The 144,179-nt window shown below is 39.8% G+C and overlaps 3 protein-coding genes across 6 annotated transcripts; 1 reads left to right on the top strand and 2 right to left on the bottom strand.

Annotated features, from left to right (window-relative positions):
• The first annotated feature begins 30,744 nt into the window (after positions 1-30,744).
• SLC44A3 (solute carrier family 44 member 3) lies at positions 30,745-71,463 on the top strand. 4 transcript variants are annotated; one of them, XM_032192536.1, is made up of 16 exons: positions 30,749-30,775; positions 30,928-31,035; positions 33,487-33,629; positions 34,237-34,373; positions 35,748-35,841; positions 37,316-37,485; positions 38,058-38,147; positions 38,784-38,908; positions 40,429-40,615; positions 48,914-49,079; positions 54,960-55,116; positions 57,665-57,748; positions 67,042-67,179; positions 67,689-67,925; positions 69,746-69,838; positions 70,901-71,463. In XM_032192536.1, the coding sequence occupies exons 1-16, from the start codon at positions 30,749-30,751 to the stop codon at positions 70,904-70,906; spliced, it is 1,962 nt and encodes a 653-aa protein (XP_032048427.1). In that variant the 3' UTR covers positions 70,907-71,463. The 4 variants fall into 4 exon arrangements, with proteins under 4 accessions (XP_032048429.1, XP_032048427.1, XP_032048426.1 ...); XM_032192535.1 differs by having other exon boundaries at positions 69,746-71,463; XM_032192537.1 differs by lacking the exons at positions 30,749-30,775; positions 30,928-31,035 and adding an exon at positions 31,139-31,627 and having other exon boundaries at positions 69,746-71,463.
• Positions 71,464-74,936: 3,473 nt separating this feature from the next.
• CNN3 (calponin 3) lies at positions 74,937-97,466 on the bottom strand. The gene is made up of 7 exons (XM_032192282.1): positions 97,320-97,466; positions 80,520-80,641; positions 80,029-80,095; positions 78,430-78,567; positions 77,439-77,555; positions 76,537-76,683; positions 74,937-76,046 (listed from the first exon to the last, which is right to left on the bottom strand). Exons 1-7 carry the CDS (start codon positions 97,374-97,376, stop codon positions 75,699-75,701), a joined length of 996 nt encoding a protein of 331 aa, XP_032048173.1. The 5' UTR covers positions 97,377-97,466; the 3' UTR covers positions 74,937-75,698.
• Positions 97,467-111,578: 14,112 nt separating this feature from the next.
• On the bottom strand, positions 111,579-132,988 carry ALG14 (ALG14 UDP-N-acetylglucosaminyltransferase subunit). Its single transcript, XM_032192283.1, has 4 exons — positions 132,844-132,988; positions 131,547-131,698; positions 126,587-126,709; positions 111,579-111,965 (listed from the first exon to the last, which is right to left on the bottom strand). The coding sequence occupies exons 1-4, from the start codon at positions 132,986-132,988 to the stop codon at positions 111,735-111,737; spliced, it is 651 nt and encodes a 216-aa protein (XP_032048174.1). The 3' UTR covers positions 111,579-111,734.
• Positions 132,989-144,179: the final 11,191 nt, after the last annotated feature.

The raw sequence follows: 144,179 nt of genomic DNA, 5'->3' as shown, positions 1-144,179 counted from the left end.
TAGTTGTTACCATGAAGAGATGAAGGCAATGTTTAACATCTCTCGTGTTCTTCTGTACCAGGTGTGTATATTAGTAGAATGGTTGATGTTGAGATGTTGTTCTACATGTGCTATATAAACAGGAAATAAAACAGTATTTGCTCTGAAGAACTTACTGTCTGAGCAGACAAGCTAGAGAGAGCTTCAGCAGAGGGGGAAGAACAAAGTATGTGGGAGAGGAAGCAGTAAGGCAGCTCATGAATGCTAAGAAGCAGGGATAAAATGCTACTCAGAAAAGAGAAAAAGAGAGAGAATCAGGGAGAAGGAGAAATACTGAATGCTCCACTTAAACTATACTGAAGTCTAAAAACTGAAACCATCATCTTTCATCTCATTTTCCTATGTGTTGCAGTGGGAACAACATCTCCTTTCTGCACAGTCTCATCTATTCAGCTTTTTGCAGCTCAGGCATCTTATGTGAATGAAGCCACCACACTGAAGTCTTAGTGTTAGCTGATATACTTAGGTATTATAGTAAAGCAAATAATGTAGAAATTATATAGATAGTCTAGGAAGAGATGAACCTATGTATACAGATAAAATAGAAAAACAAATTCAGCTATCCATCAGTTATTCCCAATGAAATGTTACCATGATCTTTCAACCTATTTCATACTTTAGACCTGGACGAAGCAGCATTTCAGCAGAACTGAAAAATGTAACACATGGCAGCTTGTTGAAGCTAGAAATTCATGTTGTTTTTTGGCTAAATACTTATATGAGACTTAATGCAGATTCCATGCATAATTTAGATTGGATATTAGGAAGAACTTCTTTACCAAAAGGGCTGTTAGGCATTGGAATAGGCTGCCCAGGGAAGTGGTTGAGTCGAGTCACCACCCCTGGAGGTCTTTAAAAGACATTTACATGTAGAGCTTAGTAATATTGTTTAGTGGAGGACTGGTTAGTATTAGGTCAGAGGTTGGACTAGATGATCTTGGAGGTCTCTGCCAAGATGATTCTCTGATTTCCTTGATTGCATGCAGTAATGTAAGCAAGCTAGAAGTAAGATTTTGATTTTACTTTCACTGTCAGGTAACCTTGGGGCTTGAAGCTCCAAGCAAGGAGTGTAACAAAAATATCTTACAGCAGTATGGTTGATGTGATATACCTTAGAAGTACAAACTCTGTGAAAGTATTTTATTTTTTTTATCCTCAGTATTGTATCTGTACTTACTAATACAGATAAGATCTACAGCCCGTGCATCTTTGTTTCTTCAAACAGGGATCATTTGCCTGGAGTTTGAAGGCCCTCTTTACTGACATCATATGGCTTCTTCTGACTAGAACATGAAACAGGAAGCAGAATTTAGCTTTACCCTTAGGAACCTGTGACTGAGACGTCACTCTGTTTATTCTCTAAATCTTTATTACTTTAATTAAATGAAAAGGTAAAGATTCGAGAAGCTCTCACAAAGAAGCAGTCTAACCAATGTCACTGGTTGCTTATTGCGTAACATATCTGTTTAAAACCCCACATCACTTAATCCCCACCAGGCTTTTCTTCCTTGTACATCTGCAGGTTTTGGATTACTTAACTTTTTAGTTCATACAGTTCAGGCCAAAAAAATCTCAGAATAATTTGTGTGAGGCCAAAGCAGTGCGATACCTTATAAGGCATTTCATACCAGTTCCAACATGTCTCAGAAAGCATCTGTGCGTACAGAGAGTGCTTTCCACTACTCATCGTAGTACGTGAGTCAGGTCTGTGATGCCTAGGGAGAGGAGTTAAGAAATTGAAATGGATTTAAGGGGAATAAAAACTATCTTCTGAAAATTGAATTATTTCTCTGTCACTCTGAAGATCATTTAACTGGTATCTTGCATATTATTTCATTTGTAGCAAAAAATACCAAGCCCCATAAAATTCCAACTGGTTTAAACATTAGCAAAACCTGCTCAGGAAAATATATTTTTTTTTATTTTTTATTAAAAAAAAAAAAAAAGAAGTTTGCCTTAAACTGAGGTTTTTGTTTAAATAAACTGAAAACCATAAATGTTTAGATTTATAATGAAATTTGGTTTAGGCACCCAAAACTGCAATGTGACTGACCTTTAGATTTTCTGCTTTTAGCTTTCAGGAAAGCCATTGGTTAAATTTTATAGCTTATGGGTAGGTTAATTCTTCTTCCCCCTCACTTGTGTTGCTTGAGGGGGGGCCTGGACAATTACATGCATGAGAATCAAATAGGTTAATTTAAAATAATAAAACAAATAAAATATAAGCATCCTATGCCCTTCAGGTGTTTCTAACTCATCATTTCATTCAGCCTTTACTGTGGGGTCAGCTGCACAGTTCAGACCTTAATGAATACTTCCTCAAAATATGTGGAGAATTTGGGACTGGAATTTAGGTTTGGGCCCCTTTCAAATTCCCAGTTCTTCATAAAAGAGAGGAAGGAGTCATGCACCTCATGGTGAAAGGAAAATTTGGGGATTGAAATAAATCTCTGAAGTTGCTGTTAGTCTTTTCCCGGTGACTTCTTCAATGAGTTTTAGACCAGACCTCCTCTTTGAGTTTCCTTAAGGTTTTCTGGTAAAAGCCCAATATAACAGAAGCATGATATCATCGATGGCATGCTGAGAATAATGAACAAAACATAGGGGTAGAAAAGACTCCTTCCTGCTGTTTTAAGAACTGTTCCCAGCAGAAACCTTGGGAAGCTGACATCACTCTCAGGCTGCTTTCTGAGGAGCTGAGTAACAATTGCCAACAGATTTTTGCAATAAAGAATACATGTGGCAAGTCCAAGAAGGCGGACTACAACATGGACCAAAACTTTGATTAGTAATTGTTACCAGCTCCTCCCGCACCAACCCCTAGCAGCTAAAGTTTTTTGTGGAAGCTGAGGGCAGCAATTCCAAATATTCTTTTCTGAGGAAACTATTCCATGTACCTGATTTTGTTTTTGTAAATTTTAACAAACGCTGTTTCATCCATACATGCGTCCAAGCTCTTGTTTTCCCCTTAAGAGAAATCTTCCTGTGAAGGGAGCTGATGAATGCTTTTTTGGAAAAAAAAATAAAAAATAAAAACTAGTAGGAGTGGGACTATTTATAGCTTTAGTGACTAAGCATGTAGACTGCAGGAAGGAGACTGAAAGCAGCGCACATCTGTAGGCCATCAGATCACACAAATCCTCACCACAAAAAAGAGCTGCTTTTACAATGATCATATGCTACTTCTTTTCAGAAAAGAACATTATGTTATTAGGATACTATTCTCATAGGAAGTTTTGTCTTTCTGGCAGCACAGAGTTTAGGGACATGAGCTTGAAAGAAGTTTTAGAACTTAAATGATTTGTCTATATTCTTAAAGTAGAGCACAAACCAATGTCAGGTTTATACCTTGCATAATGGCTCTAAAATCAATAGATGTCACAGCTCTTAACGTATGTCTATTAAAGATGACCCGTTAAATATATGAATAGTCTAAATAATGGATGGTTTTAGTTTCATGGCATTGGAAGAGGACATGGAATGTGAGATTCCTGTTCCTTTCCATTCATCTGACTACGTTTTGTTTTTTTGTTGTTGTTGTTTGTTTGTTTTTTTATAGCTTTTTAGTTGTAGTTGGATCTTCCAGGTCTTATTTTGAGTAGTCCAATGGTACAGATTCTGTAAGATATAGATTTTTTCTTTCATTTGTGAATGGGGCCTCATAAAAAGGTGATAAGTAGGGCGGCTCACCAATTTTCTACTAAGCAGATTTTCACTAGAAAACTGTAATTTGTTTAAACAAATATTTGGCAAAGAATATCTCTGTACTGAGTGGTTCCTTATACCACGCAGTACCTTCTTACAAAGACCTGTCTGCTGCCTTTCCAATTCACTCGACTTACTGCTACAGAGCTCCAGTTTTCAGGGGTTCACATCTGGAGACCAGCTGCTACATAATTTGTTTCAGGGTTGGAGATTGCTAGACTGCCAAGAAAGGTATTAATGGTCTGAAGTGCCAAGCAAGAACTTTCTCCTGAAGATGTGGTTCTAAGGCTTTCCATGTGACTAACAGACAAAATTTCTGTTTGTCATGCTTTCATGTGAGGATGAAAGACTACAGCCAATCTTGCAGTCTAGTTTGCTCCATCTTAAAAGCAGCATACACTCCCCAGTATTTCTTTTGAGTATCGTGTTTTTCTTTGTTTCACTGAAGTGGCATCAATGTCCATAAAGTGGTGATGTTTAGCCCTCTCAAAATTTGGAGGGAAAGACAGGTGTCTTTCCATTTAATTTCTTTTATTTATTTATTTTTTGAATGATTAATTGAGTAGATGATGTTCAAATCCTATCTATAATCAGGAAAATGTATTAGACAATTTATATTTGAGGGTAAAAGTTGTGCTTTTATTCTACTCCATGCCCATAGTTCCATTTAAACAGTTAGATAGTCTTGTGACCATACGTGGGCGGTTTTCCTGTGTCTCAACCTCAAATGAGTTGAGGATGAGAGTTCTGTTATTCTGAAAGATTAAGAGCTTTAGAGGATAAAATATAAAAGCTACTCCCTAAACAAATGACATTCCACTTTCTTTCTTTTGACATGACAAAAATGCAAAAAAAAAATAAATCAAAATTTCACTATTATGTGAAAACTCACTGTTAAGCTCTTTTATGCTTTCATGAGTAAACATGTTGAATTCTTCAGGGTTATATCTGGTAGTTCAAAATGGATCAGTCAGTCTGAGAAGAAATTACGTTTTTCTAGATTAAAAAACCAAACACAACAGCAACAAAAAACTCCTTTTGCTCCATTCAGTTTACTGTAGTGTTGTCTTCTTTATAAAAATAAACAAACAGGGAAAATATATTTTTTCCACATTGGTTTTCTTAGTTGCTTGAAATTGCATTTATTTTTACCAGGACCGTGCTTCTCAGTTTTCAGTGTTTTTCTTTATTCACTCTAGTTAACATGTCATGTCAAATGTGACTGCTTTTTCAACAGTTACAAACGAATTAGGGGCTTGTCTTCTCTGTTCAGGTTTCTAAAACTACAGTGGGAGAAATTCAGACACCCCAGTGTCATCCTGAAAATGTACAAGGTATGTTTTCTCCAGATACCTGGATCAGACAATATTAGAAATACCCTAGATGGTAGACCCCAACAGCAGGATGATTACTGCACTAACCAAGCTGAATTATAAATAACTGCTGCTTAATTATATCACTTTCAGTCTTCTAATTATATTTTATTCTTGGACTTGCTTCACATTTTCTTTATATTTAGACAATACAAAATTTTTGTCTAAAACTGACAGAATCATAGAATTTCTAGGTTGGAAGAGACCTCAAGATCATCGAGTCCAACCTCTGACCTAACACCAACAGTCCCCACTAAACAGAACAAAACAGACAAAACAGAACATTTCATTTAGATGTCAATTTTACTCAAGTTCAGTGAGCAGTGATGGGGGGTAATTTAATGTATTTCCAGGATTCACGTCACTGGAATTACCAGTATTTATACACTTAAACTTCTTCAAGATGACAGCATCTTCATCTGAAATAGAAAACTGATAATGCCTGACTGCTGTCTGTATTTTGTGCTGTATCATGTATTCACTTCATAGAATTCAAGTTCATTTAGCAGATAGTATCAATCCAATTCTGTTTAAGTGTTTACTTGCTTTTTGGCTTGATCCTGTTTCTCTGTTAACTGTGTGATTCTTTTTCCCTGCATTTATGCAAGGCTATTACAAGTTACTATAACATAAAGAGAAAAGACTTGAATAGAGCAGGGAATGGATTTCACGGAACTGCATGGAACTACTGTAACAGATATAAGAAAGCACTGGGAAAATTGGTGTTTTTTTCCTGCAAGGTTTCTTTCTTATGTAAATTCAGTCTATTTCTAAAAACAAACAAACAAAGAAACAAAAAAAAACCAACAACACCCTCTAAGAACAGTTGTACTTAGTATGATGTTGTGCTGGTAGTACTTTTTAACAGATGTTTGTGACACCCTTCTTTAGTTGAGTAGCTTAGTGACTGTTGGACTTGGGAGCTTTAGTAGTGAGATTCTGTTTTGACTTTTTAACTCTTCATTTAAAACATAATTATAAACAGGGAGACGAGCTAATGAGGGATTCTCGTGCCTCATGACAGAGCTGCTGTTGATATGAACTCCATATCCACAATGACTACAGTTGATTTCAAAAGACTTTTTCCAAGCTCTGTTTTTTTCCCATATCATCATGCATTACATGATGAGTGACTCTGAGCAGATATGGAAATTCCAGAAATTGCCCCACTTCCAACAGATGAGCCACACTTAGAGCACGTGCAAGTACAGGAGAGAAGCAAAAGATGAAAAAGAGCTTCAATTGTTTGGGAAATAGTTGGGTAGTCTGGAACTATCCACAGACAGCAAGAATGTAGCTAATAATTTAGTAACACGTAGAGTTTTTTATCTGCAAAAGTAAATTTTCAGTTCAGGACTGAATTACTGTTTAAGCTATGCAGCTAGAAAAGTCCTTATTAAAAAGATAACATTTAATTCCCACACCCCTTCCTTTATCAACATTCCTGTAATGCTCTCAAAAAAAAAAAAAAAAAAGTATTAATAATTAAAGTTGAGTCACATGGTATATTATTAAAAGAGCCACCAGTCAGGTGTTATACAGTGAGATGTAGGCATGTAATTGTAGTAAAATTCCTGCATTTTTTCACAGAGCAAAGCAACACGATGGAGTTTGAATTTTAGCATGGATATGAGCCAGCAATGTGGTCAGGTGGCCAAGAAGGCCAACAGCATCCTGGCTTGTATAAGAAACAGTGTGGCCAGCAGGTCTAGGGAAGTGATTGTCCCCCTGTACTTGGCTCTGGTGAGGCTGCACCTTGAGTACTGTGTTCAGTTTTGGGCCCCTCGCTGCAAGAAGGACATCAAGGCGCTCGAGCGAGTCCAGAGAAGGGTGACAAAGCTGGTGAGGGGTCTGGAGAACAAGTCTTACAAGGAGCAGCTGAGGGAGCTGGAGTTGTTCAGCCTGGAGAAAAGGAGGCTCAAGGGCGACCTTATTGCTCTCTACAGGTACCTTAAAGGAGGCTGTAGTGAGGTGGGAGTTGGTCAATTCTCCCATGTGCCTGGTGACAGGGCGAGGGGGAATGGGCTAAAGTTGCGCCAGTGGAGGTTTAGGTTGGATCTTAGGAAGAACTTCTTTACTGAGAGGGTTGTTAGGCATTGGAATAGGCTGCCCAGGGAAGTGGTTGAGTCACCATCCCTGGAGGTCTTTAAAAGACGTTTAGATGTAGAGCTTAGTGATAGGGTTTAGTGGAGGACTTGTTAGTGTTAGGTCAGAGGTTGGACTCAGTGATCTTGGAGGTCTCTTCCAACCTAGATGATTCTGTGCTAATTTTGTGTCTCAAATGGGAAGGCAGAAAAGGCTAGAAGTGAGAGAGTTTCCTTGTGACTTCTTCCTTTGAGGGGTTGAAAAGGGCCTCTACTTTCTATAATCCGTTTTGCAATGTGAGGTACACAATCTTTTGCCATAAGCCCTCCAGAATCTTTGAGCAGCTCTACGAGATAGATAATCTTAAAACTAAGTTTAAATGATGTGAGCTTGGATATCTATAACACAGATTTTTTTTTTTTTTATACTAGACTGTATTCATTTCTTTCTCATTGCATGAAATGATGTAGAAGTTTTTATGATTCATATCATTATTTAGCAGTATGCAAGACTGAATGAAAGTGTACAACCTTAAGCAAAGGCATGCAGAAGTTTCATGCAGATACTGTTTCTGGCATGTGTGCACCATTCCAAGCAAAATATAGTCATAGAACCTAATTCTCATGTGTATCCTTTGGGATAAGGAATAAAAGTTCACAGTGTAGCAGTGAACTCCGCAGCCTGTTCAACAGAGCTGACTGATAAATTGAAAAGCAACAGAACACCAAGAAAAACACAAGAAATTAACTATCTTTTACCTGCAGCAAATCAATCACGTGTGTATCTTTAAAGAGGTAAGTACGATTTCATTTTTATTTTTTTAATCAGTGAGTTTGTACTGACTCGGTTACAAAAACATAGCAAAGCAGTGACTAATTATGTCAGCCACTGAGTAGCAACCTAAATCCCACAGGAGTAATAACACCGTTCAGAAGCACCCATTTACAGAGTACAGGCTTGGGTGCTATGCATTTGGCAGATACGCAGGCCTCCACTGTGCTACACTGCACTCTGCTTTTCTGCTCCTCGTAAACCAGCTAATGGGGTTGTTGAATGGATCACTAAAACTATCCCCCAAAATACCCTCCATTGCTTAATAATAGGCAAAGGGGATTCTAGTGAAAAATTTACCACACCTGAATGAGGGTTTTATCTTTTCTTAATTACTGATGACAGGCAGCTTAATTTTTCAGGCTTCACCTCACATGTTTTGTCTATTCATGCCTGCCTTGATGTTTAACCAAGTTGACAGGGAGACTCCTGGGCAGTTTGCATGTTCTGCAAGAGCTCTGCCAGGGAGGTGGTTGGCAGAGTTTACCACAGTGTATTACCTGCCTGGAAACCAGAGCAGCTTCTAGAATTGTATTGAAACTCTGTGTAAGTAGGAGACTGAACCTGTCAGGGCCCAGGACGTGCAGCAAGACTGAGTTCTGGGGCTCACGCTGTTTGCCAGTGTTGTGCCAGGTGTGGTTCTGTAACACCATGTTTCCTTAAGCCTCCAGCTGTTTTGTTAATCCAAGACATTAAATAAGCATTAGATTTGGTTGCTGCTTTTATTACCAGTGACAAAAGAGGAACAAATAGACTCTCTGATCATATTATTGGAAGAGGTCCAGTATTTTTCAGGGCCTTCTATACAGCCATTCAAATGGTGGAAAGCCCAAAGAAGTATTCTCTCTTTTCAGGTGCTTTCAATCCTGACCCGCCACTGTGTTGGGGATTATTATCCCCAGGAAACTTCAGTATAAGGAAGCTGGTCAAACATCTGCTGAACAGCACGTACAAAACACAGGGCTCTCTGACCATGGACAAAATCTGTCTTGATACAGGAGAATGTCAGCCAGCTGCAGAGGGTTTGTGGGAGCAGCCCCCTTCCCAAGATATGTCACCAGAACTTCTTTACTACACTGTACTCCAAGGCTTTAAGTTCCTTTGGGCTACAGACATCTCCCTGCTGTCTCAGCATTGTTTTCAGCACGATACTGGCTAATGATCAACAAGTGAGGGTCAGAAAAAGGACAGTATTTTTCCATTAAATGTTCCAAGACTGGAGTGAGGCCCATGCATCCCAGTCGTAGGCTGATATTACTAGGTACCGCAATTGCTGGGTAACTGTTAACACCATACATGTTTTCCTATGCACAGGCTAGAAATATACATCATCATAGGCAACTCACATACACTCGCAGAAGTGACAAGCAGCATTATTTGGTGCATCTTACCTAGTCCCTGAAGTACACAATGAGACACCATACCAAGGGATAGCCTCTGCTCTTGTCACCTCCTGTTTACAGGATAAAAAATGAAAATACCTCATGTTTTCTTCATTGGTGTGCGTCATTCAAGTGCTAACAAGTACTCATGTTGGTTGCCAACATAAAGGATAACCTCAGCCCAACTGCACCAACAAAGGCTGAACATTTGGGTTTGCCCTCTACAAGGTGCATCCCACTCCCAGCTCTCAGCTGGTACTCAAGTTCTGCTTTCAAGTCATTCTTCTTCAGTTATGTTGCCTCTTGTGCCTGAAATACAAACAGCTGGTAGTACCAAGGTCTTTCTCGAGGATACAGCCAAGTTGGTTTAGTTCACCTTGCTTCACGTCACCTTTGCAATGTGCCTTAGTTTTCAGTCTTCATATATATACAAATCTGTGAACTATTAAGGTACTGCTCAAGGTTGGATTTCTTAGTTTCAAGTTCACCACCAGTAATTGTTCTTACTTAGGCCAGCGTTATCTGAATTGACTGCATAAAGAGATTTGCTCCACTGCCTTGCACCTCATGCTCACTGTGTGGCATGCCCCAGAGGGATGGGAATCTACGTGGGTGGCTTTCATCCCTTTCTCAGTTACTGGTCTCAAACATATTTGCAGTGGCTTCTGAGTTAACGGCACTCCATTCTTAGGAGGACTTCCCTATTTCCTGCAGTGTCTCCCAGCACCATGACTGGGACTTCGGCTCTCATGGGTTCACAGGCAGAACAGAAACTGCTGTCAGTTCTCTCCCTGGAATTGCTGTTTTGATAAGTGCAGTGTTATGCAAGGCGTTGCGATCATTGCTAACAGGACTGGTTTTTCCGTAGTTTCTGTTGGACTTGTTGGTAGTTATTAGTGGGTTTTAATAATTATTCATAGGCTTTGTTATTAATGGTTGCACTTTTTGCTTCACCAGAATCTGTCAGAGTTGTTTTTGCTGCTCCTTCCCCTTTACCACATCTTCTGGACCCATGTTTTCCCATGGCTGTATTGTTCATGTTTGCCATTGCACACAGGTAACCCAGCCCAAGTGATGTTTGTCACAGCTCCCACAGAACAGCTCTCTGACTTTATTGCTAGTCAAACTAAAAGGAACTAAAAGTGATTCTGCCCACTGCATGACTTTTTTTTTGGATCTCTTTAGACATCTGCACCCTTTAGCCAATCTGAGGTCTAATAAGAAGGGAACAGTTCCTCTATATCCACCTCTTCTTGCACACTTCCTGGTACAACTGAAGGAGGCCCTCCCTGAGCACTGAGGCCTTAGCTGGCTCCTGGCAGTGCCTGTGCTGCTCCTGTCTCACCAGGCTTTGCTTTCCTGCACCCGAAGAGATCCCACATGTCCTGCTGCAGCCCTTACAGTTTCAGTGCAAGAGTTAACTTCTCAGCTGCAGGAGAAATATTTTGAAATCTCAGTTCTTGACCTATGTAGGAGAGGACATCTCTGTATAAACCTCTGCTCATTAAAAACAGAGCTCCCATATATGCAATAAAGGCATATAAACCATAAAGTCGGGTGACTAGTGCTAAGGAAAAGAAGATTGCTGTCCATATGAATCTATAACAGCAGTCTGATATAACAGTTCCAACGATCAAAAAAGGGATTATTCTGTTCTAAAATAGGGCTGGCTTTGTATACAAACTTTTAATTAGACAATGATCACTTGTGAGCAAAAAATAATAATAAATAAATAAAGGATTTTTATTCAGAATAAAAATTGGTTTCTTCACTGAAAGGGTTGTGAGGCACTGGAACAGGCTGCCCAGGGAAGTGGTGGAGTCACCATCCCTGGAAGTCTTCAAAAGACGTTTAGATGTAGAGCTTAGGGATATGGTTTAGTGGAGGGCTGTTAGCGTTAGGTTGGAGGTTGGACTCGATGACCTTGAGGTCTCTTCCAACCTAGAAAATTCTGTGATTCTGTGATTCTGTGATTTACATGATGATCGGTCTTGTATTAGTATTTGCAAATGTCCAAATAATTGTAATATAGAAATATCATAGAATCCATAGTTATCTCTCAAGAAAAGTAGAAAATGCTAAGGAAAAGCTTGGTTTTGATCCTTAAATTACAACATACAATGACACCAGAGCTGCATGCATATCCAAACTATCATCTGAAATATAAAGAGGCCCTAGTAAGTTTGCAGTTATTTTAATTGGTTTCATTAATTCACTTGTCACTTGTATCAGTTTCTGTCACATGATGTGTGTAGCTGACTATATGTTCAGAGCAATACACCAATTATACAAGCTCACATAGACCTACTGAATGTAATTGGCATTTCTTGTTCTTAACAGCTAGTTTTCAGTTTTCCCAGGATATTATTACCTCCTCCTTGTGGAGTGGTTTGGCCATGATTTCTAATTGCATGAGTCAGATGTTCTTCCTTTTCCACAGCCTCCCACTTTTATACCAATCTTTTCCAGATTTATAAAGCAGAGAAGTATAAAACATTTGAGAACTGAGAGATGTGATGAAAAATGCTACATTTTAAAACTAATAATATTTTAATCACTGAAAATGAATTATATAGTCTGTGAATCAAAAGTGTGCAATTACCAAAATAAAACAGATATTTTTTGGTACCAAGGGATTTTCTTTCAGTAGAATATGACTTTTAATTTAAGAAACTTTCCAGCCACTTTCTTGGCATATATTTTCATTCACAGATGTGACAATTTTTTTTTCTGTTCCCTAGGACACAAAATTTGAGTTCATAAAAAAAAAAAAAAAGCTAATGATTCCCCAGCATCAACTAGATACACTTGAGGATCCAGCAATGAAGCCAGCTGAACATAATTTTGTTTTCCCACACTGTTAAAAGGAAAAACTTGATGACATACAAATTATTATTGTAGAATGTGTTTTCATGAATACAAGTACAAAGTGTCTGGTTAAAAGCTGAACAAAGCAATTTAATTTCTTCTTTGGATAGCTAAAAAGGCCAGTCCTTCAGCTTTTTATTTTCTTCTTCACTAAGTTGTCTTAACCATTGTTGGCTCAGCCATTCAAGGGTAGACCCTGGAATGTGCTGATGCCAGGTATATTGCAAACAGAAACCAGGTAAATAATGAGGAGTGCAGTAGTAGAAACTATTTTGAGAAATAAAGGTTTTGATATCCAATGATATTTTTTTCAACTTCTTAAAATGCTCTGTTCAAATACAGATTTAGGAGTAGGTAGATGGACTGTTAAACTCCACTGCTGAAAAAAACATGTTCTGGCTCCTCACCTCTTATACTTATGTCTGTTCTGATAAGCCTTCATTGACTTCTGCTAACATTTTTCCATCAATGTAGAGTACAACAGGATTTTTCTTAGACTGTGAGGTTTACTTTTAACACAATTTCCTCCTTTTTCTTGTCCTCTCTACTTCTGACTCTACTGCTTCTGAGAAAAAAAAAAATCTTCATTCAGAAAATAAAAAAGCTGTAGCTAGCACTGGAGAGAGTGATACTGACTCAGGAAGCCAAGCCCCACCAACAGGCTGCTGGTGGTTTTTATTCTCAAAATAAATAAATGTGCTGGAAATGAACAAAGACAGATGTTTTGTTAAAGTCAGATGTATGTCTGAAATCTTTCCAACTGCAAAAGAACTTTGCTCCTAATGTCTGATTCTCATGAAAATAGATCTCTGTTGGAGACCACCTACTCCAGCAGTCCGTTCCAAGACCCTGCAAGGAGACATTAGATAATGAATTTCTGGTTCTGCCAGAGTATTTGGAAATGATCAACACAAACAAAAAACAAAATCTATTGAAAACATTACAAAATACAGAAAGATCTCTCTTTCTATTTCTTTATTTGGAAACATGTAGGAAGCAGCCTGCTAGCACTCTCTTTGTATGTAGTCTGTCCTAATGATGGTAGGTGCAATACAAGTCCAAGCCAAAGGACTTCTTCCAATTGAAGTCCAAGCCCAGGCAAGCTAAGAGCCTGATCTGTCCTAGATCTTGTAGTCCAGATATCCACATGGCTTAAGATAGTCTTGCTATGCATGTTTCTGATAAGGCACTTCATGTGAAAACAAGTCACGGAGAGGACCACAGAACAGTACAGCAACCTGTATCATCTGATGCTGCTGCAAGGTGCTGCGGGATGAATAGTGGCAGATGAGCTGAGCAGGAATAGCTGTGTCCGTCCATGCTGCTAATAAGATTGTGCTTAGGGAGAAGGCACTTGAGTAGTCCCTTTCTAATGCTATCAAATTCACCCAGAGCACAGACTCATGTTCAGAGAGACCGGATACACCTTTTAGTCCAAATATAAACTCACACTTAAGTTTAAAATACTGTATAAGCAGAATTATCAAACAGTAGTCTGAACTCATGGATAAATGTTTATGTCTAATAGATACCACACTCTAGGAGAAGTCAGTTTAATTCCCACCAACAAATTGAATGTGCAAAATGTCTGCCTGTAATGTTGGCCAAACTGAACACGTCATAGTTGCTCTCTAATTTAGTGTTCAGTGTCTTATTCTTTGCATATTGTGAGCACTGAAAGCACTATATTATTTCCCAATCATGAATTTTCTTCCTGTGTTAAACTTAAAACTGCCTGCATGTTTGATCCAAGCCGGATTTTAATCAAGTTTCCAAAGGTGAAAATCTTGTTCATCACAATTTTGTTTTAGTTGCACCAACTCAGACCAAATTTTCACATGCTACAAAGGAGAATTAAAGAGTCTTCTAAACAAGAGGCTTAAGACTTCTGAACAGCATCAAAACCAAAAGCACTGGCATTCCCTGAGAAATATTGTGCTTCGGTTGTTTCCACCACAGGTATAAGAAATCAGAAACGATTTGGGGAAGATAATCACTTCTCACGAAGTCACCATCATAATTTTCAAATCTTGGTAGGTTCAAAGACTTCAAAGATACGGTTAAATGTCTTTAAAACTAATGAAAGTACTCTTTCATTATAATAGTGTGCGGTATGAGACAGAAGACAATTCTGTATGAGACAGACAATTCTTTCTCTACTACCGGACTCACTAACAAGGAGTGCATTGTACTTACATTTCGAGGTGTTTTGGACAAAGCAAACCATCTGAGGAATGCTATAAAAGGAAGCTGGAGGTCTTGGTGATACCATCTTTCATTCTCAGATGGGAAAACTGGGTCACAGAGAGGTAACTGTCTTGGCCAAAGCCACCTGCAAACCTTAGCTCTCAGGTGTTAAATCTTCAGTTCTGCTGAGAGCTATGGTACATCTGTTTATATTGATGAATGTATGTATCTTTGCATGTTAGCTTTGCTGAAATGTAGTTGTGAGAACCACAATCTTTTCTTACAGTGGTAAAATGACTGACTGTAAAAATGCATCAAAGACGGTGGCATAATGTGATGTGCACAATCAGCAAAACATTTGGGTCAGTGGAGAAAAGTCTATGGCAAATGGATTGAAATCAACAAATATAAGTTGATGTTGAGAACAGATGAAGTTTCTCTCAAAACAAATATATTCCATCCATTTAAGAGACAGTGGCTAAAGGCTATATGACTTTAAAAGGTGATCTATTAAAATAGAAAAGGGTATTCTCTTTTTGTCACAGCTGAACATACCCCAACTCCTTGTTGTGGTTTAATATTCCAGCAGGGCATTGTAGCTTCATTGTAGCTTCTGATAAACTTTAGAGAATTAACTTCATATTTTTATATACCTACCTGCCATTTCTAGGGTGTTTAGAGGTTATATACTCAATAACATACTACCATAGCTTCCACATTTCAATGTGTGTTTCTGGACACCTTTGGAAATCATGGAAATGTTTAACCAGCAAAACAAGTAAGATCTGGAAGATCACCTCAGTGTGCAGGTTCTTATTGTTACAATAAGATCCATTTCTGAGGTCAACAAACTATAAACCCTCCTTTCTAATGTCCCAAAGACAACAGTCTTAGTCACGTCAATATTTATTCACAAACCTGTGTGAATAGATTTTAAGATCCAAATTTTCAGCTTACTGTGCTTTATCAACTTTAACGGGAATTTTGGTCTCACAAGGAACGCAGAACTAACACAGTAAATAAGCTTTCAGCAAAGTCTTGTTACCAGTAGGCCTTAAACTATAAAACTTGTCTGTAATGCAGGTTGGTTATACTGTTTTTTCTGTTTAAGAAGCTATATTTAGGTGATAGAACATTTGAACAGCAACATTCAGAAATACAACACTTTGTCATGTATGTGGCAGTATTTCCATATGCATACATAAATATGTATGTCACATATATACTTATATATAAATATACATGTACATAGGTGGCACCACACAGGGAAAAAAAAAAAAAAAAAAGCTTGGTTTATGTTATACTTCTCCTTTCTAAAGTCAGAGTACTGCTCAGTGCTAAGGAATGTTGCAGTTCTATTCATAGCAATTTCTGACACAGCATTTAGCATGACCATACAGAGACATAGAGACACAACAAGCAAAATTACTGGAAAACAGTCGTATTCTTATTAAGCACCAATAAAGCTAATAGAAAGCACAACTGCCACAGACATTATGCAACATGAAGTAGTAAGACCTTCTGTTTGTAGAGGATGTGGTCTGAAAGAATAGCAAATAGTCTGCAACAGTCAGAGCAGGTTTTTTTTTTAAGGGTTAGTATTACTCAGCAAGTTTCTTATACATGAGTCAACCCTTTTCAGTTCTCTGGAGATTCGGATGTTCAGTTTTAGCTGGCTGCAGGGTGTATATCATTCATATTTCTTTTTTAAACTGAATAGTTTTCAGAAAAAAAAAAAAAAAAAAAAAAAAAAAAGGAAAACAATAATAACAACAAGACAGTAATGTGAACTATTTCACTTCTGAAGTTTATAATAATTTAGAAACCAGAAATGTGATTTCTCCCATGGTGGAGCTGGCAGTAAAGATTCTTTCCTGCCAAGTATCTGGAGAAGGAGAGAATGGTAAATTGTTCATTAGCTTTGCTGCAAAGAAAAACGTAGTGTCAGGCTATGGTCCATTGCCTTGGACAATGACACACCAATGCCAGTTCTTGACCCCTCAGAAATGTTGTTGTGTCTTGACACAGATGACTTATGAGAGCAACCCATTTTTTTGCCAAGTTTTTCCAGCAAGGATTCAGGGACAGAGCACATTGCCACTTGCTCCATGTGATTTTTTTCCTTCCCCTTCCTTTTTATTATTTTACCAGGGCACGCAGCCAAGGTCTGGGCATTTTGTCATTTCATAACCGCTCAGCTGTGCTGCTGCTATTTTCTCACCACACCCAGGTCCCCATCTGTGCCTGTCCCAGCCCAGCTCATTAGCATCCGCTGGGCCCGGCCTGGCAGCACTCCCCCAAGACCTGAGCCTCTGCAGATGCCCGTACGTCAGACGCGCTGCCGGGGGCTGTCTTCTCTGAAGCTGTGCCAGGGACTCGCTGTTTTCCTGGCCCATCCTGGTGGCCCTCCTCAGCCCCAAGCCCATACTGTGTGCCTGTCCCACATCTGAAGCGGTGCCATGAGCTGCACCTCCTCATTATGCTCTAGGTTCATTCTCATGGTCCTCCCTTGCCCCGGGTGTCCCTCCTTCATGCTTGCCTTGCCCCTGGAACCCTGCCCTGATAGCTGCCTTCTCACCACACCTGCTTCCCATCTTCCTCCCAGCCCCAAAGCCTTATTCCTCCATGTCTTCTCAGCCTCCAGAGCAGTGCTGGGGCTGCAGCTCCTCGTTGCTGCCCTGCCTGTCCTGCCACCTCTCTCAGCCCAGGCCCCGAACCTCCGTGGTGGCGCCACGCCTCACCCCAGCACTCCAGACTCTGTGTCTCCTGTCAGTTTGGCCCTTGATGGATAAATACAACTTCTCAGAAGCTAACATTGCTTTCACCCAGTTCCTCAATCCTCACTTCCCTTAATGTGTTCAGAGAACAACGTTCTGCTAATGGCAAAGCAGATAATGACTGTGATCGTTACTGTGTATGACTGAAAGGGGCTCCATCTGATGGTTGTTATTCCATTTTTTCCATCACACCACCTCCTCCCTCTGAGACGTCTTCTCTGACGGATTAAGCTAGCTAAGGCAATCAATCAATTTTAAGACATTGAAGGCTCTATGCATATCATAATAATATAAATATTTTGTATTTACTGCTCATCATCGTTCATTACGTTGTTACTTCTGACAGCATGATTTTTCCCAAGGAGTAAACACTTGTGTTAAATTGAACAAGGCTGGACTTAGTATGTGTAAATGAAGGAGAGTTAACGACATCTCATGTTTTCAGTTTTCTGGCTTTACTTTGTTTTGTTTTAGTTTTAAGCCACAAACACTGAAGATTGTTGGGGAAAGCTATTTCCTAAAGAATATAGATTGGGGATGGTTGTTAAGTAAATATTTTTATTGTGCTTAAAAACCTAGAAGATACTGCATAGCTTTTTACTGCATTATTTACAGTCTTACAGCTCAATTCACTTAAGACATTCTTACACTATTTCCTAAATCACTCAACAAATAACTAGCAGAGGGAGATAGATGATTACTGACAATTTGGGGAATGAAACAGTATCATAACAGTAAATAGAAAAACAGGAATAAAATACATGTTACTAGGGTAATTCTAGGGACCATGAGTAATCTGCAGGGGAATGACAGAACAATATTTTTGCTATAAAAGAGATACCCTGGGAAAGTGCTGAAAGCCTGATCCCCCTTGCCTCAGTCAAAAGTGGTCCTGGCTAAACTTTAGAGAAAAGTGCCGGGTTTCTGGTGAAGAAGTAAGGGACTATTTCACCAGTTAATTTTTTTGCTTCTGAGATTCCCATGACAAAATTGATACCAGACGTGGACCATATTACATGTGTTTCTTTGAGACAGCAGGGTTTCCTCCCGCCTACTCATGTAGGCATCCTCTTAAAGCCTCAGAGCAGATCAAGTAACAGGGCAAGTTCATTTTATGCAGTTTGTGAAGCATACATTCAGCTAGAGTCCAAGGTTACCAGACTTTGGACCAGACCCTACATTTTAAAAGCACTGTGGCTTGGGGCAGATGGAGCATAAGTAATCTGCTTCAGACAAGAGAGGCAAAATGAAGTTCTGGAACATATTCTGGAGTCCCTTCTCTGTCTCTGAAGGTCTCCTGCAGCAGGGAATACAACCATCTGTGTATTGTGCTCCATCATCACATGGATGAGCAGAGAATTGAGCCTAGAATGGTATTTGCAGCCTTTTCTAATAGGGTCTAATCAGGTTGCATAGAGGAAATGCCATTATGGATTCCACAATTATTTGGTATTTCCATGGGGAGATAAATCAGTAACATTCTTATTGTCTAGGTAAGCACAATGTTATTGCTTTACAGCACTACATTTTAGCTGTTCTAAGCACATTAATGAAACATACAAAGGATATAAATGTATTGGGATCTGGGGGCTAGTGGCGGCTGTGAACAGCCTATGTTTGCTAGGAAGCACTCACACAACTGCCAGCCAGATGGTGCATGTGTGAGGGGGACAGGGGAACAGTCCTTTTGCAGTCATTTTGCAGATGACCTACTGATGGCTTGCAGACCTGCTGTGTCCCTGAATCACAGGCTGGTTTCTGCCAGCCCAGATTTCAACCTGAAGTACAGGCATACACACAAAGTTTATTTTTACTAGACTTTACTGAGGATATTTTTCCACTCCACATTTTATTAAAGCCATTTTCAGTCAACTGTAACTCTTCTAAAGATTCCAGCCTGGCAGTTCCAGAACCATTTTATGTCTACACAACAGGCTGTAACAACAGGGCTAGCACACATTAGCCCACCTGATGAGCCTAGCCTCATCTGACAGGGCTCTGAATAGGGGTGAGTCAGCCTCTATTACCAATTATTCTGTTATCCACATCTCATGTTTTCTCTTTCCCAAACTTGGTGTAATTGGATAAAAACATTAACACAAAATACAAAAGGATTTTATTAGAAACAAAGAAAGCCATTGAAGAATGGATGGCATTGGTAAATAACAGCATACCTAAATCAAAGTTCCTGAATCAATATACACAATCCCCAGAGTATTTGTGACATTCTGACAAAGGTGTTTCCATCCCCGTAGAAGTTCGGGCATGAGATGTGATAGCTACAGAATCAATGTTTTGAAACATCAGGAAGGACAGCAAATATTATCAGTGTATCCTCCTCCACATCAGTTGTTTTGTTTTCTATATTCCACCAAATTTGCTTTATCAGTCAGTATTAAAATGCTCCTTCACTGATCCCTAGAGGGAAGGAAGTAAGATTTACACATGAGGATTTCCAAATGATAAAAATTTGCAACAAACATGTATGAGCAATAATAGAATTTCCTATTCAGTTACCTGGAAGTATTACGGATACTTCCAGAAATCTGAAGTGTTCTAGAGTGCCAAAGTGCTTTGTGTGTCATGGAAAAGCCTAATGAGCAAGCTGCAACAGGAAAGGTATGACTAGTAGTTTGATTTACAAACATATTAACAGGAGAGCTGTAAACATATGGTACAAGGGAATGAAGATTCCTGGTCCACACAGGTAGCTTATGATGTTTGGAAAATAAGTATCTTCATGCTTTTAATTTTAAACAAAAGCTTCAGGGCACTCCGCAGTAATAAGACACGAACCATAGAGTACAGCTCGCTAATATGCATTAAAAACTTCCAGCTCACAGATCTGACTAGATGCCATTTAACAGGCTACATCCATGACACACATTGTTTTCAATGGCTAAAGCCCTGTTTATCTTGGACTCCATCTCTTGGTTTATAACCCTCTTTAAGAAGTCTGATAAATAATACAGACCACACATGCTATAATTCTTTGGGTTAGAGCTGTTGTCCTTTCAGATCATCACATACACATACAATATATACTTCTCTGGGACTATGTAGTAGTGAGAATGGAAGTTGCACTGTTCTGTGGAAAGCTGTCACATGAAACTATCTTCTTTCTTTTTTTTTTTTTTTTTTTTGAGTGATTTTCAAAAAAAAATAAATTCAAGGAAATCAGGCTCTCACTATGACTCCCACAGATGTGAATGTTGAAACCTCTTTGCAGATAGTTGATTCCTCTGGGGAATATATCACAGCTGAATGTTTTTATTCAGATTACATTATCTTGAATAAATATATTTGGTTTTGATGCCTCTTTTCCTGGTACAAAATCAAATATTTTGTTGGTGGTGCTGGTGGTAGTTTTTGTTTGTTTGTTTGTTTGGTTTTGTTGTTTTTGTTTTGTTTTTAATATATCATCTCGGAGTAAGAAAACTGAGGTACACTGGCCACTATTTTTAGAATTTCAACAGTCTTGTTACATGAATAATACCAATGTTATAACTTAGTTGTGATATGCATATTTTTCTGCTTTTACTCTTTGTTGTATTTACATTCATCCATAACAGACCATACTCAGGTTAATAGAATAAACAAAATCATTTGTGGCAAAGATTGCTTACTTCTTGTACGTAGATAGATATGAGGGTGCTTTACAAGAGCAGGAAAACACCACAGCTCGCAGTTTACCAAGGAGCAGGGCTGAGGCAAGCAGAAGTAGATACTTGTTCAACAGCAGTTAGTGAGGTGAGGAAGAACTGAGGAACTCACTGAAGGTCAGATCTCTGCGTATAACCCCAAGCCTATGCAATTTTTTTTGCTGCAAGAATGAGCAAGCAAGTGACTACAAACAAATAATCATATGGGAGCATACTGTGAGTTCAGCTTGGTGCTATGTCCTGGTGTGCTTCAAATACTCTGCTTTCAGCAGTAGTACCAAGACCACTAACTGGCCTACAGACTTGAATGGTTTCAGAGGAAAGCCACAAACAGCAGGATTGCCTCTAACTCTCTTACCATAGTTACATGCACAGAATAAAATCAGATTTTAAATCCCTGTTTGCTGTGGCATGTTACTTTCTGAGCCAAGTGTTGACGGACAACGGGATTACTTTTAGCTGCATAACTGACTATGTAAATATAGAAATTTGAAACAAAGTTCATAGGTCAGCAGGGTGAAGAGTGGCAACTCATATGAATAAGCCTTCGCATGATTAGCCCATAGATGTTAGTTTTGTCTGATCCCCCTTACTGGTAGACAGGAAGGATCATGGGAATTCCCAGACACATGCACATCCTTTGTGTTTTATAAGCTTTACTAAACAGTTAGCATTATCAGTAACATTATGTTGTGCAAACATGTTACGTGAACAGGAAACTGTATTATACTGTCATTGCTCAGACCATTTCAAATTTTAGTCACTAGAAAGATGGTCAACATCCTCTTTTCAAAAAATATCTTTCCATTATTAAACATGCAGTGATTGCTGCAAAATGTTGTTTCCTCAAATAGCTGACCAAAGAAGATATTTTTACCTCCCATCAAGTATGTTTGTATCACACATTACCTAATAGTTTACTCCACTGTAATGATACACAGTTACTAAAAATAACATAAAATAAAATAAAATAAAATAAAATAAAATAAAATAAAATAAAATAAAATAAAATAAAATAAAATAAAATAAAAGCTCTTGTAGGAACAGCTCTTAAAATGATAACTGCTTTACTGCATGAAAATGAAAAAAGTACAGTAGCTATCCCATAACTTTCCTGATGATGAAATAGATTAGGGATACTGTTATTCTGTTGTTGAATCACAACAGCTTGGAACACTCTTAGGTTTAACTGTACATGATGAAAATAAATCAATATTGCAACAATATCTAAACATTTATATACATTTTTCTTCACATAGGTCTCCAAGTCTACTACAAAAATAATACTGTATCTCATTTTAGCTAACACTACAGAAGCACTTTACAAAATAATACTGCTGATGAGCTTCATCAGGATTCTGTGATAAGCATTATGACCATGGCAAATTAGTTGTTATTACAGAAACAGTTTTATTACTTGAAAGGAAATCTCACAAGTCTCTCTTATGTATTTCTTAAACCTAATCTGAGATATGGAACATAATGAACTTCAGAAGCAATACTACAAAATAACTAAATATTGGTTTTACTGCTATCATAGAAAAATGGTTTCTTCTTTCACTTTAAACAATCAATGGAAACATTTCCGCAAAGTGCTTAAAAGTTAAATGAAACTATATATTGATACCTTAAGCAGCAAGAGGCAAATGGATGGAGCCCTGAAGAATATAGCTGACCGATGACATGGAGCTGCCAAGCTCCTGTTTTTTAGCATCCAGCTGCTCTAACTAGCTGAACTTCATGAATATATGCCAGATAGGATGTTACAAGACAAGAGTCTGACATACACCATATAATGATATATTGTAGATATTTTTGATAACAGGGAAAATTAAAATGTCATGGAGAAGACTAGGTTTCAGGGTTCTTTTCTCTGAAACAGTAGCATATAATCACTCATTAATAGAGTTGGAATTATTTCTCCAGCTATACAACATTTAATTGGGATTTGCAGAACTGGGCCATAGTTCCCAGCAAATATTTCAGCTATTGGACTCATCCTGAAAGCAGCTGCACCTATAAGGATGACTACATAACTTTTGTGAGTTAGAGCCTGTCATCTGAGAGAGTTTCTCATCAGTGGCCCTGGTGATGATTCAGTACAACTTTAGTGAAGATGAATAAACTGTATACGTAATTCATGCCATCAACATTCTGTAGAACTATAGCTGACTGCTAGTCATGGCAGCCTTCTGCTCACTGTTGATTTTCTTTTCATGAGTAATTAAGGTGAAACTTTAATTGAGCAGGTAATTTATGAGAAGTCCTATTAAAATGTGTCTCTATAAAACCTTGAAGGTAAAATAGAGGTAGCATAAGTCAGATAAAAACCAGACATCTTGTTGGCCATTATCTGACTTCCTATGACTACTTGCATATATATATTTTTTTAAATTTGATGTTCAATCATCCGTGTCTATAAAGTAGATTGTCAGTTCTTTGAAAGGCGAATACATTGCCAGTGAGCAAATAGTTACCTTTCCTCCTGCCGTTCACATGCTGAGCAAAGCAGGATGTTTAGCATTCTCTTTTCAAGTAAGGAAGATGCCATGTCTTTGAGTGCACTGTGGTGGAATTTTGATTCTCATTAATTTTTATAAAAGTATACAGAAGTGTGTCATTACACATGAAGAGCTTTATGCCGGGAATTCCTCACTACTGTAACGATTATTCCTATGTATAGTAATGGCAGTAAGAGACCAGACATATGCGAAGAATACAATGAAGTCTACAAAGTGGCCCAGTAACTGGAGTAGATTTTCTGCTGGCTGCCTGTGTTGTGGTTGGGAGCATTAGGCCGGGTAAGTTTGAAAGGACTGGATGATCTAATGTCTTCTCAGTATAAAAGCTGTTATTTGTAAGAATAAAAAAAAACAGAAACTATATGCTGCTGTCTAAGACTCTCTATACTGTGAAAAGTTTAGTTTTAAAAAGACAACTGTAAAAATACAGATAGAATTGTACATGCTTTTAAAACCATACAACAAATGTCTAGACACAATAAAGCCATGGCATTACTCTTAATTAGTCACTAAAGGAACCAGTGGGAAGTAGTTCCAGAAAGTCCAAAATTAAAATCAACAACAAAATTGCACTTAGACTACTTAGATGATACTGTAAACAAAGTGATGTGTTGTGTATGCGTTTGCCATCTGGAATTCATAATCCTTCCTCTGCTGAAAGCGAAGACCAGGGCTGGCAAAGCTGCCCGAGAGTGACATCCTGTGGGGAAATCTGCCACAGCAGCAGCTCCTTACCTTGTGCAGAAGCAGCACTTCTGAAAGGGTCTAACGTAAAGCCTACAGACCAAGTTGTCTGTCGGGATTCAGTAGGATTACTTTTCACTGGCAAACGTTCAATAGCTGAATCCACCTCATTAAAATAAATTGAGCTTACAAGAACTGAACTATCACTGAAGGATCTTGGGCTGGCACAAAAGACTTCCCTCTAGTCCTCATAATGAATATGTTACTTGATAAAAACCATGCTGCCCTGGGCTCCACCCAATTAATGAAAAGCTCTCATTCTTTTTACTCAGATCTAGACCTGACTGTATCAGTCACAGAAAGCTCTACAGGCTCCACATGGGCTGACTGATGCCTTTTTCTAGCTAACTGCCTGTTTGGCTTGGGTTTATCCCAGATATTCGCTGTTTCCCTTGCTGCTCTCTAGTGTGCCTTCTGTCCTTCCTTCCATTTACATAATTTACAGAACAAACCAGTCTTCTCCAGCCTTACAAAAACAGATCTTTACTGCTCCTTCAGGATTTTAATTTCTCTGAAACTCAGCCAATTCTGTTTCCTGTCATTTGCTGTGTGTTGCGAAGAGCAATACATGTACTTCTTTGTTCTTTGTATTGATGCACGCGGATGTACTGGCATGTCTACTCTTTGGGATGGAGAGGGACAACAACAGTCCCAAATAGCAGATATACTTCCAAATCAAGCTCATTCCTTTTATGGCACCCATGCTATTTACCACTCAGCCCATTTAGTAAGTACATTGTAATTGTGACATTCCACAAAGGCACAACTCTAGTGCCGTTTCTTGTCTGGGCTTGTGTATAAAGACCATGCAATCCTGAAGCACTGATCCTCTTGCACTGTTCTAAGACCTTGAAATGACTCAGCTCTGAAGTTTATTATCAGCTTCAGCTCAGCAAGCACACTCAAAACTTTGCTAGGGTCAGATTGTACTCTAGCTTGTGTATTGACAAGGCTGAAAAGGCTCTTTGTGGAGATCTCTGCTTGCTCATGTGGAAACTGGAACAAACTAACTTTGTGGTGTTATACTCCTTTCTTGAATGATTCATGCAACTGATAAATCACAGGAGGGGTCGTCTTTAGTGGTAGCAAGCTAAAGCTAATATAGCTGGGCTATAGGAGATGTACACTCTGTTCTTCTAAATCCCTGTGCAATTGACACAATAATTGATATTCTGAAATAGAAATAGAGCCACTTGATGCCCCGGAAACACCCATGAGAAGATGGGATTGATATTAATTGCAAGCTGGGAATAAAAGAGGACTTGGCTTATTGACTGACTATTTGTGTGTTATATTTGAATGACTTTTAAGGCTGAGATGTGAAACATCTCAAAAAAACACATCAAATGACTAGAAAAAATAGTATTCTATCTTTTGTGCATTTTCATTCATGATGATCTGGATAATGTAGAGTAGTTTGTTTCCCAGCCATAAGCATATTCTTTTATAGCTTTATCAGGTGGGACTTTGCAGCTGAGCAAACAGAAAAGCTAACACGGAGAATCATAAAGACACTACTTCGAATCATCAAAAGGATTGGATACCCTAGATACATAGGACAGATCTCTGCCAGCTGATCCAGTGGAGGAACTGACAGCAGTAGCAGGCTGATCAGAGCCTCGGGAGGGCAATCTGACTTGTTAGGCAGGCCAGAGTGCAACAGGACACTTCCAAGGGAGCTTTGCGGATGTTTGCTGAGAGCAGAGGAAAGGTGATACTTTGGCTGTGAAAGGGAGTGGTGTTAGCAGACCCAGATTCTTTTACTCATTCCCCACAGTCTTAATCTTTTACGCACTTTCAGGATTTGTGCTATTGCTTGCTTAATCCCCACATTGTTTTCATGCTTCTCAGACCTACCCTTTTCTTCCCTGGCCAGTTGTACTCTTCCCTAAAACAGTGCTGACCTGTCTTTGCTCTCTGTGTCTTTCTTTGTCCCATCTTCACCTCACTTTTCCAGCTGTCTCCCTCCTGGCTTTCAGACTCATTCACATCCACTCCTACCCCTTTCTCCAATCCTGCATGATGTCCCTCTGATGGCCCTCTGTCGGCCTCATCTCTCTGGCTGTCATTCCCCTGCTATCACTGTCTCCCGTTTTGCTCTAAGACTTATTTCTGGTGCCTTTGCTGAGCCACTTCTGGCTGTCAGTCAGTCACAGCTACTGTGGCTCAACAGAGGCACAATGACCCATTGTGTAGGGCTATATGTTAGGTGCTTTAATGAGCCCTTCTGACACTGACCTTTTGAATCCTCTGATCCCTTGCAGAGAGCTCCTAGGCCTTGCTTTCCTTATTCACCAAGGTATTCCTTATCATCTGCAAGAAGCTGTTTGGCAAAAACAATCACTGCGTTTGTTTTTCTTTACATTCATCTCAGCATTTTTCTTTCACTACTGTACCTGGACACCATCAAGACAGTCACTGAGACACAAAAAAAGTGTTTGTATGTGGCAGGTTAGAAGCACATTTCGGGGTAGTCTAAACAGTGTCAAGCAGACTCAGGAATATACCATGCAGACACAGTCTTCAGACTCCTTAGCTTCTTTGTGAAACTTAGCAAGTTGACTGAGCCTACAGTGTGATTTATCAAAGTAATTTAGGCAAACGCATATGATGTTTCTCAGACATGAGAAGAAACAGAAAGAACTTCTTGTTCAGCAAATCTCTGATCCAAAACATGTGTAAGAATTTCTTTACTAATACCAAAAAAAAGGTGTTGCATTTATTTACTACAGATATTATAATGTCTGCTTTTCTACTTTCATTCTTAGAAATGACTGAATAGTTTGGGTTGAAATTGTCCAAAAATTTTTAGCACCTGCCATGAGAAATTTCAGGCTGAATGGTTCGAGTAAGGCAAGGTCATAAACAACAGGTTTTAGAGTAGAAATTGTCAAAAAAACTAACAGCCTCAACATAATAGGTGGCACTATGTTTCTGGGTGTTTCAGTTCAGGATATTCCAAGTAACATAGCTACATCTGGAGAATAGTGCCTACTTGCAAAACTACTGTACATAAGCAAGATTATTTGAGAGTAATGGAAACTGTGCCCAGCTGCACCTTCTCTAATTAGGCAGAAAATATTTGCTTTTAGATTGACTTTCTCAGTTGCTGTGTCCTGCTATTAAAGTAATTGGTCTCTGTTTCTTTTCTGACCCAGAAGGGGATACAGATAGGGGTAGTCATCTCACTTAACCAGTCTAGCAAGGAACTGCCATGCTCTCATTCAAAACCTTCTCCCAACCCACATTCCTGCCCCAGTTTTAACCAGGTAAGTTTCCTGGTAAGAAAGAGGAGCTGTGAATGCTGTCCTGGCAGCACCAGGACTCATTCTCTGTGAATAACCACCATGCTCATAAGTAATAACAAGAACCTTGTGATTAAAGCAGAGGCTTGGAGTCAGGAAGCTTGAGTTTTTCTTCTAAATGTATTCTGAGTGACTTTGTGAATCGAAAACAGAGGACAGAGTCCATGAGTTCCTGGTTACAGCAGAATGTATGAAGCATTAGGCTTTGAAGTAGCTTTTGTCTTTGCAGGGAGCAGTGCATCCTCCAGAGAGCAGTGAAAACTCCTAGAAGAATGCAGACACATATCATACTAATCTCCCAGGAAAGTGGCTGTAGTTGGATAAAAGACTTAAACGTAGCATATTATAGAAGTCGGTGTCTTGTGCATGTGGCCCAGGGGATGGAAACCAAAGGCTCCAAGTTAAGCTTCTCATCAGAGGGCACAAGTCAGTGTACACCTCTGTAGCCAAGTCATTAGTGCTCTCAGAAAAGGAACAGTACTGGAATCCAGTACTCTTTTTTTTTTTTTTTTTTTTTTTTTTTTTTTTTTTATCTTGTTTCTACTTGGGTTAAAGTGGATCAGTGCCACATATTATCAATTCTAAAAATCCCCATTCCCCATTAAGTGCTGAAACTACCGAGCTGCAGAACCAGGCTCTTTCCAGTCCTCTAAAACTCAACTTTTCTCTGTCTATAGAAACGTTCACTCTAAAGAGATACAGGGAATTATTTGCCTCAGGTAACATACAGACCAGAAAAAGACCCAGAACAGAGCCCAGTCCCTTACTGCTCCAGTGCCAGCCATTCAGCTGTTACAAAAGCAAGAAACCTTTGCAGCTGCCAGTACAAATTCTGCAGGCTTCACCCCATCTGGTGTTCAGGGCAGGCACGTGGCAGTGAGAACATGCTCTGAAGCGAGCTCCTGTGCTGAGGGGTGCCAGCCCTCGAGTTCTGGCTGCATTCAGCTGTGAGGCACCTCAGGGCCTGTGCAAGGTGAGGCGCTGGCAGCCACCACCCCAAAGCTCATTATGGGTACCTGAAAACAGTAGGGCAGAAACTTCAAAGTCATTAGTGGACCCAGTCCATTTGGGCACTGGCAGGATTGGACAAATAACAAGAAAAATATTTCATTATTACACTTTGGATGTGGATTTTTAAACCCTTATAAAATCTGAGCCTTGATTAGGGGTATCCTCTTCAATTGTAACATGAAAATCCTCATTTGTTATTATTTACTGTAGTCTGCATAAAGCCCTTCGCACAAGTCCGGAATGCTGTCCTGTAACTCTAAGCAAGGAGCAGAGCACCACCTGGTGACATGACACAGAATTACCCACCTGCTACTACTAAATGCAATAAAGGTTTGATTCGGGCATGTTTAAAATCCAGGAAAAACAAAACAGAACAACAACAAAAACACTATTAAATTAAAATATTGTTTTGTTTTGTTTTGTTTTAAATCCCGTTCTAATCCTGAACTATTTGCTATCGAATATAAGATAACTTTCCCATACTGATTGAAAGAATACACTAATTCTGATGCTGTTTGGTAAAAGCAGACCTTACACTTGATTCTGGTAGTTTTCCATGAACTTCATCTGCCTGGAATCTGAATTTTTTAAAAACACTTGCTCTTCTTTCTGCTTTGCTTTATTCACAATAAGAATGTAATGCAAAGCTTAAGGAGAATCATTCAGAAAGAGGCAAATCAACAATGAAAGCTAGTATTAGCAAGCCAGCAGTTCTAGTAGTTCTAGAAGTTCTAGCCTTCATCCTTGGCATTGTTCTTTCAGAATGATTTTTCTCAATCAGACAAGGAGGTTACTCCTTCTGTCCAAGTTACAAGTTATTAATAATTTTGGTTATTTTTCTTGATATAATCAAAATACTTAATTTCTCTTACAGAAAAAAAAAAAAAAAAGAGCATCACATGAAATGTCACATTGGTATTTTGATGGAAGATGACTTCTTTTTTCATGTATTTTTAGAGTACAGTACAGCAAAGTGAAGGAAAAGTTATTTGTCTATTTAGGTTCTACAGACACAAAATTACTTGTGCAAGATGTATTAAATCTTAAAACTTCATTCTAAGTTTCCTACATTATGAAGACTCTACAAACTGATGAATCATGAACATTAAAAGGTACAATGCTGATAAAGACAGCTGTGAGTTGCCTGGAAATTAAAAGGTTTAGAAAACCCTTTTTAAAACAGTTTTTAAGTTTTTAGCAACCCTATCTGTCATGTTTGGTCTGAACCACTTGTGCAGGGGGTTAAACATAAGGCAGAATTGTGCTGAGCCCTATTAAATCAGTGGAAAAAGTTAATTTAAGAAACTGCACGGGTTAACTTTTTTATTATTAATAATTTATTTATATTTATTTTCTTCTCTTTGAAAAATGTATTTATTTTCAGTTAGCATTGAAAAAGCCTGAAATGCTCTGGGACAGAGACTCATATTCTCTCTCTCTCTTTTCTCTCTCTCTCTCTCTCTCTTGTTAAATCTGAGTTTCTGGTATTGTCAATTTACTTGTATCTGTGCTAGTTTGTCACCAGTATTTCATTCTGCATGTGAATTTGAACACTGAGGTAAATTCTTTCTTCTAAGCAAAGCCAGTCTTGTGCTCTCCATCCTGTGCAAGACAGACCAACTCTTCAATGGCTTTTCACAACAGCTTCAATATAATTCTGTTTTATTGCAGTTGCTGATTTTGTATTGCTGAAAAAGCACATTATTCCATTGACTGTCAAGGTAGAGAACAATAATGCACTTTATCTTTTTGATTTTGTAATATTAGCTTTCTCTACTTTATTGATTTGAACACCTATCTAAAAAGACAGCAGGGACGGCACTGCACGGGAAAGGGCTGGCTGCAGCCGGGTGGTGGTTTCTGCATTCACTGGCCATTCCACTCACAGGTGCTGATCTAACTCGGGGTGGTTATTTCTGTGCATGCTAAATTCATGTGCACATCCCTCAGAGGCATGTGCGATCTACAGTGCCAGTGTAATGTAACTGTACAAACATACAGAAAGAGACAACACAAAGCCCCAGCGCAAGCTGGCCGGGCCCCATGGCGGTCTGCATTGCGGCAAGGCCGCCGGGACGGCGGCTGACCCGGCGAGGGGAGGGAAAATGCCCTTTCCCCGGCGGCAGGAGGAGCCACCGCGGTGCCGCTGCCCGGCCGGGCGCTCCTCCCGGCAGGGCCCGGCCCTCGGCCCCGGTGGTGCCCCCGAGCGGCCCGGCCCGGCCCGGCCCGGCCCGAGGGAGGGAGGCAGGGAGGGAGCATGGCGCGGCCTGGGGGCCGGCGGCAGGTGAGCCGGGGGCTGGTACCGTGGGGCGGGCGAGCTGCCAGGCTCGCGAGGGCAGAGAGCTGCCAGGTGTCGGGCATTTTAGGTGCTTTCGGAGGATCTCAGGCGTTGGGAGCTTGTTTCCTGATTTCACAGTCGGCTTTCTTTCATTTTAGGATTCTGGAGAATGCGTTGCTGAACTAAGGGAATGGAGACCGGTCGTTTACAGAAAGTGCACGGACCCTCTGTGGCTGCTCCTTTTCTTCCTTTTCTGGGCCGGTTCGGTAAGCGTGCCCTGCCCGGGGGCAGCCCAGCCCCGCAGCACGGGGCCGGGGCCGGGGCTGGGGCACTGCTACCCCGGGGGGCTCCTGCACCGCGCCGCCTGCCCGCACCTTCGGGTCCTGCCCCTGCGCTCCGTGTCCCGGGACTGTGCAGGGCTGGGATACTCGGAGTCTGCTTTCTGTAAGCTCATCAGGCTCCCACTGGACTCTTGTTTCTACTTATTTCACTCTCTGCACCTTTTTGTCCTGCAACATGTCTCTCTTGGTCTGTCAGCTGGGTTTCTGCCCTGTGCCTGGAACAGCACACCAGCTTTGGGGAGCACGCTTTGTCTTTCTTAAGCATGAGTGTTTTTTCACGACGTTTCTGAGGCTACTGAGGAATGAATACACTATTAAATCAGTTTTAGATTCAATTCCTAATAACTGCTTTAATGGAAGCTCATGCAGAAGAGCATATACACATCTTGAGCGCTGCATAAGCTGAAGCAGAACTTTGTGATCAGGGTGGTTGGTGGGTTTGTTTGTTTAGATGTGCTGTCCTATGCTTGGCGCTTCGATCAGTGTAAGGCATGCTAAATATTAAACCTGTCAAACGGTGAGGATTTAGGATTTTTGTTTGTTTTCTCTGCTACTATTCTTAGTGTTCAATTTCTGTAAAATACTTTTGTTTAATCTTATTTTTAAAAGACTTGAGAAAAAAAAAAAAGGTAATACTGATTTATTCACATAGTGGGGAAAAAAAAAAATCACGCTATTGGCTCTGTGGAAACGCGTATCACTGACATGTAGAGAATGACACACCCCTCCAGCAGTCATGCAGCTGTCTATTGCTTAACAATATTTATGGCTTGTATGCAAGTCTGTACCTTAAAAAAATAATAATTCATGTGCACACAGTGCTTGCTGCACTGATGGCAATGGTCCTGTAATTTCTATCTTTAGAAGGTTTACCACATTTTTATTTTTTTTAAAAGCATATTTCAGTGTCAGCTCTTTTTTTTCTTTTTTCTCCTGAAAAACAAAACAAACAAACAAAAAACAAACAGGTATTTGCTTTGTAAAGAAACTGGATCTGAAAATAACTTGTTACTGTAACAAGCATCACACACACAAGTAGTATGCCAACTTTAATTATGGAGTCTCTACAAAGTTCTCCATGTTAAGACAACAGTAACGTGAGCATAATTTAAATAGTGTTATTTAAATAGTTACAGTGCAAACACATAAGCACAAATGAGACTACACTGAGAACTAAGGAGGCACATTTACTTGTTTGTGTATGAGACTCAGTTTCTGCCCAGATACCATCTTTAGTCATGAGTGTTAAAAGTAGAATAACAAAGGCACTAAACCTTAACTAATAAAGCAGTTGTGCTGGGTCTGATATGTGTGTGTGCCATCTCTCCCCAGCACAGCTGATACTCAGCTACTCTATGCAAAGAAGCAGTGGTTAATGAGGGACAGAGAAGACTTGCTGCTGCCAACAATTTGTATGCAGCCATAGAGCCAACTGTTTTGTCCTTTATATATGCGAAATGTATTTTACGCCCCATGGGACAGAGGAGATGATTAAATCACCAAGTTCCTCAGCTGGAAAGCTGTAAATAAGCTGTTGGGTAAAATGCCCAACACTTCAGCTTCACAGAATTACTGCTTCTCGGTACTTGGAAAGGTTCTCTTCAAAGGGCATTTTGGCCCTCATGGGGTACACGAGCAGGGTATATGCTGCATTCCTAGGCAGAGCATCTTATGTTGACGAAGTGTTACTGCTACTCAGGTAGCAGAGGTGCTTAGCTGCCCCTGAGGTATCCTGGGAGCTGACCTGCAGCGCTGGGGCTGTGGTGATGCAACAGAGCATCCAAAAGCTCGGCGCAGTGACACCTGAGTTCACTATGTAGTTCTCTTGAGGTTTTTCGCGTGTGGTAAAGAATGCACCTTCCTGAAATTTAAGATAACCTGAATTTTAATTATTCTTTGTTTTTAAAATACACTTCAATAGCAGCTGCAATGTCTCAACATTTCAGCAGATGTTAGTGCCCAGGTGTGTCTTGAAGGGCACTCTGAAATATGTAGCAGTGGCTACATATGGAAAATTACCACCTGAGTGACCTTGCCCAGGGACACACAGGAACTTTGGCAGAGGCAGGATTTAGCACCTTACTACTTCTTCCAATCATTTTAATCTGAGGTCCTATCTTTCTTTGTCTGTGATGTTCTGCTAAATAAATTCGCATACTGTCTTCGCTTTCTGCAAGATAAAGGAAGGGTCTAAGGAGACAACAGGGCTTAACTTGTCCATATGACTTGGTCTGGCCTTGTTCAGAGGGCTGAATTTTAGATTTAACTGTTTGCCTTCACAAGACAATAATGCATGTGTTAAAAGAAATACTTATTGAATGGGAGGGAAGGGCTATCATAGCATGATTTCATATGAAAAAAAAAATGTTTTAATAGATGTTTATAACTGGCTATGCTGTGATGGCTGGTGCGGCAGAAAGACTTGTGCTTGGATATGACAGCTTTGGGAACATATGTGGTAGGAAGAACACTCCTGTAAAAGGGGCACCCCTTTCTGGACAGGACATGACTAATAAAAAGTAAGTACGTCAGATACTGTTTAAATAAATCTAATGTTTAAGAAGGGAGCATAACTTCATACGATATATATCATCTAGTTGTCAATCATTTTCATACATATATAAATACATGCTTAACTTTAAAAGCAAATAAGATATAAGAATTGTGCAAAATGGTAAGGGAAGCTAAAAATTTAAGATGGAATTTGAAAAGGTACTACATCGTTATGCTTTATGCTGATTTTTTCTTAGATAGGGTCTTAAATAGGACTTCAGACAGACCAGCAATCATTCTACACAGACAAGTGTTTGAATTTATGGAAGTTTAAAAAAAGCTGAAGTTGCCAGTCATTCTGTCGACTACTGTGTAAGAGAACGCTTGTAGAGCGACACCCACCCTGGAAGTTCCTGATTCCATTTAAGAACCTAAAATGAAATGTAAAGATATAGCATATTCGCAAGTTGCTTCTTAACTTTAGCCTGCAAACTCCGTTTTTTTTTCATTGTATGTGGAAAAAGTTTCATCTGCTTTGTAGCACTTTAAAAAGATGGAAAGAAGACTCAGAATTTAAACCTATGAAAACCAGAAAGCTTGTTTTTTGAAATGAGGATCTTTTTGTCTTTCTAGGTATGTGTTCTTTCTGAATTCATGCAGCCTGGAAATGCAAAGCCTCAAAATCAGTTCAGTTTCCTTGTGCGTGTCTAGTTGTCCACAAGAGCAGCTCAACTCTTTGGAAGACCTCCAGAGTTTTGCAAGGAACAATGGTGTGCAACAGGGAACATGAGTATCTAATGTATCTGTAGAACAGTTGAGAAGATTTCACTTTATTATTCTTCTGTTTGCTACCCTAGGGAGTCATTTCTTACCATTAATTTCCTGAGCAGTCCATGGCAACAGAAAATAAAACCTCGTCTCTGCTTTATTTCAGAGCCATAGTTTCTAGGATTGTTACAGGTCACTTTTGCAAATTTAAAAGCTGTTGATTCATTCCTGCACGATGCTGAGATTATCCAGCAGAAAACTGGCTGCTGAGAATGAACTAAATTGGTTTGTTGGGGATGCCTGTATGTGAACAGAGCTTACATGCTATTTGAGAAACTTGCCTAAGTGGTTCTTTTAAATTTGGTTAAAACCATGATGGAATTATTAATTCTAGATATACATAGGCAGTGTTGCCTTTTTTGACATCAGAGCCCCAAATATGCTATTTTACCTAGACTTTTTTTTTTTTAATTTTTCTACTGTTCAAAATGAATATGATGTCAGAAGTAGCTATTGTGCAAAAGAGGCAGCTCCAGTTTATTCATTTCCAACATGTAAGTAAAGTAACCTGTGGCCCGTCCCTTATGCCACAGTGTATGCATGAACTGCGGACCATACAGATACTAGTGGCTATTTTTATTGGAGGTCAGAATTCCATTCTTTTTGGTTTTGTTGATTTTTTTGGCAAGGGTTTCTGTTTAAATTGACAACATTTGTTTTAATTTCATTTTGGGATATTTTGTCATCATTTGGTTATGTACAGAAAGCTGTGAACACCTGTGATACTGTGTAAGTAATTTCAATGTAACTGAATAAAATGGCATGAAATTCCATCCACATGCTAAAACTGCTTGCATATTCATCTCAAGGGAGAGGGCAGTGTTGCATTTTGAATGGCTTGAATACAACCAGCATTTCTATCCTAGAAGCATTATATAATGGAGCAGAGTACCTGGCACTATTTAGGCAGAGTCAAGAAAATATTAAGCTTCTGGATAGATGTATATTCTGTTCTAAATTATGAGGGACCTGGTTCTATTGTAGCTTGTGTCAATTTAGGCTTTTCTGTTGTCTAAAGGAGCAAGAGTTTAAAGCTGAAGTACTGTACTATGGAACAAACAGTGTGCCTGTGCTCAAGGAAGATCTGTAAACGGTAATTGAAGTTAAGTGTAGAAGAAGACAAAAGATCCTGTAGAGGTTGCTGTAGATTTACCCATTAATTCTAATGGGTAACTAATTCTAATCTACATTCCTACAAGAATATCAGTGATGAATATGACCTGCTAAGGGATTAAAGCAGAAGTGCGAACAAAACTTAATGTATTTTTTTCCAAAATTATAACTAATATTAAGCTACCATTTCTCTTATTTCTTAGGTTCTTGTCTTTGTGTTTACAACCTGAACGTTTCCAGCTACACACTAAATCCAAAGGCAGCTGAGTTGTGTCCCACACTGCCAGTTCCACCAAGGTAAGGATTAATGGGTACTTTACAACACATTTGAGTCCAAGCAGCTTCTTAAGGGTTCTTAGTTCCTCACATTTTGTAGCTGACATGATGCTTTACAATCAGAATTTTGTTGCTGTGTGTGCCTGTGAACTCGCCCGTGTCATGTCCCACAGAATGAACAAGGACTGCATTCTCATCATCCCTCCACCCTTTAGAGATGCTTCCTCTCCAGCTCAGGGTCAGAACGCTCCTCATGAGGAGCAGCTTATCTCCTGCACAGACTCCCTCAATGCCAAGGAAGAGGAGCTGTGCTCTCAGACCTGGCTTGTTACCCTGAACCCAGAAATATTCTGTCAGAATCATTTCATAGCCACCTGGCTTGAACCGCAGGTCTGTGGATGTCAGCATCTAACATTCTGCAGCATGTAAAAAGTACAGATGTCAGTTTAGTTGTATTGTTTAATTTGTTACAAATTAGTGAGTCAAAATCCTTAAACCCATGATTTTCAATTCCGCTGTCATGAAGATACAGCAAAGAATTGGAATCTCCATGTCTGCGGAGCAAAGTCCTCTACTGCTCTGAACAAGAGAAAATAGAAGGGGGGAAAAAAACACAGAAGAGAGCAGGAGACATATAAAAGCATTATACAGTGGATCAAAGAAAGACATGTAAACTGATGAAAAATATGGTGTATTTTACTTATTTCTTTGACATTTTAAGCCTTTCTTTATTTGGCAAGGAACTTACCATATACATCTCACACAGTAACATTTCACAGTAGCAGCAAAGCTAGTCAGAGAGACCTCTCCTTTTTAGGTAGGGATGTCTCTTTGTTGTAGTGTGGTCTTGCCAAAATAGGATGATAAATTCAATAAGCTGGCTCTGAGAGCCAGATAATTTCATATGTAAATATTAGGTGGTGGTAATTGTACATTACAAACATTGTTTTGGAGCAGCTTTGAGAATACTTAAATATCCTCAAAATGATGCAAAATGTTCTTGGTCTAGAATTATCTACAACAACATAGTTTACAGCCATGCTAGCAGGAGTTTAGGTTTCCCATAAACACATGGGAGCAAAGCAGACAAAGCCAGATTAGAAACAGGATAGGAGCTACATGCTGATGGTGATTGAGATAGTAATTCTCCAGGTTGGTCCTGAATGGATGTTCTAGCACAGCAACACAGGTATGGTGCTGCCAAGAGTTTATTTTGCAGATGGAGCATAGAAGTACTGTCTGGCCACTTGTAACAGACCACTGCCATGCCCATTGTCCTGTTGTGTCAGACTCTGTGTGTAAGGTTTTGTCCCAGGCAGGGAGGAAAACTGGTAGGTTGCAGATTGTCTGAATGCTGCTGCAAAAGTGTATTGAGGCTGCTGGAAGGGCACTGCAGAGGGCTTGAAAGGGAGCCGTGGAATAGATTGCTGTGAGTTTGAAACTGTTTGTCCAGTAATGAAAACATTTTTCATCATCTTTTTTTTTAACCTTCCAGTAAATCTTTTCCATTATTTAATCGGTGTGTTCCACAACATCCTGAATGCTATTCCAAATATGCATCTGTCTTAATAAGTATGGTTAATGAAATGGATGTTTTTCACCGAATTCTGAGTGGAATATTGGCAGGAAGAGATACTGTGATAGGACTGAGTGTCCTTGCACTAGGTAAGGTTACAAATAAAAAATGAGGTTATAAATAAAAAGTGAATAATATTCAATTAGAAAGTGAGGTTTAAAATGTTTCTATGACCTTTATAGTTTTTTATTTAAAAGTACTGACCTTTTTTACATTTTCTGGGCAGAAATGTTTTCAAGGAAGAGTTTTTGTTCCTTATCAGGAGGCATAGACTGGTGAAATTCAGTGCTAGCAAATACCAGATTCTGTGTTCCTAGATATGATCATATACCTTTTTTCATGGGACTAAGAAATTGTTGATAAAAAGAACAATAACATTAGCTTTAACATTTTGATTTTTACTTTAGTCTTTATATATAATATTATTGAATAGCCAGTTATTCCCAAGGTGAAATATTTGAGTTATAAACTCTTTACTAGAAAGTTATAGATAACTGTTTTAAATGTTTAAAAGGTCACCAACTTCAGTACATGCTGTTGCTTTTGAGACCACCCTTGCAAAGTAAAAGCCCAAATTCTACAAGAACCTTAAACTTAACTATAATATAAATAAGAGTTAAATAGTTGGTAACACTAATAATAAACTTTGTGTATTTTTCAGCTTTCTGTTTTATAGTGGTTTTAACCTTCAGATTCATTCGGACACTTCTGGTCCATACTTTGATTGCGCTGGTTGTATTTGGGTTGTTATGTAAGTATATTTACCTTTTAGTGTATGCGTAGTTAAAGCACTCATCTCACTGAACTGAAGGAGGGACAGCTGAACAAACAGCTGTCCCTTTTCTCCATGGCCCTCCTCTGTAACCTTAAGCTTACCCCAGCCATTTCCAAACTGAGTCCTGCTTGCCTTGGGATGCCAACATCTGGCTGTGTTGTTCCAGCTGCTAAGTGTCGGGGTGATGATAAGATTGAGTTATTTATAGATGCCTGGAAATGACATTTCTTTTGGCAGATGAGTGCAGTTACGAAAATGCTGCTGTTTCACAGAAAGTTTAGTGAAATTTTATATCGCCTGCTTTGGAAAGGGAAAACTGTAGGAATGTGTCCAGCTAATGCTTGTCATTCCATAACAGTTAGCTTCTTATTTCCTCAACAAAATTATATGGCTGAGTTTTAGCCTAGCTCCTTCTTCTGGGTTTGTACCTCAGACTAACAGACCATGATGTGAATTTTCTTTGTGATCATGGATACTGTACCTCTCATACATGACAGCTCCTGAGCGGAGCTGGGTATAGGCAGAAGGGTGAGAAGTTCAGGAGGGAGGTGGGACGCTGCATGCTGCAGCCTGGGGAGCACTGCCCACCTTCACACTGCTTGTTTGCTGCAGTTGTCTCAGGTGTCCTCTGGTGGCTCTATTATGACTACAGAAATGATCCCAGCACTGAACTGGAAACACAAAAGGAGAACGTAAAATTTCTACTTGGATATGCTATCTTCTCTACAATAATTACAGTAAGTAGTAGTTTACAGTAAGCAGTGATGGAGGCTGTAACTAAAAAAATTGAACTACAGGGGTTCTGCAGCAATAAGAACAATTCCTCATCCATTTCAAATTTGAAAAGGAGAATCAATGATGAGATCTGCTTACACTCGTTTAAACAGTTTTATATCTTCACTGTGAATTTCATTTTTCATCGCAGGGCTGTGTCACACTTGTATAAGCAGCATTAGCACCAATTTTGTAGAAATGCAGGAGTTATGTTCCATCCCCATTCTTCTGTGCATCAGCTAGTTGGAGAACCATGGCAAATGAACAGAGTGGCTCTGGCTCCTCATGAACGAGATCTGTGCCCACCGTGGCAGAAGTAGAGGGGGGTGGCTCTTTCAGGCAATGAAAGGGGTAGGTGAAGCACAAGCAGCAGTGTGTAGGCCTCAAGTTACAGTGTTAAGTTCTGCTTTTCTCTCACTGACCTTGTTTTCCAACAGAAAACCTGACTTTTGCCTTCAACTTTTAAAGACTTTTTTTTCACTCTGATGTTGCAGTGTTAGTCATTGTTCAATACAAGCGTACCATTTGTACTTGATGAGACATTTGTCAAAATGTTTGTATTTTTGTTTTCTTAAAGCAGATCCATAGACTAGAATTCACTGGATATGAACAGTCTAAGAGTTTATAGCGAAAATATAAATGTTACAGATCAGATTTTTTTCATATCCTCTGTAAGTTACAAACTTACCTATTAACTTCTGTTGATAATAAAAGGATAAGAAAAGGTCTATTTGTATACAACTGACTTTCATTCATAGGACAGTGGGAGCGTCTGCTGCAGATTGCTCTTCTCTCATGACTGGTGGCATCTTTGTAGAACAGGCAAGAAAACTGGTGAAGCAATTGCCACTGGTTGCATTAATTATTTTATGAATTCCAGCCTGCCTTTTAAATGTTGTTCATAGTTCCTTGTCAAATACAAAAAACTTGTGAAGTGTGGTGTTTACACCTTGTTGTTGTTTTTTGAATTTGTTTTTGTACTTTGGGAAAACTGAATTATTTAAGTGGAGGTTTCATCTTCTGTCTGCTTTGCTTCAGTGTATACAGAGCTCTTACATCAATTTAGTTTCGCTACTGTTACTTTCTGCAGAAAAGGACTGGACCTCCTACCATTGTGAATGGTGGCAAGCTGACTTGAGTAGGAAGGAAATTTACATGTTCATTACATACAGAGTATCTGAAAGTGTAGCATGAAACATACATTTATGTTTGTTGCTGTAAAGCAAAACAGACTGTTTCCATTGGGTGAACTGCAGTTTTTTGATTCTTATTTTGTTTTAAAGCAGCAATAGTAATATTTCATAGATCTAATTTCATGAAACTAATGATTTTAATTCACAGACTCCTTGATAATATAGGCAACATCTTAGAAAGCATTTCCAGTGCAGTGTTTATGGAATATAAATTTCACATGTGACAACTTCTCCTACTTTTCTTAAGGAAAGAAAAAAAAGTAATATTTTTGTTTTATTTTTTGTAACAGATTGTTCTGCTTTCCCTTATACTTGTGCTAAGAAAGAAGCTTCAGTTCACTGTCCAACTCTTCCAGATTGTTGGTAAAATGATAAGCAGAATCCCTTTCCTCCTTTTCCAACCACTTTGGACCTTTCTGATTCTGATTGTCTATTGGATATTCTGGGTTGCTGTGCTACTAAGCTTAGGAACTGCAGGTAAGTATATGCTTTCCATGTTTTTGATGAATGTTATCTGCTTCCTAAGTTCAGTTCTTAAATATGTGACCTTCTGCTGTTAGTATGCAAAATATGGGCTAGCAATGTTATTTAGCCATTTTACTCTTTTTTTTTTTTTTTAACTCTTGCTGCAGTCTTTGACATTGCTATATTTCTGTGAGTCAGCACTACAGGAGAAATGTTTTTTGCTCCTAGATGTGGGCTTTAGGTTTGTTCTTTCTCAGTTACTTAATTTATGAATAGATGGTGGTAGATATGTATATGCTTGATGTATTTAAATGAGGAAAGTAACATTCTCATTTCGTAACTGCATTAAAAGTTGTCTTCTCTCTCCTGTTAATCTCCTGTGACTATAAACAATGTCCAGATCTCGTGGAGGCAGCACATTGTTTTAGGGCAGTACTTTATCGACAACTGCTGTAATTATTTAGATTGGTACAATAGTACTTGGATCGATTCAGAGGCTCTTGCAATTGTAGAGGAGGTGCTCTGTAGAGAAAGTCAATCATACTGTGAAAGATCTGTAAGAAGAACGGATTATGATTATGGAAATGGTATTACTGAGGGACATTCTGCTATAAGATTTGTCACTGATTGAATCATAGCTAACTTGGATGCTGTCCCTTGGCACAGCATCACTGTCTGAGGGAGGGGAAGGTTATCCTTTTGTGAAACCACCTGAAGGAAGGATGCTAAGCTGGTCATGTATAGCTCTGGGAATAACTCTTCATGCAAATATCAGCTTTTGTCCACAGGAAGCATGATGATTTGAGTGTTGAATTTTTTTGTTTGTTTTTCATTTTGAATTTCTATAGTGACTGCTAGGAGTCAGATGTTGTCCTGTGGGTTGGAGTTTGTACAGAATTGATGCAGGCAGACAGCTGTTTGTCATGGAAGCTTTAGTTATTCTTGTGTGTTTTGTTGTTGTTTGTTTGTTTGTTTTCCTGAATCTTTGCGGTCCTTTGTGTGTGGAGAAGCAAATGCAGCCAAGCTCTTTTAACGCTTATGTTTTATTTTGTTATGTGCTTCCACCACTTTTTGAGCCTGTGGCTGTAGTAACTCCTCTGCACAGGCTTGCAGATCCCTCCAAGGCCAGAAAAGCCTCCAACTTTTCTGTAGCTGAGCCCATTTGCCAAAACTGGCAGTATTCCCCACCTCTGTGGGTCAGGCACCTCACTCGTCTCCCATGACAACTGCTTCCATCTCAGTCTCACCCTCTTAAATCTGGCAATGTACAAAACCCACTTCACCTGCAACATGAGACACCCTCTGTCTGAGTCTATACTGGTATCGTGCATCAGCCAGCCACTGCTTAGGCTAGACCGGGATCTATTTCCCTCCATTTTTCCTTGGAGAGTTATGCAGGTTTGCAAGGATCTCTCTGTTTCAGCTACCATTTTCCCACTAGCTCATGTCCATCAGAAATTGCTGCTTGAAGCACTGTCTGCCTGATGATGGTCTGACCTAGCAAGGCCAGATGTCCAGCCTGCAGTCTCTTTGTGAGTGGTTCCTGCCTAACTAAATAGTCAGACAAATTCACTTTGCTTTAAGGGTCATGGATATTTCTTTTCCATGCTCCTCTGATTTGGGTTTTCCGATTACAGAGGCAGTATTGTGTGCTAGACATACCTTTGAGTGTTAGCTTTTCTGTAGTCTTCATCCCATTTTTGCACATATCAGTTAGGTGGCAGTAATTTTCAAACAGTCCTTGTTGGGGTACCTTTTCACTGGTTCAGACCAGTCCTTTGAGCATCTCCTGGGCTATCAACCAACTGCTCATTTCATGCACCTGCTTGGATCAGAAGCAATTTAAGATAAACATTAACTATAGTAAAAATAGCAGCAGGTAAATAAAAGGAATGATAACACACAGATTTGCTAAATATATAATTAACAAGAACTATTAGAAAAAATACTACATTTTTGATTTTTATCTGAGCTGACACATTACTCACAAGAATATTCATTGGTACTCTTAATAAGCACACGTAGGGATGTGAAGCTTGCCCTTGTTAAATCTAAATTTAGAAAATGCCAGCCGAGTCTGTCATATTGAAAAGCTTTTGGAAATGCAGAAATCATTAAAAGAGTAGAAATATTTTAGCTTATATGACAGAAACAGCTTGATGATAAGTGCCGGGTGGGGAATTAGTCAGATACTTCCCGGAGGCTTTTACAGATTTGCAGGAAAATAGTGAGTTGCACATTATATCTGAGAGCAAATTCCACATGTATTCACAGGGAAATAAAAAACAGTGAAAACTGACTTTGAGAGACTTTTTATGATTTTTCCATGTTGTGCCATTTTCCCATATTGGTTACGTTCTTTGTTTTCTGCTAGACATTTCCATTCAGCTTTTTTTTTTCCTGCCATAGTGGAGAGCAGAATTCAAATGGCTTGTGACTTGCTCTAACATTCATAGTGCAGCAGACATCTCTTGGCTCAGAGGTATTTTACTTTTTTTTTTTTTTCCCTAGCATAATAGGAACGCTAGTGCTCCAAGATACAAATGGCAGTATGGAAGGCAGCATAATCTTGCTGCATAGTAGAGCAATGTTGAAATTTCTAGCATGCTTTCAGTTTTGAAAGAATTGATTTCTTGCAGATATTCTTGCATAAGAAAGGGAGGTCATTTCCAGGCACTTAACTATCAATATATTGCTCATGTAGGGAGTCTAGTAAAACATAAGTTATAACTGAAATCTTCTGCCAGGATATTTGTAGTGTAGGTGGCAATCCTTGTATGAGTTTTCTACTAATAGATAGTATGTTAATACTTAGAAGGGAATGTGTATCTGATAAAGGATCTGTAACAATTCTAAGTTACAGCCTAAGCATGAATGCAGGTAGCAAAATGCACTCTATGAATAGTTTCATTCATTTACCTGATTAAAACTTGAATCCATTGGTTTTATCATTTGTTTGCAAGTATGCTTTTTATTACGATGTCTGTGTTAAATGGTGGCTGTTGTTACCCAACAGATGTAAACTGAGTTTTTGGCAAAGTCCTGGGGCTGAGGTGTTTATATGTAAATAACATGTAAATGACCTGCAGCAGCCTCAGTGCCCACTAGGTGCCGATAAAGTAATGTAGGAAAGGTTTATTTCTGGATCTACTCAGTTGTTTACAGCTGCTCTGATTACAGAATAACTCCTCCTGAGAGGAGCTCGAAGACAACAAAGGCAGTTTTAGCCTTTTAATGATCTGGAGAGGTAATAAAGGATTGTTTTTATCTGGCTCACAGATCAAGGGGTTTTGATGAGGTGACACAGAAGGTCAGTGTCAGCAAGAAGTATGATAGTTGTTCCAGTCCCATACTCTACCCAGTAAACCACATCTTAGATTTCTTTTGTAGCTCAAAACGAGGATAATAATCTCTAGGCTAGATTTGATATTGAGAAAATTCCTTCAAACTTTATTTAAAATTTTCAACCCAAATATGAGTCCTCAAAATGCTGACTGTTAAAGCAGATCACAGTAAGGTAGCTGGTTGCGTTGGTGTTTTAGAATGGCTAGAAATTAAACATCCCATAAATATATATATACATATATGTATATACTGTACTGTTTGGCTAATAATACATTGGCAGACCAGCTTTGTATTTTGTACTTGTTTTCTTTAATCACCCTGTAGATGGAAGACATTTCTTTTGTGTTTTTTTTTTTTTTTTTTTTTTTTTTTTTTTTTAATTCTGGGGACTTTTTGCAACAGCTCACAGATCTTTTCTGAAGATCTCCCAGGATCTGCTCTCTTTGAACAATTTGTTTTCTCTGTTGACAAATAGCTGCCTAGCCAGACTACATAAAATATAGGTGGTTATGTCTTGTTTATGACATTTTGACTTTTTTTCTCACACGTGTATTTTCTGGATCTATATCTTAGACGGAAATACATTAAGAAAGCTGAGAAACTGAAACGTTTATAAAGACACGAGTCTTTTGTATAATACAGAGATGGGCAAATGAAATTGACTTGCTACTGTGCTGCACCTGTTCTTAACATTTTTCTTGGATCTTCACTAGTTATATAATATTTATAGTGTCTCTGCATCTTACAGCTCTGGAGCACTGGATTCTCGCTTGAGCTGTGATGCACCTGATCTTTATGTGAGCACACAGGCACCTTATTTACGTCCTCTCCAAAAGTTAGCGTTACTCTGAGAAGAGACTAACTTCTTGGGAGCTATAGGAACCTATAGATGCCCTTGGAAAGGTACTTATGCACATGACTGGCTTGAAAAACGTTGATAATCCTATTAAAATCAGTGGGACTACTTATGCATTTTAAGGTAGGCACCTGCTTAAGTACCTCAGCAATTCAGAGTCCGTAAGAGCAGCAGAGAGCAAGTGAATTCCAGACCTAGAGATCTAGGAGAAATGCCAGGCTCCACGAGACTTGAGACAGCGCAAACAGTGGCACCAGTTAGAACCATTAGCCGGGTAGGAATGGAATTCAGCTGTGCTTTGGAAAAGCTGATATGTCTTAGGGTTATTGAGTCTTACTGTTTGTGAATTTGTGTGGTGTTTCATTGCAGAACTTAAGTGGCTGTCTGGCACAGCAAAACATGTCTTTCAGCTTTCTAGCGTGCGGGAGCTGTGAAGTCCAGGTGGCATTAATACTATGTATGTAATGCAGGATGAGAAGGCAGCGTGAGATTTTCCTGTAGTGGAGGTGCATCCTACAAGCAAGAGCAGTTGAACTGCTATATAAAGTTGTTCAGTAGCTAAACCAACAATAAAAACCTATTGCTTGCAGGGTCCTTGACATTCCAATTACCGTTGTCTAGCTTTGCTGTAAATACCACTACATGGAAAAATACATAAATAAAATTACACAATAAATTCTGTTGGAGGACGCATGAAGATTCAGTGCATGCTGCCAGAACCTTTCCTCACTTAGCAGTGGGAAGTGCACATTGTATTTTCATGTTAACAGGAACTGATAAACAGGCTCTCGGTATTTTCTGGGCAGTGGTTCTTTGTTCTGATATGCAATTACTAAACTAGACTTCCCAGGAATTTTCATCCCTTTAAAACAGCCTGCTGCTTCAGGCATCAGCAAAAACTTGCAGCAGCTGCTGCTGAACAAGTCTTAGAGTACCAGAGTGTAGCTGGTGATGCTGCCTGTGCACGCTGCCTTCCCTGTCATTGCACTGCTGCGCTGGCTGGTACAACAGCACGGCACGGCATCACACTGCAGTCAGTGCACAGCCAGGTGGAGGAACTGTTCCGAATCCTGCTGCAAACACTTGTGATTGTTTGCATTGTTAACAGCACTGCTTTGAAGTATTTGCAGCAGATAAACATTTGTACTGATCAGAGGTTTTCAGATTTGGTGATTCAGCTGGAGGACTCTAGTTCCGTAAGCTCTTTACTATTGACTTATTAGCCTTACCACTAGGAATGTATATATAGTACACCAGAAGGATTCATTTTCAGCAGACTCTGCTGTGAGAATGTAGTTGGAGGAAAAATGCTCTGCTGACAAATTAAAACTGTATTTCAAGGCTTTGTTGAGAAAGTTTAGCTTATGTGAACAGTAAGAAGAAAGTGGAGTGATGAGGAAAAAGGCATATACTTTTCTCATAAGCATATCTAGGGTAGCATTACAGTTTATATGTGCTGCTAGGACTGACATGAGAAACAGCATTGTGTGGAATTCTGTTGACAACATTGTATATGCACAGTAGGCCCAGCATACAGGGTATCAGTCAGGCACAGATATTTACATTGGTAAACAGATTTTTGTGAGGCAACAAAACCTGTGCAGCAGGGTACAGTGCTGTACATGCAGCCGTGTGTGAGGTTGGCCAGGAAACAAAACCATTGCTGTTGTTACTGCAGGTGGTTATTTTAGTAGGCTGGAAAAAAGCAAAAGGAATTAGTTTACAATGCAGATATTTGCCAATCCTCATGACAAAGCTAGAGAAGCAAAACCAGAAATGTGCCTTTTTTTTGAAAAAGAAATGTTCAGGTAGATTGTATGCTGGAAAACATGGTTAATTCTGCTACCAAACGGCATTATGTCTTTGCATAGAAATGGGGAGGTGGTAGACCTTCTATTTTATTGACCTATCATTTGCACAAATTCCTCAGAAAAGGCTATAGGCTATGGTTAATGAGCATATCTGGGGGAAATTAGTTGGGTGTGCTGCAGGAAACTGGCAGTCTAGAGCCCCTGGAAGAAGCAAGGGTGATGAACCCCGCCTTGGATTCAGAACAAGGAGGGAAGATATAGCACATAGCTTGTTTTAATGTGCCAAAGTAGATGAGTCTATTCTCAAAAAAGCTAAAAAGGATAAATAACTTTTGTATCCAAACTTAAAAACAAGGAGTCAGGGAATGGGGAAGAATGGCTGAGAGTTTGTGAAAAGGGATCTGAGATAAGAGTAATATCTTTTTTACAACAGCAAGCATCTTGCATTTCACAGACTTAAAATGCATTTGAATATAATGGAAGCAGCAGTATTTCTGGGAATGATCAGCCTTACAGCATTGCAAAGAGTTTAACTGTTTAGTTAAAATTGATAACCTTTCAGAAAACAAAATATTTAAAAAAAAAAGTAAAATTCTGTGTTTGCACTTCAGCAAAGGTTGCCTTGCTGAACAAGCCTGATACCTACAGTACCTACAAACACCTCCTTGAGGCCAGTTGTGTTGCGTTGATGCATGCGAGTCTTGATTACAAGAGTGCTGAGAACAAGATTGGCTCAACTGTGGGAAGAATGCTTAGTTTGTAGGCTATAAATCTATTCATAGTCTTGTTCTTTTTTCCATGCCTTTCAATAGCAAATAGTTCTTCTATGAGCATCTAAGAGAGATGAGTTTCTTGTAGTGCTAATGTTGTAGGAGTAAAATAATTCAATTTTTAAAATACAGACACATATTTAAGCTAACCACATAGTAACGATTATGCACCTGTGTAGTGATTTTTGGTCCTTTCAAAGCACTTCAAAATAATTTTGCAGTGCTGCTATGGGGTGGATTAATATTTTTCATAATTTACAGGCAAATGGACTTCGGTTGTGAAGGCTTGTAAAGCTTGTCTAAACCTGATAGCTGAAAACAAATCTTTATTGTTTCTGCTCCTTGCTATTCTTAAGTATGAACTCTGTTGTTGTAGAAAATAGGACAGAATTAAGTGAACCACTTCATAGCTTACTATCTGTGGTATTTTTGAACTTGCAGATGGTGCACATTAGTGCTGGCATTAGAATGCTGCTCCAGCAGTAAAAGACAATTCTCTCTCTTCTTTCGAGCAGTTGGAGTAAGAAACCACTCACCTCCAGAGATCATTTTATTCTGTGATCATGTATATCTTGAAGGTTAATGAAGTAAAGGCTTGGTAAAATAAAAAGAAAAAAAGCAAAATCAAAACATTAAAAAAACAACCATGGGTTATGGACCTAGAGACCTTTCACTAGGAATGAATGTTCTGATACAGTTATTCTGTGACTAGACTTCAAAGTGAAGTGTCATAAATCGGATTGTATAGGGAAAGGTCTGATTGCTAAGTTGCCTGAGTTATTCCTACCTTTTGAGTATGGAATGAATTCTTTGTTATTAATGGAAGTGGAGAGAATTTTATTTAGCTTGCATAAGTGCATTTTTCAATGTTCCTCAATGTAGTAGTCACACTGGAGCGCTTACTACGATACAGATGTCTGCATTATTATTGGCACTGGGTTTGGAGAGGCTTTCCTTATATGCCTGTATTTTGCACAAAGATTGCAGAGTATAGAGAATGTAAACTGAGTTGCTGTTGTTCTAATTAGTAGTAGTCATTAAAATAGTAATTTTGTTTTGTTGCAGTGTTATACATCCTTAATATTTCTACGCACTTTTTCTCTTTTGCTCCTTATAGAGAAAATCTAAAACATTTCATAACTATGAGTTAATTTCAAATTCGATTGAAGAAAACAAAGATATTTTTAGGATGCTTCTGAAGCGTTTCATTACTCAATATTTTAGTAATGTTTTCATAGAAATCTTTACTGATCTGTATTTCTCCTCTTGACTTTATTGGCAGCTGTGCTTTAGACCAAATTAAAACCCAAACTTTACTTTTTGCAAGGTTGTACTTTTCAAAATTCTATTTCAATTACAAAATTTTGGCTTTTTGGTTTTGTTGGAGTGGGTAGAAATAAATATTACTTGAACTTATTTTTTATGTTTTTTATTTCATTGAACAAGTGTTAAGAAAAAGGTTACATACATACTTGCTTGTTCTTCTCTAATGAATTGTATTAATACGGTGATACAATCCCAATCCCAGGTACCGCAAAAACCACTTCAGAAGGACAAGTAGAATACCGAGCTCTGTCTGGAATTTGCTACATGGCATGGTACCATTTTGTTGGCCTTATCTGGACTAGTGAATTCATTCTTGCCTGTCAGCAAATGACAATTGCTGGGGCAGTGGTTACTTGCTACTTCAACAGGTAAGTGCTGAATTGCCTCCTTATAGTTCTGGGGATTTGCTAGCATTTACTTTCAGTCTCTTTCTAGGTAAGGTAGTCTCAAATGAACTGCAGTTTATGCCAGTATTTTGGAATCCCGTTTAATATAAAATTGTGTTACTTGTTGCAAGATCTTGATTTTACAGTGTGAGTGATCTTAATATGACTCACCCCCTACCACTTGAGTTAATGGGCCAAAATGAGCCATGATACAAGCCAAGAGAACATTGTTGACTCTGATGAAATTGCCATTCATAGGGCACAAGGCTGCATTTGACCCTTTTCCAGGAGACTGGAAGCTCCAAATAGGGATGTAATATATAGCTCTGCCATAATTTTATGTATTCATTGGCCATTTGACCTCTTCCGAAGTGTTCATCCCTGCTCTGAGTTTCCAGTTCTGACTGTGTAAGTGCCTAGTCTGCTCCACTTTTTTTGTTCTGTGCAGATATTTTCAGTTAACTGTGAATGCTTTAACAGCCTGTTAAGAACTTCGAGATGTAAAGAAAATTCCTTGAATTTTATACTATAGTGAAAGGTAAAGGTGGAGGAAAAATTCCCACTTATCATGATTTGTACTGCTTTTTACATTTAAAATATTTTAAGATGAAATTAAACTGGTTTCATGCACCTGTGCGGTGCTACCCTGTCACTGTGAGGGAGATTTAAATCCCACAATTGCTGGGCTTTTTTTTTTTTTTTTTTTTGACAATGGGAAGAGTAGTATCTGGAAAGCATTTTTCTTCATAAATATTTCATGAGCTTTCTTCCATTCATTGCTCTGTTCCTCCACTCCCAGCAATGAGGGTTTCCATGTGTGAAAAACTCAAGTGTGGCAGGAGAGGGCCCAGAGCGCTTCAGCCAAAGCAGCTTGGGACAACTGGGACTGGGGACCAGGGAAGGGAGACTTTGGGCTTCACCAACACCTAGATAGCAGGTTTCTGTTGATGCTCTTTAGAACATATCCCTGGATGTTTCAGTTCCAGAGAAAAGCCTCTTTCCAAAAGGTTTCCAAATGGTTTCTACTGTGCCCAGCAGAGATATCAGTACAGGGCCTGCATGCAGGAGTGCTCCAGCTGTAGCAGCAAAGCTGGAAGGTGTAACAGTCAGTGGTCATTCTTGTTTTAAGCAATGTTTAGTCATCCCATTCAGAAGGCCAGGGCAGGGCACTGTTTAACATGTACATTACGAATTCTGTGCTATGATCCGCTACACAGCCGACAGCCATTCCACAGAATGGGTGCTAGTAAGGGTGCTGACAAAACCTAAAATGCTGGTTTTCAAAAGGTTAAGACCTGCTGAGTGACACTGCTACTTTACATCCTGTGAAAGGACCTGATAAGGAAGGAGCTCATAGTTCAAGTCATCTCCTTTTTCCCTATTGAGGCTCTGAGTGCAAGTAACTAGCATGTCTGTGGTTCCCTGGTAGCTGGCTGCTCTTTTCTCCTAAGCAAATTTTATGTTCTTCAAGCTTTAGCAGTTGAATTAGCTTTGGCAGCTGAGTGCTGAGGCACTAAGTGTTCATTTAGGTTGTTTGCTTGGGAAAGCACAGGAAAGAAAATAAGTTTTGCTGCCTTTTACTGTTTCGCATGCTGCAGTGCATATTTGAACAATACACCATCTAAATCCCCAAGGTAAAGACACTGTCCATATCTTCATGCAGAGCAGGGAAGCAGCTGTAAAAGCTGTTGTGTGGTGACTTCTGCTGCTCTGTCAGGGTCTTCCGCTTTCCAGCTATTTTCTACTGCTGCAGGAACTGGCTGTGGAGGACAGAAGGTTCCTGCACCCACTTGTATTGAAATCATTTTTGTACTGCTACTTTTGAGCCCTCCTTTTGCTTGCCAGGTTAAACATACTGTTTTTGAGTGACTTGTGCTTGGAAAAGGAAATGCAGGTTTGGTGTGGTGGTGACCCCTCTTCCTGGTCTTTAGGCTGTCAGCACAGACCTGCAGAGAGCAGGGAAGGGACAGGGAGAGGATGGTGAGCTACAAGAGCAGTCGCACTGCCGAGGGCAGGGGTTATCTCAAGCTGTTCCAGAAATTCAGGGCTTGCCTGCTATGTGTTTTTAATGTATTCCCTGGGGCAGCATCACAAAGGCATGTCACAAGAGTTTGTTTATGATACCTCGCAGAGATGCTTTCTTCTTGGCTTCTGAGTGCTCCGAGGAAATGGCATGGCCTTTCCGTGCGGAAATCTCCTTCCACAGCACATGCAGCCATGTGCTGTGCGACCGGCAGCCATGCCAGGTTTCTGAGCAGGGAGGGCAGGGTGGATCTTTTAGCTGGGTCAGCGTTACAGGTAGTGTACGTTTGACCTGTAGTACCACCACCACAAACTAATTTTGCCTTCTTTGGTTTTAGATGAAACATGAATTTGTGAAATAATGTATTAATTCAATAAAATAGATTGAATGGTTACTTTTTATGACTCGTGAAGAAGGCTCAGTCTAAATATATATATATATATTCTTTGTTATTATTGCTGTCCTACATGAGGGTTTATTTTCACTTTGGTGTGCTTAGGGGTTATTCATGTATTTGCCTTTTTGATTAGATGAGCTTTTTCCTTTCCCTGCAGTTAAAGGAGGGTGGTATGCTAACTCGACCTGTGTCACAGGGATCGCAGTCCTGTCCATGTTTGAGCTTATCCAATAACTAAATCTTGTATGTATGTCACTGCAGAGTGTTGATGATCAGGAAGTATTTGCAGGACTGGAGTTTTCCACCTGACTCTAAGATGCTCAGCACCACGAACTTCCAGTACGAGACTCAGTAAGAGGTGAAATACATCTCCCAGTAAACAAAGCTTTATGGATTTACAATCGAGATTTGCACCAAAGTCATTGAGACATGAGCTAGGACTAAATTTGTAAAGGACTCCTCTTCCCTTTTCCAAGAGATCTGTAGCATTTATGAGCATCCTTTACCCTACTGACCTACCTCATGAAAAGGGTTATCAGCGTGCATGTAGTCAAACCTGTCCCTGTGATGCTGAGACCGGCTAAAAGGGCAATTTGAAGTACACTCTGAGAGCTTTCTGTTAGCCTGATAATGTCTCTTCTGTTACAAATCTTGAAATTCTTAGTACTTCTTTAAAAGCTGGAATTCATATTTACCTGGAGAATATATGATTCGTTCGTTAATACTTCTGAAGTATTTTACAGTAAATCTCTATTTAGGCACTCTTTGAAAAAGGTGAGGCAGGATTAAGAAAACTATAAGCACAGTTCTGAAAAGGAGAAGTGTTTTTGTTTGTTTGTTTGTTTTTTCTTTTAAATACGCAAGTGAGTCTAGGTGGCATTTTTTCATCACACAGAAAAAGTGGTTTTAAAATTAAAGATGAGATGTTTGTGTGATCATTCAATCCAAGGAACTTAGTGTTAAGAAAGGTATCAAATATCACAGAGCTCATAAGAAAATAGACAGTTGGCAGCACTTGAAAAAATAAAGTGATTAAAAGATGATGTAGTATTGAGGACGATTCACAGGATTTTGGAATGATAGTGTTCTGTATGAATCAAGCAATCCCTTGGTGACATAACATGGGAATACTGAAGAGGAAAATCAAGCTGTGGCCCTAATCAGTCCTGTAACCAGTCCTATCAGGAATCTTCCTGTTTTCCCCTGATACCTTGCATATGTTGGGGCACTGCATCCATGCCATGAGTCTGCATGCACAGATTCACTGAACAATACAAACTTTCCACAAAACCTTATGCATGTGGCTGACTGCATGCTTCTACTAAAGTTGTTTCAGGATTGCAGGCATAATGTAAAAAGTGGGATGAAACTTCATCCTTGAGGGTACTTGGGTGTAGATGGATAATTGAGCCAGTCTTGAACTTGATTAGTCACAAGTATAACCTGTTGTTGTATTTGGCTAGCTATTGCCCTATGTTTCCTTCCCTGAGCCAGAATTATAAGGAAAAAGTTTGTTCTTTTTCCAATCTGTTTGGAAGCAAAGCAAGAAACTTTGTCAGACTCTGTTCTTGTGAGAATTCCAATGCTAGGAAAAGAAGATGTGGAAGAGCTTCCAAATGTGTAGGAATTTATCTAAACTTCAAATTCTGAGATTTTTGCTCATTAATCAGACCTGTTAAAAGTAGGAAAACCGTTCTTTATTCTTCTCCATGCTAGCAAGTAAATTATCAAGTAAACTTTATCCTTTTTTATTTCACAGCCTTGGTTGCCTTTTAACTTGCAGAAACTTAATTTTTATATTCTGAGATTTGACTGAGGCTGTTATGTGTAGGACAGTGTAAAAGGGAAAAGGCAACACTAGTGCTATCTGAATAGAGTAACTTCTCTATATTGAGATGTATGTGTTTCCAACATGGAAACCTGATAACTTGGAAAAAAAAAAAAAAAAAGACTTATTATAAAATTTCAGTATCCCCAAGCAGTTCCTCTAGTTTTGAGACCAAAAATAATAAATGCAGCAATTGCATTGCTGGAATTTCCTATTTAAAATAATGTGGTATATTCACATACTTAAATATAACTGCAGTTAGTGTTTTGAATGAACTGCAGTGATACCTTCAGGATTATTGCAGAACTGTGATACACATCGTAAAGCAGTGTATATGAAGACTTAATTAAAAAATATTTATAAAACAAAAATGTATTTGTAGATATTTAGCCCCAACCAGTCACTCTCTCTTATCACTTCCTTTTTATTTTTTACCTTCTTCTGCAAACTATTAATTTTTCAGGGTAACAGATGTTTTGAAGGAATCACTTATGAAAATAGGACATCGTATTTATGAAGTCTGATCTTTACTTACCCACTGTTTCTGTTGCTTGAGTAACTTTTTCAGGGTTGGGCCTATTGCATACAGTTGCATTATAGATGGATAGTTTGTGACTCTTAATCATTGGTGTTTTTTTTGTTGTTGTTGTTTCTTTTTGAACCCTCCAAAATATTTTTTTAGGTATTTATAGTGTTAATCTGATTGATTTTTTTTTTCTTACAGTGTTTGAAGAGGGGTTGGGGAATGGCTTTAAATTTGTTTCCTGGATTTCATATAAATTCTTGAGAGCTGTGTCATACTATTCTCTGTAAATGATTGACATTAAACTGAACTCTATAAAGGAAGCAAGGAAATAAAACCTGTATTTGGGATTCTTAGGCCAGTCGTATGAGGTTAACTTTTTGTCTTTCCATTTGAAATTTGGGAAATACATTATTTCCCCAGAACGACACAGATTGCAGAGGAATTACAAGATTTTTAGGCCAAATTATAATGTTAAACATACAACTTGAAATTCCTTTCTTGTGTGTTCTTCCATTTTAAAACAAAACCTGTTCAGTGAGAAATAAAAAGCTTTAATTATCTGAACAAAATTTAAAACAAAATTCAGTCAAGTTGCAACAGTAACTAAATCTCAGTTTTGCACAAGAGATCTTGTTATATTTGTTCTGTTGTTAGCTTTATCACTAAAGCAGAAATAGTGAATTCATTCCTTCAGACTAAAATCTTGCAGAAAAGACAGTCAAATAAAAGACTGAGAGGATAAAAGCGACAGAAATGGGAGGGAGATGTTTGAGGAAGTATTCTCAGATGTTGTTCACTTCTGTTCTTTTCCATAGAATTTTTTTCTAGATATTTTTTCCATTACTGAATATATCAAAATAGTCATTGCTTAAGAATTAAACAAATCTAATAAAAGTTGTAAACTTGGCTACTTTGCTTTGGACTAAGGTGAACATTCAGATGAAGTCAGAAGGAAAATTGGAGTAGTTTTAAGTGTGAAAGGGTATACCAGCTTAAATGCTTAAATCTCCAAATACTAAATTGATACTATGCATATCTCCTTAAATAACAGTTTCCAAAACATTTTAAAATGTTATTTTTCTTTCTAGAAACAAAAATAGCCCACCACGTCACCCAGTCCTGTCTTCCATTTCAATTATTTTCTGCTATCATCTAGGAACTGTTGTAAAAGGCTCATTTTTAATTACTATACTGAGAATACCAAGGATTGTTGTCTTGCACCTTTTTAATATCCTAAAACAAAAGGTAAGTATATAATTCTGTAACACATAAAAGTAGTAGTTAAATGGTGAGGTTCGAGAAAAATATTGTGAAGAATATACTTTGTTTAAAATGGATGACATAATGTGAATTTTTATTTTATCCCATTTTCTTCATGAAGAAGGCCTTTTTCAAGTGCTTCCATTTTTTTCTCTCAACTCAGATATTTATATGAGGAGAAAATGCTAACATAAAAACCACCTTTATTTAGTTTTTGTTTGTAAATGTTTTTATGGCAGATAAAGGAAAAATACAGATTTGGCAGAAGGCTTTATTTAGAATTTTCACATCATAGATTAAAAAAAATAAAGTAAGAATTATATTGTTTAGTAAAAAATACCTTTTACAGAAAAGATTTCACATGTTTTATGATATGTGTTTATGGAAAGAATATGTGAAATAAGAACTATTCCAGAGATTTATACAGGAGCCAAACCACATCTATTAAGGTATATAAAAATACGGCTAGGCTGTTGTGGTTGTTGCTTGCATTCTTTCTGTCTTTCATGCATCTCTGCATCTCTTACCTTCTGCTGACAACATACCAGTGTGGTTAGCTCTGGCACTTCGGCAAGGAGAGAGTGAGCTCTCGTGACTGTACAGCTCTGACTTCAGAGGTAGATTTAGACAAAGTTTTTAAATGTAGGTCTTAGAATTCATCTCTTTTACTCCAGAACAAATGCCTCGACCGTGAAGCGTGTTATATATAGTTTTGACGGTATAGTTTTGAGCATCCCTAGTACCTCCGAGATGTATGTGGGTATACTTTGAGAATGCTCAGATAAAAAAGCCCTTCGTAATACAATGCTCAAGAGATGTAGAAGTGACTGGGTTACCATCGCTTTCATATGAAAGCATATGATGGTTATAAAACATGGTGATTTGGGTCAATTAAGAATTTTGTTTAAAGGTGGTAGGTGGGTTGTGTTGTGCTAGAAAGAAGACAGAGTATTGCCTGAATCTAGAGGAAGCAGAATCAGTGGACTTGTTGGGCATGCTTGTTTGTAATCTGAATACTTGTAGAAATACCTCGGAAAGAAATATTACTTTTTTCTTTTTTTCAATAGTAGCATGCTTTAAACTCCTTTTGGTCCAGCTGCCAAGCATCTAGCTAGGATGTGACATGTCCCATTGCCATAACTGCTCCTAAAGAAGCTATGAAGTGCTCAGTCCACAAAAGGATGCCCCACAAAGTAACTTTGCTCCTTCCCATGGCAGGAGGGAGGGGCTGTGGCCCCTTTCCATCAAAGCTCTCTCAGTAGAGGGCAGGAGAAGTACTAAAGAGGGAGAAGAGGTGCTGCATTCTTGTAGAGCTCACCCAGATTTGTCACCTTTGCAAAATAAGCTCCTGTTTTCTGAGAAGAGGAGAAGTCAGGGGTTTGCAAGCTTTGCAGGTAAATTCACTGGTGTTTCCTACACAGCGGTCTTCAACTGCAATCTCCTTTCTGCTATTCTGCTTGAAGTCCCTTACTCTGTTTTGAATAAACAGTGCTTAATGAGATTAACACAGTTGTAGTAAAATCATCTCTCCAGCAAAGCATGGTGGGATTAAAGTATTTCTCTGCTGTCAGGAGTTTGTATGTACACTCACCATTGTAAAGGAATTATTCATGGAATATTTTCAAGAACTTGGGGGAAAAAAGTTGGGAGGCCCGTGGTTTCAACATAACTCCATGGTAGCTGTGGGACCTGAGTATTTCATACAGTAACTGGAAGATCTCTGCTTTCCAAAACAAAAGAAAAGCATTCTAGCCTCTGGAAAAATAAGGTTAAAAAGACTCAAATATCACTGAACTGAAATTCCTTTTGCTGAGAAAAACAAGCATTTAAAATTGGAAGGCTACCAGGGTTACCAAGATATCTTTTTCTTGTCTTGTTTGATAAAATCTTTGGTGATGAAGAGTTCTGAGCTCTTGGTGGGGCTGTGGGGGGTAGAACAAACACTGAGTTTCCTTCTCTGTTTTTAGTATGAAATTAATAGAGATCAGTGGTCTGCGGTCTGTTCTAGAAAAAAAGTATTTTCCTCATGTCTTGGAAAGTGATTGTATGCTCTGGATCAACACAAACACATAAGTCCTGCCCATTTTTTAATTTTTGACCATTAGGATACTGCTCATTTCAGAACCGTGAAAGTTTTTTGATAAATGACAAAAGAAGTTTAAAACAAAAAGTAAAAAACAAACAAACAACAAACTCTACTCCCTAAACACTGCATAGTACTGTAAGGGTTACTGACTTGCCTGCCTGTTTTGTTCTCCGTGCAGCTGTTAGCTCACAAAGCTGCTTACAGCATTTATTTTCTTTCCTGGAGAAGTATCTTCCATCTACAGGAAGAAAAAAAATATGCTCAGCTCATCAGTCATTAATACTGTAGGGTCTGAATTAAAAACAAGTCCTATAATCCAAAAGGAAGCATGTGCTGCCGAAGTGAATACTGTTAGAAGAGTCGGTCACCTGTAAAGCATGCTTTTCTAAAATGGCAGTTTTGAGTTTAATTCTGTGTCCAATAACCAAACATTTCATTTTATTGCAGGAGAGTGCATGTGCAAAGTGCCTGTTGAAATGCTGTTCCTGCTGGCTGTGGTGCCAGGAAGGTTGCTTAAGTTACTTTAACCAGGTACGCTCTGTCATCTCCGCCACTCAACCATCTGCACACCTAGTTTAGAAACCATGTGTGTATGCTAGCTCCATTTAGCATGACTAAAGCAATATCCAGTGCATACAAGTCAAAGCTACCTGCTGGCTAGCTAAACAAATAAAAAATTCTTCAAGTGTAGGTAGAGATTGTTGCAAAGAAACAGGGAGTTGACAAAAATGCAAGGTAACCGAGTATAAATTTTAGAGAACTTATTAATACAGCTTGAGATGACCCTTTCAGAGGGCCACTTGCTATTTCTGAAGGTAAGAGGACAACATCTTGTTAAGTTGTGCCAGAGAGACAACTGAAATGTCCAGGTAGAAGGAAGAAATTAAGTGAGAAACAGACCTGGAGATGCGTCATTAAACTAGATACAGTATTTTCCACTTGAAAGTCCTTGTTAAAGAAAACTGAAGTCTTGGCTGATTTCCATTATCAAAATATCTGGGAATATAATCCATGATCAAAAAGCCAGATGATATAATGCTCTGCATTTGAAGGACTTCTTTGTTTTGTTAGCAGTTTTGTTTCAAAAGTGCTTTTATTGGAAATGAATGACTTATGACATGCAGCAGGTTTTCTGATACTCTTTCCTTTCTGATCCTTTTCTCCAGATTTATGAATATTTCTCCAAGTTCTATGTACATCATTGTAAATAGTTAATTCTTCTCTTTGTCAGTCCCCTTTTGTTATCTCTGGTGGCTGTGATATTATTAATGTGACAAGGAATCAGATGTTCTTGCTGATTCATAACTCTAACTATTGCTTTCTTTGTTCTCATTGCTAAGAGCAGCAGTGAAGTAAACAAGACAATGCTGATAAAGGGTCAGATTTCTCATTCTAAAGTAGTTGCATAAATAAAGCTTAATCCTGGACAACTATGAAAAGAACATTTTTCACTGAGTTCACCTTAGATTAAATACTTGTGCGGTAAAATCTCTGGTTCTAGCCGATGAATTTTCCAGACTTAATTTTTTAGTTAGTTCTTATGGTCACTGACTCGGCGAGGAATCTTAGAGTTCGTTTTAACTCCAGGCTTCCCGTTTGTAGTCACCCTTTCCCTTTGGCTTCCTGCCTTTCAAAGAGATAGCCAGCATCACAGTGTTTACTTTCTCCAGCTGTTGTATGGTATGTGTTTGCTAAAAGGAGAATTAATTACAGTAATGTACTTTCTTTTGTTTCAGAAGGCTGTATTGTATCTCTTGTTCCCTTAAAAGATTTCCTGTTTCCTAATCTATTGTAGGCAAATTTATTTCTATACAAGTTGTGTTTTTTAGCCTAGTGATCTTAGTATTGTGTTTGCTGCTAGATAATTGTCTGTTTGAACGTCAGTTTAGCAAAGATGATGGTGCTACACAAGCTTCAAATCTGGGGCAGTTTGGGAGACAGAGAACAAAAGCAAGAACATTCCGTAAGATTTTGATAGAAATTTTATCTGTCTGAAAGGGTAATGTTCTCAGATTATGGCATTTCATAGGGCAATTAATGTTTTTTTTTCTATAAAGAATATATTCAAGGCTATTAAAAATAAAAGTGTTGACTAAGATTGCAAGTATTTGTGGAAAAAAATAACTAGTTTTAAGAAGCTTAACATACAGTTTGATTAACTCAAGTGTTGAATTTAAGAGTGCTCACTGAGATCAGTGAAAGTTGGGTACAGCCTTGAAATTTCACATTGCTGTTAAACATGGACTCAAGCGTTGGACTTTAGGGACTTTTAAAAAGTTGCTTTTACATATGCATATGTATCTAACATTTTGAATGTATTTTTAAGTTTAGATTTTGATTTTTCTATGAGTTGAAATTATAGAAATGCGGAACAGCTGTTACAAAAGTCAGTCCAAAGCTCATTAACATTCCTTACTGTGCTTTTGCCTTTTATCCCACTATTACATTCACCATTGTAATAATCATATAATTACCTGGAAACTTAAAAAACCTTCCCCATCACTTCTGCATTATTTTCTTCAACCTGTTGTTGTATTGCTTAGATATTTTAAATCCTTTCTTGCTCTTTCATTCACTAGTATAATCAGATTAAGCAGAGCACCTTGTTTTCTCTCTGGGAAACTTGCAGATGATAAATAGGTGTTGGAGGAAGTAACATTGGTGATAGTGTGTGAGCTTCTTTCTTCCCATGCAGTGTGAACCAAGTGCCCTGTTACGTTGCCAATGGGCTGATGTGCTGTCTTTCAGGAGGGGTATAACACTAACTTTGATTGTTGTGTGTATTCCTGAAGAGATTCCTTCTCTCCTTGGTCAGCTAAATTGTGTTCAGCTCTCTTGCAATTTAAGTTGAACAGGGCCAAAAAGGTACCCTGTCATCTTCCTGTCATGACAGATGCTGCACTTGATGCTGACAGTTCCTGTATTTCCAGTGGCGGTCGTTGCAGGAGGAATAATGTAAACCAGTATCCTGTTCAGATTGCAATGTGGATAATTACATTCTGCCTTCCTAAATTTCTTTTGGATATGCAACTGGATCCTGTGCTAAACTGTGGTGTAGTGTTGCTATGTGCTGTTAAACAGTTCACTCCTTAAGCTGTTCCATTTCAGTCATGGGCAAAGTGATTCATGTGTGTGTATAATCCATTAGTAACAATTGTAAAGCACTCTGGGTTCTATCTGGATGAAAAGTGCTTTGTGAATATAAAGTCATTATCCTTACTTGACAGTTCTGTTTGCCAACACTTGTCAGAATTACCACAGATTTTTCATCTTCTGGCTCTGATAGTTTCAGTATGTTCCAGATAAACATATCCAATCATCTCAAGTAAAATCTGGGAGATTGAAATTTCTCTTCCATAAAAAGAGTATACTGTTTTCTTTATGTGGTCTGGGAGCTACAAGGTCTGTCTGTCTCCTGCTCTCTTAAATTGTTATGGCAAAATCTTAACTTTTGATACATCAAAGCAGTCACTTTTTTTCTTTACAGCCTTGTTGCAATGACATTTTTAACAATATATCTATTTCAGGATAATTCTGCTTTTCTGTGTCTGCACTGGGTTCATCTGCAGCCAGTTGGCAGGCAACCGCTCCACAGTGCAGCACATGGATTTCTGGAGCTGCTGAGTGTATGTGGTTTCTCTGTTTTTCTCAGCACAGCTTCGTGCTGCGTAGCCTTCCGAGCCCTGTGGTAGCCATTCCTGGTGAATGACATGGTGTGATCGCCTGCGTTTGCTCCTACTGAGACCCTTGAGTGACACTGAAAGCCAGCAACTGTCTAGTGTGAAAAAACAGAAGCAAGTCTGTCTGTTGGTCATATATCCATGGTAGTTAGTTGTCTCTTAAACTTTGGATGGAAGCCTATCAGGAGGCTGTGCTTAAATGCCTTCTGGAGAAATGACGTAGATAAAACCAAAATTCAGGCATGCTAATGTAAGTACAATTCTCCTGTGCGCTGCCAAAGATATTGTGCCTCACACCATCAAATACTTCTTTTTTCTTCCCAAAACCAATACTGCCCTTTAATGTTACTGGCCAAGTTTCTTCTAGATGTGAAGCTAAACTTTCAATCATCTTGAAAATACTGGCTAAAACATCAGTCTTTGGTGAAATGTTGTTTTAAATATGTTTGTTTTCCCTCTAAAAACTTTTAAAATATGCAGTAATGGGAGATAAATATTGCAGGTCTTTCCTTGCTTCATAGGGTGAACCATGTGGGGCACAGAGATGAATGAGAATGACCTGTTCTTGCTTTGATGCTTTTCTTCTCTCCCTTCTCCCACTTTTTTAAAAAAATAAATAAATAAAAATTGAGGGGGATGGGATGCAGTGAAACAACTGAACACTAATTTAGTGCTCTTAAGCAGGGCAATTCTGAACAACTCCCAGACCACGTTCAGTTTGTTTTTATTTAAGAACTCCCTAATGGAAACACTGTCACGCTAATATTGCAGAAGCTACAGTTAAGTGACTCCAGTAATAATGTAATCATGATGCAATGGGCACTTAGAGCAGGTTCTCTGCAGTAAGAGTGCTAGCAGTGAGGTGCTGCAGGAGAGAACACCCAACTACAAACCCAGGAGAAAGCTGTGTTGATTGTACCCGCTGGATGACACCTGTGGAGGGAGTACGTGACAGAGTAGAAAACAAGGGAAGTTAAAGGACAAGGTATTTTCCAGCAAGTCCAGGTTGCAAATGTAAGGTGGAATGCAAAGCTGAGCTTTTTGGACTGCTTGGAAAAAAATCAGGAGGCTTTTGTCGAGTTTCTTATAATTAGTGATTAGCCTAAGAATCAGAAATAACAGTTTCAGTATTAGCTGTGTGCTCACTGGGGAAGTGATGGACGAGAGTGTTCTCCGTGTGTTTGTCTTTTGCAGGACAATGGCTATTAGTTGGTTATTGAGATGGCCGCAGAAGTGGCAGATTCAGTCCTGGAGAAGGTATGGGAAGGTATGGCCTTTGTTCAGGTTGCTGGTTTTAGGCAGTAAACCTCACAATCTTACCTCACAAGATGGGACTGGGATATCCTGGTGTGTCTACCCTTACAAATAAAGGGTCAGAGCAGGACTTACCATCTCTGAGTGCATCAGGAAGAGAAACGGCAGGGAACGGTAAGATCCAACACAAGATAAGCAGAAGAATGAGTAGTTGTAGGCTGTTCATGAGTTCCTGAGTTGTCTAGAAATTGGAAGAAGGATCCTAAGGACCAGAGGGACAATGGTCTGGAATAGATCCAAATGCGAGGGCTGGGAGAGGGAAAAGCCCTAAGTAGTTTAAAGAGGGAGCTTTCCACTTAATAGAAGAAATTGAGTAGCATGATAGCTTGAAATAGCCAGGGACTGGAGTGCCTGAATGTCTGTTCCAGTTTTACATGTCTTCATCTCCTCAGCAGGGCCTCACAGGCCCGCATTGCTCCAATTTCCCCCCACCACCTGAGAGTCATGATACAGCTGTCCCACTGGGTCACTAAAGGCCTGTACAGCAGCCACAGAAACGTCACTTCCACTTGCTACCACTAGATTTTGTTTTCTGAGGAAAATCCTATGGCAGCTGTGGCACTTGCAAGCTAGGACGTTTAAAAGCCCTGGCTGAGCTGCATGGCACTGTAGTGGGTGTAGATAGCCAGGACAGCCCCCAAGGGAGTTGGCAGCAACAAGCAGGTTGGATCAGGCTGAAAATATCAGTAGAGCAGAAAAAGCTGAAATGGGATGTGAGACCAGCATGTCTCCTGCTTCTTTTTTAAAAGGATTCTGTTGCTATGGCAATCCGGTCTTTCCCCAAGCTCATTTTATTAAAGCAAGTCCTAGAATGGAAGACTGAATTCAGCTGTTACACAAAGTAGCAACTATTCTCAACAGTTGGGGAACTTATGGGCTGGATCTGAGCCACAGTGCCTTTCTCATGAAACTGGCAGGTCAGTTTTTCCAAGACCCTTGACATTCTGTGTTGTGAAGCACAGAAGGATGTATTCTTTAAAATTCTTTTTTGCATAGTGTGGTATTTGGAAATATGTAAACAATCACATTCCTTATTTATTCCTCCTGACACTGAGAAACCAGTGTCTAGTTCCCAGGCTCCAAGCCAGAAGAGGCTTGTGTTCTTCACAAAATTGGTGACACAGTACCGACTCGATGGTGCAAGGATAGAGACACCTCCTCACGCTCTGTCTCCCATGCTTGCTGATCCGTGGTATGCTATCAATGCTATTAGTACTTGCTTGTCACTGCAGCAGAGACTACCACTGTAAAACATCGATGCATTAAGCAAAGTGTAAGTATATAACAGCTTTATTGGGCCAGGTAGAACCTCTGCCTAGGTTGGTGACCCATCTCCAACAGTGGCTGTGAGTAGCTGCAAAGCCATAAAGAGTGTGTGTTTCCCTGTATCCAGTGCTGTTTCTGAATCTGTTTTAGGCCTAGGAACATCCTGAGCTGAGTGTGGTTTCTGTGTGGTTAGTATCTCTCAGTGGATCCCTTTTCCCTGAACTTGAGCTCCCTTGAGCTCACAGGAACTTTTAGCGGCTAGAGAGCATCCTTTGGCCAGGAGCTCACAACTTACAGGATACAGTGAGAAGAGCAGTCATCTGTTTTCAAATTTGGTTCCTGCTGCTTCATATGGTTACCCACTCTGCCTAGTCCTTGCATTAGAAAAAACAGTAAGCATCGAATCCTACCTACTCTCCATATTTCTCGTGCTTTTGTAGCCCTCTTACCGCATCCTACTTCAGTCATCTCTTTTCCAGACAGTGGAGTCTGGTGCACTCAGTAGTTCCCCAGACAGAAGACATTCCATACCTTTTGGATCATTCCTGCTGCCCTTCTCTCACACATTTCCAATTCCACTAAAGCTTTTGTGCATGAGGAAAGAGAATACAACTGGTAGGAAAAAAAAACACATTTGAATAGTCTGTTTCTAAATGATAGCAGGCTCTTATGTGACTGCAGTCTGCCATCTTATCCTTCACAACTATCTTTTCTTTGAAAATGAATGGGTTGCAATCCCTGCAAGTAGAAAATAAACGGGAGAGCTAAGCTTCTTAGTCCAAAGTCCAAAATCATTTGCAAATATTGGGAGTAGCTTATGTGTTAGTTATTCTTTGGTGGGTAAGGATGAGAAATCATTTGAACTAGTTTCTGTGCAACTCTGAGTTTGAAAATGTATTTTTTCCCCAAAGATCGCTTGACTCAGTCTTCAGCTTTTACTAGTAACATTCGTACTTCACCCATGCCAATGTCTACTTTTGTAGCCTTCTAGTTCATTCATTTCTGTGCCTCTTCTGTAATGTTGGATTACCACCTGGCTGTGTCTCTTGCTTATGTGTTATTAGTTGATGGTTGTATTTGTTGAAGTTGTAATTGTTATAAGTTCCACTTCTTATTAGCTGGTTTGTAGCAACACAAATGCCTATGCAGGTAGTATTCAGTCTCTAGCATTGTTCTCCAGTTCTTCCAAGAAAACTGTTCTAGTTAATAAATATCAGAAATTCTTTTCATGGCACATTCCTCAGATACCGAAGTGGCTAATTCCAGAATGTGAACAAGTGGTTGTTTATTTTAAGGTTTGGTACAGTGTTTGTACAAATGCACATGCATTTTCAGCATTCTTTTTAATCTTTAAAACAGAACTTTTTTTTTTCTTTCAGTTTATAATGAATACAGAATCTGTATTTAATTTATTGGCAAAATGTATACTGACCTCACCAGATCAGGATCTGCTCTGTGAATTCAGTTCTTAAGGGACAGCAACAAACTTACAAAACCAATTTTTCCACTTTGTGTCTCAGTTTCCTGTCTGTTAAGGGGAACAATGAAGCAGCCTTAATTCACAGCATGTTATAAAGATAGGTGTATTATCCGTGTTTGAAAAATGCAGTGACAGCCAGAGACAGAAGGCAGAGAGGGAGCCTGATTTGAGGCCGCCCTCCCTGAACCTGGTGGCAGTGCCCTGGGCAGGGGGAGGCCCAGCGGGGCTGCCCTGGGCCTGCTGATCTGATCGCCTTCCACCCTGGGGAGGGCGAGTTGGCAGGCTGCCTGCTTTCCTTGCCAAGCAGCCAGGCTTCGTGAGGCAGGTGGGATGAGGCTGCCTCTCTTTCAGGGGTGTGGGCGACTGGGAAGCCCAAGGGATGGATGCGCCAAGGGGCAGGCTGCCTGCAGGCCCCAGGGCAGCACTGCACAGGATGGTGTAAATGAAAGCTGTACTGAAGGCGTTTTTTCTTATTTTGGAATGGAGAGAACTTGCTTGTTTAAACAGATTTTTATGCAAATAGTCTACATGTTTCTGTAGAGTTCAGGGGAATCTTTATTTTTATGTATTTTTTCCTCATAGTGGGCAATAAATCCATGGTTTCTGGTTGTATTTTTTCCATCTACAGATGCATTAGGTATGATATAAGTACAGTGCTTACAGGATGTCACTGCTTATACTCTTTGTTTTGCTTACTAATCAGAGGAAATAAGTCGTTTGCTATATATAAAATAAATAATATTAAAAATGAAGATACAAAGGATCTTTGTGTTTAATTTCTTTCTGTGCAATAGTTTAAGATACAGTAATGTCAATATAGCTTTGCTACACTACGGTTTATTACAGAAGTTGGGATAAAACGGGACTCTGCAGAAATAATTTTCTGTGCCTTGAGATATCTGAAGCTGTTTTATATTTTGATTTGTAAGAAAAAACAGATTTTTGAACAGGAACTGTTTTGTAGTAGGCCAATATAATTCACTTTTAGCAAATCATTTTTTTCTGCTTCTACGTGTAGCAGAAAGTAATCTAAGCACTTCAGTACATGTTCGGGTATATAAATTCCTTCAAAACAGTAATCCCTTGCACACTGCGGTTCTTCTGAATGTACCAGATGTAACTAATATCTTGCGACATAATCCACCTTCTAATATTTTGAGAAAAGGGAAACTATTCATAAGACTTGCTGGCAAAGTTCAGCAAATATTTCAGGTATCCTGAGTGCTGTTATTCCTAGCTGATACTTTGGATGCTGTTTCAAAGCCTTATTGAGGAGTTCCATAAATGGGACAGGTGTGTCAACTTATCCAGAACAGGTGCTAAAATAATCCAGTCCAAGAAGGCCATCCCACATGCATTGGCCAATTTCCACAAAGGGAAATCTTATAATATTCCTGATACCTTTGATTGCCCCTACTGTCTGTTAAAATTATTATTATTATTTTTAGTGACAAGATTCTTCACTGGTCTAGTCCTTTAACTGTTTTTTTACAATCATTGTCATAATTGTTTTCATTTTTTATGCGATGGTTTTATTTTATGGCTGTAGCCATAAGCTTGAATTTCAGTAGCATATGAATTGTCTAAAAGGGCAGTGCATAAAACCTTTTTAATAATCAACTTTTAAATTACTTGATCACTACATAGCTTGATTGTTCTGCATGTATAGGTTTCCAGCAGTTGTGGAAGGTAGATACAAGGAAAATAAGTAAGTTCAAATAGCATGATTCAGATAAGTGTTTTGTGGTAACTATGTTAAATTAATTAACAAAAAATTAGGGTAGAGAATTTTGGTGGTTTAAAATAAATTGGATAAAGATCGGTTTAGAAACTTACTTCATCCCTGTTACAGCATTTGCTAATGGTGGAAATGATGTAAAAAAAAAAAAACTATTTGACAGTAGAAGCATAGTTACTCTAGTCACTTGAAATAAAGTTGTCATTTTATGCAAAATAACTTTTTTTTTTATTCACAAAGTCAGCATTTCCAAATCATGTTTAAAGCTTTTCATTTTTGTAGAAGTAAAATCTAGATTAAAAGGGTCTTTCATCTCACATTGCATTGTTGTCTTCTCTCATTTCAGCATGTATACACAACTACTGCCATAAATGGAACAAGTTTTTGTACATCAGCAAAGGATGCTGTCCGTATTTTGGCGAAGAGTTCTGCTGAATTTGCATCCATTAGTTGTTGTGGAGATTTTATCATATTTCTAGGAAAGGTAAGAGTAGGAAAAGGCTGAGGTGAATAATCAGGGTATGATTCTGTTTCTTGTACCAAAAGTAAATAAGGCTTTAAGCTCAAATAAGGTAATATTCTTGTTAAACTCGGTGTTGTTAATGCTGTAAAATGAGTTTGGTAGAGAGGATAATTTTAAGGAACTTAATCCTTTTCATAGCTTTTACTGAGTTACTTATTTGTGTTAAAGTAGTGTCCTTGGTGCCACTCTTGCGGTTTCTGATGCACAGTCTTTGGTAAATATATAGTAGATTGCCGCTGCCATACAAAATTTGCACACTGAATTGAATACAGAATGTGGCAACTATTTTCCAAAAACTGCATAGCCATCTCTCAGATGAGATGTTCTTTTAAAATACTAGCTGTAATTTGCCTGAGGATTTTGGTGGTTTTTTTTTGTTTGTTTGTTTGTTTTATGTTTCTCAGGAAAACAAAGAAACAAATCATGTGATTATTAATAAGGCTGCATTTGTCTCTCGGTGCCCTTTACAGGTGTTTGTTGTATGTTTTACTGTTTTTGGAGGATTGATGGCATTTAACTACCATCAGGAGCTGCAAGCTTGGGTAGTTCCTCTGTTGCTGGTTGGATTTTTTGCCTACCTGATGTCCCACAGCTTCCTGTCTGTGTTTGAAGTGACGCTGGATGCCATGTTCCTTTGCTTTGCTGTTGATATGGAAACAAATGATGGATCTGCAGAGAAGCCGTACTTCATAGATCAGGAACTGTTGGTAAGCCCCACTGATAACAGCAAAGTTGTCTGAGCCGTTCTGAGCTTTTGGGGATTCTCTCTTTCCCCATGACCTATTAATCTGAACTCTTAATCCATCTGATTTCTTTTCCAAGCCCTTAGAACAGGATGGGCTCAGGGATGCAAATTAAAAAGGTGAGTTTAAAAATGGAAATAAATGAACTCCTCCCTCTGGCCCCTGTGTGCTAGCTGTGATCTGCTACCTATAGGCAATGGCTGACTTCTTAAGGTTTAGTAAATATATAAATAAATAGCTGAGCTCGCTGCAGTACTATCCACAGTATGCCCTAAGATTAGATGTTTATGTCCATTTTGACTTTCTGTACAGCAAGGAACAAAAATAAAGAACAAGGAGCTTGTAGCAGGTCAGGTATTCATATACATCTTGTGGATACTGTAGTTTTGAACAAACTCGATTCAAACTTGAGTTGCTTTCCTTCATACATATATAGATTCTTTTGCCAAAATACTGTCCTATGTTTCTTGATTAAATCCTTCTGTCTCTGGACTGACTGTTCTGTCTCTACCCTGATAATTACTGTATTGAACTGCAAGCTTCCCATGGAGAATCATTGCATAGCTAATAATGATGGAGAGCTTTAGTTAACAGCTGCATCTGGAGCATTTGAATGTATACACGCCATCCCTTTCATATGAATATTGGAAATGTGGAAGCTTTTTTTCCTTTCATACTATTTTTGCCTGTCCTGTCCATTTTTTCATAAACCATGCAACAACGAAAGTCTTAGCAGCCGGACAGACTAGCTCAGATGATGTGAATCTTCTGGAAGGATTTCTTCAGGGCAGTGTCAGAAGAACTGTTTTTTGTTTGGTTGGTTGGTTTGGTTTGGTTTTGTTTGCTTTGGTTTGGTTGGTTGGTTTTGGTTTTGTTTGTTTGTTTGTTTTTATGCTGCTATTAGATTTCCTGTAATGTTCTTAGAATTTTGTTGAAAACAAAAACAATAAAAAGGCAGCCTAAAAATAGGCTTAACCCTTTTTACAGAAGAAAGCAGATGGTTATTCTTTGGCCTTGATTCAGAACAGTACTTAAGCACATGTCCTGAATAGGAATATGTTACTTAATGGAAAACTCTGAAGCCTTGACCTCTGTTCTTCTTCCTCTGTTTTGCCAAATGCTAGAATACTTCTTAAGCCAATTCTCCTTAATGAAACAAATAGAGGCTTTCCTTTTTCCACTTCCAAACTTTGTGGTAGTTTTTCTTTAACTCTGGATTAACTCTTAATTCTTTGTAGTTAGCCATTCCCTGGGGTCTGGGGTGAAGAGGACTTCCCGCAGGGGCGAGTCTTGCAAGCAGGGCAGGCAGTATAACCTTGTATGGAAAAACTGGGGGCAGCACATCCAGACTCCTCCTCATTGCACGACCAAGAGTATGTTTCATCACATAGAGAAGGGCTTGGAGTTTCCCAACACATGAAGGCATTTATGTGTGGCATCTGTGTTACAGTTGGGTGATAAACATCTGGGGGTGGAAAGGAGGCTCTGTGGCCCTCAGGATGATATGTGGCAATAGACGGAGAGCTGGGTGAGTGATTTCAGACAGCCAGAGCTCTCATTGCTGCAGTAGAGAAAGTATGAGGGATTCTTGTTTCATCCTATTCAGCTTCTTTCATCACCCTGCAGAGTGCCTCCCAGTATCACTCAGTGTCATCCAGCTAGGGACCAGCTAGTTTCATAGCCCCAGGTTAACTGTCTTCCTTTACAAGGCTGTTATTTTATTTTATTTTGTTTACATAATGGTTCGCATTCCCAAATGATCTCACCCTGCTTTTTGTTTGTAGATGTTTGTGAATCAGAGTAACAACTTAACAGAAGGGCATAAACACAGAACCATGAGACGTGACAACGAAGTTGGGACAGAGCTCCAACCTATGGTGAGGAGGGAATATGGGCTGTGAACTTGTCTGCCAGCTGCTGTTTGCCTTTATGTCCTGAAGAAAAGATGTAGACTGTTGTGTCTTCTGATGTTTCACAGCGACAAACATTTCCCTTCATTGCTTTCAGTCCTCAGGAACCCCTCTGCTGGTACAAAATGGAAGGATGAAATACTTACACTCATCCTTCTTCCCGTTCCCCAGTGTGCCCAGCAGAGGATGAGAAAAATCAGACAATTGCAAGGTGATGGGAGAGCAATCCTCTTTGGATAGTCCTTCACATGCCTGCTGTAGGAAAGTCAGAACAGCAGCAGGCTGCTTGATTTTGTGAACTCTTCCCAGAACTGTAAAGTTAGAGCTTAGATGCCTACCCTTTCTTCTCCCCCCACCCCCACCCTGGCATGTCCTCTACAGTAATTAAGTATTTATTGCCTCTGGTTTATGCTGGGGTAAAAAAGCTGAGACGCTAGAAGGGAGTGTTCTCCCACACCCAAGCACGGGAATGTCCCGAGAGTGAAAGCTCACCAGCTGCCATCTGAGGTCTGCACACTGCCTGAGCTGAGGAACTGCCCCACCAGCTGAGAATCTGGGGCGATTTTACCCCAGCGCCAGGGCGCTAAGCCAGGGCTGCTGGAGAAAGATGCAGCAGCTACTCTGGCACCAGCTCCTGCTCCACGTTACTACTAGCATCTTGCGTCCTAGCTACTTGTTACGGGGGCACAGAGACTGTGGTGATTTTTCTTGTCTACTTTGAAGAAGTCCCAGGCTCGAGGGTACTCTCCACTGTTTGTGGGCGTTCTGCTGTAGGCAGGTGGGCTAGAGGGCACTGCTTCAGTGTATAATACTTGTTCTTTTCACTGTGTGTGTGTGTCTGTTAATGTATTCTTCAGTAATTTTTTGGCAAGCACAGAAACTGGGGGGTTTCTGGTCCCTAAGAGATGACTGCAGATATAAGACACAAAAGAACCGTAATTATTTTCCCAGTTTACTTTTTCAGGCATATAAATGCAGTAACAGGAGCAGTGTTACACATTGCTTGATTCCTTTTTTCTCTGTTTGTAGACTTGAATGTGAAGTACACCAGGAAGTATGAAGGCAAACCAGCAATAGCAAAAACAGTTGCAGAAAAAAAGTACAGGTTACCAATAACCCAGGACAAAGTAACTATTAGGTCTGTAAATCTCTGTTAAATCTGTTGCACTGGTAAAATGACCATCTATTTGTATGAATAATGTGTTTCATGTCAGCATATCTTATTTTTATTAATAGAATTGTTATGATAGTCTATGAAAGTTGTTAATAAACAAATTCCTCATAAATTTCTATGTCCTTTAGCTAAAAATACTGAGTTTACAAGACCACAGAGCTGTCCTTTTTACCTTTGTAGCATGTCATTCAACATGTGTTTGTTTGTTTTTTTTTTCTTATCATGCTTCTCTGGGCTGGTTGTGCCTGGATCAGAAAATGTAGAAACATTTGCAGAGGAGCACTCCAGTTGTTTCCTGATTTATTCAGTATATCTGAACAGACAGTGCATCCAATTAAGGAATGGCACTGAGCTCATTGATGGAAACTCTCTGTAGTCAAGATAATTAATAGTTATGAGGTACCTGTCATTGTTGTAATTAGACTCTATTGGGAATGGGCTTCACAAGTCAGTGTCATAAACCATCCATTGGCTCCTCTTCAAAGGGCAGATGAGGAATGGCTTTTTTTGTGTGTGTAAATAAACAACTACCTTTTCTTTGCAATTGAAAAGACAAAGCAAATACAAATTGTAGCTGGATTTAAAGCTTGACAAAGAAGTGGTGGCTGAACAGAAATGAGATAAAAGGATAACATAAATAATAATTTATGAATAAGTGTTAGTTGAAACATGGATATGAAATACACAGTATCATGGAGGAATGTAGAGGTGACTGACAGGGCTTTAAATCAGAAGAGGGAAAGAAGGTAAGTTTAGATGCAGTTTAAGAAGAAAAACTGTTTTCTTGTGAGCAGATTTGAGGTCTGTTTAAACTTCATACTTGGACTGTTTATAAAACACTTTCACGGTCCACCTTGTTCTGGGTATGGGGTTAGTTTTAGATTTTATTTAGTGCAACATGATTTTATTCTTTCTCTCTTTGAAGAGAGGTTTGAGGTGGGAAGATGACTCCAACTAGGTAGGGATTTCAGTATGCTGCACATCAGGAAGCAAGACATTACTGCAAGTTAAGTGACTGAAACTGCTGTAACGAATAAGGCCCGTAGAATATACTGCTAAACCTCTGATTAGTCACAGCTTGGAAGTGACATACATGTACAGAATAGTAAAGCTCATTGATGGTCAGAATGTCAAATCTATTTTCATCTGAATACTGTTATCTGATCTGCTGCTGAAAGGAGACTAGTTATTTGCCCGTGGATGCTAAGAAATAGTGGCTGCTTATTCCTCGTTTAAATAACCTGTCTACTTTAATATGAGCCACTTCAAGAAGTGGAAGGATAAGGGATGGATGATGGGAAAGAAAAAGAAAGATTAATTGCTTTCTGGCTGGCAGGTGAGGTTGCTGATCTGCTTGGCTGTGACTCACTACCTCATCATTATTTTAAACTATACACTTGGGTACTTCTGGTGCTTGTGTTTGTGGATGCTGTGGCAACTGAAAATTACACTGAATAAGCAATAGCACTTTAATATTGAGAAAGTGTGCAGATATAGTACTTACAGAGGGAAAAATTCTTTCTTCTTCCACAGGTCTCGGTAAGATTGTTTGCAAATTATAGCGTCTGCACAATGTAAAAATGATGTTTCACAATTTACAAAGCATAGTAGATTGCCTTGGAAGTTAGAAAAACCAGTTACTGTGCATTATTTTTTCCCCAATTTGTATTTGATACTCACACTGCATGTTTTGGCCCTTGACTCAGAACTCAACTGAGTGGTGGAAGAAAGGAGGGGACATTTCAAGAAATGTATCTCCATTTTCAGACAGTCCTTACGCTGGACACTCTCTAGATAACTTCCAGGGGTACCTTTCAGTCTCAATAATTCTGTGGTTATGTTCATTGCAATTATGATTCAGTATCATTGCCTTCAGTGCAGTTACTGCATGGAGAAAGGACTTTTAGATGCTTACTAGCAAGTTCGGTGTGTATTTCAAAGAAGGAAATTATTGAAAATCACAGTTAAACTGTACTTGAGTGTGTTTCATTTAAGCAGTGCTGTACTGCCTGTAGTCCAGAAGTTACAACTGTGATAACAGAATGTTTTCAGTCAGGTATAATTTTACAGAACAGTTCAGAATGTTTACCTTTTAACTATATTTTGTACAGAAAGCATAGCTTTATAGCTTTCAGGTGCAACACAAGACTTCCTAATCATATACATTCTTCTAGTAATTATGTCAACAGTCTCCAAATGTTGCAAGAATCTTCACCTGAGTAAAAAGCATAAAGCACCCATAGGGAAGCTGATGCTATTTAGCGCTCGTTACTGCTGTCCTCCCCTGCAGGATACCTAGTCAGGCAACTGTAAACCAGGCTGGAGTAGGTGCAGGGGTGGGTGTAGGAAGGCAGGCAGAGCTCATGAGAGTGTAGTTAGTACTACTGCGTGTACTGGTACTTGTCCAAGTCACTTCTGGTGTTTGCAATGTCTGCCCCATAAGGCAGCCCAACAGCACATGGACCCTTCTAGACTGACTGATGCTATTTCCTGCACCTACAGAAGACTGGATTCCGAGGAATGGAAGGTACTTCTGAAATTACTTCCCTTTAAAAAAAAAAAAAAAAAAGAGAGAGATGGGGACTATTAGACGGTGTTTCTGCATACTGGAAAATAGCTACATATTACAGTTTTTTTGTTTTAAGCAGGGAAGTTTTGTATCTAGTCTTGCTTGGTGTCTTCTTCAAACTCAATTTAGTTATGATTCCATTGTGTACCTCTGTGCATGAAAGGAACAGGTGTGCTGAGAACAATTTGCATATTGTTTTGGGCCTCCTTTCAAGTACATACATAATAAATATGTGCAAGTGGTTTAACACATCATTTGGGGCATCAGAAATAGCAGGAAGGCATGGGTCAGGCTTTCAAAAGAGATCCTAACTTCACCCAAACTATGAAAATAGCAAAGCTTTTGTTGTCAATTATAGCACTGCTTTTCAGCATTTAATAACCTAGTTCTAAATTGTTAAATGCTATTGTCTTGAAGGGGGGAAGTACAGTATAGGTCAGGAAAAGCAGGTCTGAACAGACATCTTGGTAATTCTCTTGCCCTACATGCAGGGCTTGGACCAATGACCTCCAGAGGTCCTTCCTAATTTAAATTATATGAAATAAATAAGCTTAACGCTTACTCATCAAATAAGTCAGTTGGAAGTAAAGTCACCACACCTGAAAATAAACTTAATGGAGCAAAGCACAAAATTTTGTCTTGAGGGAAGAATCTCATACAAGTCTCAAACTTACATGTTAAAATACCTTCTATTATTCACAGAATTTATGACTAGTGAAATTCCCCCTGCCCTTGATAGAAGCTTCTTTTTTCTCCCGTTGCAAGGAGCCCGGGTAAATTAGTACAGCCTATCTGTATTTTATGGCAAGGACAAAAACGTTTTCAATTTAGTTACTATTATCAGAGCTTTATTTCTAAAGAATTCAGACTGCAGACCAGCGGAAATGAAGATCTGGATATCTCATTTCACCTTTTAAAGCAAGTGTCTTTTAATTTCTCAAAATAATGGTATGAAGGAAGGTTATAGGCTGAAGTAGAGTTAGTGTTAAGTATCTGCAGTTCCTCATTTGCCTTGAAAGAAGAGCAGGGATTTAGCGAACATCTAAGGATCTTTGGTTTTAATCTCACAGTAACGTAGAGGGGAACTGAACTCTGCTGTAAAGGAGCTACATTCCTTTCCTGTTAAGTCACTGTCACTCACTCACAAGAGATTTTTACAAGGTTGTTAGACTAAATCCCATGGAAAATGAAGAACTTAACTGCAACAGACAGCAGTTTTACATTGCCCTTAACAGAGGCAAGGGTGATGGTGATTTGGGAGTAATTTTTGCCATCTATTCTTTAATAATGGTAGGATAACAAATGAGGCAGAATCCTCTACATACCTTTAAGAAAAAATATTTATTTATAAAAATACACTGGGATCAGTTTGAGAAGTGGCAATAAATACAGTTCAAGGAAGAAAAAGCATTTCTACATGGATATATTATGGCACAATAAAAGGTAAATGCACCATCAAACATGGACTTCTGTTGGCTCAAGACTTTGTACAAGCTCCCTTTTTAGTAAGACAACTATTTCTATGAGTTTGGTCAGTTTAGATAATGGAATGAATACACGATCACAAATGCACACTTATGTCTAATGCAGGACTTACCATTAGCAAACAATACCGTAGAAACATAGTAATGATATTTAAATCACTAGTGTGATGTCTTAAACTTAATTGGCAGAGACCGTATTTAATTTTAAGCATTAAATTCTTTTATCTCATCTGGAAAACAGAAAAGCTGTAAATATGTCAAATGAAGGCTTAATGTGGTATGTAAACCTACTTGAGTAGATTGTGAAAAATGCATAGCTTCTTATTAGAAGGCCTGGCTGTACGAGAGCACTCCCCCTTTCACAGTATTCCTTTTTACTTCATATGCAATTATTGTTTATGCTGTAGACTACAACTGTTACAGCACTAAAGGCAACTAGACAGGGAAAGGGCAGAGAAAGGAGAAAGGAATGTACGTAAGGCAGTATTTCTTTAGGTACATTAAGCATAGTGTGTAGGAAAGACAGGTAACAATTCCACAAGGCTAGTTTCGTTCTTACTGAATAAAATAATGGACTAATACTGAACTTTTGATGCAAATCTAATAATCAATGCCTTGGTCACTGTACTGACCATGGTAATCTCTTTGATAGTCATCTTGGTACTCTCCATGATAGTCATCTGGGTATTCTGCCTGATAATCGCTATCGCTGATTTCAGACCCATTAGTTCCTGTTCCTTGGCTGCCATTATGAATGACAGGTTCTGTGGGTGCAGCACAGTACTTGGGGTCGTACACTTGCCGTCCAAGCCCATACACACTCATTCCCTTCTGTGAAGCTACTTTGTTGGTACCCATTTGTAATGAAATAGTTGAGTTATCCACAGGTTGCAGTATGTGCTTCTGATCGTAGATGTCTCTTCTGGTACCTGGTGCCAGCATACCAGCCTAGTGAAACAGGATTGTAGAGGTTCAATAAGAAGGTAAAGAGCTGCGGTTACAGGGTTTATGATTACAACGTGCATGATTTACTGGAATTGCTAGAAAGTACAAACTTAAGTACAACAGAACAGCACATGTGTTCACTAGTAAGCAAGTCTAGGAAGAAAGTCCCTGCTGAAAGGGACTTTTCCCTCTTTGGAAAGAATATACTGTTTGAACTGAGGTAGTGCCCAGGAAGTAATTTCTTTTTTATGTCTGTCTAGTTAGTACTGGAAATGAAGTTACCGCTTTCTCCTGATACAACACAGCCAGCGGAAAATTCTAAAAGTGCCAGGTCACCTTTATGCTTGAAGATTTTTCAGCACAGAACACACTGGTTAATGATAAGAAATTGAAGTTCTTAAATTACTCCACAGAACTCACTTGCCCATCCTGCAGACTCTCCCAGGTTGGGAGCTCTGTCTGTTCTAGAAATACCACACGCAGTCCTCCTTACCTGACTGGCTCCTTTGTTAGTGCCCATCTGTAGGCTAATTGTTGTCTGGTCAAATGGCTTGTCAGTTTGCATTTTTGGATCATAGAGGTGTCGTCTAGTGCCATAAGCAGTCATGCCCGCCTGACTGGCGCACTTATTGGTGCCCATCTTTATGGGGAGAAGGAAGAGGTAGACAGAGTAAGAGATCTATTTGTACAGCAAGCACCATTGTAAGGAAACATACAGTTGGTAATTGATGGCTGACTGAAAAAGTAATTTCAATGCATGCTTTTCTCATGTAGCTTGACCGCTACCTGCAATAAGTTACCTTTTCTCCATACTGAGCTTCAAAAGGTAAAATAAAGCAACTGTCCTCCTAACGCATTTCAGTGACTGGCATTTGCCCAACTGCATATGCAGTTAGAAATGAATGTATGCTTCAAAATATAATAATCGGCTTCTACTCTGGACAGTAGAGATTCAATTTCACTGCCACAACTTGTTTACCACAGGAATTTTAGGATTTTATGTCAGTTATTTTGGGTTTTATGACTATTATGGAAAGTGGAGAGAGAGGGGGGGAGAAAAAAAATCTTCTACCATATAAGGAGCTTTTGATATCCAAAGACTCCTACTAATTTTAAAGCCGCTGTCAGGGACAGAGATAATACTGATAATATTAGCTACTCTTTTCATTACCAGATCTAGAACAAGCAGAAAAACCTTCCAGACAGTCACATGAGCATAGAAAGGCAATCAGCAATCAACTGCTTACAGGAATTAAAACCTCACACCTCCTTCCATGATAAGAACATATTCTAACTGCAGCTTTTTTATTTTTTTTATTTTGCATACAGAATAAATCAGTTAATCAAAACAAGAAAGTTGTTAAGAGTATCTGCAAACATGAATTTCTTACTTACCTGCAGGCCAATTACACTTTGACCAGCTTTTAGTTTTCCTGCATCAAAACTTCGTGCTTGTTTCTCTGCATATTTGACACCAATATCAATTGTAGTATGAAAACCTTTGGTTTTTGCCTATTTAGGGGGGAAGGAAAATAGGAGTATTTCGTATTAAGTATAGTTTCTGCTACTTGAAGTATGCATTAAAAGTATAGTTTCTGCTACTTAAATTGCTACTATTATACAGGGACCTAGGCTGAAAGGCAGGCTGCCTCTGTACCTGATCCTCTGGTCTCTCAAATGATGCTACAAGCAGGATTAACTTGTATGAGAAACTCCCTATATTGTGGGTGGGAGGAGATAACAGTTTCCATCACCATTTGAAGGTGGCACTCCCAAGCTATCTAAGTATCTTTTGTAAGAGTGGGAAGGACAATCTGCAGGCATTAATGTTCTCTTGTGATATTCCCTGGTTCTGTGTATCTGCAGTCAAGGAACATAGAATGGTTGGGGTTGGAAGGGGCCTTAAAACCCACCCTGCCATGGGCAGGGACACTTCCCACCAGACGAGGTTGCTCGCAGCCCCATCCAGTCTGGCCTTGAGCACTTCCCAGGATGGGGCATTTACAGCTGCTCCGGGTAGCCTGTTCCAGTGCCTCACCACCCTGAGTGAAGAATTTCTTCCTTATATCTAGTCTAAATCTACCCTGTTTCAGTTTAAAGCCATTACTCCTTGTCCTTTGACTACACTCCCTGACAGAGTCCCCCAGATTTTCTGTATGCCCCCTATAGGTTACTGGAAGGCCACTATAAGGTCTCCCTGAAAAAACATAATTTTAGCCTTTGCTCAAGGAATGAAGACACAGCCATCTCAAGAACAACTATCTAGTAGATAGTATGTATCCCCTCCTGATAGGCTGGATGCTGTTTTCTGTATTTAAATGAGTGGCAAGAGAGTATCTTGACTGGCATGTGGATTTCTACCAATGCCAGGGGTACAAATACTTACCAGACCTGCTAATGCCACGAGAGTAGTCTGTACTTGAGTCATGTTCCCATTTTCAAAAAGATCATTTGCTTCAAAAATATCATGTGGCTTCATGCCGTAGACTTGAATGGCTTTGATAAAATTCCCAATGTTCTCCAGCTAAACAGAAACAAAAAAAGCCATTTTTTGTTCAGTGTTTCAGTTCAGAAACAAAGTTTAAGTAACTTCACGGCTTATTGGTGTTGGTTTTGTCTTTACACACCTTCTTTGCCTTGTGAAGTTTGTCAAAACAGCTGGCCTGGTTAAGAGTGACTAATGAGGAGTTTGAGATTACTTTCTGTAGTTTTACAGAAAGTTTTACAGAAAACTTCTGAAATCAGTTTAAGGGTTTGTCTAGTCTAGCATTTCTCTATCAGCGAGTATCTGTTAGAGGGGGGTTGTAATGACAGAATTCAACTGTGTCCCAAGAGAAATCCAAATTCAAAACCTTCAAATAGGAAAAATTTACTTAAATGTCAATGCTGTTTGACTTTAGCAATTGATAACTTTGAGTAAAAGAAGCAAAAACATAGCTGTGTGGTTAGTAAGAACGCTAAACTTGGTCTGAAAGTATTCTCTTGATCACCTACTGGAAAAAATTCAGACAAGCTTTTGGGTTTTACTGCTAGTTTTTAGCACTGCGTACTATAGAAAACGGCAAGTAATAGGGAGTACATAAGTGAAGACTGAAACTCATCTTTCCTTTTGGAATTGTAAGAGATTAAAACTTAAAAAATAAAAAAATCCCCTGCATTTATTAGTGTTTGGTACCAATAAAATAAGAGGCTGACACAGCAGTGTTGAGCTCGATCCAGCATCAGTAAAGGCAGCCAACTCTAACCAGCAACCTTTCCAATGCATGCTCTAAAAGCATGGTGCTGTTGGTAGTCTCTTGGGGATTAAAAAAAAAAAAAAGTGCTTGGCAGACCACCCATATGAAATCCAATCTGGATATAATGAACTCAGATACACACTGTAGTTTGCACCATGTGTTTTCTGAGTTTTGTTACACAAGTACTTCCTCTGAGACCGTTTGGGTCCTTTCCCTCCCCTGTGTCCCCCAGCTGCCTTCTCAGGAGGATGCTTTGTATGGTGACCTCAAATGTGCAGGTACAGCCAAGCTGTTGACCTTAGAGCCTTACAGCACTGTCTGGATGGAATACTCTAGTTTTTGTTGGGTTAAAACATTTTTTTTCTCTTTTTTTTTTTTTTTTGGGGGGGGGGGGGGAAGGAAGACAGACAGAAGGACAGCTGTTGTTGGTTTTAAACTTGGAAAAAGCCTTGCTATATTGCTCTATGTTCATTCTCCATTTAAAACTTCATTTAACAGCACTACTATTAAGTATGTATAGACAACTGCCATTTATGAGACATCTTAGTTATTAGAATTTCTCCTGTTGAATGCTCTCCATGTACGCAGTAATCTCAACTGCTGTGTGTATCTTGCTACACGTACACAAAACTTGATGCTATGAAGAATTAAGGTGTAGATATTCAGAGGAAATTTGTTAATACAAAAGAACTGTTTTGGGGTTGGAGGGGTTAGAGGTGTAGTTTTGGGGTTTTATTCTGTTGTTTTACCTGGTGCCAATTTAGTTTTGATTGATTAATTTTCTTCACTGATCCTGGCTGCAGCTTATTTATAAGCCTGGGGAGGTGAAAAAAAGGGAAATGCTTAAACAATAAATCTCATCCTTATATCATCTGTGCAGGCATATAATATTTTCACTCATACTTTATTAGTTGCATTAGTTTAATCAAAATTGTTAGTTTTTTGATTTATACAGAGTGCCTCAGGTCTAACAAGTCTAACAGACAAGTCATTATTGTTGTGTGCCATTTCATTATCACAGAAAAGAGCTTCATTGTTAAATTTAGAAATAGTTCTTTATCTTTGCTGAAGTATAAAGGAGATTTCTCATTCTTCTCCACAATTTCAAAGAAGCTGTCTCCCACCCTACTGTCTGCTATCTTTGACTGTCATTGTTGTGTTTGAAGGGAATCTTCAGAAAGTCCCTCTTCAGTTCTGCAAATGTGGAAAAATGCTAAAAATAAGGTTACTTAATGCTTACTCGCATAAGATTATGCCGTCTTTTAGTCCCAGCTGAAAGTTTGCTCCAATGCTCAGTCCTGTAACTTCTTCTATCCAGTTACGCAGGTCTTCTTCTATCTGGGGATCATACTTGAGGGCTATCTGTAACAGAAGCAGTTGTAAAGTTATTTCACAAGAGAAAACTGCAAGTCTTTCTCCCAAATCTGTTTCAAAGAGTATGCCATAGCATTTATTTAGTATGGTATTTTAGTGATCAGGCTACAGATACATGTCTTTATTCCTTCTACTACAATGCTAATGGCTTTACTAAATGTTTATTCGGAAATGGTCCTTTAAAGCACTTTTAACAGTTCTTCCTACTGTAAGATTTGCTAGAACTTGTGAACAGTCTTTGATAGCTGCAGAGGAATAAGGACTTTTTAAAAAAAAATATATTACATCTAAGTTGTACTTTAGCAGCAAGTAAGAAGTGAAATAATGTTTTATGGAAGTAAGAATTTTTAACTGCCACAGCATCAGTAGTACTGCTCCAGCACAGACTTCCAGATGGGAACTTTAGCATAATAGATCTGATGTTATTTACCAGAAGATTATGGTGGATTTGCTTCTTTACCTAGATTATGATTAATGGACATGGCTTGTTAGCTTTCCCCCTTGTTGCTACAACATCCAGAGCTACCTTGCGAGGGAATTTGGGGGCTGTGTGTGGCGTTTGCCCACCCCCAAGCTAGGAGTCAGTATCCCTGCTATTCCTCTTTTCTTTGGGTTTGCTGGAAGACGCACATGGAATAAGCTGTGATCTCATGTCTTCATTGCAAAGTTAGTACACTATTATGGTGGAGAGAGGAAGCCTGGTCTTTGAAGTTCAAGGCACCAAACAGAGGCCAAGAGTTGTTAGCAAGGTGACTTGAATGCCTTTTCCAGATACTCAGAGTTCACCGCTGGAAGTTGATGCAAACCAGCACACTTCAACGGTGCAGGCTCTACTCTCTGCCCTTGGCTCCCCATCCCTGCTCTTCACAGGTGATGCTGAAAAGCATTGGCGCAAGCTGGAGAGAAGGGATTACCTCAGTGGAAGCAATCCTTAGTATTATAACTTGCTACTTTCTCTGCACACACAACAAGTGAACTGAGCGCAGGACTTTATGGCATAACCAACCTCTCCAGGGCAGAGGTTGGCAACACCTTCCACCTGCATTACAAGTCGTCCCACGTGTGTCAGTGAGCAGGACTGGGGTGAGGGAGCTGCCACAAGGAATGTGAGTGACAGGCGAGCGCAGGGGTGCCTGCAGCACTCCCCACTGACACCTCGGCCGGCCGCTGGCCTCTTACAGATTCCTAACAGGAAGCTCAGGTAACGCCACTGACGTTCATGCCACAATGTAAGTTTCATACTTTTTGCATATAGACTCCATCCCAGAAAGGCTAAGACCATTATTAGCAACCATTTTATAGTGCAGGACATTATAATTCCAATCTATCTGAATTACTGGGAGAGAGGAAATTGCTGCACTTTGGCTAGCATTAGCAATCCCCAACTCCAAACTGACCAAACTGAAAAATTACAGTATGTTGTTCTCTATTTTTCTTCTAAGGGGAATGGAAAATTCCCGTATCTCTGGCTTTACTTCAGAAACTAGAGTGAGTAATAGTTATTTTCCTTAAACTATTCGTAATAGTGCTGCTCTGGTGCCTTAGTTACAGATCAGGATAATTCCCTTATTGATTAATACGTGAAACTCCGCAGTGTTCTGCACAAGACAGTAAATACGTACCTCAATGCTCAGACCAATGGTGGTCTAAAACAATCAAGTGCTCTCTCTTATCGAAGAAAAGAGGAAGAAAGCTCAGGTTACCCTGCTCAGCGTGAGGAAAATGACTTTCTTTAATCATACTTTTCAGATACTACATAGCTAAGATGAGAAGTGGACTAGAAAAGTTAGCTGCTAAGTTCACAGCCAAAAGCCACCACTTTTGTCTCGTTTTCTTTTTTTAAGAAATACTCCTCTTGCCCTTTTTTTAAGTTTAGCCCAAGACTCAGTGCTACCACATTATTCAGTGATTGTAATAGGAGATTGTAAGGAGAGGGTAGCCCCTTTTGGAGGCCTACCAGAAAGGTTAATTGTCTTGAAAATGGTGTATGAGGAAGTTGGTTATTGTCTTTCTCCTTCCTGACCTGGTGGTTAGCTTACAAACGACTTTTCATGGCTATTTTTGATTCCTATGGAAACCAGGCTTGTGTGATCACACCCTGGGTCTGTCTCCCTAGTAACATCTGAACAAGCTGCTTGAGTTGCGCCAAACTCACAGCGGAGCTGCAATCTCAGAAACAACGGAATCAATCGTTTTGTATGTGTGTGTCAAAGTATTCGGGCAGAGGAGACAGATCCCAAAGACTAAAATGTAGCATGATATTATTATGTGTTAAAGGACCTGCAGAGACCTTACTGAAGCACGCAGACAAAATCTGAAGTTAGATGTACAGACGAGATGTGCTGTAGGTAATACACCAAAATGCCCAGCTCAGCGGAGGCCTGAACGCGGCCCATTCTGGTACTCCGGGTAGGGGAAGGAACTGTGCAGGCTGGCTGCTTCTGTGCTGATGGTTCACACAACATGAAAATCTCAGCTCTAACACGCACATGGGTACAGAGGGGTTTATGCTCTCTTCCGCTATTCTTTAGTTATAGTTAGACATGTAACAAACCTTATGCTACCTCAAAATTCAGGCAGTTTGTTTCACTGTAGCTTAAAGGCAATGCTAAGTGATAGGTCAGCCATCCTGCAGCTGGAAGGGTACAACTGGAGTTGTCTTTCTACAACTTATTTTCCTTTTAAAAGAAGAAAAAAATTGCCAGTGCATGGAAGTAAATGAGGTTATAGAGAAGTTGGCGATCAAGGGACGCGCTTCAAAGATCACTCATCTCCTCCCTCCCCCTATTTACAATAAATAAATATAAAGTCTACTAGACAGAGTACCACCAAACAATTCTACATGTGGCTATTTCAGTCTTTATTTGCAAGTATATAAAGGAAAAAGAAAGGTAACATTTTTTTCTCATATAATGTAAAGTACATTCCACATTTGAGATTACAACTGAGATGAATAGTGAACCACAACCCCCACTGTTTGGGTAACTTGGAAGTAATCAGATGGAATTTTATCATGTCTCTTAAATATTTACTCTATGTTGGAGTACTCTCACGTGTGTTAAAATCTTCAGTTTTTCAAGAGGTTTTAAAGTTTCTTGGGGATATCGCTACTGTGCTTAAATACAGATAGGAAATAAATGTTTAAACACGTGAGGAAGCTTTGCATTTTTGGCATTAAAAGCATTGCTATTAAATCTGAAAATTTTCTGCATTGTCTTCAGTAAGTACTGTGCGGTTTGATTTAAATATGTCAAAGGTTTTGTTTTGATGTATTTGAACTGGTGGGCAACTAGGTTACAGAAAGTAAAGAGTGGTGATAGTTTCTCTGAAAGTTATACTTACTCTATCTGAAAGGTAAAGACATGGAAACCTTTTATAATCTGGCTTAAACGTATGACAAGAAGGAGTTAAGCAGGAAGAGCCTGGGTCAGGTACCAGGAGCAAAGTATTATGTTTACTTTGAATTGTTAGCTTTTTTTTTTACTCCCAGTGACACAATTAGAAGTTATGCAACACCAAACTGGTGAATACTTCATATTTTCCGCATGTCTATCACTATCAGTTGTTCCAGTTTTCCTTTGATTGCTATCTGTGAGGGGAAAGTTGGAAGCTTTAATATAAATGAAAAACTTTATGGCTTTTTCCATTACTGCTTATCAACATGCCAACATTTGATTCTTTTTAAAGTACTGACTTTCATGGAAGATGCTTAAAACTTATGTTCACAAAAAAAGAAAGCACCGTCTAGCAAAGATGATAGCAGTAGCTAAGCACCTTAATTCAAAGTGTTCATCACCAGTGCCATCGAAAAAAGGTACCAGTCAGAACACTGTAGAAAAGATCCAATTGTAGCAATGGATATAAAAATTTAAAATCTGGTTTAAAAACAGCAGGAAGCCAACTATTAATATAATTTCTTTACTTTGTTCTTGTAATTCTTGAAAGATACAAAGCTATAGATGCTATTGTTCTTGTTACTTCTGAGATACAGATTTCAAAGAAGCCTCTTTGAAAGGAAACTAAACTTACACAAGTGGTGAAAAATTGTAGGTGCTCTATGGTTGTGGGAGGAAACAAGTACATGTTACTTGCCTTTTACAAGCTCCTGACTATTAGTAAAGTTCATAATATGGAAGAGCTGGCTTCGCTTTCAGCACAGAAAAAATACTTTGACAACTGAAGACAACTTTTCTGATTAACTCTAAGTAGAAATATGATACTTTTACGGTAGAGGTAATCTTCAGAAGACTAAGTAGGTTTCACTTTGCTACTGTAAGTCATAAGAGGAGGCTGCAGAAAAATTAGGATCTTATTGTCATTTAAGACTGGCTTCTTTTCATTTAAAAAAAAAAAAAGTACTTTTCAAATAGAGCTGTATAAAATACTTCAGTTAATTGCATCTCTGCAAAACATTCCAGCTGTATCTGAATTTTTGGGACGGAGGTGGAAATCAGGAAAACTTCTCCATGCTTTAAAAGAACATTTTGAGCTGACTCTTTTGTACCAGTTGAGATCATAGACATTACGTTTGTCTTCTTGAACTTCACATGCAGTCATACAATGTTAACATTTTATTAAAGGATTTAAATTTATCAGAAGCTGTTTCAGGTGCTTAAGTGCTGCTGCTGTACTGAGTCTGTCCTGTATATAATCTTGTCTTACAGAGCCAGGATAGAAGACTGCCTCATTAATGATGCACAGAAACAGGAAAGAAAAAAAAAATTACTAACACAGTATGAAATTTAGGTAAAATCTCTTCCATATAGTAATCTTCTATTACAGATAACTTAAAGCACATTATCTTTATAACCTAAAACTGATGCATTTCAGTTCTGAAGGTGGAGGGGCTTTTTTTTTTTTTTTTTTTTTAAGCTTTTGCTTCCTTATTTGTTTTGTCTTTCTGGAGCGGAAGGAGCAGACTTGGCTTTAGAACTTGGGGTACCAATAGGTCAGCTCTTACTCTTACTAGCAATTCCTATTTTAAATGCCAAGTTTCATCTTTGAATGTCACACGCATATAATACTAGGCATCCTGATATATGTACGTGTATGCCAATACATATGCCTTAGGCTAAAATGCTTGGGTTAAACTTGATTCCTATAGAAACTTCACAATACTTAGATGTACAGTGAAATATGCTTTGGTGATGGTATACATGGATAAACTTACTGCAGTATTTCATGCTATCCATGCTTACTTATAATATGCTTGTTTTGGCAAACAGAGAATTCGGGATTCTTGAACTCTCTCTGATCCTCACATCTTGTTCTGTTCAGGTAGGACTTTCCCGTTTGGGACCTCTTACAGTGTAAAAAAACCTCCCTCCATCCTTAGTACAAGAGAAATCATCATCGCTGTTTTTATCAAGGGTATGGATTCCTTGAAACAAATGCAAAGTTATCTTTGCCAACCTCGAGGGATGCAGGCAGATCACTCGAGTTACTGCATGTGCTTGTAGGGTGCTGAGTTTGAGTGATAATGTTAACAAGTATTTCACACCATAAATGATCTCATATGGACTTTCATTTGTCCGTTTATAATAATCTTTTCCAAATTACACGGTACACACTGCACGTTACAGGCTATAGATACGCCAAATCTCTGGTTCGAGTTCAGCTATCTTGCTGCTGTGCTCTGGAAAAATACTGTAACGGTATCTCAGGAAAAGGTTTACACAGGCTGCATACCTTTTTACAAGTCACTGGGACTAACAAACACAGAATTTAGCAAGTTAAAAAGAACAGTTCCAGAAGATAAAACTTCCAAAGTTCCCTATCACGTTACATCTGCCAACAACTCTTCCTTCTTCTGGAACTTTTGACTTGCGCTTCAGGCCTCACGCCCCCGCAGCAGGAGTCACGCCTTTAGCATGCAGCATGCTGTACTTGAAGTACCAGAAAACAGCTGAAAAACCGATCGTTGGTCAAAAGTTTTAACCCTAAGAGCAAGTGCTTGTCAAAGCGGGAGTGAGGCAGACTACAAGGTTAATCCCAAACTATTCTGCAGCATTCCTGCTCCTTGCATCTCAACTGCCCTGTTGTGTTCATTGCCTGTTGTTCCAGAACATTTCCAATTCCCACTTTTTTTTTTTTTTAAGGTTGTTTGGATTTACTTTTTATACAAGCGAGTTAAAACTTTGTGGTTGAAAGTGTAAATTGATTATTGTACGTATCTAAACTTCAGGGCTAAGGGAGAGTAACATAAAGATATAATCAGCCTTTCTCAGCGCAAGGCTTCTAGTTGGAGCAAGTACGTCTGTCAACAAAGTGCTTTAGTTGTAGAATAAAATAAAGTGTGTAACCTTTAAAATGAGACAAAGAATCTTAGTGGGAAACTACAAAGCTTTGGTTTTACTGAAGGTGGGGCAGAAGAGGGAGTGACAGCACCAAGCTCACCATCAAGTGGAGCCTTTTGTCATTTGAGCTACCAACCCAATGAACTTTCACCATAAGGACAAATTAAAATTCCCTGTTAATTTTATGTATGTTGACCAGGGCTCCATGCAAAAACAGATGTCACGGGATGCATATTTGTGCAATGAGAAACCCAAATGTAAGAAGAAATGCGGAAAGCCAGATGAAAAATAAATGGGAAGGTACAGTACAAAATGCAAGCCACCATTAAGCATACCCTGCTGTTTGAACACACAGTTTTCTTCTGTCATTATGGACTGTTGTACAGAAAGGCAGAAAACAGTGTGTAAAACTAATGTTAAAAGAGCTCACTGAGAGCTAGATAGAGCTCACACTATCTAGCACAAAATTTTTACAGCTGTATCCATCTTGCTTAATATTAAACTTTTTTTTTGTTGTTGTTATTTGTAGCATAGTTGGTAACTCACTCATGTTTCACTGTTTTCTCTGTAAATCATAATTTAGATCACAAATCTTAAAAGAGGAATGGATGAGAATTAATCCAAATTTCCTGGCATTGTTTCCACCTGCACAAGTTGAAGCTCTGTGAAGTAAGAACAAGCCATGCCTCACAGTTTCCAAGTCATCTTACAAACAAGATACCTGTAGTCATGATGGGCTTTTGCTGCCAGAGCAGCAGGCTGGAAGAACTATGTGTTCTATTCCTTGGCTGTCCAGTACGATTTTGTGACAGCTTACAAGCCAGTCAAGAAAAAGATGTTACCATCCCTTCCCTCAGACTGCTCTAACTCAGACTCGTGTCCATCCTCAGAGTGAATACTGCATCTACCCTGTTTTGTGCAGCTGGGTTACTGCAGCTCTCTCTCACACTGACATTTGTTTTCACAGTTTTTTCCCCTCGCGTTCACGTAATCATTTCTTGTCACAGTCAGATTTCTGGCTTGTAACTCCTGTTCTCCTCATTGATCAGCTTCTACTTCCAACTGCAGCAACACGATAGGACGAGGAGTAATAGCTTTAAACTAAAATGGTAGGTTTAGATTGGATATTAAGAAGAAATTCTTCACTCAAAGGGGGGTGAGGCACTGGCACAGGCTGCCCAGAGAGGCTGTGGATGCCCCATCCCTGGAGGTGCTCAAGGCCAGGCTGGATGGGGCTGTGAGCAACCTGGGCTGGTGGGAGGTGTCCCAGCCCATGGCAGGGGCTTGGAACTAGGTGGGCTCTAAGGTCCCTCCCAACCCAAACCGTTTTATGATTCTATAATCTGCTCCTGTCACCATACATTATTATTCTTGATATCAAATCTGTTTGCATTGTACTATTTATTCTGTGTATTTCTGAATAGTTTGAATTTCTTTACAGAACATGGTTTCAGTAATACTCACTACCCATTATTTTAAACCATGGCAGTTTTCACTGCACAAAAAGCACCAGAATGTAAAGTTTCTTCTCAGTTAGGACAGTACTGATCCCAATCAATGCACAAAGACCTGTTACCTCCTGAGAACAGATTTTACTTGGATTTGAACCCTTCCCCAATATTACTGAACTCTGGTACAACAATAAATGGGTGCAGATCACACCAGCAGCAGCAGTGACTACTTCTGAAAGAAAAGCGCTGAGCCATACACTGAAAATACTGTTACCATGCCGTCCAGAAAGACCAGTGAATTGCTTGTTTAATGGGTGGGGGAAAAACAAAATCTAACTGAGCATCCCGGTACATAAACATCAAATATCAAAAATTCTGAGAACGTCGTATTTTCCCTAGTAGCAAACAAGAAAGTGTCTCCTGAGGTTCCTCCTGCGGTAGTGCTGGTGGAAAGGTGTTCTCAAAGCCTGGACAGCCTGCAGCCAGAAAGCAAGAGCACCAAGGGTCACTATATCTATTTGGGAGTACTCTCTACTGCTGCTACAACTATCCACAAAATCATGCGCTCTTTCAAGTTTACATACTTTTCTCCCCCAGTAGAACAGCTTTTAAAACGTCCCAGTAGGAGATAAAAAATGTTGATTGTATTCCAGGAAACATCAAAGAATATTCTGGATATGGCCACCCAGGGAAGTTGCGCTTTAACCATGTAGAAGGAGTTGCAAGAAGAATATGATCTGCAATTACTGTGATATTAAAAAAAAAAAGTAGAAAAATATTAGAAAATGTTTACTTAATTTTGTAATAATATCCATCTTTAAAAGTCTACCATTTAAAATCTGGAAGATTACTCAAGAAAGTCTAAGAAAACATATGCTAAGACCATTTGAAATTTAGCATGACACTTTCCCTGTTTACACAGATCCTGTAGGCAGTTCTGTAGAAATCATAAAATCTTTGTAACAGACGGTAGAATAGGTATTTTTAAGAAGTTTATGATGAACTTTTGGATCAACTGTTTGTTTAAATTATATTTTAAGTTATGTGAAAATCAAGCCACAAACCTGCTATATGGGAAGTTTATAACTAGTGTGAAAGAAAGTACTATTGTTAAAGTACTAAAGACAGTCAAACCACTAAGATGCTCGGATTTAACCATCCTGTAATAAGTTCTAAGGCAGGATTTTTCAGCAATTAAGCAAGTACTGGAAGAATATTTCTTCATGTTAGTTTTTCAAACTAAGGCATTTCAATAACTGACTTATTTTAACATGAAAAAATGGTGAAAGTAAGTTCAATTATGTCTTCCAATTGGTATGAAGATCCCAGCAGAAGGGATGCTGGACACACTGATCTGAAACGGCTCATTTACACCACTGGATACAACCACACTCTTAGCATGGAACTTAAGATGATCTATTCTACACAGAAAACTACCATAACGATACTTGTTTATTTTAATTCACTTGCTTTATTTGCTATTCTGGCACCTGACTGAATTTTCATCTCTATTCAAATCCAGCTGTACTCACATCATACGTACAGAATGCAGTATAAGAGTTGGAATTGGTCAAAAATCCAAATGGAGAGTAACCCATACGCATGCTTAATTAATCATGTGTAAATGTTTGTGAATGGTATATACTACAAAAGTGTTAAAAACTTAAAGATTGTGGTTTTACTGCTAGTAACCAATGAAAAGTCTTTCAGAAAGGGCATATAGATTTTTTTGCACTTTACAGGTAAAACACGTTCCTTGATTTATTTCAGCGGTTTCTTCCTTGCTAATTTATGTAAATCCACCTTGGGCAGAAATAGCTTGTAACAACAACAACAAAAAAAAGGGGGCAGTTACTGGTCTCCCCCTATCATACAACAGATTTCATTTTACAGGTTGTGGTTGGTCTTCTGGAAACTTCCTGCCAGCTCCTTTTGCTCAGATAGTGAATGGCACAGATGGTGAAAGACCCTGATAATCCTACAGGATTATCAATAGTCAGCACCACTAGGGGTGGGTAGGGGTTGCACGTATGCACAGCATCCCAAACTCTGGATACTGCAAGGTAAGTTGTAGTCTCATTACAACGAATTGAGGTGTGCAGGGTGTTTTCCAAACTTACAAGGTGAACCAAGAGCAGAGCAATGCTATATTACAAACGAAGTGTAACTGAGAGGGGTCCCTGACCTAAAGTGCTGAAGGTTCCATCATTCTTCTGCAGAACAAAGTGCTGGGGTGCCCTGACTGAACTCTACCTTTGTTAGTCACGTTTTGTTCCAGTTCTTTTCCACCCGTTAAAAGACCAGTTCTCTCTCTCTGATGTTTAATCTTACAGATCTTTTTAAAATTATTGTTAAAACCACTTCATTATTTTAAAAGAGAGGTACTTTTCCATATCGCAACGATTTTCATGCCATTGTTTACTAATGATAAAGGGTGCTATCCAGATAGGCCGTAATGAAGAGGCAGTAGTCTTTATTTTCTTAGAAAGTTTCCTGAACTGTTTACTTCTATTTGGCCATGATTACTACAAGAATTTCAGCAAGGTAAGGGGACAGCCTCCTACAAAAATCTGCAAAGAACATTTAGCGATAGACGTCTGAATTGTATATGCTCTGTTGAGTTAACGCTGCAGTGACTTCCAGCTGTGCTATAGATAGGGCCACTTCGAGCAGGAGCAGCGTGGTGTTACAGAGCCCCAGCAGTGGCAGCTCAGCACTCAACAGGCAGCCATGAGCCCCAGCTGTTGTGCAGCAGGGCTGGGGGCTGCGTGTGGGCCTTCCTCCTGGCCTGGCCCTGCTCAGCATGGATGGGAAATGTGCCGCGGGGGTCCCCGCTCACCACCAAGGCAGAGCTGCCCCTGACCCCGAGCCTCTGGGGATAAGCGAACGCCTTCCTGTATGCATTTGTTCTTTCTGCCTCGTCTTTTGCTGGCAAGACTTGGGAGCTTTTAGCCAACAGATCAGGGACAACAGAAAAACACTTTAGTTAAGTCACTCTTATTCAAGCATAACGAGGAGAACTAAGAGCAGACTATCTGTCTATAAATAAGAGGCTGTAGCAGTGGAAATATCAACAGGAAAGCAATATAACAGGAGAGCTTTCTTAACAGGAAAGCTAGGTAAAGCTTTTATGGTTGTGATGTCTGGTTTCACTCTGGGAACAGCCATGGTCCAAGCATACAAGGCGAGCTAGGGAGGCTCATTTGGCATTGATCTGTAACTCTTCAGTCCTTGATGCAGGAGAGCAGATCCCACCCTCACGAACACCTTTCAGGGCAGCAAGGAAACACCAGAATCTCATCTGCTTCAGGGAAGAGATGGCTTTATAAAGGCAGTAAGAATTCTCACTATGTCTCCCCTCCTAGTACCTAATAAAATCGGCACTGGTTTAAGAAAAAATGAAGGGTTGTTTTTTTATTTTATTTTTTAAAAGAAAACACGAACATAGAACCACCCACCTGAAGAAAGTCGAAAGGGTAGAGAAAAACACAAAGTAATTCAATCCAATTAAACAGAAACAACATACGTTACTGAAGCAATACTGCAAAACCAAAAATATTTACCCAAAAGAGAACGTTTGCTGCTGAATATATCCATACAAGTTAACAGTTGTGTAGAATCAAACACTTACAAAAAGCATTTCTAAGCAAAAGAGTCCCTCTTACAAAGAGGGATTTTCACATGATCTCACTTAGAAAAAATCTGTTTCAAATTGCCCTACGTGTCCTGGCCTCAGGCCCATTTTTACTGAAGGCCTTTCCTGTACTGTTCCATAGGGGATGGGAATCTCTAAAAAGTTTTCCTTAAAAGGATGTGTCAGATGCACAGCGCATACGGTGTTACGTAGCTACCGAAGCCAGCAATCCTGGACACAGAGAAGTGTCTATCCTTTACTCTCCAAGGTAAATTATAACCCAGGGAAAAGCTTCCGAATTAATACTTACAAAGAAAGCTGAGATGAAAAAAATTACTCATGTGCCATTATCCTGAAACAACACGTGCACGCATCCATCAGCTTTTAGAGTATTGACTCAGCAGCTGGAATATATATATATATATATATTAGGTACTTTTCTCCAAATTCTAAACCAAGTCTAACTCTGAATCCACACATACACACAAAAAAATAAATAAACTTTTGAAACAAGCAAGTATTACTGAAGTGAAAATTACATTTTCTATTTTCTGAGACTACAAATCGTATTTAATCATCACGACTGTGTAAATTCAATTTGCTTTCCTCAGATGTGTTCTGGCTACAGGAGGTATACTGTTAGCTTGCACATAAAGGCTGCAAAACTTGGTGCTTATTCCCCACCCTTAAACCCTAAGCTCAAATTTTATGTTTTTCTATCACCAGTGAAAGTTTTACTGAGAAGTTTATTAATCCACCAGAAATGTTTCTGTAAGGCACTTTATAAATTAACAGCTCTGAATTGGAAGTGCAGCCAACACGCTGCCCAAGGTAACCACAAGACCAGCATGGAGCAACCAGCCTCACATCTCAGAACGCCTCAGAGAGGCGTTCACAGGGCAGCAGCAGCTAATCCCAGCTAAGCTCTGCCATTCATCACCTTCCTCCCCGAAAAGACAGGGTAAGCCAAGGGACAGACCCGAGCCTCCACCCGCCGTGCAGGGCTTTACGCAGGATGCCGACACAAGTCCCACAGTTCAGGATTTCCTGCGGGACGCTGCTCCCGGCCAGTTTAGGAACACATCGGGACAACCAAAAGCAGCGGTCAGCTTGACAGCGACACGCCGAGGTTTGCTGGGGATTTAAACCATGTGGTAAAGTCATCGCCCGTCACATCCTTGGTGCCAGCAGTGCCGGCCAAACGTCCTCCTGGCAGCCACCTTCTGTGGCGTGCCTCCCCCTAGCCGTGTGGGGCCACCCGTGGCCATGGGACGGGCCTACCCGGGTGGGCTGAGGAAGGGTCCGTGGGCTTGGGAAGGGTGCAGGCTGGGCAGTGCTCGGCACACAGAAACAAGGCTTGTGCTTTGGGTGCTCACATCCCTGTTAGCTGGCAAGGGAAACAGTTCCATGGCAAAATACGTCTCTCTGCTTATCACAGAGAAATATTCTAAATATGAGCTGTCTACTACGCAGGTTTCATTGCCACCAGCTTGTTAGGAGGGCCACCTATTGCTGCTTTAGCATTAACGCTTCTAAGCAATGCCCAGTGAACTGGAAACCTGTGCTTGAGAGACACTCAGGAGAGCAGGCCTGTCCTCGGACAGTGAGCAGTGTGACAAAAAACAGGTCGGGCACGCGGAGACAGAGCAGGGAGAAGACAGCAGTGGATGGAGACACCACAGTTCAGGTTCCCTGCTGTCTGAAGACCTTCCCCCTTTGAAAAAGAGATCTAAACTAAACATGTAGCTGTTGATTAGGCTTCTGCATGCCGCCTGAATTGGTGTGAGGGCTCTTCATGCCCAGGATGCTCACAAGCGTGAGACTTCTGTCCAGAGAGGGAGCAACGCGTGACTTGGATGTGAAGGGAAGCACGTGGCAGGACCATTTTCTAAGTGACCTTGCACCTAAGTTACTGAAACTTAGTATTATCAGTCAAAGTAAAACTAAGCATTGGAAAGAAGTAACCAGCAAGCATATTTTAAGTAGCTTAGAAGTAACCTAGGTTGCTGATACATTAAAAAATCTGGCATTTCAAGACTAACTTACAAAATGCAAGTTTTCCTGTGTTTGCATCAGTAATGTGTTTTAAGTGGTACATATAGCTGTTGTGCCAAACGGACTGAACGTTAGTTTAGCTATGGAATAGCCACTGTAACATTTGTGGGTTGTGGTCAGATTTGTGCTGACTTCGCTATCAGAAGCAGACCACTAAGTACCATGCTCTTCTTACATCGGTGCATTCTGCATATCTGGTGGACAGACTTCTTAACTAAATCTATAGTGGATTTTTTTCATTCATCTTTGTACATTACAATTATAAAGGAGGTTTGGGAACATATATCACAAAAATAAAATCCTTGAAGATTTGCGCTCTGAGATTTCTGGAAGACAATCAATATAAAAGACGAAGTTACGAGTAGTTCATTTGAATGGCAGATCTGTTACTAAAGCCTGGATCCAGCTGGAAAAATTTCACAGTTCTTTGGAAAAAAATAAAGAAATCAGACATGAAGAGAACAAAATCAGTCCTGTGCACAATGAACCTTATATTTAGCTGGTAAATGTTAACTTCAAGAGCAACGATCAGTGATCAGAAACCATGAATTAATTGGGGCAAACTGGAGTTCAGCGCTTGATCCTTTAAAACCCTTTTGCTGCTTCTGAAATTCCCCGTGAAAAACCTCAGCGTACAATACTTCTACTGTAATGTTTCTGACAGCATCAAAATACTGCTTTTTTAATTTACTCTCCATGCAACAAACTGTTAAGATGTGTATCATGGGAAAGGCCAGACTGTTTTTGTTTTAAACTAATCACCTGTGTTTAATTCATAACTCGTAAATTAAAGATACTATTTCTTTAAAGGTTAGAGTACTCTGTACAAGAGAACGGGCAAGCAGAAATCCTGCACTGTCAGTTAGCATCACCTGTGCTCTGAAAGCATTCTCATTGCCTCTAGCCTCACTATTGCCTTATTATTAATTTTTCTTATGTCATTACAGATAAATGTTAGTAGAAATACGTTTCATCAGCAGCAAAAATTCTTATATAAGGTTCCTAAGAATGCTCAGTGAGCAAAACTAAAGGTTTGCTGAAGGAAAATAGTATATAAGAAGTGTGAAAAGAGGGGAAAAAAGTGTACAGTTGGAATAGTTTGATTTTAAGTTACTTTTTAAAAAGAAAAGGGTATTTACTATCTTTATGTTGAAAGGAAGACTGTGAAAGGGGAGGGAAAGGACCCAGCAGGCCAGCTACAGGCAGACAAAACTTCACCTAGATCCTGAGCCAACTGGATCACAAAGGTATAAAGTCTGAAAGGCAGTAATTTGAATCTGGTTCCCTGTTAAAGTATTCACAAAAAGGTAATTTCTGGATGAAGAAATTAAATCTGTTTTTATTTGGCCTGTAGCAAGTGAAATACAGTACAAGAATTTTCTCCTCAGCAGTTTCAGGAGGAACATAATAATCATACCTAGGTCTGGTTGGTCTTAATTCAGCACAGACTTTATTTCATGCTAATTAATTCATATTTGGCCTTGAGAATGAAAGCAGGAAGCGCCACTGCCCTCCTGCATGCCTGGTGATGTTTTGTTCATCCCTGCCTCCTGCGTGTCGCCAGCGCTTGGCCTTTCGGGGTCACCGCTGCAGGGACAGCCAGACTCCCTCCAGGTACTCCCCGTCTTTTATAAAGCATCAGAAAATGGCCTGGGCCGAGGCCAACTCCCTGCTGGGTGGCGGTGTGGGAGGAATGGTGGAGACTGGAGGCGAGATGCAGGACTGCCGAAGGCCACACCAAGTTTGACTCCCCACCCACACCTTGCTTTTGCCATCCTTCTTCCAGGCGCAGCTAGGATGGAGCGGCAACGCACCAAAGCTGAGAGGAGGGAGAAGATAGATAAAGGCTCCATCCCAATGCGGCTGATATGGGAAGGGTGGAGCCGTGAGGAAGCAGCTGAGCGACCCGGAGCCTGCTCGGCTCCTACCAGTTCCTGTTTCTTCCTCGCACTATGCCGTGAGACAACGGAGCACAAGCTTCTGCTAACGCCTTGCTACCTTGGTCCTAAGTCAGAGACCAAGAAAACTCCAGCTTGTAGCTTTATTTAATTCATTAATCATTGTCTCAAGCTACGCTAACATCATGCACTGCAGAAACCGTCCCACTTCTTCAGAAGAAAATGTCCCGCCTGCAGAAAAAACTATCCACTTAAAGCAACTTAAAAGGCTCCTCGCCGAACATTTGTTTTGGATCAAGTATCGGCTATGATCTCAAGTAAACAGGGAACCAACTTCAAAGGGATTATGCTAGTTTGACTACCTGCACATTTCTCATGCAGACAAGTTTCCTTCTAGCTGGGAACCAGTACCCAAATTCCACCCTTTATTGGTTGAGAGGGGGAAGGAGATCAGTAATGGGAGCAGGTACCTCATCGGTCACCTGAGGTAAGGAGCAAAACAAGAGAAGGGCAGGGCCTCATAAGAAAACTAAAAAAATATATACATCCCTGAACACCAAACTGAACTGAATAAGGATTTGAAGCTTAGAGCCAGAATCTGGAACGTAAATTTTAAAAAATTTCTTAGGCAGCATCAAGACATGTTACATTCATCTATCCAAATACCACAGCAAACAAAAGGTCTCTCTGAACACTAACACAGTGCCAAATGAGAAAATGAAGAACAAAAACCAAAACCGAGAGACTTTTCTATCCAGCAGAGCTGGGCCCTCAGGCAGCACAGCTATCAGCACGCCTGCCTTCTGTAGGAAAATAAAACTGCTTGGGGACCAGCACTGGAGATTTCAAACAAGGGCATCTGACACACGGCATCATTCAAGCAGGGAAGCGGCCGCAGGTGACGTTGACGTCAGGGCTCACTTTTTTTTTTTTTTTTTAATATATTTTTTCGCCGTTTTTTGTCGCAGCCCTCAGGGCCGAGCCCCCCCCCCCCGGGTGCCGCCCCCGCGCCTTTGTGTGCCCGGGCGGGGCGGGGCGGGGCGGGGCCGCCCCCGCTGATTGGCCGCGCGCCGGCCGTGCCCATGATGTCACGCGGCTGGAATGCGCCGCGCGGCCCCGCCCACACGGCTCCGGCGGGACCGGGACGGGACCGGGACCGGGACCGGGACCGGAGGAAGGGGGAGGGGGGGGCACCGGGGCCGCCCCGCACCCGGGCAGCGCTCCCCGCTCCGCTCCGCTCCCCGCCCGGGGGGGTGCGCATCCCTCCGTCCCTGCCGCCCCGCGTGGAGCCGGACAAAGCCGCGGCGAGCTGCCCGCCGCCCCGCCGCCTACCTTGTTCTTGACCTCCGCGGACAGCCCGTAGGAGGGCCCCTTGTTGAAGTGGGTCATGGTCCCCGCTGCCTGGGGGCGCTGGCGGCGGGCGCTCGCTGCGGCGGGGCTGAGGGAAGAGTCCGCCCGCGGCCGCGGAAAGTTCTAGTCCCTCCCTCGCGGCCCGGCCCCGCGGCCCTGGCGGCCGCCCGCTCGCCAATCGCGGCGCCGGGATGGCGGAGCCCCTCCCGGGCCGGCCGGGGGGAGGAGGAGGAGAGCGAGGAGAGCCCGGCCCCGCCCCGCCGCCGCCGCCGGGCGCCGCTGGAGGGGGAGCGCAGCGCAGCGGGGCGGGAGGGAGACGTCAACGCCGAGGAATCCGCTGCCAGCGGCGGCAGCGCTGCCCGCCCGGCACCGGCACCCGAGCCCCGCGGGGAGCCCGGCCCCGCCGCCGCCCCTCAGGGCTTCCCCCGGGGGTGCGGGAGCCCCTCACGGGCGGCCGGAGAGCCGGGAGGGCCGCCGGTCTGTCAGCCCGGCCCCACGCGCGGGGCGTGCTTCCACGTACAAATACTGAAATAAATAATAAAAAAATACAACGCAGTTTGGCGTCGAGGTGTTTGTGGGGAAAGCTCGGCCCCGGCTGAGACCAGCGGGAGCCCGGCGGGAGGCTCGGGGTGGGAGCCCCGTCAGGCGGCCGCAGCCCTGAGGGAACCGCTCGGCCTCTAAGGCGAACGGCCGGGGCTGTTCCTAATTAAAGGAAGCAGAGCTGCCTGAGCTACCCGTGGGGACAAGGAAACTGCAGGAGAAGCAGGAAACTAAAGAATGGGGTGAGGGAAATGGTGGCTCGCGTAAACATAATGAAAGTTCATTAATTTTTAGACATCATTGTCGGGAGAAACTCATCTTTCGTGATCTCGAGGGAACGTATGATTTAGGGTTAGATCCTCTGAAGTCTTTGGAAATGTTTCCATTGACTTAAGAAATGTTGGATCAGAACCTTGCTTCTTAATGCGCTCAATCATTTCTGCTGCAGTACACAGTGGCTTGGGAAGTTTCAGACATTTACAATTGGTATGTTTTTCTCAGCTCCATGAATTATATGTTTCATCAATTTTGAAACAAAATGTTCCTGATTAGTAGCAGACAAAAATATGGGATAATATTTTCTCGCTGAACAATCAGGTTTAAATAATGGTCAAATAAATCACTAAGCGTTTTTGTTTTTTACCTCATCTGATCGGGACACTTGGTGTTTTTGTTCTGACACTGCTAAGAAAGCTACCGATCTCTTGGGGTGACTGCTGCCATTCCTTCTGTGACCAGTAATATCACAGAATCATGCTTATACCCTACAGGAAAACAACAACAAGAGAGAAATATTTGAGCATAGTTAGAAACGCATTCTGTTTTGCATCCCTCTGACAACACAAAGCAAATTTAAACCCCTCAGTGCCATACAAAGCAGCTGGACCATACTGGGCAATCTGGCTCATTATGTATAAATCTCTTATCTTTGCCCTATTTTTCCACATTCCTTATTGCCAAGGCTGTTTGTATGGAAAGAGGATTTGTACAAGAATTATTCCCCACCTGAAATCATAATCCTCTTTGTGACATTGTAATAACTTCTTCAGCAACCACATGTAATATCATAAACATGCACTGATGACTTCAGCTGGAAACTAGGAAAAAAGAGCTATGAAGAGACGCAATCTGTTTTCTTGGAAACATGGGCCATAATCTTGCAAACATTCTTGCACATGAATTATTGTAAGCATATGTGTAGTCCTATTAAATGCCCCGAGCCTAAATTATCCCTTGTGTAATTCCACTGTAATCTATAGAATTAATGTGGCTCAATGGAAAACTATCAAACACGCACTTCTATTCATTTTCGACTCTGTGATGGAAGCCCTATTTAGCGTCAGTGATTGAAGCCATGTAATGGGGTGACTGGCAAGTTGTCCGTGTGGATTTGGGCCTAGCCCTGCCTGGGACGGATCATCATCTCTTGCCTACCCATCTGATCCTGATAAAGTGCCTTGGTTTAATTATCTGGCTCAGCTGAGCGGGAGCTGGATGATTTCCCTGAAGGATGGAGAGTGTGTTTAGGCGAGCTAAACTGTGCTCAGGAAGCTCCTTTGCCAAGTCTGGCTCCAGAAGGTGATACATAAGAAGGGGGCTCTGCTGAGAGGGGGCTTGTTTAGGGAGGGGAGCAGAGCTCCTTGGGGGGAAGGAGGTGCCGTCAGCCTTGGGGCTGGGTGGGAGATAATGCCACCAGGAGTTTGTAGTAGCAGATATGGGTGTAGCTCTGTCTGGAGCAGAGTGGGCTCCTGGGGGGGCTGTGCTGCAGCAGAAGAGAAGGATGAAGCTGGGGCTGTGCCCCTGTGGGGTAAAGGCAGTAGTGACTGGTGTGGGGAGTCCCATGCTGTGTCGTTCATGGTGCTACCTGGCTGCAGGTAACCATGGGGGAGCTGGCTGAAGAAAGGGTGCCTTAAGGAAGGGGAAGCACTCTAAGCTTTCTGAGTTACAACCGTTCCTTTTCTGAGCATTGAGGCTGGGGGGAGAACACTGTGAGTACTGACCTGGTGAGGCAAAGGACAAGGCTGTGCTGCTTGTTTCCCCTCTGATGCACTTCAGCTGAGAGGCAAGGAGCTAAGACCTCTTGCACTTCCTCTGAACTTGGTGGTGCCTTTCCTGGGCAGTCCTGTCCCACGTCAGTGTGTTAATTAGTCCTGGCACTGTGAAATGACCTGTCCTACTGCTGCTCACTAATGTTTTAGCCTGATTCACTGATGTGTAGGACTAAAGTTAATAACCAGCTGCAGGATAGATACAGCTTGTGAGTCTGTCTGCAGCAAGACTTGCATCTCCCTGCTGGTTGATTCCTGTTCAGAACAAATGTTAGAACAGCATGCAGTAATATTTAAAAAAAACTGCCTAAAAAGAGCTGTACAGAACGGGCAATGGTGAACCCTACCAGTACTCATGTATGTCCTGGATTTTTCATTTACTAGGAGTCCTTTCCAAAATAATCAGTGATGTCTCCCTAGGGAAACCTAGGTAACATCCGTTGATGTGTTACCTCAAATATTTAAAACATTGCTATATTCATGCTACTAATTGTAAATATGTGGGGGGATTTTAGGGGGGTGTGCAGTCCTCCCCTCTGTGCTTTAAGGAAACATGCCATACTGTATGTATATGGTATCGCCTTCGTGTCTGGTTTAGCAGACTCCATTCTCATCCTACATGAGATTCTCTTGCCTTGGAGAACAATTACAGATTGTATGACGTGGTTGTAGCCACTCCGCTCTCCTCTCAAGCAGACTACAGAAGACAACATTTTCTTGGCAGTCATTAATTCTACCTAAAAGGCTGGCATTTACAAGTGTTTCAAAAACCAACATCTGGAAAAACAAAGCATGCGTGCTTCTTACAAATACCACAAAATATGGGGTCAGATTCAGCCTTGATGGAATTATCTGATACCTATGTTCTGTTTTTTCCCTGTATTGTTTGAGTAAAAAAAAAAAAAAAAAAAAACATATATGGAGACTTCAGTGACACATGCAATGCCAAAATGCTCTGAGAATTGCATAGGGACAAACCTAAAATACTGTAGTAGAAAAAAAAATACAAACCAAGACCATCCTTGAGAAGTGGCAGTAGTGGAAATCTCTGGTTGTGGGAAGGGTTTTTAAGCACAAGTTCTGGAAAGTATGACTGGGAGCTTTAATCTTCTTTTGGAGAAAGATTCCCCTCTTTATTTAGATTTTTACAACATAAATGTTACTCACATTCATGACAAAATAACTCCCTGAAGTGAAAATCTCTACAGATACAAATACGTAGCAGTCTAAGCTTTATTTCACATACATATTCAGTTTTATTTCAATATCTAAATGTTCACTTCTTAATTCACCATTTTCTTCAGTGACTCTAGTGCTGAAATCCTTTTCTGTTCTCCTATGAAGATATTCCCTCCCCCCCGCTGTGAGGCTAGCTGTTGATAAATAAGCTGAAGATGGACATTTTGCTTTTTTATTTTTGAGATCCATCACCTATTAAAATGTGATAGTTGAATTCTTACCGGTGGGAGTACAGCTAGACAACAGTTCAGTGCCAAAGTACGTTCCTGGATAGAGCTTTTATATTAAAGACTTAAAAAATACAACTTACCTGCAGCCTGGTTAGCGTTATGGATTTCCTCCCCTCCTGTCCCAAATATGATTGATAGGTATGCTTCTGGTATTGGTTTTGAACTTGCTATAATTAATATACAAAGAGAAGACAAACAAGGACTTCAGGGCACTTGCTACGCAAAATGGTGAGATTTCAGCTTCAAGCTGAAATTTAAGCCTCAAGATTTCAGCCTCAAGCACTGTAACAACAAGTAAGATTGCTGGCTTGCAGTAGGTAGCAGAGATTCACTTCTCCCTCCTATTTGGCAACCTCATTTCTCTATCAGTAAGACCTAAACCACTTGCAGACGATCTTTGTCACCAGCATGTGTGTACTCAAGTGTTTTACTCCACTTGTCAACAAAGAATGTTAACAAACATCTGCTTTATTTTTGGTATTTACCTACAAGATCACTGTAGCAAAGCACACAAAGGCAATGCATGCATGGACAGTATATGTTACTAGCAATCATCCTTGTGAAGAAGTTGACAGAAGTGTATCTTCCTTTTTCTTCTTTTCTTCTTCATAAAGGAAGAAAAGGAAAAGCACTTGGCTTTCACGTGCCTACTGAAGGCAGACTTTGGTAGGCAGAAAACTTGGCACTGTATCTTCATGCTGTTGTTGAAGACAGCTACACCCCTGAAGAAATGGTGGCTTTTTCCTTAATTGTCCTCTAAAAATTTCCCATGTGAAGCTCTGCTTCAGTCTCACTGCTGCTCCCCGAGTTCACCAGGCAGCTTTGCTGGCAGCCCTCAGCATCAGAAAGCCGAGGTCCGGGCCCACCAAGCAGTGTACACTACAACTCTTCCTCCCAGCGACAAGCCAGAGGATATGTGCACACACTTAGAGTCCTGCATCTGTTTGCATCAGTGACAAAGAGAAATAATGCATGGTCTTGAAAGGATGCTAGCAGGTGAGGCTATCTTAGGAGCACACCCTCTGCTCTACCAAGCTGTGCCAGGCACGGGGAGAGCTGAGGGGCTCAGTGTGCCCAAAGCCACGGGGCGCTTCCAGCTCAGCGGACCTTAAAACTATAGAGGCTTGGTTTTGTGTCCTGTCTTCTGCTCTGACCAGACCTAAAAACGAACTGATATAAGCAGTTAATTCTGATACAGAATGCCTTTTATTGAAAACCAGACTATGCTTGAGCTGTGCTGATATTTTAAATGGCTGCTAAATTATTCAATGGTACTGTCGTTTTCCTTCTCAAAATCTGAATATGGAAAAGAAAAATAGAAAACCGTCCCCTTACTGCCTAGTTCAGTGACTTCTTTCAATTTTAGTTATCTAGGCTGTATTTTCTAAGTGAGACTGATTCCTAATCAGAAGTGTTTCCCACCTCTGACACAGTGGTCTTGAAAAGCTTGAGGAAATCCTTTGCTATTGTGTTAACTTCAGTTCATTACCCTTCTTTCAACATTTCAATTGTAGAGCTTTACTTAGAATAAGTTAATGTAGCTTTAAAACAATATATAAGTGATATTCAGCATCCTTTATAAGATTATTTGAGTCAAAGGAGAAACAGCTGATGAGTGTTGCACATGATGAGTGAATGGCTGAGATACAGTGGCATTTAGCCAGGGGCTTGCTACCACAGAGAGGAGACTGTTATTACAATAGTAGGGATCTCAAATCTGTTTGGATAAGAGAGGTTTCAAATAATCGGTGTCACTGTTAATGTACTTCAGTAGATGTTGGAGGATGTGATTCAGACTTCGGGGGAGAAAAGGGAATTTGGAACAGCTGATGCTCAGATAACTGAGACTGTACCGGAATACAGGATCCTGAGGTTTTCAGCTGCTTCATCCCAGATCATTAATCTTGTCCACTTTATGCTTGTGTTGCATCCCACAAAACTTCAGAATTTCCAGAAGATCTTGAGTGTGGGTGGCTTTTTCCTTTTTTTTTTTTTTCTTTTTTTTTTTTTTCTTCTCTTGTGTATGGTGTGGAGAAGTCTTTTCTTTCCCAGAGTGGCAGAAAGGCTTAATATCTGAAGTAGTTATTTGCTAACTTTTAATGAAAGGAATACTGAGTTGTAAACAGTAGGTAATAGTAATACTTTGTGTGTGCTAGGTGTGCTTACTCGTAGTAAATGCGGTATTGGAGATGCTACTGTTCTGAACATGAAGTCCTCTTGTGCATTTTGCCTGTTGATGTGCCTCCAAAAAGGGGTGGGGAGGGAGAACTCAGTGCAAGCATGGGTAATGTTTACTGGTAATGTTTACAAAGGAAGCTTTATGGAGATTAAAAATGCTAAGTAAACAGACAGCTTTATTTTGTATCTGCATTCTGTAATAAACTCTCTTTAGAGGAAAAAAGCTTGGAAAATGAGCGTGATATTCTAGAAATACTCATGACATGCTAGCCAGCACAGTTCAGTGTTACAGACTGGCTGTAAATTCAGCCTACAAGGTATTAGAACCTTAACTGCTATGTTATATTCTGAATCTGCAAAAAAATAAAAAACTGAAGGGAGGGGAAGTTGGCAAGGCAGCAGTGATAACATCTTTCCTGTCAGGATTGTTAAATCTTTCCTAAAGCAGTTCTGAGATGGAAGCAGCTCTCTGTCCTTCCTCAGCCTTCCTATTCCACCCCCTTACTGCTACTTAAGGAAAAAGTTACATGAAGGTTTTCAGGAATTCTCTCTCATCTGGAGAGGAATTAAAAATATGCTCATATCTCTGTATTGTACTGGTAAACCTGTAAATCCATGACAGAAGAGCAGAGAATACTTACACCAATAATGTATCTGTTATGTGTCTAACTACAGTGAAAAATCGGATATAGCTAGCACCCTTTTAGAGCCATGCTACTTTTTTTTTTTAATAGAATTTTTGCAAGTATTTAATTTAGAGCTGTTAAGATATCAAGTGCTGCCTTACAAATATTGCAGCATTATTTTTATCTTGCTTTTCAGTGTAGATACAAAAAAACATTAACTGTGATTCCCAGCTTTATATATATATATATATATATATATATATATATATATATATATATATATTATTTTTTTTTTTTAATACAAATGGTTGCCTGCAAAAACAGGCCTTGTTTGCTTCTACTGAATAGTAATTTCTGGACTTCACCTTGGCAACGAATGTTAGGGAGATATCTTTTAAGCCACTGGATTTGAGGTTAGGACATTCATTTCAGTGTCAGCTGACAGCCTAGGCTGGATCATAAATGAAAAGCAGGGGTGTTCAATTGCACTGTATAACAATAAAGCAGGAAACACTAATTACCAGACTACCGGCAACTGAAAGTAGAATTTACAGTAATGCTAACCAAGCAGATCCAACTGATACAACACTGCAAATACCCATGGTTTCTTAAATGAAATAGAGGGGGGCTGATTTTTAGAAACCTACTGTGCACCAAGGCATAGAAGAGGCACAATCAGCCACAACAGTGCAAACAGTTCTAGCTATCTACTTTCTTCAGTTCCTCCTCTGAAAGTATTTATGACTGTTCTGACCTGCAACTTCACTGCATGGATTAGAGTATTTCCTATGTCTTAATCTTTATTAAAATAAAAGAAAAAAGTGTGTGCGTATATATATTAAACAAGTCATTACACAGTTAGTATTATCTGCTGCATACTGAAAGGGCAATTTCATCTACAAATACTATCTCTCCCTTTCTTTATGAATGAAATTTGTACAAAATCTCTTGAAAATTGAACAGTTAAGTCTAAATTTAGTACTTGAACCCTGTTCTGGAAGACCACAGTGCTGCACAGTCGTGAATATCTGATCTGTGTTCTTGGAAAAACTCAGATGAAATCCTCTGGGTGGAATAGTGATGAGAATATAGTAATGCTGGAGTAGCGTCTATGCTACCATTAATGAAGCATCAATTCACGGTAGTCTTGTGTAGCATGTATAATATCTTAATTGATGAAGTGTTTGATGAAGCTTGTTTGAAACAGCCAACATCACTTCCAGAGACCCCCTACTTTCTCCGTTTTTGTCTGTTGTTATTCTTTCCTCAAGTCTCTCTCTGATTAGATGGTAAATTTTAAACATCTCATTTAGCTTTATTCTTCAGGTATGAGCAAAGATAGCAAAAGGCATGTGTAAAACCGCTATCGACAAATAGATCTTTAGATACATGCATGGTTAAAGCCTATCAGCGACATAACTAGATGTGGAATTGCTTATTTTTGTTACATGCGTATTTTCTGACCCACTAACTGTAATATAGAGCATGCTAAACTCTTTCTGGAGTGGGGATGTAGAAAAAATAATAGAAGCTATTAAATGAGAAATTTTGCACTGTGCAGGATAGTCACTTGAGTTTAAACAAGCGTGTCAGCAGAGGCTCATCTTTGTGTAGCACGTGACACTTTCTCTTCGTTATCCATTACCATTGCAGCGTGAAACAGTAACACAGATGAAAAATGATGTCTGCAGCTATTGCAGGGGAAGCTACTGGTTTGCCTGTCCTTCACAAAGCTGCTTTCTGCAAGATGAACCAAAGTAATTCCTATCAACTTTAATAATACTGGTCATAAGAGTATCGTTACACTATAAGGAAGTATGGTGACAATAAAGCAAATCACATGCAAGTTTCAGGAAGATCTAAATTCAAACAGTTGTATCTATCATTTACTGGGGCAATGTGCACGCAGCCTTGGCGGGGGCCAACAACAGGAGTATCAAAGAACAGAATGAGCCAAGGAGCTTCTTCAAAGACTTTACGTGGTACTCGCTCGTGCTCTGACACTGTGACCAGTCCTAGCGGTCTTCTAACTTTTAACTGTCAGGTCTAAAACAAAAATATAACTCAGTCTTGTTTAAAAATATGTTTTATTGAAAAGTCTTGCTTTCTGCTGTAGAACTTGTTCTGTCCCACAAGAGACACTCCCCAGTGCAATGCTCTGACAAATAAGCTCCACTGAAACGATCTTTGTTCATCCCGTGTAAGCTGTCCTTCTTTCACACAGCTTTATTAAGTGAATGGAAGACTGAGCTTGCTTAAACTATAATTAAAAAGTAATGTCCTAGGGAATGGATATCTTAAACACGACATTCAACAGCCAGCTTGTAATTACTTTCCTGAAATTCAGATTCATTTCAGGAAACTAGATGCAGATTAAATGGTGTATGTTCTATTCCTAGTGCTGATAAACATCTAATACATACTCCAATGATCAAAGCTCTTGCTTACATCGCAGCTGGTGATGTCCCTTTCTTTGACTGAAAGGAAAGACTTTACCTATGTGCAGACTAACAGCAAATACTTTACTGCTCTGCCCTGAGAGCAGTACTGCATTCAATTGTAGAAAATACTCATGAAGAAAACATTATTGCTTATCCTTGATATAATACCTTACATTTTTATCTAACATTGGCTATTTTATGTTTCTAATTTGCATAATACATTGTAAAGCAAAGGAAAATGGTGACTTTTTAAAGCTTCAATGTTTTTGAAATGTATGACCGAATAGTAGTCTGCCAGGCTTTAACAAAGTACAGCACTGAAGTGGCAGAAGTGACGTGAGAGCGCTGTCATTGCAGTCCTTGTGCATTTGTGTTCGTTCCCAGTGCTGCCGTTGGTGAGAGCAGAAGTTCCTTTAAAGCAGAGAGGAAAGCTGTGTCAGATCAGCAGCTTGTATCTGCACGCTGCTGTAACGCCCTATCCCCCTAAGCTGACTGCTGGTTTCAGATGCGATCAATACAGGGAAGGACAGCGTAAACAGATGATTTGAGGGGGAATTTGAGGGGGAAGTACCGTGCAGATAATGTGTTTGAGCTACCATTACGGTATCTAGCACAGGTCTGTAGCCTTCATTTCCGTCGTGAAGATGGAGGACATGCAGTCTTTAAAGAGAGATGTTGATGGTACAAGGTGTTTCTGCTATTTGCAAAGGACTTAAGTGTGGGGCAAACAGCTGTTAACTGGGTTGTGCCAGTTGGTGCTGAACCAAGCAGAGCTCTGTGTGCCCTGCGGCTCAGACACTCCTCCACGTAAGCGACCTATTTTCTCTATTGTCCCAAGAAAAAAAGGTTGCTTTGTGGATGCAGCCTGTGATACCACGATGGCTAAGGCACGCTGTTAAGCTTACTTGGGGCTGAAAGAAGGAAAAGATGGTCTCACAGGACTAAGATAGGTTCGTTTATGTGCTGTGGCCCCTTGCACAGATGCAAGAGTATCTTTGGCTTTATAAACATGATTTGTAAACATCTCTGAATTGGTCTGTGTGCTGTTTGCATAGGTCAGTCTTTTGTTTCAAGCCACTACCTGGCTGTCATTGTTATGACAGTGTTCTTGCACTAAAAACAGGTGTGTATAGATTTGTGTGAGAACCACCTCAGAAGTTACCTTTGTGATTTTGACTTACTGTCCAAGAAATTTGTTTGTCCCCTGAAATCATTAATGGTTTGTAACACGCTACAGAGTGGCATAACCTTATTAAAATGGCTAGTGTGAAAGTTAAAAGCTATCTGCTTTATTGGCTGAAAGTAGATCAGCCTGTTTAGATTTCTTCTGGCATAACATAGAAATAATCTCTTAAGCTGTTTTTATCAAGCGTCAGTTCTCTTCCCATATCATTACTTTATTGCAGCCCAACTGGCGCTCCTCGTTTATTTTCCCTTCCTTCTTTTAAATAAAATTAACCAGCTTTTATTGTATATGCACTATGTGTTTTCCCTTAGAAGACAACCAGGTCAAAAGTGAAACAACTCTGAATATTTAATGCTTGTCAACTATTGCATATCTTGATAAAACAATCTGATAACTAAAACTCATTTTAAATTTGGCTTCCAGGCTAGGACTAAATGAAGGAATTTTTGGATGCCTTCTCTTCTCTTTTGAATCTTTGCCAGTTTTGATGATGGTATTTCAATAAAGTAATATTTATTTTCTTTGAAAAAAAAGCACATATTTATTCCTTGTTTTTCTTTAAATCCATAAGATACTGTTTTCCTCTTTTGGACATGGAGAAAGAAGAGGTAATACATGACAGAGGCTTGGAGTGAAATTTATACAACACAAACTTGTTTGCCTCAATGTTAATATTTAAGGGAAAGAATGAGACACAGCAAAACGCGAGAAGCTAAACAGAAGGAATCTAGTCAGTGAGCTCTAAGTCTTTGGAGTAGATTGTCAGGATACTTTTTTGCGTTTCACTGCTGGGAGCAGGAAGAATGTAATTTTCCTTCAGAACAATGACAGTTTGGCTGTACCCACCTACTACAAACAAAAGATAAGAGCTAGTCAATAATAAAACGATAGTTGACTTCGGCTCCACTGCTTTTGGAGAGAACTAGCAGTTACTTGAGATAATCTTTTCAAGGAAAAGTCAGTCTGGTTGATAACAAAACTTCCTTGAACAGCGTTTAAGCCAGGAACTCCTTTCTGTACTCTGTATGGTTACAAATGCAGTCTTCTTGCTGAAGGCTTTGGTCAAAGTCAGCCTGTGATCCTTCATTGCTGAGCTCTCCTAAGCAGTTCTAGCTGCTTTAACTTTACACACTGCTGTCATTTCTAACCCAAGTTTTCGCTTACTAAGACTGATTATAAACTGCTGAAATGTAAATTTCCTTAACTCAAGTTGATGCCTGAGCCAGTAAGCAGTAAGGAAAACAGCTTCAAATACAAGGAAGTGGGGTATTGTCCCACTCTCTTATGGGCTCACACCCAAACTGATCATCCAGATTAAAAACCAGTTTGCATTCACTGCTTCGCCTCAGTTTGGTCAATCTGGGAAATTTCGTGAAGCACATGCTTCTCGGCGAACACAGGCAGAGATTCTTTTGGCCTTGCTCCCAAAGGTTGGGAGGGAAGTAAAGGGGAAAAAAGTCTTCCCAAGACCTTGAAGATGAAACTCTTCCACATCGGAAGACCTGGAGCAGCTCGGTTTTTCAGAGCAGTCTCTTGAAAAGAAATCAACTGCTACTTTCAGAGCACTTATATGTGGGGTTACAAGTCTAAACAGGCAAGTGATTTCCTTCAGCAGCAGTGGTTACTACGCAGGTGATAGATGGAAGAACATTCTTGGGACTCTCTGGTGTTCAGAGCCAAACTCGTAAAGTTTATGAACCCGTAGTTTGAAAGCACACCAAACCCCTAAATCCAGCCCTGGGCAGGGCCAGAAGGGGCAACAGAGCAGCCAGAGATGCTTTCACAAAGGTATAAATCCACAGCAGGGTGAAGGATGGGATATGTTCTGCTTTGCTCCGAACAGAAGCAGCACGTGAACTCCGTGCTGTCGGAGCCTTGCCTGTGTTTATGTGCTGGGCGGCCTGGGAGGTGGCCGTGCTGCCGGGCCAGCAAGCGATTCAGGCACGGATGCGGTGCATGAATGGGAGCATTCATTGCCTTTCTCTTCTCCTGCTTCTCTGAGCCTCAGGGTGTGATCCTGTGCTGCTGCCCCTAGCCAGGCGCGGAGGAAGAGGCTGCCTCTGTCCTCCTTCCCCTCTACTCCAGTTTCCTTGTAAAACTAAAAGCAAGGTTCAGCTCAGAGAGCACCGATCTAAAATAACGTGCCATTAGCCATAATAAAGTCCAGCCTATCTCCAATTTACTGAACTATCTGCAACTATGTAGAAAGTCCTGATAAGATAGTCCTCACACCAGTTGGAGAGAGGAAAAAAAAAAAAAGAAAAAAAAAGAAGATGTTAAGCAGATCAGAACTGCTTTACTCAGGCCATTTTCAAGGACCCGAGTATATTTTGTACAGATCCCTTCCCACGTATTCTTAACCTATTAGCTGCTCTTTAATGTCAGGCACAATCTGGGGTAAAAACCACAAAAAGTGTCTGTTCCAAACTCACATGTGACCACATCAAGGGACTCTAATTGTGTCTCTCCCACAGCTCAGGATTATTAAGCCTGTTGGACAGGTTATAACGGCTGGTTTCCCCACAGGGCCTCGCAGCAGCATGACAGTCATTTTCTACCTAATGTTTTACGAAAAGCAAAATACTCCTCTAACTCCTGTTTCCTAACAGCAGGACCCACAGTTTGTGTTCAGCTGAATGCCATCCCCCGTTTCCTACCCGAATAACTGCTGCAGCTTTTTTGACATCTGATGCTGAGGAAAAGGCTTTAGAGTGCGAGTCTCCTTCCGTGGCAGCACGAGGAGCTGCTGTTGGCTTCACCACAATGTCTGTAAAGTATTTCTACTTTTCTTTGAGCTTTTTTCTTTGTATATGTTTCTGTAGCCAGACACATAGCTCTGTGTGCGCGCAGATGACAGATGTGTTTATATTGCTTCGGAGGTGGAACAGTGTGTAGAGTTACATTTTGCCAGATGAATGTGAAATATTAAAGTAGGCTTCACATACTTAGCTCCAACAAAATAGATTTCAAAAGTGGTTCCTATGGATAGCATACTGTTTCCCACGACAAAATCTTAAGTGCGTATCATAATGCTGAAAGTAAGGTGCTCAAAATGAGAAGGTAGGATATACTGAAACTCAGTCCCTGTATTGGGAAAAGAGAAGGGAATCTCTGTTCCTTCCCCTACAACACATAGTAAGGCTTTTTTTCCCCCTCTATATATTAAAGCGTGAAACAGTTCAATTCTTCCGACTGACAGTTTGCTCTCTGTGATGTAACCCTGATGAGGGTAAGCATGTGAGCTTTGAAGGAAGTACTACTTGTGTCTATAAATACTGTGCCTGTGCATGACACTTGTCACCTTTTTATTTATCTTAAGAACTGAACAAAAAATTTCAAAACATGTACTACAGACTATAAGGACGGCGTTGACAAGCCCAGAGGAAAAATGATACTGCTTTAATGCTTTGGGGGGTTTGGAAGACTGCAGAGTACAAACTGTCATGAAGCCAACTTAATATAACTGTTTCTTTTATACTCTAAGGATTCACAAGGGACTTCACTGCTAGCATACAGGAAATAAAGTCTGTTGTGCTAGAACAAGACTTTGTTTCTTACAATTTAGAAAACTACACAAAGTTTCCTTACAGGAAATGTTACAATTCATAAAAATTCCCATATTTATTTGTAGACAAAAATTGCTATTCACATAGCAGGAAAAGTAGATGAAAACAGATGGCATAGACTTAAGGCCATTATGGGTATTGGTGAACAGACCTATATGATGCCAATAAATACAACTACACAAAAATGTACTTTAATGTAGAGAGATCTTTATTATTGTCTGCTTTTCCAGTAATGGCCGATTCTTTTTCTAACAGGAATCCTTGAAAATAAATTGTTACATGAATGAATTTCTTCAGTGAGGAACTTTCAGAGTTTATTTTAGGTGAAGCCTGTCTTCTCTTGTTACACTATTCGACCAAGATAGACTGACTTGGGATATTTTTCCTTTAGAGCAGGCCACTGAACAATGAAGTAATCTGAAAAGTAGTAAAGAATCTTTCCAGACAGGGATAAAGTTTCCACGCGGCAGATGCTTTCTACATACACAATGATTGCTCTTTTTATTCCTAGAAGTCCAAGAAGAAGAGCAGATATACAGACAGGAACACATGTTCCTGGTCCATTGCACAGTATCTAAAAGAGAAACATTTGATAGAAGTAAACCGTGAGTTTTTTTCATATAGTAAAGAATTAAAAATGCACATATTCTAGTAACATTAAATGTTACACACACACACACACAAAAAAAAAGATTACAAAGATATTTTAAACAGAAGAGGCAATTGAATATGTAAAAAAAAATATGGGGTGGGAAACCCAAGACATTATTTCAAAGTAGCTGCCAAAGGAGATCATCACTTCATTCTTCAAGGGGAAGAAGAGCTCTGAAATGGTACAGGCTGCCTAAGAAGGAAGCAGAAAGAACTCCCGGGCTCTTGGATTTATAACTAAAACAGCTTCCATTCTCAATCACAGCTTTGTGTTGTATCACTCATGAGATTTATGCACAGATTAAGCATAATAAGGCCAAAGAAGTTTAATTAGGATTACTAAACCTTGGATTCAGTTATAAACCTCTTGAACTTTGGCTTAAGTCAGCAAAACACTTGCCAGTTCAGCAAAAATGTGCTGATGAATTAGGACTTTCATCAAAACCTACTAGCTGATCTGCATGACCAGAGATCTTTTTTTATTTTAGTAAACACTAGTATTTAGCAAAATGCCTTCCTTAGGTAGGCTTATTTCTATGTATGTGTTGCATACTTGTAGTAGAGAGTCTCAAATTCACATGTAAATGTTAACAGCAAAAGAAAGTGGTCTTTCAAACTTAGACACTGATAAACTGACAAACAGCTTGCTTAAAACTAAAAGCTTTAAAGCAGGGTACGTATCAGGCGTACTACCTGAGTATCAAAATTGGTTTCGGGCAAGGAATTTCTTACTAAATTTAACTGCTACCATGTAATCAGCCCTTTTCTGCACAGCTGGGGGTCATGTGGAAATAAAGAGTTCTTTTACAAAATTGTGGTCCTGTATCCTATGAACTTACATTTTTGTTCCAAGTTCAACAGCTTGTGAAAAACGTTATATTGGTGGGGTGGAGAAAAAAAAGTTTCTGTTTCAGGGCTGTAACAAACATTTCAGAAAGCTTCCTTCCCTGCTTCTTGGCGAGATCCCACTGATAAGCTGGATGACAGCACCTTGCCTCGGTTAAAAGTAGACACTTTTGATGTTACTGACCTGCTCACATATATTGCCCTTTGCCTCTAAAATGGACCCAAAAATCTAGTTTGGGGATGTGAAGACCGTAATGTAATACTTTCTTATCAGAATCCACAGATCTTGATATTGTATGTAAAGTTATTCTGATTTTACTGTTTATCTTAATTTATCCAAAACTTGCTGGTGTTTTCTGGCAGACCCTTTGAACCAACATACCGTATACTGTTCGTGTCTCGAAATACTTGTATAAGAAAACTGCAAGAGCGTAATTCTTTTGTTAACAATTACATAGCAAAAAAGTGATCAAGCTGAACACGTCCACTTTGCATATGATGTTTCTGAAAGCAGTCATATTCTCCGGTTTCAAACCTCCTGTAGAACTTGCTTTCAAGTAAATCCGTGTTGAGGCTTAAAAACCTACTCTACAATCTGATGAGAATGAAAATCCATTTTTTTATATATTTGGCTTGGCAAACAAGGATGTAAACCAACCACACTTGGCCTTTTAGCATTTCAAAGAAACTTCCATACCTGTTAACTAAACCATGTGTTTTGCCCTATTTCCTGACAAGCTTGATTAATTTGCACTGGTGGTGATCCTGCTATTGGTATATGGCTCCTGACACCTAAATTAAACCATGGTTGTGTATCTCTGTTTAGTAATAGCATTTGTTACTGTAGTCTAAACATAGGTGTATGAATCAACCTGGAGTGTTTTTCTGAGTTTTCAGGGGAAAAAACAAAACAAAAACAAAACAAAACAAAACAAAAAAAAACATAATCAACCAGGAAATCTGCTGCAGAACCTGCTGTGTTTCAGACAAACATATAAGAAGCACCAAAACAGTCTAATTATTTACTGTTTTTTCTTGTTAGTTGAATATTCAGACTACTGCTTTCAGCTTCAAAATTCCACTTTAACCAGACAGATAAAAATGTGTGCTGCCTAGATAGAAACTCTACTTATCCTTTCCTTGAGTAGAGCTACCTGGAGTACAAGTACTGCCTGTCTTGTCTTCATTGCTCTCCAGGATCTTTTTCTGTTTCATTCGAGTCCCATTCCCTCCCTTGTCCTTTCCTCATTGTCTTCCATTTCAGTGTTTCTCTGCACTCTGCTAGCCCTCTGAGATGTCTCCACCCATCCTCCCCTTCCTCATCTTTGTGGTCTCAGTACTCTCCTCTTTCTGCTACCCTATTCCCAGGCATACTTCCACCTCTCTTCCTTCTGGACTCGCGCTGGCTCTGCATTCTTCTTGCCTCCAGCCCCTGTGAAAGCTCAGCCCAGCTGGCTAAAGCAAGGGAAGAGTTTCACATCCTTCCCTTCCCTTCTACAGTCTGACACAAAAAATAACAATCACTGATGAGATCTATGTCGCATACAAATCCTAACAGTCTCCTCATCCCAGAAGCTGAGGATGATACAGTAGGTTTTATAAAAAGCTGAATTAACAATAAACATGATGTTTATCAAGCCACTGTGCCATATACTGTGTTCTGCTTCCCCCATTAAACTTGGCTAAAGCTCTAGTCTTTCCAGCACTTTGACTGGGTGCAACACACAGCTAGAATGAATTCCAAACTAAATGTACTCCCAAAAGTTCCTGTAATGAAATAATATTAAATTGATCTGTTTGTGAATATATACATAGACCTAAAGGCCACACTGAGTTGGTGTTACTACTTTGCTGAGCTACAAGCCAGAAAAGCAATAATCAAAAATAAAATCCTAATAAAACATCTTTACTACATACAGATTTAGTTATGACATACTCAATTTATACCTTCTACTAGCTGTTTATAACTTGTGATCTGCTTCTTAGATGCTCTTGGATTCATGGAAAACTCCTTGCATGGGGAAAAAGGATCAGGAAAATTATGGAATAAGCATCTCTAAAAAAAATTATCTGATCATAACTCATGCCCTTTCACACATACCCCTTCAAACTAGAGACAGCAGATGTGACTCCGCAGGATCTCTGTATTCAAAACGGCCATTAGGTACTCTGGCTATAGATGTTCATATTCTAAAATCCTCTGTTTTAGGAATTCTGCCCTGAAAAAGACTCTGGTATGAACTTACTGAACCCAACAGGCAAATAGATCCCTATCTGAATTTGGGGTTGTGATCTTCAAGTCAGAACTATTAATCAACCTTTCTGATAATTAAAAATTAACCTTCAGTTAACCTTCAGGACGTGTCAGGAGACATGTCATACCTGGAACTGTTAGGGCAATTCCCCTACAAAAATCTTGTCTGACCAGCCCTACTTACTCCCTCTCCTGCTGTCACCGGGAAGAGACAGCAGTGCTCCCACTGCGTGGAATGCAACACCAGACACTCATCAAGAGACACAAAGGAAACTTCTGAGGAAAGGAGAACGCATGCTCTAAGGACGAGGACCTGGTGCAGACCTGTCAGCTAGAAATGCTGCCATTCGCTTCTTCCCAGCCAGCAAACCTTTCGTGAAGATGGAAAGGAGCTGCATGGTCTGCAGCCTTCCCAGAGCTTGTAAGAGAAGATAAGCTCTCCTTCTAGGGAATTTCAAAACACTGTCCCAAAGCAACTTTTGGAGAATGAGTGATGTCTTCCATCTTGCAAAGATCAAGGCTTTTGTTTTCCCCCCCAGCAGAATCTGTTGGGGAATCTTGTGGGAATTATTAGTGCCCCATGCAGCAGACGCAGCCATCTATTGGGCAAGAAAGGACTAGGGCCTCTACAAGGTCCATCAGGCTATTTAGGGTAAGTGTTTCCCAATGTCTATTTACTTTAGCTACAAGGCTGCTTGTAGCATATTTGCCTTGCATGAGATATTTTTCTGATGATTTCTGGTTTATTTGCTTCAGCCTTCCTCAAAGAAGCAGCAGAAAGGGCGAAAAAAAAGTGTCAAAGACAATTTTTGTGTTGTTGCCTTCGTGACCTCTGCTGCAACTGCCCACGGACTTTCTTGGTCACTGGTCCATCTCACTTTGTTGCCAGCAAGCTGTAAGGGAGCATTCCAGAAGCCAGCACAGCAGGGCTCTTTACACCATTTGTGTTCAGCTTTAATGCAAAGAAATTTCCAGAGAACTCTTAAAACTAGCTGCCTGTCTTCACAGCGAGGCCTGTAAGCTCAATCCTACATACTGAAATCCTCTAGCAAGTCAACAGAAGCTGTCTTTTAAAAAGTAAACTAATCAATCTGCTTATTGATGGAGGTTTGAAAGTAAAGCATCAGTATAAAACATTTGTGCTTAGTGATTCTACAAATCTAATTTCATAACAATCACTTTCCCATAAAAATGGAATAGTTCCTGCCTTTGTGTTTCAGATATTTCCTACAGCTGTTGAAAGAAAACAAGCTAAGCCAGCAGTCTGGCACACAGGGAACTCTGGCACATGGCACCATTGCTGATAAAAACTGCTTCAGAGTTGGTGAATGCAGCACTGTAGCAGAGTGACATTTACCAGCTCAAACACTGAAACCATAGCTCGCAGATTCACTGGGACTAAATGTCAAGCCACTGGTTAGAACAAAAAGTGAGAAAAGCAGAAAACTTGTAGATTTTCCTATAAATATGTAAACATCTATTTGCTGTAAATCTTTAATGAACAAGTATTTGAGTACTGATTACATTTCTAAAATACAATAATCAAGTGAGGGCAACATCAGTCCCTCTAAACCTAGTCAGAAAGTAAACAAAAAATTAAAAAAAAAAAAATAAAAAAAATTGTGAGACTTGATTTGCATAAGAAACTGTTACACCAGCTGTTTGTAATGATTGCCACAGAGATTGGCCTTTACCACCTGGACAAGAGTAGAGCAACTCCTCAAAGCCTGGGGCTGGGCAGCTCATAGTGTGGAAATGCTGGCTGTGTGGTGATGCATGCACCTGAGCTGAGCACCGCACAGCTCAGCAGCCCTGCTGCTAGCTCCTGGCATGGGGTCAGGGCGCTGCTCGTGCCTCCCTGCTGCCCTGGTAATGCCCCTTCCCCATAGGGCTAAACAGCCAAGGACATGAGTAAGGGAGAGGATGGTGGAGGCAGAGAACTGCTAAAAGAGGTCAAGGAAAACAGGATGATACAAAATTGGGTTTGACCCAAACTGGGTTAATTGTGTGACCTTTGTTTATCTATGCCAGTAAACAATGCTTTAAAAAATAAAAATAAGAAGCGATTAGGTATTTTCTGCTTCCTACCCTAAAATGCTTGCTTATAAATCTTATTTTCTTCATATTTCTGCTGGACTGCTAAAACTCAGCTTTTGTTGATAAATACTTCATTTCAATGGCTAATTAACATTTGGGAACAAAAAAGGAACTGTTCGGCTTATGAAAGCCCACAAGATATCTCTGAGGCTTGTCAGGAAGGCCAAGGAAATCTGAATAGCTGTTTCTGATATTTTAAGGAAGGCAAAGGAAAAGGAGAGGACATTTAAAAATGACAGACCCAAATGTGCTGCTCTTGGTGGCTGGACTTGCATAACAACAACAAAAAAGAAATGCCTTAGCAAGTTATAATGTATGAAACCTTACAAAAATAGCTTTAGAAAACTCTAGAAAAAAGGGCAGACAAAAAAAGTAAGCCTTGCACAAAAGCAGTCAAAATAACAGTAAACAAACACAATTCAATGACACGTAAACAAGAAACTAACAGGGAGCAGAACGCACTGCCTTGATACAAAGGAACCTCACTCCTGAAACCACAAAGCTGAGCACTGAATAACCTGAAGATCTTTCAGAAACAAGGGAAATGGAACCGAGAATGGTTACAGTGACAGGGAAACCAAACAGCTAGATTTAGTGAAAGCTCTGCAGAAGTCCTTGGACATGGAGAGGACAATTAAAAGAAAAAACATAATAACATACTCATTTTTACGCATGGGCTGGTTTTGGACTTCTGCTTTTGTTAAGTAAGAGCTAGGGTTTTTAATGTTTCAGGAGTTTATTGCCTTTTGTGATTTCAGTCCAATAATGAATTTGTGTGTTTTGTGGGTATTTTGCTGGGGGTGTTATTTCTTTCTGTGGCATGAGAAGTAAGAGAGAATCTGCAATGAATTCATTCGTATTCCACCATGCAAGTTACAGCATCTCATGAGCTCATCTCCACTTGCTTGTTTTTAATATTATCTTACTCTATGAAAATTTCACATTAGTGCATTGTAAAGTGAAGCATTTAGTTGAACATTTTTTTTTTTTTAACCAAAAAAGTACTGAGTGGCTACAAAGGTAGGTGTAATGGGCTTCTTGATCTCAGCTGTTACCATGTCTTTTCCCAAGCTTCTCAGGGACCTGCTTCAGCTCAGGGGATCCTAAGCAGCACCTGCAGTCTGTGAGAAACACAACTGTGAACATTACAGCCCTGTAGTTGTGGTACCAGCTCTCTCAATATGGGAGGTTCTTCTAATGAAAAATTAAACAAACAAAGAAGTATTGATGAACAAATATCTCAAACTTGAATTGTAAATTTGTTTATATTATGAGCTCATGATCAAGATGCAAGTATGGAAAGCCAAGAAACCCAGGCTGTATTCATGACTCTGCTGTGATCTCAGCATGGGATTTGGGACCTGGTACTTACTTTTTCTCATATCAATATTTTCTACTTTAACACCAGGAAAACAGTAATTTACTGATCAGAGGAGATGCATCAAGATTCCTGTATATCCTTCTCAGTGAAGATCTCCAGGTATGATGAGTATTGCTTTTATTAGCATGCATTTGCATTGATGGCAAACACAGAAATTTTGTGACTTTTTTCATAGCAACTAAATCTAAAAGGCTTCAAAAGGTAAATTGTTGGTGTATGTGGATGTACTGCAGTTATGACAGATATCAGGAATTCTAGGGAATACATTATTACCATTTGGTAATAAGGAGAAAAAAGAGAACTGCCTTAATATTTTTGGTATTTTTCAAGGTTTAAAATAAGCAGGATCCTCCTCCAACAATTCCCTGTTATTGGTGTGGAGGAAGAAGAAAGTCAGGTTGAACAACATAAAGGTCACTAAACTACCTATTGGCCAATTCCTTTTGAAAAACTAAGTTCTCACCCAGTTCATTTCCCTCTAAAACTTGTGTGAAAGCAGCTAAAACTTCACACTATTTCCTGCAGGCTAGGACGAAACATCTAGCTATGTAGTCTGATGTAAATCAGGTAATTAAGGTAGAATTGAATCATACCTAGATACCCTTTTATCTTCTACTCTCCAAGCCCCAGAATGACCATGAGTACAAAACAAAAGTTCCAGTGTTCTGTAGCAGGAGCTTGTGTTCAAGCTAGTCACCAGTTACAGCTTGTAGAATTGCCATGAAACATTTGAGTCCACTCCTGGGCATTTTATTGCTACAGTTCCATTGTTATTATCACACAATACCCACAGTGGGTGAGGTGCTCTTCAAAACAAGCAGAGACTTGTGTGGTTCTAAGGCAGATTACCCAACAAGGGTAAATAAGAACAGTAAATGCCAGACTGGAAGAGAGATGTGGGAGAGCAATGACTTAAATTAGAAAACTGTGCAGTTGGCTTCTTAATGTGCACTGCTTTTTTCTGCTTTCTACAGGAGTATTATTTTCATTAAAGAATAAAAATGTATTAGGAAGCATCATCCAATCCCTCATCTTCCCATCTGTTTAAAAAAAAAAAAAAAAAAAAGCTGGAGAGAGGGAGACAAAAATCCTACCTGGTGAGTTTTTCTAGAGGTGAAAAACCCTAGTTCCACAAAATTCTAGGGACCAGATACAACCGGATTTAATCATAACAGCAACAAGCATTGTCACTTCTGCCTCCTAGGCACTTAGTTGCCTGGCCCTGAGTTACTAGCCAACTGTCCTCAGAGGTAAGAGATAAGGCAAGGAGCAGCACTGACGTGCCATGCATCAGTCTCCATGTGCAAAGCAGTAGTAGAGAGACTCCCAGTTTCTGGACCTCAGCAGAGTTCAGGAATGTGGCTACTTGATGCTGTCAAGCCATAAACAGCTCAGGTCTGTTTCTGGGTATGCCTAAGGGCTTATATGTTGAAAGGAAGGATAACTGGGGTCATGAAAAGTCTCATGAGTTAGGCAACAGCATAGGAAGGTAAGTTTGAAAATCTAGATTTGGATGCATGCAGAAATGTGCAAGTTTGACTTTTTTTTGGGTTAAACTAACCTTAGTTACCCTACTTAACTGCCCCTGTAATCAGGCAAAAGGTGGCAGGTCTGTGACTGGAAAGAAAAGGTCTTCTTTGGAGTGATAGTTTCCATCCCCATACACGATGCTGCAGATACATGGAAGCAGAAGGGGATGTGAGCACAGCGTTCTCCCCAACCTAGCTACCAAACATAAAATGAGAATCATAGAACCAATCAGCCAAAAACAATGATGAAGGACAGGCAAGAAAGTTGTACTAATTCTCAAGTCTGTTGGAAGGTTGGTGCTGGTTATTAAAGCTTTAAATTAACACCCAGACTGTCAATGAGACCAGCCAAGCATCATCATCTCTGCCAGACGTCTGTGTGAGGAAATAGTGGCATGAGTGAGTTGTGTAAGAAACTGGAAGATGGATAAAAAGTTGCTTAAAAAAGAACAAGATCACCACGGCAGATGCAGGCTGGAGAATAAATACCTATCTACATTACCATGGAGTACCAACAGCCTGTTCTTTATTGCTGCTACTTCTAAATTTGTAGGAAGTAAAAGAAATTTGACTTTGTGTAGATGAAAAAGTTGGTTAAAATGCAATTCAGCAAAGGACCTGTGCCAAACACATGGAATGGCAGTTACCAAACCACACCTGCAGCTACAAACACTAGGTGCTGGATGTCTTTCAGCAAGCTGTTATTGCACTTACTGTCACCTTGCCTGAGTGGTAGCCTGACAATGGGCTTGGTCAGAGAGACACAAGAAATACTATCAAACCTTCTAGAGCCTGTTTAACTGTAAGAGAGCATCTCATCTTCTATGTCAAAAAGAAATGCTTATTATAATAGCCTGCTTTTACTTGGAAGGAAAGGAGAAATGAAATCCAAAGATTAAATTAAATCATACATACTAACAGTGACCTGAAATGAGCCTTTAATTGCAAATCTCAACGTGTCTCTCATTACTCAAGCATTCATTTAAGTAGAACTTTGAATAGGTACTTCAGGTTAGCTACAATTTATATTTTGTAGTACTACACTAACTGTAGTTGCTATAACAAGAATCTGCATCAAATACCTGCCTGAAACTTCTTCACAACACAAAACCTAGAGGTGTGAGCAGTCTGTGCTGGGCGGCAGGGCCTGGTTCAGCTGTCAGGTTTGGCAAGACTGCTCGCTTGAAACAGGGCTGTGTGATGTACGTGGAAGTAGCATGACCAGGATCTGCATTAGGTTCATGACAGAGCTAATGAGTTAAGACTGATCAGCCTTTAGTTTAAATTGGACTTAAATCTAAGCTAAGATCTCAGTTAATCTTTACTGCTATTGCGATCCTCCTTCTGAAATATGCTATCTACAGGCATGGCTGACTGGTGGTAGCAGAAGACACAGCTACCAAGCTAGCTGTAAAGCAGCTAACCTGAACGGCTTGAGATGTTTATCTCTGCTCAGCAGAGGGTAATTCGACACAGTGGCTGCAGGGTAGCTGTGTGCAGCACACACAATACAAAGTAGAGGATGGGCAAATGTGACTCATTTTCATTAACACTAGTAAGTTACAACACAAATTTGGATGTCTTCACTTTGTTTTCTTTTTAGACTATACAACTTAAATCACTGGTCTTAACCTGATGTTCTCACTCATCTCTTTTGACTGTTTTGATCTTAGAAGAACAACAGTTGATCAGACATTGTAAAATCAATTTGATCCAAAAGAATTATAAGCAGGGGAGAAGGATTCAGTAAACAAAAAAAAAAAAGAACCAGCTAGTCTTAATACTGTATTATACAAAGTTCACTTGTTATGAAGTGAATAGAGGAAAAAATGTCACCACCCAGATTTTGTAGTTTTCCACCAAGTTCTAATAAGAACCGTGATATACGGGACAATAGCTTATTATTCATCACAGCCATTTATCATAAGTGCTATGAACTTCAGACATTTTAGGCAGGGTACAAAGAATGGAAAATCTTAGCTAAATGAAATAATGATTTCCTTTCATATAGTTTGCTGCAAATACTTCTGTAACAACTCCAGAAGCTTGCTGTAGTGAATTGAAGCAGCCTGGGGACCAGCGTGTGTAATGGGATGTGCAGGCCTGAGATGAATCATACGAGAATTGGTAGGCTGCTAGAAGCATAATCAGCTGTGCAGATTTCGGGCTTCTATAAAAGTTTGCAAAGGAGAGTCCTGTTCAGCTGACAGCTGGTGGGGAGGGAGGCAGCACGGCTTGTTGTACTTGCTGTGCAAATGTAAACTTCTTACTGGAGACTTCCCACGGGAAGGAGGCTCGAAAGTGGAAGGACTGCCTTCTTTGCCTGATTTAACCCCGGCTTTTCCAAGCAGCAGTGGCCTGAAAACATCTGCTTATCTCAGGCTCTGTAGAGCACTGAAGCCTCAGACACTGCTGAGGAGTGTCCCCAGAGTTTAGGATGCACGATGCAGTAATGACTGGAGCTGCGGAGCTTTGAAGGAGAGTCCAGCACTGACCCAATTACACATCCCATCTGTGGCTGAAAATGAGGGCTGGATGCAATCTCTGTACGCTTTTCTATTGTGTGGTGCATGTGTATCCTTTGTTTTCAGCTTGACTTTGTGGTATGCCAGAATGCCTGGAGTAATTGTGATCCAGCCAAAGGGCTAGATCACCTGAAGACCTGGTTTCAGGGTTGGCAGATTGGCCCAGAGACTACGAAGACAACAGCTCCGTGAGGAGCAAGAAAACTGAGGACTAGGATCCTCTGAACTTGTAGCTACTGACTGTAAGCATGTTGTAGAAAGGCTGTAGCATTATGCCTCCTTGGACAACAAATAGTCTATAAAAGATTCAATAACTTTTCCCTATCTTTGGGAAAATCTCTGTGCGGCTCATCCATTTTTCTGTATCTGTCTAAGAAGGATTTGCATCTTTCCCTAGATAGCAGATCTTCTATCACCTTATTTTGCGTTTAAGTTTCTTCTCAACTTTTCTCTCAATGAAGGCAATAAAAATCTCTTTTCTCTGACCAGCTGCCTGTTTTCATAGTAGGATTTTGCAGTCTTTGAGGCTATAAGTGCATATTAAATCTGGCTGCAGCTGATGGTGTTAAACTTTTTTTTTTTTTTTTTTTGGGGGGGGGTAGAAGGAAGATGTAGACAGAGCATGCTGGCACGAGCCTTGCTTTCCTGGAATTTTAGGTCTCGGCATAGGAAGCCCAAATAAGGTTGACATGTTGTAAAAACTACCCAGCATAGATGTGCCTGCAAATCATTTTTGGTACCTATATTTCTAGAATTCTGTATTTGGCTATAAGAACACAAGACAATCATCACTTCTGATGTCTTAATTCTGTTACTTGGTTTAATACCTCTAAAGGGATTTAACTTTGCAGAGTGCAGATGCTCATAACTCAGAAATGGGCCTCTTGAATATGATCTCAAACTGAACAACTCAACTAACTTTTACATTTCTTAAACCCTCTGGGGGCCCATTTTAAGTGTGGGTCAAGTCCTGCAAGACCATAAAGGTCTCCTGGAAGTTGTTCAGTTCTTTCTGAACTCACTGTCTTGAAGAAGGGTTAGATGAAACTGCTTTCTCATGTAAACTAAGAAGCTTTGCCAGAAGATCAGTGTGAGATGTAAAGGGGACACAGTGCTCATGTAAATAAGTACATATAAATTAACTCCTGTGCTGCTAGGTTTGTTGCTTTCCCCCTCGTAGCTATTTTGGCTCAATAGTTTTGCTAGGTATGCCAGCCTAAGCCTATCTGCTCCAAACTTGCCTTTGTGCACCTAATGGTTTCTGTCTCCCTTTGCGCTACTTCTCTTGTCCCGTATTCCTTAAACTGAAACTACAACAAATCTGCTTTTCTCTAGCTTTTGGGTGTCTGGAAAAGACTTCAAAGGATAGAGCTAGTATTCCTTCAAACAACAAGTTTATGACAAGCCTAAAAGTAAGCGTAAAGATTTGAGGATCACATGTGTGTATAAATGACTTAGAAGCAATTCAAATGTGTGTTTCCTTCTTGCAGTTCAACAAAAACAATTGCCTAGACTGAAACTGTACTCTGCCCTTAAGCTCTACTGTTCAAAAATATGAAACTCTCAGCATGATGTAATAGTGTGCTTGCTTCTATATTCGGGTGTCCGTTTCCATGCCAGAAGTTATAGATTAATCCTGTAAAGTCCAGCACTTGTTCCACCCTTTCTGGGTCCTTAAACTACTGATCATTTATGTTCTGCCAAGAATAGGGCAAGTTGCAATTCACTGAGAACATTTTCCTCTAAAGGCAATTAAATATTACCAGTTGCTTCACGTATCGCACAGGATCTTTTCACTGGCAATGCGACGCATTTTAATCCCCATATCGCTTTACTTTGATAAGTGCTTTAAAATCTTTACAGCTCTCTGACTTACTGTGTTTTGAAGAATTCCTAAGCTATGAGATACATATATACATGACTAGTAGTGTAGTATGCAAAGCTTCTTTGAAGTGGTATAAGATTTGGCATAAAGTCAGAAATATTCCTGCCAGTGGCAGTACCTGCTGCTGTTGTGGCCAGTGATAGTACCTGGCAAAAAACATTTGGGAACTCCCTCCCCTCAAGCCCTTTTCTAATCATGGATAAGGAATCTTTGGATGGAATTTTGAACTAGTGTTTCCCTTAAACTCTGCAAAGGTCTTACAGGCCTTGCTAAAATGTATTCCTAATTTTATGAGGACAAGTGTTTTTCAAAAGCATTAAGCTTTAGATATCTTATCAACTCCAACCATGTTTCTGGTAATTCTACATGTAAATCCCACTGTCACTTTAAATTTCTCTTGTAAACAGAGGAACCATGGAATTAGTAACTTCCTGCTCTTCTCCTAGGATGTGTCCTATTGACACTTTGTGTAATATATTAATCTACACAGTGGGATTTGCAGTCAGTTTCTTTTGCAATATTTAGTTTAAAAATATATATACATTAAATGAAACCAGTGGTGTAGCAAGGTGATTCCTAAATATCTGATACCTTTTCTGTAAGGTATCTGCTTCATGTAAACTACCCATTAATATTTACCCCCCAAATGAAAATCACTGTAGAAAGAAAAGTATCCCCTCCTCCATCCCAACTTTATAGGCTTGAAAAAAAAAAGGACTGAAAAGAAACTGTGTGTTGTTCTGCACATTAAACTGTTCTGAAAACTTCAGCAAGCAAATAACTTTTGATCTAATAGGAACTGAAAAGTACTACTGAAGCCCATGAGATCATACAGTTCACAGCAGCTTCTCTCAATGTTCAAAATAACACAATTATATTTGAGCCTCTTTGGAACAAGCCATACAGTTCACAGCGAGAGCTAAAAAAAAGTCCATTTACAAACATCCTCTGTGGGTTACTAAACACACATCATTATATACATCGTTACTAAATTATGAAAAATAACTTGCAACTGCACAAGTTTATACAGGTCTCATTTAAATATTAAAAGTAATAATAATATGAGATTCTGCTAAAATGTCTTTTAAATCCCAAGTTTGGATATCTGATACCTTAATATGACAACTCTAGCAAAAGGTCAGATTTTATCAATTTTTTTCTTAAAGAATGGTAGGACTCAAACCATGGAGTCCAATGCACTACCTTCTGAGTCCTGCATTAACAAAAATCTTTATCGATCAGATATGTCTTACTATTTTGTTTATTTCTATAACCTGACAACCCTGAATGCTTCTGACTCTATAAAGTGTGTAGAATATTTTAAAATGTATGTTGTAATTAGCATGGGATTGCGGTTTTGTGAACAGCTAGAAAAAGCTACCAGAAGTGAGAGGCTCTAGTTGATGTTTTGGCAGGGATGCTTTTTGTCATCAATAATTGTTAGTCTGCCATAGACTAAATACCTATGTATCTAGCTGAAAAGCTAGACTTTATCCCCTTCTACAGTACATAACAGGTTTGATTGGGCAGGTCCAGCTCAGTTGGTAGATCCCCTAGTATTGACTAACCAGGTGGCCTTTGCCAAATAAGCATGAGAACTGAATTTGTATACATTTCTGCTGGTCTGAACCTGTCTGTTCCAGACTGGTCATACCATTTCTGGAGCAAGACCAGCCAACAGGATAACCGGGCTTTCAGGCATAGTTTGTGCTGTCGCAATCCTGAAGAGATATTATCAAGAACCTGCAAACCTGTTTGTGGTAGCTCTACTGGCATTCGCTCCCTAATGTTACCTGAAAACTTTGAGAAAGGATACTAGTTTTGCTGGACTAATTCATTTGCATGAAACCATTCTGTTTCTTGGTGTATTGCTACAATATCTCTTTCAGCTTTTAACGTTCAAAAATGTATGTCCTGTGAACTGTAGAACTAAGCACACACATGTGATACAGTCTGCAATGTCTCGATATTCCAAATGCTTCTACAATGAAGATTAGCAAATTCTCAATACTTAAAAATTTACCTACCAAATCTGGTTTCAGTTTGTAGGTCAAAGGAAAGGAATAAAGTATGGAGTACAGGGTTGTTACCACAGAAGAGATCCAAGATTGTCTAACCTCGCGGCTTCTGGGAATGCGATCAAGGGTGAACTGTAAGAGAGCATGATAAAGCTGAATTGTTATTTTTTCTAAGAATGTTGTTGTTCCTTCTATAGAGTTATTAGACCTATCTGTGCCAACATTTTTTTTTAATTTTTAAATCTAGGTTGGAAATATTTGGGTATGAAATCCTTTCTTAGATGCCTTATTCACTATCATGCTTAGCACTCTTTGGAATGAGGTTAAACAAAATACTAGAACTATGTATCTATTTTTAAAATCGTTTCCTATGTTACTTTAAAACATTCCTAAATTTAAAAACAACTCAGCTGGAGCAACTTCGTCTGCTGTATGTTAACTTATTGCCCCTCCTAGTGGTCACCGAGACACATTTCTAGGTTTCATAAACTAGTCCAAACAAGGTGACTCACTTCTTTTTATTTCCTGCTTAAATTCATTGTGGATTTACATTCCAGAAGATGTAACAACATTTCCCAATTAATGTCCAGTGCATGCTATTAAAAATGTAATAGCAAATATCACTCTCCTTTAAGTGAGTACTCGAATATTCGGAAGAATATGCAAGACATAGTCAAATTGCAAAATATTTGCATTTTAAAACAGGAAAGAACATAAATTAATATTAAGTTTAAGAAATACTATTCATTGTTTTTTACTTAGGCAAAATTAGAGATCATCCCATGTGTGTAAAAGGTATCGAATTAACAAAATACGGATGTTTTCTGTTTGTCTCAGAACAGTGTATGCAGCCAATGGTATTCAGGCTTCATGCACTCTCCCCCGATGTCTTTGACATAGAGGAACTGCACCTAAGAATTATTGCTACAGCTGGGGGTAGTCCTGATGCCCATTCAATTTGTCATTGTTGAGATGAAAAACAAATACATTAAATATACTGTACTGCCCAGTGATGTTGACATATTGTGAAGTTAGTGACCGCTGTCCAGATCTAAACATGGGACACCAGATCACTAACGTTAGGAGTGAGGGACTCTAAATATCATTACACATATTGAAAACTCCCCATTTACTTCAATGACACCATATCTGACTGATACAATTTAGCCCTGCTGATTTGTGACTAGGAAAGGTGATGTTACCAATAGTTGCACATTAAATACAAACTACAAATCCGTTTTGAATAGCTATAACTCAGGTCTTTTTTATGTGAAGTGGAAAAAAATAAAGAAAGAACCCTTACAAATGCAGAATATTAAGTTAATTTTCTTGACTGAAATTATCTCGTTTCATTGCAATAAGGTTCTTTAATTGTTGTAATACTGGAAGGCGTTAACAGATGTTACAAACTGGCTGTTTTATATTTTATTTGAAGGTGTTGTAACTGATTGTATTAGTCTGATAAAATATGGAAAAACAAACGTGCCCTCTGTTCCCCATTTAACAGGATTCTGGTTATCACTATTTCTCAAAGCTTTGTAAGAGATCAGGTGATAAAAAGAAATGCTGTTAAGTGAAGTTTAGACTCTTTCACAGTATGCTGTCCTGTAAGAAATATGTATTGACAAGGTAGTTTTAGGCAGATCAAGTTTTAGTAGAAGCATTTGGATGTTCTCTTCACTGCAAGAATGGTATTAAATAATAAAGTTCTTGCCAAAGACCTGTATGTAATTTTCTCCGTCATAAAAAAAAAAAAAAAAAAATCACCAAAATTTGGCAGGGACCCTAAATGGTATAGAAGTAGAAATTTAGTTGCAGAATTGGAGTAAAGATCAGACTGGTTTTATCTATATTCTTCACAATACATGCTTGAAACTTTGCACACTGACGTCTGTATTGCATATTAGAACTTCAGCCCATGCATCAATCGACTCTTGAATATTTAGCTGGGGAACAAAATAGGATTCTGTTTGTTTAAAAGCCACTGCCAGGTGTTTCTCCAGTGTCTCATCTAATGGAGTACTGCTAGTATTCTGGACAAAGGCACCTCCTGAATCTTTTGTTGGAAAACTGCATAATATGTCTGATATCAGAAACAAAAAAACTCTTCCCTAAGTTCTGTGGTTTCATACTGTTGCATTTATTTTTCTTACTGCTGTAGCAGAATCAGAAACCTTTTCATTATTTGAAGACAAATGTTCCAAACTGGCAATTCAATGATATTGACAGGGTATTGCAATTTTAAAACCAGCGATGTAGTCCTCACCTGTTTAATAGCACAGTTTTGCAAGCATGCAGGGAAAAGTTGCATGCATGCATCATGGAAAACTGTCATTGCTGTGAATTGTTAAAATATCCTCAACTGAATATACTGCAATTTTTCCACAGAAACTGGGTTTATGTAGTCCTTTTTCATGCTGATGAACAGGATTTCCTAGCATGATAACTTTCATGAAACATAATGGAAAAGAACGTGGTCAAATAAGCATTATGTAAAGGCAAATTAATCTGGCTTGTCCTCTTACCCATGGTGAATAGGGGTACAAGATCCCTTGAAGAATGTGTGTTATTCAGTAAACATATGTAAAATGTCTTTCTTCTGCTAGACTAAGTCAGCAGGAGCTGAAGCAGGTTCTCTGTGCTGAGTGCAGAAGATAACCTGGCTATCAGCTGTGGGGGCAGCCAAGTAGAATTACTGTGGTTACAGGTTGGGAGCCAGAGAAAATAAAGTGATAGCAGGACCAGGGACTTCTCTTAGGAGGCTCTTTGGATTTTATTTTCCAGAAGACTTAGTGGGTAGGTGTGCAGCATTTCGTTTCTTGTTAGCAAGATGTTGCTTTTAGCTTCTTTTCCTTCTGCCTGAATACTGCTGCTTTTATATCTGGGCTAAACCACGTATCAGAAAGAAAAATTGGTTATATTTGTGGCTTTTACATAGTAATTTGCTACAGAAGTACACTGATTTTCTCTTAGACCATTATTCTAATCTGTCTTCTGTCCAGTCTTTAGTTCTGGTAAAATATACTTCCTTGATGAGAAGAGGAAGGGAATGATTGTGGATTGAAGCTTTCAGAGTTTTCCCCTTCATTTATTCAAAGCTGCAAGAAGCCACTAATGTGATTTTTAAATGGGTATGTACTCTAGCACCCTCAGTGCCAAAGCACACATTAGTTGAAAGCATACTCTGAAAGTTGGCAAATACATGCTATAGGCACGTGACCTACACTTTCCAAAATGTATCTTCTATTTCACTCTGAATATTTTTGCTCAGTGGAAAAAGAATGGCCAAAGTAAAGCGAGCATCTGTTATCCAGACAGCAAACTCAGATGCAGCCAAGTACGTTCCTCTGGCTTTCAGTGCTCAAGGAAAATATAACTACACGATGCGTTAGCAGTTGGCTGGGGGTAGGAAAGGGAAGTTGCTTAGCTAAGTGAACTAGTGAAAAATACATTATTTTTTTAATACTTGAAATATGTATTTTTTTAAGAAACTTAATAACTTAGGGTTGGACACTTTTCAGATAAATGAATATGGCTCTTGATGCAAATGGCCAATTACCAAACAAGATTTCTCTGAATTATGAAATACCTCCTGCCACTTAACTAAACTCATCCATGGTACACAACAAGAGAAGAGACAGCCACGCTGAATTTTAAATGAAGCCATCCCCACTCGATACAGCCATCTGTGGAATGTAAGGAACCTTCACCTTTAGAGTTGAAAGTGGAGTAGACAAACTTATAAACTTCATTCTTGAGTGAGCTTGTTGCTCACCTTAGCAGCAGTTGCTTTACAAGGAAAGGGTCTGTTCTGAAAATCACTAGTACTGAGTTCTAGTTTTCAGTCCTATCGGTGTTGCTGAAAACAACAGAAATACTGTAAGTGCACCATTAGAAATCAATGCCACATAAATAAGTTATTTATGACATGTGCAGCTTGCTCAAAAGGAATAAGATTTTTGTAATTGAAACATTAACTTCCATTGTACTTTTTCCATTTTCTAAATAAAAACGTAATCTTTCTACTAATTCTGCTGGACATCAGATTGTACTTTACATCAGCAGGGAGTCATACTGCTGGTCTGTTAATGATACAGTCAACTGGCTCAAAACAAGCAAACATTTGATAAAAAGATATTCAGAATATTTTCATGATTTTTCATTATTTTTAGGAATTCAGTGTTTGCTCAGGTCATCAATCAGGAAACTACTGACATTAAGATGCCTTAAATACTTTTAAGCACTTGTGTAACTAATGCTCAGTTTTAAAAACAAAGTAAAACAGTCTAGAAACACAAAAGGAATACAACTTTAATCAAGGCCTTCTTAGATAAAACCTTAGATAATACTTCTTTCAAAAATATACTTATGTCACTGAGGGAAATGCCAAAATAAAAAATAAAGTAACACCACCAAAAACAAACAAACAAAAAAAAACAAACCATATTTCTATACAAAGATTTTTATAGCTACAAGTAATGCTTCTGTGACTAACTAGTTTACTGAAATAAGGGAGTTGTTTTTTTTTTCCAGTGTGCTTTTCATGAGCACTAGATAGCCTTCTTTCTACAGCAGTTACTTTCACTACACTTATGTTCCCCCATTGCTTTAAATGGATTAGCATGTTAACCAGTGCTAAAGACCATTTAAGAAGAAAGTAAGGAAGGTAGGAGTGAAAATTGGAAGCGACAATGGCATTTGCTATTTTTAAGTACTTTGCATTTTCAGGGTCTCTAGTACAACATCAATCAATTTAATTTATTTAGCTCACCTTTAGCAACATAAAATCCAGTATGTACAGAATGGCACTTTAGCTGAACTTTAGTGAAAGTGATTATCAATAGCTAGAAAATCAAAAGCACAAGCTGATCTTAAAAATAACCTTTTAAAGAATCACTTCTAAATTGCCTTGAATTAGAATGTCATGTTGAGATCAATTTATCTTACAAGAGCATATTTAACAAGTTACCTGGGAATTGGAGAACCTTTGAGCCCTTTTTTGTTCAAAAGAACGTATTTTAGCTTCACTCATCTTATCTGAGTCTGCAAAAATATAATGTCTAGGCGAGTATGACTCTGACAAACAACTAAGTAACCTCAGGATTTCTGTTGTGTGCCCTCCTGTAGAAACAAAATAAACTGCTGTTAGTATATGAAATATTCTGTAACTTTCCATTTCTTCAGTTGGATTAGTTGCTTTTCCTTTTACAATTTTTTGGTACTAATAGTATCAGTCACACTCTTCTGAAAGGAGAAGATTTCGATTAAAGGATGATTGAGACTGTTTAAGTAACATGAGGACAACTCAGGTCCCACTGAAGCTATACGGATGGAAGTTTTTCAGTTAAATGAGATTGAAACAGGATCACGCGGAAGTGAGACATTTGTGTTTAACGTCCTTTACATCATGCAAAAATAACTGGGTAGAGTTACACTGCAGTCCCTATTCAGAGACCGTACCCAAGCCCAGCTGTCAAAATAAAACCAAATGGGAGCCCACCAGGAGCTGCACCTTGGACGTGTGACTCTCACTGAGCCGCCTGAGTGTTCAGCCTATGGCCTGGGAGACCAGAGCTGGGGACTGCGCTGTCCCAGCCTGTAATGCTGGAGGCGAGCAGGCAGCAAGGTCAGCGCAGCAGCTGAATGCCACGCAGCGGCCAGCCCAGCGCCAGCCAAATGCCTCACCTACTGCCCTCGCAGGGCTGCCCAGCTTTTAGCTGCAAGGTCACTTTGCTCGGGGCGCCGATCTGGCAGCAGGCTGCAGAGAAGGCAGAAGGTGTGGTGCAGGCAGAAGGTGTGGTGCTCCGGTTTTTTGGTCAGTTTAGCTTCCAGAGCCGGGGCTGGGTGCATCCCGGTGAGGCGGGGAGCGGGCAGGCGGCGTGGCTGCGTGGAGTCTGCCCGCGTGGGGCCGGAGCAGCCTAGCAGCAGGGTGCTGTGTCCCCAGGGACGCACAGACGCGCTGCAGCCCTGAGCTGATCCGTTATTTCACCCGGGAAAGCTTTTCACTTATTTATTTTTAATGCGCACACCAGATCTGACGGGACCGAAGCCCACCCGGCCGCCAGGCAGCCCCGCGCTGCCGTTACCCTCTCGCCACTCAGCGCGTCAGGCGCCCGGGGGCACGGCTCCACCGCGACTACAACTCCCGGCACGCACCGCGGCGCCCCGGGGAACCCCACCCTCGCACTCGCCGCGCGCTGCATGCCGGGAGCTGTAGTTCCCGCTGCCCTCCGCGGGCTCCGCGCCGCGCGCCGACCCCTACTCACCGGAGCCGGCCACCACCAGCAGGCTGAGGGGAGGCGCCCGCCGCCCGCGCCGCCTCCTCGCCAGGAGCGCCACGGGGACGAGCAGGAGGGGGAGGAGCAGCAGGACGGCAGCGGCGCCGCTCAGCGGGGGAAGCGGCGGCTCCATGGCGCCGCGGCGGGCGGCGCCTCCCGGCCTACGGCAGCCGGCGCGGCTCAAAACTCCGCGCTGGGCGGGCGCGCAGGCCCCGGCACGGCCCTCAACGGCCGGGCGAGGCCCCCGTCGTTAAATTACACCTTAAGTTACACCTTAAGTTACACGTTAAGAAACACCCGTGCTATTCCCATCCATCTCTTGCAGTTCTACACGTTACCCTTAGTCCTTTTCCTTTTGAAGTTAGTGAAGTATGTAAATTGGCAGTTGTCTGAGGCAGCGACTATTAAAGCGTTGCCACAGTAAGGTCTCCCACCCCAGTGAGTAACCTGCTTGTGGACAGCCTGACAGAAAATACCTCGCTACTAAATCATTACTGACATTTGGAAGCAACAAGGCTTTTAATTAATAGTTATGTTGATGATGCATGAATCTCAAAAATTAGTTTTGCTTTCCACTTAATTAGCTACATAAAAGTAATGATTAGGGACAATAGAGATGCATGCCCCTGAATTGCAGAAGAGGAAGAAAGCTCCACAGTCCTTTTTCAGAAAATAAACTACCGTGTTAAAAACAAGTTAGTAAGCTCTGTAGGCAATGTAAATACTGATTTTGTCTGCTTCTGCTGATTTTGTCCCTCTTAAACGTTCTTCAGTGAAGTACCTGTGCCTTGGACCATGACACTGACAATCTGACCCAACAAAGGCCCCAACTTCGAAGGCGTCTAGAAAGCTGTCCAGTGAGTTTGCCTCATAATCTCCTAGAACAAGTGCAGGAAGTCCTAATCATTGGGAATTTTGCTTGAATAAGGAATATAGCTTCCAAGGAGTATCCACGGCCAATTGCAAGGTGGGAGGGAAGAGTCAGAGGTTGGTGAGGCTGGTTAACGGAATTTCTTAAAGACTGAAGTGACAATATGCAACCTGCAAACCTAAAGCTTTGCAGGTGTTTTCATTATTTCTTTTTGTTTTAGAGGTTGAGTAGAGTTAGTCCACAAAGATGTCGTGTGCTGCCAGTGAATGTAGAACCAACTTGTTTGAGAGGAAGCAGTACACTTGCCCTGAGAGTCACTTGACAGAAAGTGATGTCAGTGCAGTAATTACCAGGGCTGTCCCTGGTACCTCTGCTGCTCAGGCAGGAGGAACCTTTGAACTGCTTCACTGAAGGAGAAATAAACCACCCTCATTCCAAGCAACTGGTCACTGTTGTTCAAAAGAAAACTTTTAAACTATTGAATAGGTAAATATATAGTTTTTTTTTGTTGTTGTTGTTGTTTGTTTGTTTGTTTGTTTGTTTTTAATATAAAATGCTATAGTATTTTTTCCATTTACCATTTGTAAACAACGCTCTGAAGAAAAACCTGCTGCTGTCCTTTTTATATGTGACTATTCTCCGTGGAAGCAAACTGGTACATCTGGTGCATGTCTCCTTTGAAAGTTACACTGGTGAGTATTAAACTGAATTGAAGAAAACTCTATCTAGTTTCATTTTTTTTTTGTCTTCAGTAGGAAAGGCTGCAAATAGACTATAAACAAAAGTATTTTTTTCTTGAAAAAAAAAATGTAGGCAGCTTTGACTATCCAATAGTCACTAACTTTCTGACATTCAATTTTTAAGTGGCCTAATTTTAACTGTTAAAAAAGAAACGCTTTCCATGTAACTAAACTATACCTTATATTCACAATTTCTTAACTGGAACTTCGAATAATTACTTTTTTCTTCTAATTATGAATTCTACAAGTAGACATAAAGCTACTGATATGAAAATTTAAAAAACAATAGGAAAATTAAGTACCTGTGCTGTTTGATAATGTTTTGCTTTTGTTGGCTTTCCGGATGATAATCAATTTTTAAATTCTAGATCCATTGGATGAGGTTTGTTCACGTTTGTCAGTCTAGGATTTTTACTCCAAAATAACTTAAGGTTTAAGTTTACGTAAAGCTATCTATTCTGGACAAAGCCTCCATGCGAGCATTCTTAGAGTTTAATTACATTACATTACAAATTCTCATACTAGAGAGCTTGTTTAAGAGATTCCTGCTAACCCCAAGACACTTGCACCCCATACCTTTTTAACTTGTTATTTTCTTAAGTGAGGTCATTTTGTGCAAATCCAAACAAGGCAAACAGCTGCATCAGCACAACCGTGGGGTGAACTACCAAAATGATAGGAGAAGGGGCGAGGAAAAGGTTAGGAACCTCTTAGCAAGTCTTTGCTTCTGGAAAAATTGTACTGTGGAACTGTTTACAATGTTAAACCGCCAGTTATATATTAAATGCATTTAACTATTTTTCTTAGCTACTGCAAGACATTTTTATAAGAGAAGTGATTTGAAAAACAAAATGTTACATAAGTACATGTGATTTCTGCAGAAAACACTTTTTATGTGCTTCCAATTGTTCTTCAAAACATAAAGAGAAGTGATATTGTTTTCTCTGATTAGAGGAAACCTCTAATTAGAAGGCTTCTGACTGGGCTTCTAATGCTTATTCTTTAATAATAGAAATTCAAGTTGCATCTGGAAGACTTTAGAACAATAACATCATCACAGATATTGTAAAAAGCTCTGCTGTTGGAAAAGGGCTTTTAAATCGAAGCAGTGGACTAGAGCATTGAGGACCAGCTGGGGACAAGATGGAGCAGGCAGCTGATCAGCGTACTGGCTGTTGGCTGATCTCAATTGATGGCAGAATTGGGATATGTCAGAGCCAGTCTCTGGCAAAATTTGTCCTTTTTAGCAGCAGTTACTTTCAATTGTTTTGTTTGGGCTAAGTGCAGTTTTACTTCTTCATGAGTCAGGAACTTACAAAAGATGCTGTCACTGCAATTACACAAATGCAGTCTTAGAAGCCCTGATTTGTATCTGTAATCAATAGCATCTGTAATATTTATGTTAACATTACAGTTAGTGCCATGTTTCCTAGCATAACGGCACTTCTCATATATATTTAAGATGGCTCTTGTTTGTTTAAACACAAAGATACAACATTTGCAAACACTTGAACAGTGCTTGTCCTAAATAACTGTAAAGCTGGAACCAATTCCCCAAATAATGGGATTTGTTCTCTGTTAAGATTGTATTAATTCTCCTAATTACACTTGCTGTTCTTTCCACGTTAATTTTCACTGGTGTGCTTTGGTGTCTAACTCTGCCCTAAGTGACAGAGAGCAAAGTGGTCGTTGGTTTACACCAACCAAAGAAATAAGGTAGCCTTCCCTCCAACTGCCTGAAGATTTCTGTCTTTCTGGCTGTGATAAATTCTCTGTATTGAGTCTGAGGAAGTGGGGGAGGAGGGAAGAGGTTGTTTTTAGAAATCCATCTTGGTCTAAGTGCAGTGTATGAATTTACAATCAGTAGCGATTTGTAGGGAAGACACTTTTCTCTCATAGGCATGAGCTACACTGAGCAGATGTTGATTCAACCTGCTACATCAGAGCGCCAGCCTCCTTGCACTGATGACACAACGCTTGGTAACAGTTTGGACGCATTCTGATTGCAATTTTATGAAGCAAGAACATTTATAGTAGGCAACACCAAAATTACATGTTGCAATTTGCTCTAATTACCAGGTAGTATGCTTGGGGAGCAGTCCCTGTAACATAATGTAAACTCATGTTCTTTTGTCTATTCCAAAAGCCAGGAGAAGGAGACTTGTTTCATAACTTAAAAGTAGTGAGCAACCCGGAGGTCACCGGGTGCCTCTGGCTACTCAGCCTGTAAAAATACGGCCCTTCTTTTTAGCTTTGGAGTCTGATATTATCTACCTGAAAATGTATCTTCAAATCTGCTTATAGTGCAAGATGAAATTTTGTGTTCTGTACACATTCACTGCTTCACTAAGACGGGGGTTTCCTGAGCTTTCCCTGGATCTGGAAGGAGACTGTGGAGACATGCAGCATTTGCTTGGCCTTCCCTGATCCCTGCTGCCAGGAGAAGACTGGCCAGTGCAAATGCTCCCTGTGAAGGGAGGTAGCCTTGTCTCATCTATCAGCACATTACTACTCCCTCAGACTGGAAATCAGGCACTTGGGGTAATGCTGCTGGCATCACAGGTCTTTTTCTAGGTTTCAGTACTCCACCCTTAGCGTTTTTAGGCTTAAGAAAAATGCCTCACCCTTTTTTGCTCTCTCCATCTCCTCCTTGTGAGGATACAACGTGTGATATCTTCTCCAGTAAAGATGGGCTCCTGAGTTGGAAGTGAGGACAGTTTCCTGAGGTGTTCAGGTTTCTGAAGGTCTAGCACTGAGTTAGTGAAATGCTGGAGTTGATCACAGAATCACAGAATTTTCTAGGTTGGAAGAGACCTCAAGGTCATCGAGTCCAACCTCTGACCTAACGCTAACAGTCCCCACTAAACCATATCCCTAAGCTCTACATCTAAACGTCTTTTGAAGACTTCCAGGGATGGTGACTCCACCACTTCCCTGGGCAGCCTGTTCCAGTGCCTCACAACCCTTTCAGTGAAGAAGTTCTTCCTAACATCTAACCTAAAACTCCCCTGGCTCAACTTAAGCCCATTCCCCCTCGTCCTGTCACCAGGCACGTGGGAGAACAGGCCAACCCCCACCTCGCTACAGCCTCCCTTGAGGTACCCATAGATAGCGATAAGGTCGCCCCTGAGCCTCCTCTTCTCCAGGCTGAACAAGCCCAGCTCCCTCAGCCGCTCCTCGTAGGACTTGTTCTCCAGGCCCCTCACCAGCTTTGTCGCCCTTCTCTGGACCCGCTCAAGCACCTCGATGTCCTTCTTGTAGCGAGGGGCCCAAAACTGAACACAGTACTCGAGGTGCGGCCTCACCAGAGCTGAGTACAGGGGAATGATCACCTCCCTAGCCCTGCTGGCCACACTGCTTCTTATGCAAGCCAGGATGCTGTTGGCCTTCTTGGCCACCTGAGCACACTGCTGGCTCATATTCAGCTGACTATCCATCATCACACCCAGGTCCTTCTCTGCCTGGCAGCTCTCCAACCACTCATCTCCCAGCCTGTAGCTCTGCTTGGGGTTATTGCGCCCCAGGTGCAGGACCCGGCACTTGGCCTTGTTGAACTTCATGCAGTTGACCTCAGCCCATCGGTGCAGCCTATCCAGATCCTCCTGCAGAGCTTTCCTACCCTCAAGCAGATCGACACACGCACCTAACTTGGTGTCATCTGCGAACTTACTGAGGGTGCACTCGATGCCCTCGTCCAGATCATCGATGAAGATATTAAAGAGGACCGATGATATACTCTGGTTTTGCTCTACACTGTCTTTCTTTTACTTTTCCCTTCCTCCCTTTTTCCTTGTGTCTTTTGCAGTAATATTTTAAAATGCCATTTATTGACTATTGTTTTGGGGATACTGCCAGGTCTGGGGATTTATCCAAATCCTATTAAAGGCAGCTGAATATTACAGCTCCACTAACTCTCAATGGAGACAAATTGAATCATCTGTAGAGTTTGCAAGGACTGGTCAAGTTATGTCAGTATTTTAATTTGTGTAAATTTGCGCATAACCCTTGCAAGACAATACATTAAAAAACTGAAATCTGACATTCCTTCTACTGCTTTTATCTGGTTTGTTACAAATATGTGTAATGTGAAATGCAGCAAACTGGTAATAAAAAGGTCTCCCAGCTAACAGTCCAGATAGAACACGATGGCTCACCTTCTGCACTACATTTTAAAAGTCCTCAATTGCATGATCACGTACAATTTAAAGGCAGATACCCCCTCACTTGCCTTTTTTTCATCAGCTTCATGTAATGTGCAACACTGTTCTCTCTCTGATAAAATGAACATTAGGAAAAAATACATGATTTGCATCAGCTGGTGTGAGTTTAATGCATTGTTAAATGATATCATTGCTCTCTACAGATACCTTAAAGGAGGCTGTAGCGAGGTGGGGGTTGGTCTGTTCTCCCACATGCCTGGTGACAGGACGAGGGGGAATGGGCTAAAGTTGTGCCAGAGGAGTTTTAGGTTGGATGTTAGGAAGAACTTCTTTACTGAGAGGGTTGTTAGACATTGGAACAGGCTGCCCAGGGAAGTGGTGGAGTCACCATCCCTGGAAGTCTTTAAAAGACGTTTAGATGTAGAGCTTAGGGAAATGGTTTAGTGGGGACTGTTAGCGTTAGGTAGAGGTTCGACTCGATGATCTTGAGGTCTCTTCCAACCTAGAAATTCTGTGATTCTGTTAAGGTGTCATGAGGAGTGGGTCAGTCCCTGTTGTGAATTAAACGATGATGAGACAATTACTTAGAGTTAAGTTATGGTATAAATATTTTTCTGACTGATGATGGATGTATTACTGAAAAGAATAAAAATTTATGCATGTGAAAACACGAGATTTCATGGTAGCTTCTGATTTACTAATGCTGGACCAAAGACAAATAAGAAATAGAATTTCCAAATAGAGATCTTAAAAGTGATTTCCTGTTTTTTTTTTTTGTTTGTTTGTTTTGTTTTGTTTTTTGCTTTGTTTTGTTTTGTTTTTAGAATACTTTGAAGACATGTTCTCTTTTTGACTGGACCTTTGTATCAGGAGGGCTGGTATGATTGTAGGTACAAGCAGTTTTTAAGCAGGAAATAGTCACACCAAGAGTGCATATATGTGCATATAAAGAAAAAATAGTTTGTTCAAAATGACACAAAAAGTTACTGGCCCTGTTTCCTTCTCCCTGTGCTGTTTATTTTGGTAGTTAAGAATCAGATCATGAGAAGCTTGTATTCCTGCAGTTTCCCCAGTGCTTACAAGGGATGAAGTACTGTGTTCTTCTCTGGGTTGTTTTTTATCATTATGGGACGCGGGAATCCTTTGGAACAGGCACAACATAAAAGAAAGGTGAAAAGACTGTCCCATTTTAAGGGGATGTATTTTTTTTTTTTTAGATTCATTATGCAAGGTGCAGAGCATTGCCTGCCCTGGAACCTGGTTTCGTGTGTTTACCCTAGGATAACCTGACAAGTAATTTTGTTCAGCACCCAGAAGGCCTGTATACGTGAGCATTGAATTTGCTGAATTGTGAAACTTGTGGACTTGCTGCATGGTAAGTCTGGCACATCCAGTGAGTCAGAGATGTCCAGCCCAACACTCCGTGCACGCACGTGGAGCACGGTATGGCCGGAACGTTCCTAACTTGTGCATAGCAGAGCACAGTACACGGACCACAGGACTGGGTCTGCCCCAAATACCTTGAATCTGAAGGTTCCTGCTTTCAGTGGGGAAGCTCTTGTTTCTGCTGAGGTGTAATTTCCACTTAGAAAAAGAGGACATCTCCACAGGAACTCCAGATGTGTAATATCCATAATTCAGCAAATGAACAAATGCTGAATTTCTTTGAGAAGTGCTTTAAGAAGTTCCAATAGAATTATTATAGCAAAATGTGCATGAACAACAAAATAAACATGCAATGCTGGAAAGAAATCAAGCTGTTGTAATTAGTGAATATCCAATTCCAGAAAAAAATGCATTTATACGGTGTATTTGTTGCAATTCACAAAGAGACTTTTCAAACTCATTTATAATGTTTGCATGATATATTTTTATGGTGAAACTTCCACCTTCACATTTTTTCATATATATTAGATAGACTATTAGATTTATTTTTGCATTTTTTGTCTGAACTTATTTTTAATTATCTATGGGTTTTATATTTTTTCCCTAATATTTGTAGACATTTGAGTAAGTCGATCAGAGCAAGTGTTGCATGTCTGTAAAAATATATCTGGTGTTGACTAGTGTTGGTGTGAAAAAGATACCTAAAAAAATTCTCCACGTGATCTGAAAGACAAGCTTTGGTTCTGTGTTTTAGCCCCAATGGATGTAAAAATAGTTTTTCTTCTCTTTTAAATCTTTCTTACCAGGACTGCTGTTTAGATAATAGGTTTGCAAGTTGCAGGGCAGAATGTGATCTCCTTCAAATGACTAGAATTGTGTGGAGGCTTGCATGAAATAATGTGCAGATCAAGGCTTTAGAGAGGGGCAAAATCACTAGACCTGCTGATATCAACAGAAACTAAGAATTAAACTCTAGGTAAGAAGTTAGTAATTGGTAAGAGTGCCAATAAAAAAAAAAATAAATAAATTACAGTATTAACAATTAGCACTTCTAAAAGCAGGGTCTTTATTTTACTGATAATATCTTTTAGCAAGGGAGAATAGTTCATTCTCAGGCTCCTGAGCAGACAAATTATACTACTTTAATATCTACTCCAAAATATGAAATTTTGAAGTTTTGGTATTTAAGAGAGAACAATGTAAAAATCATGTTGTGCTCTGAAAAATATGTAGTTGTTGCAAATATTAATGAGTACTGTATTTGGGAACTGTGTGGGAAACGATTTTATTTTCTTACTCAAGATTTTTCAAATGGCTTTCAACAGTATTTAGACATATATGATGTGAGTGTGCAGGAGGTTTCATTGTTTCTTTGTGCCACTAAGTAATTTTCCTTCCTTGTTTCCTCAAGACTTTCACAGAGCAGCAAAGGAGGGAAAAATCACTAAAAGTGATAGATAATTTTTTGTAAAGTCTTGAAAATTGACAGAGACATTCATAGCAAACTATATTGTCTGAGGAAACTACATAACCTTTTCAAATTAACATATCTGACATTAAAATATCTTAATAAACCATTCTTTCTGCACCGTGGTGCATTCTGAAGGAGGCATAGTTGAATGCTGTGCAGCTGCTGTGGTGTGTGCCAAAGTTTAGACTGATCTAAGCAAGGCTTGGAAGCTGTCTGTAGCATACAGATGAGTGATACACTCCCGAGTGTGCATTCTGTCGTGTTACCTGATGTGCTGCTTCTGAAAATCTGATACTGACGCGTAAACCAAAAAAAAACTAGAGTCAACGTACGCTATTTTGTTCACTATTTAAATTATGCTAATTTTTAATTGACAGTCTGAATAAAAAGACATTGCTTTCTGGCCCTTCACACAGTGAATATTTGGGAAATTCGTTTGGTTTTAGTACAGTTTGGCACCAATATAATGCTTTTCAATTGTATGCCTTTACAAAGGACATCTTTCATTTTCTGCTGCTCTGACATTCCCAAATTCTAGTCACTACCCAATTCTACAGGGCGCTTGCTGCTAAGAGTCTCAACTGCCACAATGCAAAAGGAAATATGTGCATGTGAATAAAAAAGTCTTGTATTATTCCAAGCTTCCTCCTGCTGTTTTTGGTGTGCTCCATCTCATGCATTAGGGAACTGAGAAGACGTGTTACTCTTGGAGCTGTCTGGTTTAAGCCTTTGGGAATGGAATGGTTGCTAGACCCTCAGTTTACAGACCCCAAGGATGCACCCAGGTGCAGCACTGTTTATGAAAGAGCAAAGGACACATTTAACAAAGCTGCAGTACTGCCTTTATTACAACCCTTTGTATGGGCGCATCAGAGGAAAGAAAATGCATGCAGGAGTGTGAGGTGGCCAGTGAAGGAAGCTGGGAAGGATGACTGTGAGGAGGAAGAAAATGTGACATAAAAGGGAAAGGTGCTAAGAAAATAGAGAATAAAGTAGGAAAGGCAAAAAGAGGCAAAAAAAAAGAGTGACCTGGAAAAGGAAAACAAACAAACAAACAAAAAGAAATGGTGTTCTTGAAAGTTCTGTGGATCACATTCAGCACATTTGTCTTAATGCAGTTTGATGTTTTGTCATAATGCTGACAAAGTGCATCAGTGCAACGGTTTGTAATGCAGAATAATAAACTCACAGTGTGCTGTTTTACAGGTCCTCAATAGCTTCTGGATGGTTATAATCAGGACAGTAACACCAATAGAGAGGGTAATGCTGCAGGTGAGGTGTAACTAGATGAAAGAGCATGTGATGAGAGATAAATGGAGAAGAGAGGACAGAAAAGCTGGAAGAAAACTGAAGAAGGGAGGCTGAGATATGGGAAGAGGTTAGTGACCAGACAGCTTTCCAGAACAAGCCTTTGTTTGATCACTGAGAGTAAGTACTGCTGTCAGAAATGCTGTTTCAGATGGGGAGGTGACAGGAGCTGAGAAAGCTCAACTGACTGATCTGACATGAAAAAAAGGGGGTATGTTTGGAGGAAGTAAACTAACACAGGGAGGAATTAAGATATTTAGTGCACTGTTACCTGAAAATGTGACAAGGTATGATATAGTGACCTGTGCTGAAAAGGTAAGATTCACATTCTATAGCACTCAGTCTGAGTGGGTATAACAAAGTATGTACCAACATACAAAACGTGGGAAAGTGAGGATTACACTTCCTTCAGGCAAGCATACAACTCAACAGCTATTAACTGTGAGCATGCAGAGTGTTAAAAAACAAAACAAAACAAAAAAAACATACAAACAAAAAGCATGCAGAAACACTCAGTTTTTCTATGCTTTTTTTTTTTTTTTTGTGGGGGAAGGGATTTTTTTTAAATGCAGTGTTTTTTGTAGTTGTTGTTTGTTTTGTTTGTTTTGTTTTTGTTTTTGTTTTTCATCTTTTTTTTTTTTTTTCCATTCACTACTTCCCTGCAATTTTTCAGCTATTTTGGCTAACACCAAATTCAGATCCTTTCTTTTCAGTGTCTTTTCAGTCATGGGTTGTCTGAATTAAATGCTGTAATATTAGCTGCCTACAGTTCCTGTGATTGGACTCCAGGGGTGGCATGAGCAATTTTCAGACAATGGAGCTGGCTCTTTTCTCACTCACACCAGTGTAACTGTTGGCTTCAGTGGAGTTGCTCTTGATTCACAACGTTGTGAAAGGAGAATTGTGCTTTCTCTTTCATACATTCCTTCCTCTCCATGATATTTTTGCCTACATTTATAATTGATTTTCTGGGAATATCTCCTGCTGCTGACAGGTAGACATAGGAACTTTCTAAGGTGGAAATAAATTTGAGCACTTTTTAGGTCACTGAGTTCAGTCCACTGCTGCTGCAGCACAATGTTATATAATTTGTGTCATAAACTGATCAGGTTGTTCTTTAAACATTAGGATTCTGTTCTTTCTACAGTTCGTAAATTCAGACAGAAAGGTTAGTTATGTTTTAAGTTCAAAGCTGCAACCAAAATATTTTTGACTGCTCTAGAAGTATTTTGCTTTCTCACATATGCCTCACTTTTCAGTACAGCAACCATCATAAAAGCTTGATTCTTGGCAGAGGTAAGTTCAGTTCTGAGAAAGCACAGTTCTGAAATAACAGGCATACTTAGAAAAGGGTGCCATGTAGTTTTCTATTCGTGGTCACCTTTCTC

This window comes from Aythya fuligula, chromosome 8 (assembly GCF_009819795.1).
Source record: "Aythya fuligula isolate bAytFul2 chromosome 8, bAytFul2.pri, whole genome shotgun sequence".
NCBI lineage: Eukaryota > Metazoa > Chordata > Aves > Anseriformes > Anatidae > Aythya > Aythya fuligula.
Note: the sequence above shows the minus strand (reverse complement) of the source record. Positions and strands in the feature narration are given on the sequence as shown.

Excerpts from the sequence above, each read along its gene's own strand:
- SLC44A3 (XM_032192535.1), top strand. The coding sequence starts at position 30,749 with ATGGCGCGGCCTGGGGGCCGGCGGCAG. Across the intron at positions 38,909-40,428 it reads TCTTCTCTACAATAATTACA|ATTGTTCTGCTTTCCCTTAT; the intron begins GTAAGTAGTAGT and ends TTTTTGTAACAG. Across the intron at positions 67,180-67,688 it reads TTATCATATTTCTAGGAAAG|GTGTTTGTTGTATGTTTTAC; the intron begins GTAAGAGTAGGA and ends TGCCCTTTACAG.
- CNN3 (XM_032192282.1), bottom strand. The coding sequence starts at position 97,376 with ATGACCCACTTCAACAAGGGGCCCTCCTACGGGCTGTCCGCGGAGGTC. Across the intron at positions 80,642-97,319 it reads CCGCGGAGGTCAAGAACAAG|ATAGCCCTCAAGTATGATCC; the intron begins GTAGGCGGCGGG and ends CTTCTGTTACAG. Across the intron at positions 76,684-77,438 it reads AAAGTGTAATTGGCCTGCAG|ATGGGCACCAATAAGTGCGC; the intron begins GTAAGTAAGAAA and ends CTCCCCATAAAG.
- ALG14 (XM_032192283.1), bottom strand. The coding sequence starts at position 132,988 with ATGGAGCCGCCGCTTCCCCCGCTGAGCGGCGCCGCTGCCGTCCTGCTG. Across the intron at positions 131,699-132,843 it reads GCTGGTGGTGGCCGGCTCCG|GAGGGCACACAACAGAAATC; the intron begins GTGAGTAGGGGT and ends TTGTTTCTACAG. Across the intron at positions 111,966-126,586 it reads ACAAACTGAAACCAGATTTG|ATACTGTGCAATGGACCAGG; the intron begins GTAGGTAAATTT and ends TTTCTCTTTTAG.